Source organism: Mustela erminea, chromosome 16 (genome assembly GCF_009829155.1).
Source record: "Mustela erminea isolate mMusErm1 chromosome 16, mMusErm1.Pri, whole genome shotgun sequence".
In the NCBI taxonomy this organism is placed as follows: Eukaryota; Metazoa; Chordata; class Mammalia; order Carnivora; family Mustelidae; genus Mustela; species Mustela erminea.
In genome coordinates, this window is record NC_045629.1 from 53394700 (window position 1) to 53538878 (window position 144179).

The following is a 144179-nucleotide window of genomic DNA, read 5'->3' on the forward strand; positions in this document are numbered from 1 at the left end:
AACTGTACTAAGTAGCAATAGGACATATACAAATGTCATAAGCAGTAGAGAGCTCTTAAGAGATTTATATATAAAATAAATCCCTATTGCATGCAATAAAAATCTTTACAGTTGCATAGCTTTATAGCTTTATAAAATGCTGTAAAGCAAGTGCAATAGCGTGGAGGGAGAGATTAGAGATTCAGATGAAGAAGAGATCTTATTCAGTCTGGGGTAATCAAGAAAAGCTCCTTAATAGAGTTGAAGCTTAAGATGATTCTGGAAAGAGAGATGACATTTCTAGCCATGGAACTGACAGAAAAGAATAGCTCCCAAGACACAGAGGTGGGAAAGAGATGCATTGGAGAAGAAACTACCCAGATTGGCTAGAGTATAAGGTAGAAGAACCGTGGAAAAAGAAGTCAGACATAAACACTAAGGATGTTATGGAAGATATAAAGGTGAAGAAGTTGTACCCAATTTCTTAAGTAAGTAAGGGAGGTCAACACAAGCTTCTGAGGATTGAGATGATGTGGGGAAATGACTGAATCTGATCTATTTTGAAGATTGCTCAACAAGGTCAGAAGCTAGATCCAAAGGAGAAAAAGACCTTCTAGGGCCTCTGGCAGTAATGAGGGCATGAGCCTGGGGAGTGCAAATGGAATGAAGAGGTAAGGATCAAAGCTGGGATTTCAGAGGAGTAGCCACATAGCTTCATAAATGACTGAATGAGGTGGTGAGGATGGGAACGCTTGGAACACAAGGCTTTAAACTTGATGACTTCAGTATCTTCTCATGGAAAAAAAGGGAAATGGAAAGTGAGGAGCCACTGCTCATTCCTCCTTGTACTGACCAGATGTTTCCATTCCAAACACCTGACCAACTAGGTTAGGATTGCCTTTCTTCTTCACCATACTGTGCAACTTTCCTAAAACTTTGAGCAGGGCTCAAATGTGATGACTTTCCTAAATTGAGAAGACTTCTTTACTCAATGTTATGAGTAGCTCTGATCCCGAAACATGCCCTCAAAACAGGTAAGTCAGTAAGAAAAGAGTTTGTGGAGGATGTGATGAATTTTATTTGGACATGTCATGCTTCTTTGTTCTTTGTATAATAATATTTAGGGAACTAATATCATCTCTGAAAAGTAATGCATGATTTTTTTAATTTTTAATTTTTTATTAACATATGATATATTATTAGTCCCAGGGGTACAGGTCTGTGACTCGCCAGGTTTACACACTTCACAGCATTCACCATAGCACATACCCTCCCAATGACCATAACCCAGTCACCCTATCCCTCCCCTGCTCTTCCCAGCAACCCTCAGTTTGTTTTGTGAGATTAAGAGTATTTTATGGTTTGTCTCCCTCCCGATCCCATCTTGATTCATTTTTTCCTTCCCTAACCCCCCAAACCCCCACATTGCCTCTCAAATTCCTCATATCAGGGAGGTCATATGATAATTGTCTTTCTCTGATTGACTTATTCCACTCAGCATAATACCCTCTAATTCCATCCACAGCATTGCAAATGGCAAGATTTCATTTCTTTTGATGGCTGCATAGTATTCCATTGTGTGTGTGTGTGTGTGTGTGTGTGTATACACAACTTCTTTATCCATTCATCTGTTGATGGACATCTAGGTTCTTTCCATAGTTTGGCTATTGTGGACATTGCTGCTATAAACATTCAGGTGCACATGCCCCTTTGGATCACTACATTCGTATCTTTGGGGTAAATACCCAATAGTATGATTGCTTGGTCATAGGGTAGCTCTATTTTCAACTTTTTGAGGAAACTCCATGCTGTTTTCCAAAGTGGTTGCACCAGCTTGCATTCCCACCAACAGTGTAGGAGGATTCTCCTTTCTCCGAATCCTCACCAGCATCTGTCATTTCCTCACTTGTTAATTTGAGCCATTCTGACTGGTGTGAAGTGGTATCTCATTGTGGTTTTGATCTGTATTTCCCTGATGCCGAGTGATGTGGAACACTTTTTCATGTGCCTGTTGATCATCTGGATGTCTTCTTTGTAGAAATGTCTGTTCATGTCCTCTACCCATTTCTTGATTGGATTATTTATTCTTTGGGTGTTGAGTTTGATAAGTTCTTTATAGATTTTGTATACTAGCCCTTTATCTAATATGTTGTTTGCAAATATCTTTTCCCATTCTGTCAGTTGTCTTTTGGTTTTGTTGACTGTTTCCTTTTGCTGTGCAGAAGATCCAGATGAAGTCCCAATAGTTCGTCTTTGTCTTTGCTTCCCTTGTCTTTGGCAATGTTCCTAGGAAGAAGTTGCTGCGGCTGAGGTCGAAGAGGTTGCTGACTGTGTTCTCCTCAAGGATTTTGATGGATTCCTGTCTCACATAGAGGTCCTTCATTTTGAGTCTATTTTCATGTGTGGTGTAAGGGAATGGTCCAGTTTCATTCTTCTGCATGTGGCTGTCCAATTTTCCCAACACCATTTGTTGAAGAGACTGTCTCTTTTCCCAGTGGACATTCTTTCCTACTCTGTTGAAGATGAGTTGACCATAGAGTTGAGGTCTATTTCTGGTCTCTCTATTCTCTTCCATTGATTTGCGTGTCTGTTTTTGTGCTAGTACCATACTGTCTTGATGATGATAGCTTTGTAATAGAGCTTGAAGTCTGGAGATGTGATGCCACCAACTTTGGCTTTCTCTTTCAATATTCTTCTGGCTATTCAAGGTCTTCTCTGGTTCCATATAAATTTTAGGTTTATTTGTTCCATTTCTTTAAAAAAAAATGGATGGGATTGTATTAAATGTGTAGATTGCTTTAGGTAGCATAAACATTTTCACAATATTTGTTCTTCCAAACCATAAGCATGGAACATTTTCCCATTTCTTGTGTCTTCCTCAATTTCTTTCATAAGTACTTTATAGTTTTCTGAGTACAGATTCTTTGCCTCTTTGGTTAGGTTTATTCCTAGGTATTCTTATGGTTTTGGATGCAATTGTAAATGAGATTGGCTCCTTAATTTCTCTTTCTTCTGTCCTGTTGTTGGTGTATAGAAATATAACTGATTTCTGTGCATTGATTTTGTATCCTGACACTTTACTAAATTCCTGTAGAAGATCTAGCAGATTTGGAGTGGAGCCTTTTGGGTTTTCCACATATAGTATCATATCATCTGCAAAGAGTGATAGTTTGACTTCTCTGCCGATTTGGATGCCTTTAATTTCTTTTTGTTGTCTGATTGCTGAAGCTAGAACTTCTAGTACTATGTTGAATAGCACTGGTGATAATGGACATCTCTGCCATGTTCCTGACCTTAGCAGAAAAGCTCTCAGTTTTTCTCCATTGAGAATGATATTTGCGGTGGGTTTTTCATAGATGGCTTTGATGATATTGAGGTATGTACCCTCTATCCCTACATTTTGAAGAGTTTTGATCAGGAAAGGATGCTCTTCTTTGTCAAATGCTTTTTCAGCATCTATTGAGAGTATCATATGGTTCTTGTTCTTTCTTTTATTAATGTATTGTATCACATTGATTGATTTGTGGATGTTGAACCAAACTTGCAGTCCTGGAATAAATCCCACTTGGTCGTGGTGAATAATTCTTTTAATGTACTGTTGGATCCTATTGGCTAGTATTTTGATGAGAATTTTTGCATCTGTGTTCATTAAGGATATTAGTCTGTAATTATCTTTTTTGATGGGATCCTTTTCTGGTTTTGAGATTGAGGTGATGCTGGACTCACAAAATGAGCTTGGGAGTTTTCCTTCCATTTCTATTTTTTGGAACAGTTTCAGGAGAATAGGAATTAATTCTTCTTTAAATGTTTGGCAGAATTCCCCTGGGAAGCCATCTGGCCCTGGGCTCTTATTTGTTGGGAGATTTTTGATGACTGCTTCAATCTCCTTATTGGTTATGGGTCTGTTCAAGTTTTCTATTTCTTCCTGGTTCAGTTGTGGTAGTTTATATGTCTGCAGGAATGCATCCATTTCTTACAGATTGTCATATTTGCTGGTGTATAGTTGTTCATAATACGTTCTTATAACTGTTTGTATTTCTTTGGTGTTGATTGTGATCTCTCTTCTTTCATTCATGATTTTATTTATTTGGGTCCTTTCTCTTTTCTTTATGATAAGTCTGGCCAGGAGTTTATTAATTGTATTAATTCTTTCAAAGTACCAGCTCCCAGTTTCGTTGATTTGTTCTATTGTTTTTTTGGTTTCTTTTTCATTGATTTCTGCTCTGATCTTTATTATTTCTCTTCTCCTGCTGGGTTTAGGCTTTCTTTCTTGTTCTTTCTCCAGCTCCTTTAAGTGTAGGGTCAGGTTGTGTATTTGAGACCTTTATTGTTTCTTGAGAAACAATATATATATAAATATATATATAAATATATATATATAAATATATATATATAAATATATATATAAATATATATATAGTGAGAAACACTATATATTTTCCTCTACGGACTGCCTTTGCAGTGTCCCACAGATTTTGAACCATTGTGTTTTCATTATCATTTGTTTCCATGAATTTTTCAATTCTTCTTTAATTTCCTGGTTGACCCACTCATTCTTTAGGAGGCTGCTCTTTAGTCTCCATTTATTTGGGTTCTTTCCAAATTTCCTCTCAAATCATGAGCTCAAATTGTGGGGCAAAGAAAGGGGGTAAAAAAAGTACAAAAAAATTTTAAAAGTGAAAAAAAAGAAAAATATAAAAAAGAAAATGTATATATTAGAGTGGTGAATGGAACAGAGTCACCCACTTAATTTTGGTAGTATTTTTGTCTCTTAAAAGAAACTACCTCCCCAAATTTTAAAGAATGAAAATATCTATCTATCTATCTCCTATCTATCTATCTATCTATCTATCTATATACACAAAATACCAGTAGACATGATGGGGATGGAATATGACTATAAAGATGAAAAAAAATTTTAATTTCTAAAAAGGACTTGATAAGATAAGTTTGTTAGGAGAATAAAGAAAAAGAAAGTGGAGAGAATTTGCTCAGGCTGGAGACTAGAACAAAGACCTGTGCTAGATTTAGGGTATATTTTGATCTATTAGAAGAAGTCATATCCCAAAAAATTTCTAGAAGAAAAAACCCAATGTGTATACAAAAAATAAAGTTAGATACGATGAAGGAGAAAATATGACTATAATAATGAAGGTTCAAAAAGATTTTTTAAAGAAAGGTATTGTTGAGATAAACTAGTTAAAAAACCCCGGGAACCACAGCATGTGTACCAATGTTAAAAAACCCTTTCTCAGAACAGCCGAGCCACACCACCAGAAAAGATGGCCAGCCCACCCCTTCCTGGGACAAGACCTGCAGCCAGCTGGGATGTGGCTGTCAAATGTTCCCTAGAGGAAAGAGTAAAAGTTTAAAAAATTGAAATAAGAAAAAAAATAAAATTAAAAAAAATTAATTAACTTTGCAAGACTAAAGAATCATGGGGAGAAAGCCATGAATTCCATGCTTTGCTTTCCCCTCCTCTGGAATTCTGCTGTTCTCCTTGATCAGTGAGATTTGTGGGCTGGATGTTCTTGCTGATCTGCTGGGGAGAGGGGCCTATTGTAGTGATTCTCAAGTGTCTTTGCCTGAGGCAGAATTGCACTGCCCTTGCCAGGGGTTGGGCTAAGTAATCTGCTTGGGTTCATTCTCTGGAGCTTTTGTTCCCTGAACGCTTTCTGTAGAGCTTTGGAGGGGGAAATGAACATGGCGGACTCTCAATCTCCAACCCAGAGGAGCCGAGAGCTCGGGGCCCAACTCTGTAGTGCACCCTTGGAGAAAAGTGCTCAATCACTCCCATCTCCCTGGTCTCTGGCCACGCTCCGAGCACACCCAGCCTGTGACTGTGTTTCTGTCTCTGGCACACAACCCCATTTGGAGTCTCGAAACCCAGCAGATTCCTGCCTCCAGAGAAGGAAGATGAGGTTCTCTGGATCTGCCACTTGTGGGGTCCCTGCTCAAAGAGCAGGGGCCTAACTATACCATGGATCACAGTTTAAGGTATTCCTGAGCTGAGAGCTCACTCCCCAGCTCTGTCTCTGTAGCCAGCTTCCCTGCTCTAATACCTGCAAGCTCTGCTACATTCAGACACCCCCAATCCTTCTGTGACTCTGTGGAACCTGAGACCACGTTGTACGCATGAGGGCTCCTCCTATGCTTAGCCTCTGAAGTGATGTCCCTCAGTGGGGCAGACTTCTAAAAGTTCTGATTTTGTGCTCCGTTCCTCTGCCACTTGCCAGGAGCTGACTCCTCCCCCCATGTTCTGTCTTCCTTCAGATTCACTTCCCCACATGTCCTACTTTTCAGAAAGTGGTCAATTTTCTGTTTCTAGAATTTCTGCTCTTCTCCACAATCTCCTGTTGGATTTGTAAGTGTTTGGAATGGTTTGATAACTATCTAACTGAACTCCTGCAACCTGATGTCATCTCAGCCTGCTACTCCTCTGCCATCTTCGTAATGCATGAATTTTATCTTAAATGCCATCTGGCTCAGTTATCCCAACCATTTTCATAAGAGTGTAGGGCCAGTCATTGAGTGGGATGAGGTGTAGCAAAAAGTGAGAGTGGGGGCACCTGGGTGGCTCAGTCAGTTGGGAATCTGCCTTTGGCTTGGATCATGATCGCATGGTCCTGGGATTGAGCCCCACATCGGGCTCCCTGCTCAATGGGGAGCCTGTTTCTCCCTCTGTCACTCCCCCTGTGTGTGCACTCTCTCTGTGTCAAATAAAGAAATCTTAAAAAAAAAAAAATGGGAGTGGATTCCTGGACCAGTGGCAAGAGACTACCAGGACTGCATCCTACTTCACTGCCACCAAAGGCTCTAAGTCTTCTTCACAGACATGCTGGTAAATGAATGGTTATTCACAAAGCTATGAATCTACTTCTAATAATCTTTGCCACTTAAAAGTAAACATTTTGAGGGACACCTATGTGGCTCAGTCATTAAGCAACTGCCTTTGGCTCAGGTCATGAGCCCATGGCCCTGGAATTGAGCCCCACATTGGGCTCTCTGCTCAGTGGGAAGACTACTTCTCTCTCTCCTACTCCCCGTGCTTGTGTTCTCTCTCTTGCTGTGTCTCTCTCTCTGTCAAAGAAATAAATAAAATCTTAAAAAAATGAAAAATAAGCATTTTGAATTCAGTCTGTTTTCACACAATGCCAAACTACACACTGCATGATTTCACAGAAAATGCTAATTTTATAGTCAACATAAATCCAAAAAGAAATAAAAAAGAAAAAATCTGAATTAAATCTTTCCTATTTTATGACATTAACAAATGAACTTAATTCCCTGGGTTAACTGTAAGATAGAGTGTATAAATGCAGTTCCTACAGTATAGCAGCTGTTTTAACATACAGTATCTCATTTGGCCTTTGCAGTGCTCATGTGCAGTATCATTATTAACTTTTTATTTTTAAAACAGGAGAGAAAACTTAGCTTCAGTGAGTAATATATCTGTTAATCTCCAAAGTCTGTCTCTACCTCACTTGTTCCTCATTACAAAGTCCACTTTTTTTCCATTTAATTTTTAAAAAATTTATTTATTTTTATTTGATAGAGAGAGATCATGAGCGGGGGTGGGGTAAAGGATCATGAAAGGGGGAAGATGGAGAGAGAATCTTGAACAGAATCCCCACTGGTCCCAGAGCCCAGTGTGGGATTTGATCTCACAACCCTGAGACCACGACCTGAGCTAAAATCAAGATTTGATCACTTAGCCAACTGAACCATCCAGGAACCCCATATGGGTTTGTTTTTTTTTCATTTTAATGCATACCCCAACTTTGTACCTAGCTATATAAGAGTTTTAAAATTATAAAGCATGATATAAATATGATAGGGAATATTACAAATATTCTAAATGGTTTAGAGACTAGTGCCTTCTATATACCTGCTGGTTTTTCTCTAAATTACTCATCTATTTAATCCTGGAAATTCAAATCATACTGAAACTTTCAACTTCTAAGAGCTAAATAAAAGTGGTTTAGAATAAGGAAGTCACTGAGCATTTGCTGCGAGCACATAATATCATACACATGGCATGGATCATGGTAAAACCAGAAACTTGGGATAGGTAATTGCTTTTAAAGAAAGAAGGAAGGACAAACAAATGAAAACTGCCCACTAACAAGCAGATTGCATTATTGAACATATATCCACCTGCATGCATCAGTTGACACAAATGTAATGTTGGAACAATTTCCCTGAGACAACAGTAATTATTTTTAAAATGCGTCAAATTCTACACTCTATTAACAGTCCCCGCAAGCCTTAACTTGGCAGTCCGGTAGTAACTCAGCAAGCTACTGAGAAGCTAGGATTGCTTCAAGGTCAAAGAATCAGAATCTTTAGGTGCTAAGGTTGTCTCAGAAAAACAATTCTAGGTCCAATTAACTTTAGGATATGAGGCACTCATGCATATTTATCTTAAATTTATAAGTAAAATTGCTTATAATTATCCATTGGATACACTTATTCTAGCCAGACCAGGAGATTATGGTATAATCCCCACTTGGGTTATTTAGTATCACAAAATAACAAAGAAGAAACTAATCCAAAATCCTCCCTAGCACTTTTGCTTAATTTTGAGCTCTTCTCCACCCTTCTCCCCCAACAATATATTTTTCCATGTCTGGATAATTTCATCTAGAATAGTGCTCTGGAGTCATCAGCAAGATCACTGTGGGTAGCCTATGCTTTTCCCTGCATGAAATTCCAGGGAAGGTATGGACTTTTCAAATTTAGTATCTTTCCAAAACTCTGAATCCATGTGAGTTAGAAATACTTCTTTAAGCTTTTCATTTTTCCACAGATATGTATTGAATCAGATACAAAATATATACAGATAGGCAGGCATACATCTCCCAAGGTTAAATGTTGAATCTCAAAGATAGTAATTTCTAAACAGGCTCTAACCCCATAAGAAGCACAGAAGCATTTTCTTAGCTGTCCCTTAATTTGCGTAGTGGTATGTTTTACAATGGAGTTTGTGCTTGAGAATATGGAGCGACACTGTGTTCAGCCATCTTCCCTAACTCTTTCCCACTTTGCCACCCAAGGCCTGTTGGCGTAAGAAGCATATTCCTACTGCTGAGCTATATACCTTTAGGATATTTACTTTCTCAGCTCCACATAGGCCCAATTGAAATACTGAGTTTTATGGCTCATAGGCATTTAATCAAATTCTTAAGCAGGCCCAACTTCCTCCCTGTTGATGTCTTGGAGGACAGAGCATTTCGTTCATAAACTTGCTCCTTTATTGTTTTCCTTCTGTAAGTGCCAACCTGTAAAATGGTGACATATTTCCCAGAGCACTAAGATCTATGAGTTCCATATGCCTTAATAGGTAACTGTCCACCTATCTGCACTACTGACCTATTTATTGCTTTATGGGAGTTAGTCTTATTCTCCCAACCAAACAAAGAAATCTTTAAGAACAAGAACTGAGAATCATACCTTAATATCTCCGAGGACAGTGCAGTTCATGGCGTCTCCCCTGATGTCACAAATGTCTCCATCTACATAGCCTGGAACTATAGCCTCTAGCCACACGTGATTATTGACAGCTGAGGGACTGTATTTTGATTTTGTTATTTTTAATGAACTGAACTAGTTCTATCTAGCTAATAGCTAAGATACTAGACAGCACAGCCCTAGAGCATCCAGTTGACATTCATCATATAGCAAGTGCTCAGTAAGTACTGGCAAATGAATAGAATTTTATTGACTGTGTTCTTCTGTTTTCATGCACAGAATTTTTATCCCCTTTGGAATTTTACCAGTAATTGGTAGAAAAAAATTTATTTTCAGAAAGAAAGAGAGAAAAGAAGGAAGGAAAGAAGGAAGAAAGGAATGAGGGGGAAAGAAAGAAAGAAAGAAAGAAAGAAAGAAAGAAAGAAAGAAAGAAAGAAGGAAAGAAAAAAGAAAAAAGGAAAAGGAACCAAAGTATTGAAATGAGATACTTTAAAGAAGAACCTCAACTAGTACCCTTAAAAATCACTTTAAATTAGTGGTTACTTCCTCCATTAGAGTCCAATCTAACTATTGTAATCATGTTCAAAGACTTCTTAGGGGAGCTCAAATTTTAAAGTGGTCTCATTTTGACCATAGTGAACTAAGTTATCAGTCATAGGAGGACAAATAATTTCATTCCAAATTGCTCAATCAAGTTTAATCAGCCAGACCCAAAAAACATTCATGAACATGTTCATAAAATGTGAATCTGAATTGACTAAGAATTTTTTTTATGTTCTTTTAAAAAATATTGATTGACATATTCTGATCAGAACTTTACACTGTCAATTCATTCATTTCCTTCATAAACTATTGAGGAAACTTTTTGTAAATTAAATCAATTTTATTGGAAATATACCATTACCTTTGAGACTCCTGTAATATTGTATGAAGTACAGAAGCCAGTGAGAGTGAGAAAACTAGTGTGATTCTGTACCTGTGATGTACACTGAGTAGAAGAGCCTGGACATGATGTATAATTTTTAAACTGTGTTTTGAGAAATGGTTGAAACCTTAGTTTTCATGAAGGCTGACTTATGCCTAAAATCTCCAATTATGCCATAATCCCCACTATCAAATGCGTTTTCCTTCAAACAGACTCATTACCTTCATTGCTTATATATCTTAATAGACATAAGTTAAAATTTGAGTTTATAATTGAATGTATATCAAAGAAACGTCACCCGCATCTATTTTAGATGGGGGGGAGTAGTTCATGTAACATTTCATTTGGACGTGTTCCACTGCTAAAATCTTTCACAACCACTGGCCTAGAAGATATCTTGGGGCTTTCAGAGCTGCGACATGGTTCTCTCTTCTGAGTTGGTGTCCTGGCTCCTTCTGTGCTCCCTTCCAGAGTTTTGTCTTTCCTAGAATTCAGGAAGCTTTAGGAACTTGAGTCCTGAATCTTTTTTTTTTTTTTAATTAACATATAATGTATTATTTGTGTCAGGGGTACAGGTCTATGAATCATCAAGCTTACACATTTCACAGCTCCCACCATAGCACAAGCCCTCTCTTAAATACTGTTCCTTTAAGTCCAGAGGGGAGGAGACTTGGCAATGGGCTAGGGCAGTTACAGATCTAGGTAATACACTGCAAATCACATTCTTAAGATTGCATGACTAAAGGTGATATAATGGAAACCAGTCAAATCCAAGCAAGGTGAGGACCTGAAAGCAATGGGTTGGTAGGACAAGACCTAACGACGACCTCAAACATACCTGGAAAATCATGATCTCTGACTCTAACCATATGTGAACAACAGAATACCTTGGAAAGAGTCCCTCTCACCATCAGTGCATTTTTCCAAACTGGATAAATATTTGAGATCCCAACTGTGGCTTTCCTCAAAGTTTGGAATTTCATATAGCATAGATTCAGCCTCCCCAAAGACATGAACTGTCATACAATACTAACTTATGCAGAAAAGCTCTATAGGCCCAACTTGGATCAGGAACTCACTATTGAACCAGTCAGCTATGTTCAGTGGTGAGGTGGTGTTTTGGCTTGATTTGGTTCAGATGTTCATATTTTGAACTGGTACAGGCAAGGAAGACAGAGTTAAATAGCAATATGCTGTGTACTTGCCTCTTCCCTTGGGCTTTAGACTCTCTGAGATCACAGATTGCGTTTTATTCCAATTCTTTAGCATAATGCTAGAGATATATTGACGTCAAATGAGATGACATAACTTGGTTTTTGATTTTTCATTTTGTATTTGGGTTAATATTCTAGCAACCATCACAGCTTATTATATAGTTTCACATGTATTTCAAAGACCACAGACCTCATAATGATTTCAATTTGTATACAAGTTGGGGCCAAGCCCCCATCACACTCTCCAAGGCATACATACCAAGGCCTTACATGGTTATGCTCCCTGATCCTATAATTTTAATTGCATCCCCCAGGAGCCCAGCTTGACATCCAATTTGATTTGTACATAGAAGATTCCCTAAGGCAGGCAACTCCAATGAATTTTAAAATCCATCTTCCCTGATCAGCCAATGGAACAATTTTTTTTTTAATAGAGAGAACTTTTTAATTTTTCCAGAAAATGACTTACTCTTCTTATATTTTCTTTCTTTAATATTTCATGTGTTTTATGTATTCTTTCTGGGAAATAGCCATTGATCATTTTCAATGTTTATTTCTGAATATTTATCATTTCAGTACTTTTATTTTTATTTCTTTTCCACATACTCTTACCCTTCTCCTTGGAAACCAAAATGTTTACAGGCAAGAAAACATCACTGTGTGAGAAGACAATCCAATGAAAATCACAATTGCCAAATTAAATTCAGTTCTTCCTAAAGGCCTGGAGACATCTTAAGGTCAAGCATGACAAGAAGTCAAAAAGTTCCTTTTTTAATGATTATATCTTCCTTTCCTATTTAGGATGACCTGACAGGTAGAGCTGCTTCTGTAACCAGTGTGAGTCATATTGAACAAAAATCCTACACTTTCTGTTTGGTGCTATTTGCCAGGCTTACAGATGAAAAATCAAGCATATTTCTGATGTACAGAATTCACCAGGTTTTACTATTGTTAATGTGTGGAGACCTATAAACCCCAAGGAACTGGCCATGAATTTAAAGATAAACTTATGAGGGCGCCTGGGTGGCTCAGTGGGTTAAGCCGCTGCCTTCGGCTCAGGTCATGATCTCAGGGTCCTGGGATCGAGTCCCGCATCGGGCTCTCTGCTCAGCAGGGAGCCTGCTTCCTCCTCTCTCTCTCTGCCTGCCTCTCTGCCTACTTGTAATCGCCGTCTGTCAAATAAAATAAATAAAATCTTTAAAAAAAATAAAAAAAATAAAAAAATAAAAAAATAAAGATAAACTTATGAAATTTAAAAAACCATACAGGGGGGCACCTGGGTGGCTCAGTGGGTTAAGCCTTTGCCTTCGGCTCAGGTCATGACCTCAGGGTCCTGGGATCAAGTCCTACATCGGGCTCTCTGCTCGGCAGGGAGTCTGCTTCCCCCCCACCTCTGCCTGTTGCTCTGCCTACTTGTGATCTCTCTTTGTCAAATAAATAAATATTAAAAAACAAAAAAAAACAGGGGCACCTGGGTGACTCAGTGGGTTAGGCCTCTGCCTTCAACTCAGGTCATGATCCTGGGGTCCTGGAATTGAGCCCCACATCAGGCTCTCTGCTCAGTAGGCTGCCCACTTCCTGCTCTCTCTGCCAGCCTCTCTGCCTACTTGTGATCTCTCTATCAAATAAATTAAAATTATTAAAAAAAAAAAACACCAAACAATTTACCCTTCAAGATGGAATCAATATTGGAGCAACATAAAATATTGAGGTTAGCTCTCTGCAGTCATGGGAATCTCCTTATTAATACTAACCATGTGCCAAGCATAATTCATGTACCTTTCTCAACTCCCTCTTATGTCAAATATATCGATTAATCTCTTTGTGCCTCCATTTCCTCATCTCTAAAGTGATGACAATAACTACCTAACAGGTTACTCTGAAGGTTAAGCATAGAACATTATCCCTAGCACTTAGTTTCAATAATCATTATGTTATTTTTACTGGATTCTAGGGAGGAGAAGTGGTATTTGACTACCATCATGGTCTAGAAGAGGAACAAATTTAATGATTTCTACGGACTACAAAAGTTTACATGGGTGATGAGTGGCAATCAGGATCTCATAAGTTGATGGCAGTTTTTCTTAAGAACATTAACTTTATTCAACTCTACGCTCACCAAGCAATATTTTAGAGTTGCCTCATGTGACTAGGCTGCACAACTCTAAGGACATCCTTTGCACTGTAGTCTAGATGAATGAGTTCTATGTAACCTGCATACCCTACAAGGTCACCCTCCTTCTTATGTACTCATTTGGAATTCACCCAAAGACAGAATGAGATTTTCTGGGACTTTTAGTGTCATGAGTTTGCTTTATGTGGTTCAGTACTAATAATTCTTACCATCTCTAAATGAAATGATGTGATCGAGTCATTAAATTTAAAAATCTGGGGCACCTGGGTGGCTCAGTGGGTTAAGCCGCTGCCTTCGGCTCAGGTCATGATCTCAGGGTCCTGGGATCGAGTCCCGAGTTGGGCTCTCTGCTCAGCAGGGAGCCTGCTTCCCTCTCTCTCTCTCTCTGCCTGCCTCTTCATCTACTTGTGATTTCTCTCTGTCAAATAAATAAATAAAATCTTTAAAAAAAAATTTAAAAATCTGAGCAAGGAATTATTAATACATAGTGACCCAACTTAATAATAACAGTACAGTCGACATCAAGCTGACTTCTATCTTTTCATCATTTTTGTTTTGTTTTTTACACAGCGTTATGCGTAAACTTCTACTGAGCACTACCTACCTAGTGTCCTAGTCTAGGTCAGGTCCTGGTTTGAAAGAAGTGAAGAAAGCAAATGTGGAACCTACTGTCTGAACAGTGTTATTACCCGAGGTTACAAATATCTAGTAGACCCTGATGGAAGTAGGATATAGCACTGTTACCCTCCAATGTGTCTTAATGAGGGTGTTCTAGAATTTGGAGTGAGATATTTCTTCATCATCTGGGAATGTCCCGTGTAAATGAATAGGATCCCTGGTCTTCAGGCTCTAAGTTCTGTTAGCAAAGTCCTGTCATTGTGACAACCAACCTGACCCTAAGACATTTCCAAGTATTCTAGTTGGGAAAGGATGGTACTAATTTTTCCTGACCCCCATGCCACCCACCTTGCTGAGAACTACTGAGATAGGAATTCATTCATATTCTGCAGTAACTTAATTCTAGGTTGTACAGAGAAATGGGGAAAACCATGTATTTTTCTTTGTATCTTCTCCCCAAATGCCTTGATTATATGACTAGATTGTAACAAGATCCTTTATTTGTTTGGGTTTTTTTTTCCCTCTTGAATAAAGTACTTTGTCGTGGTATTAAACTTTCTTGGTCAGTTTAATGATCAGATGTTTTATCTGCTTTCAGAATCTTCTGTCTTCTTGATTTAATTTTTTTATATAAAGTCAATAGACAATGTCAATATGATGTGATAGAAAATATAAGGGATGGTGTTGGTTGGTCTTAAGCTCATTTAATTCTATTACCAACAAGCAGTGCTGACAAATAGTAAAATATATTATTTTAATATAAATAAAAATATAATATTTATTTATCATTTACTTGGTCTCTAAGCAAATGTTTTGTTTTTACTTTATTAACAGAGAATCTGAACCAGTGTTCTTCATTATCTTTTGACTTTTCTTTTTCTTTTTCTATAACTTCTTTCTGCCTTCACTACATTTTTTAAACTTTCTTTTCTGCTTTTTCCAATTGTTTTAATTATTATTTTTTAAATTCATACTTTTGTTTAAATTTATGTCCCAAACATATAAATGAGAGTGAGCTAATAGGAATAATCAATGTGAAATACTGAACATTTGGGTTCTTTCATTCTTACTTAGAATATTGGGTTAGTAATTGTTAGATAAAGCTTGTAATCTTATTTCAAGAGTCCAGTCTACCAAAAGGGGATAATTATATCTGTAGCATGATTTTTTCATTTGTGATAAAGTTAGTACTTAGTAGTTAGTATTTAAAGTACTAACTTTATCCCAATGAAAAAAATAATTCCAGTATTATACTTTGACCATTGCATATAGAAATTCTGTATATGTATATGATAAGCTTACTTTTATAAACATGAGTTTAACTGCATTATATTTAGCTTCTTACTGTGGTTTCTTTGAACCAGATGCATGGCTGGTGCGTCAGACACAATGTAATGTACAATGTGGTTAAAAAGGTATGCACACATAAACTCTACAACTACCTCATGCCTTGCTTTGTTGGCTTTCTAATTACTTGGCAACTGCTGAATGAGCAAATGCTCAAAGCTCATTAATTTTCTTCGCTATTACTTTCTAGTATTTTTCAGAAAGCTTATAATTTTCTTGTCTAAATGTTTCAAGTATTAGAAGCCATTGCTGAAATTGGAATGATAATATAAATAACTACGAAAATTATCCCAGTAACCAGATATCATTTGTACTTCGGAACATCCATTATAAGCAATTTTGCTCCGATAGCTAGGGAATGTCAGTGACCAAATACTAAGACATTTTGTGTCCCTTTCCTTCTTTCCATTCAAGTCCCAGTCTGCTGAAGAAATAGCTTTAAGCTTTAAGCTTTAATTTTAGCTTTCTGTTGGCCTTAAGAGATGTATTAACTTTGCAGCTAATTGCATGTATTTTTAAACAACTCATGTAAGCTCTTCAAACTATAGTTAGCGTATGGACTATCACATCTCACAAGATAGCACTTTCTTTGTTACTTTTCAGCCTCAGATGGGCTGTAACAATTTTCAAAGTGCCTGCTTTTCCCTGAAGGATATTGTTATCTACATCCATGTCTAACCTCCCACCACACATCTAATATTCACTTTTTAGTTTGGTTTACATTCTTTTGGAATCTAGGAAAGTAGTTTTAACCGAGCTTAGAGTGAGGATATAGTAAAGAAAATGTACTTTTAAAAAAAGTTCTAGATTCCAGACAAATTACAGGGAAATCAGAGGTTTAGATGAGTAAAATCAATGTTTTTCCAAAATATCTATACAATCACCTTTCAGAACTGGGTGACTTTGAGGAAAATATTTTCAAACCTACAGGTGTTAGAGTTTCCTTTCTCATAAGTCTACCTGACATTTTAAAGTTGCTCAGTAAACATTTGCTGTAGGAAAACATGAAATTCAATAGTGAAGAAGTAAGTTCTGAATTTATGCAACATTTCTATCACTTACTAGCTGTGGAACATGTGACAATCTCACCTCACAAAACCTGTTTTCTCCTATGTATAATACACATACCTCTAATATATTATAGATATGTATAATGCACAGACATATATCAGAGTGCTCCTATCACATAGGTCCATTGAAAGGATTACATGGCCTAATGTTCAGTGATCACCCAGCATGGCCCTTGACATATTAATACTCAACAAAATTAGAAAATAGAGAATAGAAATCCCAATACTCATAACGGTTTATTCAGAGGGGAAGTAAGAGCATAGAATCTTGTGCTTTCTCTCCACAGCTCTGACACTCTCATGACTCAACTCCAAATGATTTCAGTGTGTGAATCCCTTTACGCTGAGATTCTGATTTGTAGAAAGGGAATAACACCAGCCCAGTTAGGGTCAAGTGTCCATCAGTCAGGATGGCCAGAAAGATAGAGACATATGGTACTGTTATAAGGGCAGGAGCGTGTGTTTCTGGATCATTGGCATCAAAATCAAGAATGATTGATGACACAGTAGCCATCTCAGTATTGTCAGTATTGTCTAGTGCTGGTACTGTGCTAAGGTATTGTTGATTTCAGGTAGTAGTCCAGTGTTTTGTTATTGGACTCATTCCTACTTAATGTTCTACTTCTATTAATGACCAGAAGGAGGTCATTTATTAACTTTTATAGTTGGTATGAAATTGTAGTTTGGTTTAGAGAGGATTGCAAAATACAAGATTAGAATAAATTTGATATTACTGAATTAAAGAATCGGGCAAAACAGCTATAAAACACAAATCAGGGAGTGGGGATGCCTGGGTGGCTCAGTTGGTTAAGTTTTGGACTCTTGATTTTGGCTATCATGATCTTAGGGTCATGAGATTGAGTCCCACATTGGGCTCCTTAAGGGCATGGGACCTGCTTAAGATTCTTTCTCTCTCTCTCTTTTCACTTGCACTCCCTCCAAAAAAAAATTAAAAACCCACCAAAGAGTAGCAGTATCATTAGAGAGAAAAATAGAAAGTGATTTAGGCTCTATTATAGAGTGGGAGAAAAGGTTTTATTTTTCATTTGGCTTTGGATATTTTTATGTTTATAGTCAACATGATTGTTCATGGTATTCTGGAAAATTACTTCAAATAAAATAATGAAACTAAATTATGAAACAACTCAGAAATAGGAAACAATCCAGGGATTCAACCTGTTTCCTTTATTAATATTAAAATAAATCAACTATTCAAAATTCTGTCTTTCAGATATTTCATAGATCTAGACATATGTCAAGAATGAATTTGAATTTGAAAGTGCTCTTATCAGAAAAGTAAAGAACAGCTATAATGAATCCAAATCTATGATTTTATTTCATCAATGCAGAATTATTTTGTCAACAAATAAATTTTTGAAAGTCATGAAAATTTCTACAAATGTTAAAAATTATATTTTTCAAGGATAAACTTGAATTTAGGCAATTCACATCAGAATGGTCTATTTCTATATTATAGCTAGGCCATTGGCCATGATAATTCATTGACAGTGATAAGTATAGCTAACATGCTTTTGCTTTTTTGTTTTTGGGTTTTCTTAAAGATTTTATTTATTCATTTGATACTGAGGTGGGGGGGAGAGAATGAGCAGGGGTACAGGCAGAGGAAGAAGCAGACTCCCGCTGAACCAGGAGCTCAGTGTGGGGCTTGATCCCAAGACCTGGGGACCATGACCTAAGCCAAAGACAAACACTTAACCATCTGAGCCACCCAGGTGCCTCACTAAAATGCTTTGTTAATGTCAAACAAAATATAAAAATATGGACATTTTAAAAATATAAGAACTCATTTGCTTATTTTTTACAGATTAAAGTCAACATTTTAAAATGAGATCAATCATTTTGGTAATGGATTTATGGAGTTTTTATAATTATAGATTGTAAATAATAATAAATAGTGATTTAGCATTTCCTCTCTACTCAACTGCTAATCTTGCTTAATTCTCCTCCACAGCCCTGCATTCCCATTTTTCTTTCTTTTTTTTTTTTAAAGATTTTACTTATTTATTTGACACACAGAGAGAGAGCACAAGTAGGCAGAAAGGCAAGCAGAGAGAGGGGGGAAGCAGGCTCCCCGCCAAGCACAGGGCCCAATGTGGGACTTGATCCCAGGACCCTGAGATCATGACCTGAACCAAAGGCAGAGGCTTAACCCACTGAGCCACCCAGGTGCCCCCTGCATTCCCATTTTACATTAGAGGAAACTGCAGCACAGAGAGGTTAAGCAGCTTGCCCTAGATGCCACTAGGAGAGGAGAAGTTGTTATTAGAATCCAGACAGTCTTTTTTTCATGACCTATGTTCTTAGCCTCATATCCTAGGATTATTCAGAATATACCCAACCAAATTAAAGTAACACATCCAAACAATAAAGCCTGAAAATCTTGGCAAAAATACTTTTTTGGCATTGAGAAATTAATATTTACCCCCAAACTACAACTGAACGCTTCCATCTTTTCTTTTATACCATATTCAAGACCATTTTGAAAGCTGTGTGTTAAGGCGTGCTGAATTTACCCAGAAAATTATCCAAGAGTCGATTGTTACTGCAATGTCTGTCTCTAGTTTTGTTGCAACCAAGGTTTTTTGCTGTAAATATTACAAACCTCAAATCGGTGACTCACACATCCAACCTGACTACAACTCAATCTCATTTAGTTCTGGGTTCTGGAAACCATGCCCAGATGCTCAGTTGCTATTCAGTTGTGACTTGAATGCCTAAGTGTTTCAATGAGGAAAATCAGGGTAGAAAAAAAAAATTCACTGAAAAAAATATTAATTCAGAATTTCAGGGCAATTTCTTCATAGACAGGATCAGATGCTGCACCTCTCTGTGATTCTCAAGGGACTGAACCGTTTCCTACATTCCCTAATCACCAGATTAGTCAGCCTAGGGAAGGATTTTGATCAATGCCCTTTCCTACAAAATCAGAAAAATCTTAAACTCCAGTGAATCACGGAGTCTAAAACATGAGTCATTTCTTCTAAGTAATACTGAACAGAACACACATTCAAACACAATGGAAGGCGATAGATATACTTACAGATTTAGATATAGATATAGATATACATTTAGATATAGATATGCATTGCATAACATGTTTGAATGGAAAAAAGTTCGAGGACTCAGTCACAGGTTTCCTAATATGTGTTTCTAGCTGCAGAAATATTCTATTAAATAAAATCATGACCTATACACAGCAAGTTCTTTTTTTTTTTTAAGATTTTATTTATTTATTTGACAGACAGAGATCACAAGTAGGCAGAGAGGCAGGCAGAGAGAGGAAGGGAAGCAGGCTCCCCACTGAGCAGAGAGCCCAATGCGGGGCTCGATCCCAGGACCCTGGGATCATTACCTGAGCTGGAGGCAGAGGCTTAACCCACGGAGCCACCCAGTCACCCCTATACAGCAAGTTCTTAAAGATTCCTTCATGACTGTCCCTCTACCCCATTTCATGCCTCCCTGTGGAAGAACAGTTATCAATGCAGGTGGTCAGGTTAGTGTGTTGTTTGTTAATGAGCACCATCACGTGACTTGCTCTCACTTTCTCTTCTCCATCCAATGAATCTGCTGCTGGTCATTCGGCCAGCTCTTGGACATTTGCTTCTGATAAGTTCTTCTCCTCTTTGCTGGAGTGTGGAAAGTCTTATTTGGGCTCACAGGAGGGTGGAATGCTTGCCTATTGCTCCAGCCCGCTTCATCTGTGTTCTGCATAATGATTTAGGGGATGAGCCTGCTAAAAATGAAGCTGTTTTGCTTTATTTGATGATTGTTCCTTGTTGGAAAAAGTGGGACCATGTTTCTCTGATTTGGATCCTTGATTTCCCGAAGGTCCTGGCCCGATATATCTCTGACTAAGACAGTTTTAGCATTTCCTTTAGCTTGACTAAACTTTAGACAAGCTTCTTTCTAACTCTAAGCCCTGACCTCTCTCCTTTTTTAGAGCATTTACTTTAGGAAGCTTGTAATTGTAAATTCTTTTTCTGTCCCTTTGAGATGTAAAAAGCCTCTTGCCAGTTTTACAACCCAGAAATGTCTTTCTTAAGGATCTGGAAACCATTTCTTTAAAATGTAAACATGAAAGGAGCTAACACCCTTATCTCTCACTCTTAATAGCAAACACAAATGGCCTCAACACAGAGGAAAATATTTATTTGCAAACTCAGAAATAACTCAGTGTGCTCACCGTGTCCCATTGATCAACCTTTAGAATGGCTGTCCTTCAGTACTTTTCCATTAGCTCATTCCAGCATTGAAAAACCCTCCTGCTTTTTATTTTAGTGGAGTTGAATTCAGTTTCTCTCTCCTATTCCAATACCCTGAATAGAGTTTAATTTTGTCCAGTGCAACTTTTGTTTTAACACCATCTGACGAAAATTATCTTGTGCTGCTCTGGGCTCTGTGAGGATAGGGTGGTCTAGTTCGATTTCCAGATTGTCTGTGGAGGTAACCTAGATGAAATTTCCTAAACCCTAGGACTTCACAGAACATAATTTGGAAACTGCCGGATTCCAGCTTCCTCAAATGAGAAAGGAGGGATTTATCAGAATTCTAATGCCGTCCCAGAGCCTAATCCCAGTCTGGTACCAGCTCGACAACAGAGGCTATCTTTCCCATACATATTCCGACCTCTGGATCTGAGGCTGTTTCTTATAGATATTGTTGTGCCCAAATTCTGAGCCCCCCCCCCCCCCAAAGACGACTACCAGAGTCCAGAGTCAAAGCCAAACAGCAAGGGTCGTTTATTACGAGTTCGAACCTGGACCTCTGCGCACTCGTTGCCGGTGACACTAAGAGGTCCTGAGCTCAGGATCACAGCACTTTTTATACACTATTTGGGGAGGCAGGGACTTAGCATACATCATAGTATCTCGTAACAAATCACTACATACCGCGGGAAAATCAAACAGCAACTCCATAATATGACTGGCGTGCTACAGAGCGGGAAAAGGCTGGGAACAGATTATTGGTTAGGTCAAAGGGCTGTCATTCTTCAAACTGCTTGGTTAGCACCGCTAAAGTATGTGTCCCCTCAGGATTGGCCGGGGTCTCCCTGTCAAGCTGTGGGATGCCAGATGGTTATTATCTCCTGTACCCAAAGCTGGGTGGGGGGTCCGGGAGCAGTCACTTTGTCATGTCCAATTCTGGGTAGGGGTTTCTCTGGCGCCAGATGGCTGTTATCTCTTGGCCCAGAGCCGGGTGGGGGTCTAGGAGCGGCCACTCCACTAGGTTCGTTTCTGGGCGGAGGTTGTGTGGTTACAGAGTGCCTATAGAAAGTTTGCTGGTAATTTTCCATCTCCTCATGGGTTAGCAAGCGAAGGTACAGAAGCAGAAATAGCGGTTATGGTTATAATTTAGGCATCTCAATATTACATTCCTCCAGACTCTTTTTTACTTGGTCTCCACTCTGACATAATATGGAAACTCCACAGAAGCGATGGTCATAGTTGAAATGTTGAAGGTGTCAAAGCTCGTGCAATATTGTACGGGGGAGTCAGTCGAGACTAAAGTAGGATATAGACTCTCTGAGTGGGTCTGTTGAGCAGGTTGAGCCAGAAATCTAGTGGTAGCTATGAGTATGAATTGATATATTGGAAGGGAGGAATAAGAATAGGGATCATTGTTTCTGAAAAAGTAGAGAAAAACATAGTACCTCTTCCTTGGACTGGTCCGGGATGTCTTTCTAAGTTCTAGAGAGAAACTGTGGGAAAACTCAAGAAAAAATAGGGCCTTTGGGGATATAAGGCTCAGCAATTCATAATGAAATATTCTTCATGAAAAAGTATAACAATGTGGTGATACAAGTCCATGAAACTTGAGTTCCTACTCTCAATGTAATAATAACATAAAAAGACTGGAACAAACTCAATTATAGTGATAAACAAGCAACAATTCTACCAAGGAGCTGGGGAACAAATTTTTTTTAATGATACTTGACTTGCATGATTTGACCTTTAATAAAGTTATATAATAAGATTTCTCTGTGTGTAGAGAAATAACAAGAGAGAAGGACAGGCAAGTGAAAATGAATCGGAATTTAATGTATTTGTCCATGGGCTTACTTCCTCTTTTGCTAGCACTACCCAGATTGTGTTTCTTGGAATACCAATATTTCAAGTCAAAAATGTTGGGACATAATGCTGTATGCATTTACTTCCTGGATAGGTAGGTATGCACACATGCCATGTAATGGAATATTGTGGACTTACTCTAAGTTACCCCCAGGATCTCTGTCTCCTGTTGTCCATGCCCTGTGTCTCCTCCAGTTGAGTATGGACCTGTGACTTGCTTCTAAAAGAATATGGCAAAGTGATAGCATTTTACTTCCATGATTATATCACATTACATAAAATGCTACCTTGTTATCATCTAGGATGATTCTGGTTTGAAGAAATAAATAGCCATGTTGGGAAACGTACTTGTCAAGGAACAGCAGGCAACCTCTAGAAGTTTCCTATAACCTCTGGAGGTGGAGGGTGGCCTCCACCTCAAAGCCAGCAAGAAGGCAGACCCTTAGTATTTCAACTGCAAGGAAATGAATCCTGCCAGTAACTTGAGTGACTTGGAAATTTATTTTTCCTCGTTCACCCTTCAGGATAAGAATGCAATCTGGCTACATCTTGATAGTAGCCTTGTGAGACCCTAAGTTAAGGAACCAGCTGAGATACATTGTGAGATGGTAATGCTGTAGTATTACTTTAAGCAGCTAAGTATGTATTAATTCATCATGCAGCAATAGAAAAAAAGAATACAGGAACGAACAGTTCTGCAGTAGAGAAATCTGTTGGTTAATTAAATATCTCTAAAACTTACTTGGGAGGAGTAAATTACATTTGGCTAAGAGTTTATCGTTGTATATTTAGTACCTAGGACAGCGCTTAGAACATGTGGGCCATAAGTTCTTGAGCAAATAAAGGAGTAAATACATGCATGCATGAATGGGCAGACTCCAACAATAATTGGGTCCTCAGTAAGGATACTCGCCAATACAAGTTACTCTTCCTGGGTAATTTTCCATTGCCTATAGTTCCATTACACCATATACTCTAGTGGCTCCCAAATATACACTTCACCAGTGATCTTTTTCATGTGAGATAGATATATATATCTCTCTCACATACAGCCATATGACTTGGTGTAATATATCCCTCCTGTAAATATATATATATATATATATATATATATATATATATATTTTTTTTTTTTTAACTTAACAGTATGTGAAATCCCCATTGGATTATCTCACAGATACTTCAAAACTAACACTTCCCCAAAGGAAACCTTTCTGCCACCTCCGTATCACTGTCCACCCGACCACACACAATAAACCTTAGGAATCATGTCAGACTACTTTCTCTCATGTACCTCTCCTGTTCATTTCTTCACCATGTCCTATGGCTCTGATCTTGGGCCTTGTTAACTGCTTGCTCTGTGTCCAAGCCTATGTAATGTAGAGAGAAAATGTGCAGTCTTGCTGTCTGGTCTCATTTTAACTTCTTACTTTGTCTCATACATATGGGCTTTAGGGGGGTCCTCAGATGGCAAGTGCAGTCTTCATACACAGAATTAGGGGAACCTTTCTACCTGCTCTTTGTTCAAGTTTTACAAAAAAAAGTTACCATATATACATGGTGTGTGTATATACACACACACACCTCTAAAGGTATAGGTATTGTATATGTTTATATATATATACACACACACATATATGTGTGTGTGTATATGTATATAGGTCTGTGTATATATATGCAATTTATAATCATAACTGTTTAGTTTTAATTCTGTGTTCAAATATATACAGAGCTGAACTTTCATGAAGTTTACATTTTTATTTTTCATTGCACCAAATTACATATTCAAATAGATTTATCAAGATATATATAGATTATGTATTCCTGAATATTTACATAATGGGCATTCTTTCCTTGCATTAGTAAGACTATACAGAACCCTAGTATATGCACATTCTGTACAGATAGTTCCACTTTCATCTAAGAGCTATTATTGCTCACGATTTAAAGATAGACTAATTTTTTCACTTCTAGGGAACCTCTTCCTGCTCTAGATATTTGAAGAATTCTTTCCTTGTTCTTAGAGTTCAGTAAACTCATCAAGATCTTTCTGAGTGTTATTTGTGCTTAATACATTTTCCTCCTGTGTTAAGCCTTATTGATCTCCAGTTTCAGGTCCTCATTCAGTGGTCTCCCTTATTTTATTTTTGAACTTTTGTCTGTGTTACATGTTCTTGTTCCAAATTCAAGCATGACCATTAGTATCTCAAAGATTTCAGATTTCCATTATTATGTACAATTTGGATTATCATCTATTAAATCATGTTCTTTGAACTACGAGATTCTCAAATCTGTCCTCCATTCAGAGGCTTTTACATTGTTACTTTTCTTTTCTGCTTCCAATGCAGTTCTAAGATCATCAAGGTCATTTTCTCTCTTAATTTATTTCATGCTAACTTCTCTCTGTTCCAGTTTATCCCTTTATGATTACGTCTCATTTCACAGAGTTCATATTTTCTTTAATTTCCTTTAAGAAGGTGACATTATTCAATCTTTCTTTTGTTTTCTGGGGGAAAAAATCTTTTTTGAACATCTACTTTTTATCAATCAACATACCCTACTATTTTAGGCTTGCTTTTCTTTCTTTCCTTTACAGACTTACTGCATACAGACATTCTCACTTTTCCTCTGTTCAAGTGTAACTATTTCTATCTGGGTCTGTAATGTGTTCTTAAATGTTGAGAATGGACATACCCAAACTGCCTTCTTTCCTGGGGGTCGATTTGAATTCTCCTGTTATGGTTTGACTGGGGCTTGGATATTGGTGTTTGTGTCAGGTCCATCATTTGGGCAGGAAAGAGAGAGAAGGTGGGCTGGCCCTGTCAGGATACTTTAACTCCGTGTCTTCCATCGGAATGTGTTAATAAGAGTTTGAGGGCTCTTTGCTTGAAGGGGCTGCCCATTCTTTCTTTTCCGGGTTTGGCTCTGAACTACACCAATGATTCTCTGTTGAAACGATGGCAAGTTTCTCCAGTCTATTGCTATGCCTTTAAGAGCAGCACTTCAAGTAAGATATTCTCCACATTTCCCCTGGCCTGCCAGTATCCCTTCCTTTGCAGGGGAGTGGTGTGATAAGCCTTCAGCACTTTCACAGTGTGTGAGTGGGATGCATGATAAATCTATGTCATGGATTGACTAAATGATCAAAACATGACGGCTTATAGATTGAATAAGGAGAAATGAGAGACTAGACATAAGTTTTGTTTAACAGAGAACTAACAAAATTCAAAGTCTATATGCATGAAATAGAGTTCAATATTTTTAAAATGATTTACTTACATGTAAGATGATGAGGATGAGACATACTTTAGGATTATGTGTTATGAAACTCTTATGAAGTGGCAAGTATTTTAACACAAGCCAAAAGAAGTGTTTACTGAAAAAAATAGCCAGTTTTAGCTTTTTATTTTTGTAAGATGTCTCATTTCAAATTTATTTTTTATTTGTCTGAATAAATAAACATATCGCAGCTTTGAACAGTTAAGACACATTTTAAAATTCTGGTTTATGAGAATTCCACACATCTGAGTTGTTACTCTATATTATTATAGAAATTTTTAGATACTGTTGGATAGTGATTATAATCTTTCATCTGTGTTACTTGGTGGCTTAAAAAACACCAAATTAAAAACCTGGTGATTCACAGACCTGTACCCCTGGGGATAAAAATATATGTTTATAAAAAATAAAAAATTAATTAAAAAAAAAAAACCTATCTAATTATTCTGATTTATATACAATCCATTTATGGATGTTGGAATGGCATCTGTCTTCCACTTCCATTCCATATGTCCTCCCACAGGGAGAGGGTTAAATATCTTCTGGAGGGGAATTGGGCAGAGGGGGAAGAGTCAGATGGGACAGGAAAGTAACAGGAGTAAACGAGGAGGTGTAAGTTGAGTCTCTCATTCCCACTATTATCTGTCCCCAATCGCCTGAATATGGAGCAAACTTCAGCAACCAGAAGACTTCTAGGATCCCTTCTGTAGTCTTGGGAGTTTTCCAAACAGCCACAGAACCAAGAATTGTTGCCATCAATAGTTAAGCTAATAAATAGAACTGCCACCAGGTGGCACTAAATCATAAACAGGAAATGGACTGATTGAGATGCAATTTCTTGAAAGCTAGAGGAGTTTACCCCAGCCAGTTCATTGACGTTGAAAAAAATGCAACTCCTTACTTTATGCAGTTTAATCATGTTGTATCCTACACATTGCCTTATGGCAGTAGTGTAAGGTACTTTCCAATACCTAATCTCATTTGATGGAACAAACCTAAAGAGTAGGCCAGGTTGGTATATTATTGTCCCTTTGGATGAGGAAATTGAGGCAGAGATCAAATGTGACATTGAGTAAAACAGCTCATACTGATATTGATTGATGATTCTTTTTATTCAAAAATCAATTTTTAAATAGAAGTCTTTTTATTATTCTACTATAAAACCCCTGAGTAAATCATTACATCTTAACTCAGGTAAATGGTTTCCGAGGCAACCACTATGATACAGCTCATATGCCTTGTTCTCTTGCCACATAGTATCCAACAGATAAGATATCAAGGTCAGGATAGCTACTAGTTATATGCCCTTTACACTGCATACCTCAAATAGCAGCTGTCTCAATCAAGCTATAGGCATCATGATAATACCATGTCATTAGCTCAGAGGAGAGAGCTTATCTTACTGTTAGCTATACACAGCAGACATAGACCCAATTTATGAGATAGCTATTTCATATTCTAAAATATAATTTGTAAAGAAGCAACATGCATAAGGACTTATGCTAGTTTTATACTAGCTAGAATTGGGTTTTCACTCTTTTTTTTTTTTTACATGTTCACAGCAACACTATTCTTTTTTTTTTTTAAGATCTTATTTATTTATTTTACAGAGAGAGATCACAAGTAGGCAGAGAGGCAGACAGAGAGGGGGCGGGAAGCAGGCTCTCTGCTGAACAAAGAGCCCAATGTTGGGCTCGATCCCCGGATCCTGGGACCAGGACCTGAACCAAAGGCAGAGGCTTTAACCCACTGAGCCACCCAGGTGCCCCGGGTTTTCACTTTTTTTTATCCCACTCCCACTCTGCTAGAAATTGATTAGATATAGTTTAAAGAAGTCTTAATAAACTGAGATCCATCGTAATTTTGAAATTAGACTCATAATTAAAAGTTATCAATAAATTTAAGCTGTCATGCTATTAATGAAATTAGAGTGAGCCTTATGTTGGCTTTGACCATTTTTCTCTTAAAGGGTTAATATTTAGCATTGATTAGAAAAGGAGTAGATGGGCCTAAAATTTGTCTGTACCACAGTGAGATGCCAGATGCACTATTTCATTATGCAATAGATAATGAAAAAAAAAAACCCACAAGAATTTGGAAAGAAAATTCGACTGCCTAAGAGTCCCTTAATTTGAGCAAGGTAAATACATTTGTTTTGAAGACTGAATAACGAGTCTGTTGAAGGGTTTTGAATTAAAGAAGGAAATTAGTCTAATAATGGAGATTTGCACTTCAAACATTAGTCTAGAAGAAATAAAAAATAGGCAAGCATGTCCCCAATTTTGCATTAATTATAAACTCATATAGCAGCACCCACGAGGCTCCAGACACTGAAAAATGAACACTCATTTGTGTCAAATCTATAACTTGTTTATTTATAGGGGAGATCTTTTCCTTATGAATGGGCATTAACACATTTAATACTTCAAAAATAGCTCATGGCAAGAGGAAAGTTTGGCAGCATATTAACATTTTCATTTATTATTTCAGTAAACTTGGAGGCAAAACTTACCTTTAATATTAATCTAAAATATGAATCTTAAGAACGAGTATTTCAAAAAGAAGGTACTGTTCAAAATAGAAGAAAGACAAAAACCATGAAAATACATTTCATTGATTCTAAGATAAACTTTTTCATGTTCAAGTATTGCTGAAATCAAAATAAATCTACAAATCAATAATCAATGTTGTGTCTTAGTGTAATTGAAAGCATTTTTTTTTTTACCTCTAATGCTGGTACGAAAAATTATTGTTAATCTTAAATTAATGACTTTTAGATTCAATGAAAAATGTGATGTTTTCTGTTTTTCTTTGCTTAAAATGAATGGCTATTTCTCTGCTACTTGTTTGGCCTCTGCCTTTTTCCTAGCTTTTAAAAATACTGTAAATGATTCTACTTTTCCCTATTATTTGCATAACTATTGTTGGGTATTGTGTGTGGATATATACATGACTATTTTGCGTATACATCTTTTGTAAATATACAATTTTAAGTTAGATATATTATGGGATATGTTGAAATGAAAGAACTTGAAGTTACTTCACTAAGGGGAAGGGGCAATAATGGGAAGTACTTAGTATAACAGTGAGAAAATTCATAGAGTATTTAGATAGTCGTGTTATTGTACTCATTAATAGCTCATTGCACAATGACTTGGAGACTGCCATCTTGACACTGACTGAAACACAAACATGAAGTTTAAAAACTTTCTTGGATGTCATGTTCCAAAAACTTTCAGTCATCTTATATTCCTTCTCCATTATATCTAAATGATATCAATAATAGTACTGCCAGTTTCCAAAAGCTACACCTCTTCGGTATGAATTTTTTTATAATGTAAAATGATGACACAATTTTTTCTGTACCACCATGGTAAGCAATTATTTATCACATATATTGATTGCTATAATTCAGTCATTTCATTTTGTTATATCACTTGTATTTTCAAAATTAATTACAGATGCTACTGGGTCAGTCGTAGAGAACGAACTATGCTGTTTGCTTCTTCTATAATTTCTCGCTGAAACTGAGACAGTTCAAACAATGTTCTTTATGTGGCTAATGGACTTGGAGGATCCATGTCTTCAGCCTGTTTGTAAATAATGTAGGAATAAATAATCAACCCATTTTAAGTAGTTGTCAAACCAGTTTGTATGCTATTTTCTAGCTATTATTATTCCGATATTCACACTAAAATTCTCATTATTCCAATATTCATATTTCATTTGATTATTTTGACCATACATACACAAATATTATTTGATTTCCCCTTATGTATTTTATAAATTAAAATGCTTTAAATTTTTAAAGACATACAATTTATAACAATTTTTAAGATGAGGAAGATAAATCAAAAACTACATCGACTTTGGCCACAAAGAAGGGAGATAAATGTATTCAGAAAAGGGATCTGATTGTATCCATAACTAAGCATTGACTTTAGTTCCATGGTTTCTGGCACTCAGGCTCAAAAATATAATAATAAAAAGAGAGTAACATTCATATTATCTGATAAATGTGTGTACCTTCTAAAGAAAGAAAGCTTTGACTATGAAATTCAAAATAGAATTGTCAGTTGGTTTCTTACAGATAAGTAAATGAGTAAAGTCATGAAACTCAACACATGAATAAAGCAGAACTGATATGTATAAATTATACTTTCTTATCCAGTAAGAGCTTCTGTTAATTTATTTTGTTGAACAAATATGTTGGACATCATAGCAAAATGGTCTTGAAGTATAGTATCCTTATTCTCAATAGAATTCAGGATAGAATTTTAAAATGTAGATATTCAGGATAGAATTTTAAAATAGATATTCAGGATAGAATTTTAAAATGTAGGTATTATCATTAATTACTCCATGGCTGTCACAGAATTTGAACATATACATGTAAGTATAAATACACACACACATACACACACATTCAATTTCTACCACAGAATTATACATACATACGTATGTATGTTCAGTTTCTATATATGTTCAGTCAACACACAGGCATACACACACCATTCATATTCATGTTGCTTTCACCAAAATGTACAAAGTAGCAATTCACTTTTGTTGAAATCTTAACAACTAAAATGTGACTAGTTAAAAGTAAATCTCCAGGAGTGCCTGGGTGGCTCAGTGGGTTAAAGTCTCTGCTTTTGGCTCAGGTCATGATCCCAGGGTTCTGGGATCGAGCCCCGTGTCAGGCTCTCTGCTCAGCGGGGAGCCTGCTTCCTCCTCTCTCTCTGCTGGCCTCTCTGCCTACTTGCGATCTCTGTCAAATAAATAAATAAAATCTTTAAAAAAAAAAAAAGTGAATCTCTAAGCCCTATCTTTCCCAGCTGAAGTCAGAGAACCTACTGAACGCTATAGAACAGTGGAGGTCTTCTGAATCATTGAGGACTCTTTTTGACCTAAAATAAAAAGCTTTTAGATGTGAATGGTCCACCCAGGTGTAAACCTCTGCTTCTGAAGTTCATCTCATTAATTCTTGGAAATCTCAAGATTCTTAAAGTCCAAAAATAAGGAGAAGTTGTCACTTAATGTCAAACTATTGACAATAACTATTAATTCTGATGAGTTTTGTAATTTCAAACCATGTCCAGATCAAACTTTTATTTTTAAAGACATTCTGATTTCAATTTGCATAATGAAGTCATGGGCCATACCAGTTTCTCAGATCAGTTACAATAGGAGAGATTTCAGGTGGGAAGCTCCATGGGATCTTAGCAGCTCAGACTGCCTTATGTTAAAACAAACGAATGGCTACAAAATTTGACCCCATATAAGACATAGCACATTCCAAAACATAGTACATGGTATTTAATCAACAGAGTGAGCTTATTTCTGGTCCAACAACTGTAAATTTTCGAGATGTGTGAGAATAGTAAGGTTACCACGTGGGACAATCAACAAGATGTTACAGGAGAATAGAGGTACTTGGCACCAGGCAAGTTAATGACAGAATCAGAAAATGGGATTTGTTCATTCACACCGTAACTCCAGTCACTGGCTGGAAAATGTCCTCCTACCTTCATTAGCTAGAAGGATCCATTCCACTAAGAGGACACTAGCAAAGATTAGGCAGGATATCGGGTTCCTATACATATGGATTGAGACTTAGGAAACAGTTCAGTCCTGGAAGGAACTCCGTGCCAGGGAGAGAAAAAAAGTTCATATGACTAAGGTTATATTTCAGGCTCTAGGAATGCTCATACGCTAGGTCCTGATCTCTTGGCCCCAAGATTTCCTGCAGGACCTGCTAGATGATCATGCTGAAATGCCCAATATACTGACTGCTGCTTTTGGCTCAGAAATCATGCAAGACTGAACATCGAGGTAGAGACCTTGGTGGAGTGATTAAAAAGGTAGGGGCTGGCAAATTTTAGTGAAGAGTTAGTTTTCCTAACTCATTAACAAGAACAGAATGTCGTAATTGTGTCCAGTGCATAAAACAAAAGCCCCCAAAAAGTAGCTAACTGAATGTGGCTTAGTTTTTCCTGCTTAACATGAAACTAGAAACTATGTAGTCTGGGGTACCTGGAAGGCTCAGTCAGTTAAGTGTCTGTCTTCAGCTCAGGTCATAATCCCAGGACCCTGGGATCTAGTCTCCATCAGACTCCCTGATCAGCGGGGAGTCTGCTTCTCCCTCCCCCTCGACCCCTCCCCACTACTTGTGCTCTCTCTCTCTCTCTCTCTCTCTTTCCTTCTCTGTCTCAAATAAATAAAATCTTAAAACAAAACCAAACACTAATATGTAGTCTAGGTTGGATGCATCTGGTCCACTATGCCATCAAAAACTCACTTGCCGTGCTCGCTTCGGCAGCACATATACTAAAAAACTCAATTGCCTTCCAATCTCCATATCTGCTGTTCTTAACATGAATCTTTTTGCCTCCTGTTTACAAGATGCCTGCCCATGATCTCCTTATTCCTGGCAGGAAAACTTCCTTTTTTTTTTTTTTTTTTGTTCATCAGAAGAAGCCATCTCTAACATGTCATCTTCGAGAAATACAACACATAGAGAGAATCATTATTGGTTCTAGTACATTACTGCCCTGAACACAGTCGGTTATGTTACTGGAAAACAGGAGTTAAGTGGCTATCAGGTGGATGCCTTCATTGTCCGGCATGAATTGCTCATATACATTTGCAATGTATTTTGGTATTTGGAACGTAAGAATTCACGATGAAATGGATGGAGAAATTATTGCAGAAATCCTAGCTAGGAGGATATCATGTAAAAACAGAACACTAAACCTGAAATCATTTGGGGCCTACCTATGGAATTATAATAAGCAATAAATAGTTTTGGCCTTTATAAGCTATTAAAAAACACAAGTATATGGATGTAAATGAAGTTACAGATTTGGTTCTTAATTTCCAATATAAAGAAAAAAGGTTATTTCCTATCTTTGAAGCATCATGCTTCATACATTGTTTTGATGGAAAAGCAGGACTTATAAATTTTAAATAGGTTTTTCTTATTTTGGAAATAGTAGCGTAATAGAATTTGAGATCTCCTCTGAGAGATAACATTGAATTTCTAATGCTATGTGGAAGAGATTGTGGGGATAAAAACATCGTAACAATCAATTACATTTCTCAGAGAGATTAAATAGACATATAGACATAGCTTTGTAATAGCTCCTCTCAAAATAATGCTATTCCAGCTTATAGCTTTAAATATTAAAATACCATCACAGAATATAATATTTAAAATCTAAAAGAAGAATGGTGGTGACATTTGATAACATTTCAAAGATACATATGCGATCTAAGATCAAAGCTAAGTTGGTTGAAGGAAGAAATTGAGACATTTTAGAACTTTGCAGGACCCGAAGGATATAGAATTCCTCTGTGCTTCCCAGAAGACTGGAATGAAGAATGAAAACAAAGGAAACAAATGGATCCAACCCTATTCTTCGTCACTTTGCTATAAAGTGATGGAAGACAAAACAAGGTTTAATCCTGTGCTGATAGATTCTTTCCTCAGAGATGGTATCCATTGATTTATCTTTATTGTTCTGTTTGGAGAGACCTTGACCATACAGTCACACAAGAATGCTGAGCCACTCAGCTCTGGAGGCTGAGGTGATGTGATATCAAACAAAGTGGGAAATATAGTATGGTAGGAAGGTTTTTGCTGACAGCAACCGAGTTGGTGAAATGTGTGTTTCAGGACATAAATCCGTTCACATAAGGATTACTTGGCAGTATATACAAAGGGCATTGTCCATCAGACAAACAAAACATACTATGATCTGAGTAGTGCGTTTTGCAGAGGAAAATTCTCTATATGTGTCTTGTGGTATTTTTCACCTGATTGACTAAAACTTATTACATGTAGGTATGGAATAAACTAATGGAAACTTATAGTTTTACCGTGATGTTTTGAATGAGATTGTGTATGTAAAATGCTTATCTTGGTCCCACTGGAAGTGAACATTTAATAAATGGCAGGTATAATTAATCTTTCATTAAGAATATAAATTATTCTTTAATTATTTAGAATATTTTCATGCTTGTTCTCACTGCTTAAAGTGGTTTCTCTTTTTATTTTCCAGTCTATTGAATTTACTTACCATACAATGCAATGCACATATTTTTAAGTGAACAGTTCAATAAGCTTTGACAAATATATATACCAGGTTACCACTGTTCCAATCTACATACAAACCATTTCTACCACCAAAGAAAGTTTCTTCACACCAGTTTCAGTCAATCCTCCATCCCCAAATCATCAGTTCTATTTCTATCACGTTTGAAGTTCCAGAATTTCAAGTAATTGAAATAGCATTATACCTGCATTTTTGTATCTGACTTAATTCCCTTGGTGTCGTATTTAGAGATTTATTTATGTTGTGTGTGCCAGTACTCTGTTCAGTCTTATTGCAGGGGAGCCTTGTATTATCTGAATCATCTCTAGTTGGTTTACATAGTCACATGTTGTTGAATGTTTTGGTGATTTCGTGTTTGAAAAATGAATAAAGCTAACATGAACATTTTCACTTCTCTTGGGTTAATAACTAAGAGGGGAAATGTTGGGCCATAGGGTAGGAATATATTTAACTTTATGAAAAATTATCTATTTTCTAAAATGTTTGGACCATTTAATTACCATCATCAATGATGGTTCCATTTGCTTTAATTTTTTAAAATTTAAATTCAGGTTAGTTAACATGTAGTGTATTATTAATGTCAGGGTAGAATTTAGTGTTTCATCAGTTGCATATAACACCCAGTGCTTATGACATCATGTGCCCTCCTTCATGTCCATCTTCCAGTTACCCTATCCCCTCTAGCAACCCTCAGTTTGTTCCCTATAGTTAAGAGTCTCTTATGGTTTGCCTTCCTCTCTGTTTAATCCTATTCTATTTTTCTTTCTCTTCCCCTGTGTTCTTCTGTGTTAAATTCTGTGTATGAGTGAAATTACATAGTATTTGTCTTTCTCTACTTCAATTAGCATAATACCCTCTAGTTCCATCCATGTTGTTGCAAATAGCAAGATTCCATTCTTTTTGATGGCTAAGTAATATTCCATTGTGTATGTATACATGAATTCTTCTTTATCCATTTTTCTGTCTCTCCATATTTTGGCTATTGTGGACATTGCTGTTATATACATTGGGGTCCAGGTTCTCTTTGAAACACTGTTTTTGTACCCTTTGGATGAATACCAAGTAATGTAATTGCTGGGTCATAGGGTAGTTCTATTTTTAACTTTTTGAGTAATCTCCATAGTGTTTTCCAGAGTGGCTGCACCAGTTTGCATTGCCACCAACAGTGTAAGAGTGTTCCCCATCTCCATATCCTTACCAACATCTTGTTGTCTCCTGGCTTGTTAATTTTAGCCATTCTGACTGGTATAAGGTAGTATCTCATTGTGGTTTTGATTTGTATTTCCTTGATGGTGAGTGATATTGGGCATTTTTTGGTGTGTCTGTTAGCTGTTTGTATGTCTTCTTTAACGAAATGTTTATTCATGTCTTCCCCTGCTTCTTGACTGGATTTTTTGTTTTTTGGGTGTTGAGTATGATGAGTTCTTTATAGATTAGCCCTTTATCTGATAAGTCATTTACAAATATCTTCTCCCATTCTATAGGTGCCTTTTAGTTTTGTTGATTGTTTTCCTTTGTTGTGCAAAAGCTTTTTATCCTGGTGATGTCCCAATAGTTCATTTTTGCTTTTGTTTCCATTGCCTTCATTGTCTAGCAAGTAGTTGCTGTGGCCCATTTGTTTTAAATTTTTATCAGCATTTGCTCTTGTCAGTTTTTTATTTTTTATTTATTTATTTTTAAAGATTTTATTTATTTATTTGTCAGAGAGAGAGCGAGCACAGGCAGACAGAGTGGAAGGCAGAGTCAGAGGGAGAAGCAGGCTCCCTGTGGAGCAAGGGGCCCAATGTGGGACTCGATCCCAGGACGCTGGGATCATGACCCGAGCCGAAGGCAGCTGCTTAACCAACTGGGCCACCCAGGCGTCCCAACTTGTCAGTTTTTTAAAATGAGTATGAAGTGTTATTACATTATTGGTTTTGTTGATGACTAATGTTGTCTATCTGATGATGTACTTATTGGCTACTTATATGTCTACTTTTTGTAAAGTTTCTTTTTGAGACTTTTACCTATTGAGTTGTCTTTCTTTATATGAATTGCTATGTGTATTTGAATACAAGTCTTTTGTTAGATAAATGTTTGCAAATGTTTTCTCTCTTTTGTGGCTTGACTTTATTTTTTTTAACAGTGTACTTTGAAGAGCAAAAATATTTAATTTTAATGAAGTCTAACTTTTCTATTTTTTTATAATTAGTGCTTTTTGTGTCCTGGTTAATAAGTCTTTGCCTACTCCAAGTTCATTGTTTCACAATCTTTTCTCTTTCTATGTTATGATTTTGAATTGTATCGACGTACATTCAAATTCATTGATGTTACTACTCTTGTGTCAAATATACTTGGAAGGTAAGTACCAGGTGTTTTTGTTTTTTAGCCCAGTCCCCAATTCACTATGCCACCAAGGGGGCCAATTGTTTTAATTATATTATAAATTGAATTGTATCGGGATTTGGTTACAATAGCTTCTAAAACTTTTTGAAAATAAATTCAGACTCTTCTTCCAAGAGGCACTGGAACTAAACATAATGCTGCTAGACCTCAAAACGACATGACTTTGAACCTGCTAGATGGACGTTGATCCTGCAAGATTTGGCAGATCTAGAGATCCCGAGGCCAAGGTTTTTGTGGACTATGAGATTTTTCTACCACAAACTATGGGATTTTCAAGGCCATGATGCTGTGAGTTCTTGACACGGCACTGGCAAGACAACAGACTCTGGACTGGAGAAGCTGGGTTCTGTGAAACTCAGTGACTATGAGATGATAAGACAAGAGACTCTCTGGATGTAAGAACTAGGATACTTTGAAACCAGAAAGATTAGAAAGATTAGAAAGATTTTTACCCATTATTATTGAGTTGTCTTTAGACAACTTTAGACAACCATTAGAGAGATTTTTGGCTTTCTAATCACCCCTAGCCTCTGATAACTCCACAAAATTTCTGTGTAAATGCATTACTTGTCAAGAGAACATTATCCATGAATTTGAGCTTTTTCCAGCTTAAATTCTGACACACTAGCCCATAGGTTTGTCAGAAGTTTTCCTGGTTTTTCCTCATGCAAGCCAAGATTTTTATTTTACAGATGCTTGTTCTCAGTCTGTTTTCTACCATCACTGCAACTTTAGCCATGGATTTCAGGTATGAAGGGCTCCTCCCTCTGTTCCCTTATTACTGAGAAAGAGCTCATCCTTCTTAGTTCACTGCTTTTAGGTTTTAGATTTCTTTGCGTCCATATCTCTTTGATGAAAATATTTTTTTTTAGTGAAATGTTTACATTTATGTGGGAATATGCACTAAAACAGATGAGTCAATGAATCTTTGCCAAAGCAGAATCACAGACTGTTATTGGAGAGGTTTGATCAGCTAGCAGCAGTGAGCCCCAAGCAAGAAGACTGGAAAAAGCCCAGGAGACCCCAGTCCAAAAAGCCTCTTTCCATGGGGGTGACTGGGTGGCTCATTCAGTTCAGGAGCTGCCTTCTGTTGAGGTCATGATCCTAGGGTCTTAGGATTGAGCCTTACATCAGGTTCCCTGCTCAGCAGGGAGCCTGCTTCTCTTCTTCCTCTGCCTGCTGCCTGTGTTCTCTCTGTCAAATGAATAAATAAAATCTTAAAAAAAAAAAAAAAGCCTCTCTTCATGAGACCCCCAAGTCAGTTCTCCTACATACACCCACATAAATTCAGGAGTATGGGCCATCTTCACTTTCAAATACTTTTAGTATTTTTTTAACTGCAAAGTCTAACATAAAATTGGTATTGTTCATACACCACCACATAGAGATTTTATATGAATATTTTATATGACTATGAAGATTTTATATGAATATTTCTACCTATCTCTCTCTTTCAGAATATGTAAACTTGGTTTTGCAATAATTCTTTTTATTTGTTCAGTGGGAGTAAAAGGTACTTTGTATCCTTCTACATCTTAATTGCTCCTGGATATCTAGGTTTCCCAACTTTGCTGGTGCTTGGAAAATGTACCCATTTGCTCCAGTCTTTCACAGGGAGTCCCCTGATGTCAGTAGTTGAGAAAGAGTCAATCACAGAACATGGGACTCTTAAACTGGTTATTTCAGTTGGGCTTTCCTTGTCTATGTGGGGAATGGTGACTGATTTTTGTGCCAAATCTGGATTTTAAACATAAAAGTTTTAGCATTATACTTCTGCCAGTGGAATCAATCTCTAATTTAAAATTGGGGCTTCCATTTTTCTTGTCATTTGAACCAAACATTGCAAAAAGAGGAATTTACAACTAATGTGTAGAATATCTTTTGGGAATAATATTCCCCTGGCAGAGCCTTATTGCTTCTTAGTTCATTTACACTCACTTTTTTAAAATTTTCAGTTGGACATTGAAAACAGAGCTATCTAGCATAGCTGCTATTGTACTATCTTTTAAAGTTATATATAGGATCCATTGTAAATGGGTTAGACCTTGAAAGCTGGAAATAGGAAATGAGCATTGTGTCATGGAGAAAAGAGAAGGAGTTAATTACGGCATGTGGACAGCATTGTTAGGGTAATTACTGACAGGAGAAAACTTCAGAAAATAAATAGAAAAAGGAAGGTCATTCCTGAGCTTTCTTATAAAGCATTTATCATTTCACAACATAGAACATTTTTAGTACATCTTTTTCTGATGTGATAAAATGTTAGAGGCAGATGTCCTCAAGATGCTATGTTAAACAATTCCACTGCCTTTTTTTTTTTAACCACTTGCAATGTTCATAATAGTGACACTCCAGGAGAAAAATTACAGGTTTATCTTGGGCTCCCCCTCCGCATTAGTCCCAGAAGCAATATGGCATATATAATATTCCAGACTTTGTGTTGGTTGATTTATATATAGACTTCTCTGTTTCTGATTGAAATTTCTGAAGGAAAACCAATTTTAAGATGGCCACCAAAGACAGGGTCTCAATATTCAATATGAAGGTATTATAAACAAAGTCTAATATATTCATCGAAGTTCTGAACATTTGGGATTTATGTTTCTAAAATTTATGATGGACACTGTGACTTTGAAATTGACTGTAGAGTAGGTTAATGAACAATGAAATCCCCCCATGACCGTATGTTTAAGGGAATGCATAAACATGCACAGATGAATTAGTCTTCTGAGGATAAACGCACTTTTTCCTACGATATGGAGTTTTCAACATTCTGTAGTTTGAATTTTTGCTGAATAATGGGCATAAAGATAAAGTATTTGAATTCTGACTTTTTATAGTTATAATTATTGTAGTATACACTGCTATAAGCATTGATTCAAAGACATTGTCATCTTTTTCTTTCTTTGAATGTGTTTCATTTGTATCAAATTCTTTTTGAATTTTATCTTCTCCTTTAAGAATAATGATAGGCACAAACATCTGATAAATTCTCAATTAAGTAAGTGAATTTGAGAAAAATGGAAGATATGTCCTCCTTGAGTAGGTGATAGAATTTCATGAGCAAATATTTGGTGAGTCAGGTTTTAGTCAAAAATATTTTGACATGATGTCAGACAACTAGGCTGAATGATGCTTCAGGGGCTGTAGTATAATCTAGAGAAGTAGCTTGCTTCTTAAGATAAATGGATTAGGAAAGAAATCCAGGATCAAAATTATGTATTGGGACTAGATGGAATAACAAAATGTAATAGTAAGGACCAGATCTAGCCTCTCACTGAATCAACAAAAAAAGGAAGATAAAAGAAGCAATGTTGTTTTTCAAGACACAGGACATGAACTAATAAAAGACAGTGACATTGAGAAAGGGGAAACAAATGAGATGAACTCTACTGTTTCCTAGCTTACTGCCTTGAGTGTCCAGTCCATGACACTATAAGGAAACTTGGGGGAAGCTAGACAGACTCCCTTCCTTGAGGGGATGAAATCAGGATCCCAGGAGAGCAAGTTCTTGGAGTTCATAAGACAAAGTAACAGAAAGGAAATAGTCTCATAGAGAGAGAACACCAGGGATTTGTAGAAAGAACCTTTTTAGTATTCAGTAGAATACTACCTGGCTCTTCTATATAAGGAAACTACTCAACAATGGGAAAAAATCCATCTGAGGGTTAAAACTAACAGGCTCTGGTGCTCACATAGGGCCAGGAATATGTCCATTCCTACTAATGGATCAAAGAAAAAAATCAAAAGGAAAACAAAATATTTTGAACTGAATGAAAATGAAAACACAACATATCAGTGTGAGATGCTTCTTAGGGAGTACCTGGAGGAGATTTGGGGCACTTGATGCCCCTATTAAAAAAAAAAATGATCTTAAAAGAAAAGATCTTAAGTTAATATTAACTTCCTTTTTCATAAACTAAGGAAAGAAGACCAAAGGAACTCCAAAGTAGCATAAAAATCACAATGGAAATCAATGAAATAGAAACAGAAAATCAATAGGGGAAATAAATGAAGCTTAAAGCTGATACTTTGAGAAGATGAATGAAATTTATAAATCTTTATTCAGAGAGAATGTAAATTAACAATATTAAAGATGATAGGTGGAATTGTTACAGATTTTAACAATATTATCAGGATAATAAAAGAATGTCATGAAAACTTTATACCCATAAATTCAGCAACTCAATGAAATGCATAAATTCTTTGAAAGACACAAATTACAAAGCTCAAGAAGAAATTGGCAAACTGAATAGCCCTTTATCTATTAAAAGAATTGATTTTGTGATTAAAAACTTCTCTTTGGAGAAAATACAATGCCCAGATGGCTACACTGATAAATTCTACCAGACATTTAAAGGAGACATAATAACAATTCTACACAACCTCATCCAAAACATTAAAGAAAAGGAGATTGTCTCAGTTCACTTCATGAGGCCAGGATTACCCTGATACCAAAATCAGAGAAGGACATTACAAGAAAACAAAACAAAACAGCAATTAAAGATTGATAATCACATGAACATAGATGCAAATATTCAAAAATCTTATCATATCAAAATCAGACATATTAAAAGGATATGTATCATGTTCAAGAAGATTTATCCCAAGAGTGCATGGTTGGTTTAACACTTGAAAAGTAATCAATATAATTTACTATATTGGCCAGGTAAAAAAGAAAACCATCTCAGTGGTTGTAGGAAAAGAGCATTTGACAAAACTCAGCATCCATTCATGATAAAAACTTGGCAAAATAGGAAAAGAAAGGAATTTTCTCAACTTTATAAAGGGAACCTATGAAATATATACAGCTAACATTATATTTAATGGTGAAAGACTGATTGGTCTCCCTTTAAGATCAGGAATGAGACAAGGATGTCTACCCCCACCTTCTTGTATTCAGCACTGGAGATTCCAGCAAGTGTAGTAGTAAAGAAAAAGAAATGAAAGATATCTGGATGAAAAGTAAGACATATTTCTTGGATACAATGGACTAATTCATCCAGGATTCATAGACAGTATGATCATGTATGTAGAAAATCCAGTAGAATCTACAATAACTTTCTTGAACTGGTAAGCAGTTTAGCAGATTTCAGGGTACAAAGTCAATATATGAAACAACTGCAATGAGTAAGGAATTGATGTTAAATAAGTAATACTATGTTCAATGGCATCAAAATATGAAATATCTTAGGATAAGTACAACATAGATGTATAAGACTTGTACACTGAAAACTAGAAAATACTGTTAAGAGAAATTAAAGACCAGGGTGTCTGGGTGGCTCAGTTGATTAAGCATCTGCCTTCAGCTCATGCAATGATCTCAGAGTCCTGGGATCGATCCCTATATCAGACTCCCTGCTCAGCAGGGAATCTGTGTGTCCCTCTCCCTCTGCTCAACCCCCCTCCCCCACCCCTCCCTCCCCTACCCATGCTCTCTCATTCACTCTTTCTCTCAAATAAATAAATAAAATCTTTTAAAAAGAGAGAGAGAAATTAAAGACCTAAATAAAGGAATTCAGTGTTCATAGAGAAGACCCACTGTTCTTAAAATGCCAGTTATTTCCAAATTGACCTATAGAGTAAATGAAATTCCAATCAAATGCAAAGGAAACCACAGACTGAAAAAATAATTGTAAAGCATACATCTGATAAAGACCTGGAATTATGGACTGACTTGTGTCTCCCCAAAATTCATATGAAGGTTAAATGAGGTCATAAGTTTGGGGCTCTAATCCAATTATCACTGCTGTCCTTATAAGAAAAAGAAAAGACATCAAGGATGTGCATGCACTGAGAACAGTCTATTAGGACATAGTAAGAAGACGGCCATCTGCAAGCCAAAGAGAAAGACCTCAGGAGAAACCAACCCTGCCATCAACTTGATCTTGGACTTCCAGCCTTCAGAACTGTGAGAAAGTAAATTTCTATTGTTTCAGTCACCCAGTCTGTAGCATTTTGTTATGGCAGCCCTACTAGTGAACACATTTAGTATCCGAATTAATTTTGAACACTTAAAGTAAGTCAATAATAATAAAAGAAACATCCTTTTTTTTTTAAAAAGGGTCAAAAATTTGAATAGGCAACTGACAAAAGTAGATATAGGATGGCAAATAGTCATATGAAAAGACCCACAGTATCATCAATCAATAGAAAAATGAAAATTAGGGGTGCCTGGGTGGCTCAGTGGGTTAAGCCTCTGCCTTCGGCTCAGGTCATGCTCTCAGGGTCCTGGGATCGAGCCCTGCATCAGGCTTTCTGCTCAGCAGGGACCCTGCTTCCCCCACCCCATGTCTTTCTGCCTACTTGTGATCTCTCTCTCTGTCAAATAAATAAATAATATATTTTTTAAAAAAGGAAAGAAAGAAAATTAGGGCACCTGAGTGGCTCAGTGGGTTAAGCCTCCACCTTTGGCTCAGGTCATGATCTCAGGGTCCTGGGATCTAGCACCACATGGCGGGGGTGGGGGGGTGTCTCTGCTCAGTGGGGAGCCTGTTTTCCCCCTTCTCTCTGCCTGCCTCTCCACCTACTTGTGATCTCTCTCTCTCTGTCAAATAAACAAATAAAGTCTTTGAGGGAAAAAATGAAAATTAGAACCATAGTGAAATACCACTACAAATCTGTTAGAATGGATAAAAATTTAACAGACTGACCATACCAGTTTTTGGAGAAGATGTGGAGGAAATGGGACTCTCATACACTGATGGGAATGTGGTCCAGGTATTCTAGTGTTAGGAACCAGTCTATGGTACTTTGTTATAGTATCCTAAACTAAGAAAATGGGTATGTTCATTATCCTTCGTATGTGATGATTTCGTGGGCATATGAACAGCTCAAAGCATATCAAGCTTTTTTACTGAAGCTGTAAATTATTGTGTGTAAAATTAAATTAAAAATGTACTGGTACTTATTTTGAATGGAAATTTTTAGTTGTTTAAGTATAGCAAATAACATAATAGAGTAGCTTCCTGGCAAGCATGAGATGTTTAAGCAGATCTTCGAGATATTAATTAAGCTTCTGTTTCAGATTAATTATACCTATTATATGAAAATAGAATTTTTTGTTTTATGACATGAATTAATGATATTTTATAATCTTTCCTGGTGACTCAACCTCATAATTATTTCTTTCCATACAGTCAATTCTATCAGGTAATTTTATCTTCAGTTTTCAAATGAACTAATAACTTCAAGAAAAATTTTTTCAGACTTGAGTCACTTTAATTAAAACAAACAAAACAAAACAAGGCATCCACTCTAGTGGTTATATCTCCATCTGGCATGTGTCATCACAGATCTGAATGCTTTTGACCAATTCTGCCAATGCAATTTGATCTAGATTTCTTTAATAATCTCTTTATCTCTACTTTTTTCAATTCATTCTCCCCTCTCCCATTATCTCCTCAACCTGTTCCAGACTCGCTGACTCATTCCTTAGATGAAATGGCTTTATCAAGGTTAACAATGAGCTATCTCCTAACAAAGCTAATGGTCAATTATCTGTCCTCATTTTAGTAGACCACTTAGTTGCTTTTGACATGGTTTACCACTTGATCCTCCTTAAAATACTCTTCCCCCTCTCTCCTTTTGTCATCTTTCCTGACTTTACTCTGACATCTGACATCTAAATATTGTATCCCATGGCCCAGTCGTTTGTTTTCTCTGTCTCTTCTCTTGGACAAATTGATCTCATTTTATCCTATTGCTTCAAACAGCTCCCCTGTGCTGGTGATCCTCAAATTCCTATTTTATTGAATCTATGTGGGGTTTTTTTCCCCCCTTCATAATGTAACTCTGTTTGTGGAAACTCCAAATGGTTTCAGCCACTCCCTGAATAAGCTTAACAAGTAAGAAGAAGCCCTGCACTGTATAGTTTATATGCTAAGCATTTGCACATTCATTATCTTTTCAGACTGCTCTAACGTGCTCTTGTGCAGACATTGTAAATCTTATCCTCATTTTACAGATTAAGAAACTGAGTCAAAGATTCACTGAGAGTCACACCGTTAATCAACAGACTAGATTTACAGAAAAGCCCATGTTTATATCTTTAGACTGTGAACAGTGTGAAAGCAGGGACTGTCCAACTCTTCATCATTATCCTTAGCTGCAAGAAATAAGAATAATCATCTCTCGAATGATTGAATCTATTTATTCCAATTTTTGCTGTTAAAATTATTTCTAAAGTATAGGATAGCCCATTTTGCTGATTTAAAAACTGTTACTTTCCGATAATCAAAGATCTAGAATCCTTTTCAATCAATATGTAGATCGTTAATTTTTATTACCTATTTTTAAAGTCCAAACCGGGAATGAATGAAAAATAAATAAATGAGATTTTAAAAATGAACATTTTCCCAAAGATATTTAAAGCCAGAACATTTTCCCAGTGAAACTGAGATTAAATAGTAAGATTCACCTTTTTTTGGTCATTTGGTTTATTTGCCTGAGAACAAACAAACAAACAAAAAATTATTTGAGCGCTCTAGTTCATGGGTCATTTATTTTCATAGCAACAAGATACCTTGTGACATCATATTACCACTTTTCAATTTCACATATCATAACATATGGGGCATGAAGAGACTGTAAAAAGGAAGTGACAACTTGCTGGTTAAATCTGGAGGAGATATGGGACTAGTAATAGATTCTCACTTGAATCCTTTCCCAAACAATTATTATAACACTAATTTTAAATCCTTGGCACCATAAATGGTAACAGTAACCAAAATAAATTTCTGTGGCTTAATGAAGCATTTTTCTTAATCTAAATATGAACAAAGGGAAAGAATTCTTCCTCTGTAAGGAATCGGTTACGTGAATCCACACTGAGGAAAACGTGTACTGTTCTTTAAAAAAAGCACCTTTAAAAAGGGGGATTCCAAGACAATGACAGGGGCAATGAGAGCATAGATTCTGGATTTTCACAAATCCCAAGTAAAAACACAAAGCAAAACCACTCGGTAAAACTAAATCATATGGATGGCATGAAAAACAGAACAAAATGACAAGATATTCCACACACTCCAAAATACAAGAAGATGGGGAGGAAACACCAGCAGCCAAGATACCAAAGCCATCAATGTGTGTGAGAACAGAGGGAAGCAACAGAGTGCCCAGGGATCAGAGAATAAGAGAGCTTCTGAGTAGCCAATTTCATGGAGGGCCAATTTGAGCACAGGAACTGAACCATAAGAGCTTTTGCCCACCCCAGGGGTGGGTGAGTGATTGCAAAAGCCCTGTAGAACATCTGAGAGGTCAGAGCCCTAAACTAAATAGAAGGCTGAAAGGAAAGACTTGAAAATCCCAAGAAATAGAGCCATGAACACCACTGAAAAGAAAGTAACAAGTACTAAAAACACAACTATCATATAGACTTTAGGATTCCTTGAAAAAGAAAATCAAGGAAATAATAGAAAACAGTAGTGAAATAATGACCAACAAGTAGCAATGCCCATCCCTAATGCCCAGATGTTTCTGAAATACCATTCCCATTAACAAGGCTTCTTTGGCTGATTCCACATCTAGGGCTGAAATATATAAGAGGTATTTGGAACATCTTAATGTATCAGTAGCAAGATCATTATGAAAGACTATTGCTAGAACATGTCAAAAAGAATTTGAAGAAGCATCAACTGACCAAAGATAACATAATTGGAGCTTCATTAAGGGTAAGAATTGTAGTAGATAGAAACCCATGGAATATTTCTATATCCTTAAGTTTATAATGATAATTTTTCATTTAAAAATGAAACCCAATTGTTTACTTTCTGAGGATGAAGTAAAACCAATTGATTAGCTTAAAATAGTAGTTATAAAGGGGCGCCTGCGTGGTTCAGTGGGTTAAAGCCTCTGCCTTCGGCTCAGGTCATGATCCCAGGGTCCTGGGATCGAGCCCCTCATCGGGCTCTCTGCTCAGCAGGGAGCCTGCTTCCTCCTCTCTCTCTCTGCCTGCCTTTCTGCCTACTTGTGATCTCTGTCTGTCAAATAAAATAAATAAAATCTTTTAAAAAAAAGTAGTTATAAGGAAATAATCAACATTTATCTTGACTTTTCTGATATGAACTATACCACTGGATAGACAAAGGGAGCAATTCCTAACTGGGTTTTTTCAGATAACAAGTGAAACAAAATGATAGAATTAGAATATCACAGTTTTGTAATCCTTAATGAATGAATGGTCATAGGCATTGAACATCCACGGATGCTAACATTAAAAATAGAAGTCATTGATTGTTTGATAATGTTTTTTCAGGTCCAGCAATCCCACTCTTGAGTATATATCTGGAGACATTGAAATCAGTATCTCAAGGAGATGTTTGCATACCCACATTTATTGAAACATTATCTATAATAGGCAAGATATGAAAACAACAGAAATATCTTTTAACAGATAAATGGATAAGGAAAAATGGGTGTATAGATGTACAAAGGAATATTGTCTGGCCAAAAAAGAAAATCTTGCCATTTGCAACAACATGGATAAATATGGAGGTCACTATACTAAGTGAAACAAGCCAGACAGAGAAAGAAAAACACTGTACATATCACTTATATGTAAAATCTTTTTTTTTCTTTTTTTTTTTTTAGAGCTGCCTTCATAGAAAAAGTAGGTAACAGTGATTGCCAGGGTCTGGGGGATGCAGATATGGAGTGGTACAAGTCAAAGGACAGAAAAATTCAGTTATAAGAAAAGTAAATTCTGAGGAGAAGATAAATATATATGAATGTAGACTCATGATAATGTACAACATGGTGACTATACTTAATAGTACAGTATTGTACAGTTGAAAGTTGCTGAGAGTAAATCATAGGCATTCTTACTACAATCACACACAAGAGTTAATTATGCTAACTATGTGAGGTGAGGGAGGTGTTAATTACCTGATCTTGGTAAACATTCTACAATGTATATGTATATCAAATCATCACACTGTGCACTTTAAATATATACAATTATATTTTTCAATTTTTTTCTCAAAGAAGTTAAAAAATTGGAGCTAAAATATCATCCTATATGATCGGGATCAGAATATGAGCACACATAATTCATTCTCTTGATGAAAATGAGGGGCAATATAAAATTACTCATTCAGCCATCCATGTAGTAAACAAAACCAAATAAACTAACCATAACTAACTAACCTCTTTCTCTCTCTCTTTCTCATATGCATGCACACACACACAGTCATATTTTACTTGTGGTATCCCAGTGATTGTGAGAACACAAAGATAAATGACACATATCTTGATTTTAGGATTAATGTAATCTACTGGGTGTTTGCAGAGAATTACATCAAGTACATAACTCCAAAGGCCTCTTGAGAGAGGTCCAGAGCTACATGGATTTCTTTTAAAAACTCACTCATGCAAAACAAATAAAGCTTTTATTGAATTTTTTGACTCTTAAAAGGTCATTTAAAACCCTACTGTATAAACATTCATACATTATACTTTTCTTCACTTGGTTAAAAAAATAAATTTGTAATTACCGATTTTCTCCTGGGGTTGGCTTATGAAAATTTTTCCAGTGTGATTTTGAAGATTCAATGAGATTCAGTCCTGTACTTCATTGTAATTCTTAAATCAAAGCAAACATTACACACATACTAAGCTTAAACCACATCCAAGTTATTGACATTTCTAAGCAGAAAAGGTACTACTAGACCCATTAAATGCTCCTTCTGTATTAAGATGATTTAGTTAAACCTGGGAATGATATTCAAGGAAGAACAGCTGTCTTCTGGACACTTTACTGTATGAAAGAAGTACTGTAAGGTAAACCTTTAAGTTTATGTCTATGAAATTACATTCTTAAAAACACAAAGACACAGAAAAGTCCAAAGAAAAAATTAAAATACCACCATCCAAAAAAATCTATTTTAAACATTTCACAAATACATTTCATAAATATATATATATATATATACACACACACATATTTATACATGTAGTCTTACATGTATACATTATATTCATCTATACTCATTATATATTTTTTTACATAGGCTTACATACACATACAAATAAAAGGATAAATAAAAATGAACTTCTTTAAAATGAGATCACCTTTATTTTATTATTTTTTATTAACATATAATGTATTATTAGCCCCAGGGGTACAGGTCTGTGAATCACCAGGTTTACACACTTCACAGCACTCACCATAGCACATACCCTCCCCAATGTCCATAACCCCACTACCCTCTCCATTACCCTCTGCCTCCAGCAACCCTCAGTTTGTTTTGTGAGATTAATAGTCTCTTATGATTTGTCTCCCTCCTGATCTCATCTTGTTTCATTTATTCTTTTCCTACCCGCAAACCCCCCATGTTGCCTCTCAACTTCTTCAAATTAGGGAGATCATATGATAATTGTCTTTCATATGAGATCAACTTTAAATGCAATTTTAAATATATTTTAAAATGTAACTTTTAATGGTGGTAATATAGAAACAACTGAAGTAAAACTAAAGGATTTAACTTCCTGAACACAATTTTTTAATTTTTTATTATGTTCAGTTAGCCACTGTATAATACATTGTTAATTTTTGATGTAGTGTTCGATGATTCATCAGTTGCGTATAACACCCAGTGCTCATCACAGCATGTGCCCTCGTCAATACCCATCATTCTGTTACCTCCTCCTCCCACTCCCTTCTACTCTGAAACCCTGTTTCCTATGGTTAATGGTCTCTTATGGTTCTTCTCCCTCTCTGATTTCTCCCCTCCAGGTGTTCCATATATGAATGAAATTGTCTTTTTCTGCTTGACTTACTTCACTTGGCATAATCCCCTCCAGTCCCATCCATGTCGAAGCAAATTGAGGTTATTCATCCTTTCTGAGAGCTGAATAATATTCCATTGAAAATGTACCACATCTTCTTTATCCATTTATCTGTTGAAGGGCGTCTCATCTCCTTCCATAGTTTGGCTATTGTGGACATTGCTGCTGTGAACATTGGGGTGCATGTGCCCCTTCTTTTCACTGCATCTGCATCTTTGGGATAAATAACTAGTAGTTCAATTGCTGGGTTAGGATAGCTCTATTTTTAACGTATCCGTACTGTTTTTCAGAGTGGCTATACCAGCTTGCATTCCCACCAACAGTGCAAGAGTGCTCCCCTTTCTCCACATCCTTGCCAACATTTTTTGCCTGTTTTGTTAATTTTTGCCATTCTAACTGGTGTAAGGTGGTATCTTATTGTGGTTGTGATTTGTATTTCCCTGATGGCTAGTGATGTTGAGCATTTTTTCATGTGTCTATTAGCCATTTGTATGTCTTCTCTGGAGATGTGTCTGTTCATGTCTTCTGTCCGTTTTTTGACTGGGTTATTTGTATTTTGAGTGTTGAGTTTGAAAAGTTTTTTATAGGGGCGCCTGGGTGGCTCAGTGGGTTAAAGCCTCTGCCTTTGGCTCAGGTCATAATCCCAGGGTCCTGGGATCGAGCCCTGCATCGGGCTTTCTGCTCTGCAGGGAGCCTGCTTCCTCCCCTCTCTGCCTGCCTCTCTGCCTATTTGTGATTTCTCTCTGTTAAATAAATAAAATCTTTAAAAAAAGAAAGAAAGAAAGAAAGAAAGAAAGAAAGAAAGAAAGAAAGAAAGAAAGAAAGAAAGAAAGAAAGAAAGAAAGAAAGAAAAGTTCTTTATAGATCTTGGATACCAGCCCTTTATCTGTAATGTCATTGGTAAATATCTTTTCCCATTCTGTGTGTTGTCTCTTAGATTCGTCGACTGTTTCCTTTACTGTGCAGAAACCTCTTATCTTGATGAAGTCCCAAAAGCTCATATTTGCTTTTGTTTCCCTTATCTTTGGAGATGTGTCATGGAAGAATTTGCTATGGCCAATGTCGAAGAAATTACTGCTTATATTCTCCTCTAGGATTTTGATGGATTGTTATTTCACATTGAGGTCTTTCATCCATTTTGAGTTTAACTTTGTGTATGGTATAAGGAAATGGCCCAGTTTCATTCTTCTATATGTGGCTGTCTAATTTTCCCAGCACCATTTATTGAAGAGACTTTTTTCCATTGGATATTTTTTCCTGTTTTGTCAAAGATTACTTGGCCATAGAGTTGAGGGTCCATTTCTGGAGTCTCAGTTCTGTTCCATTGGTCTATGTGTCTGTTTTTGTGACAGTACCATGCTGTCTTGGTGATCACAGCTTTGTAATATACCTTGAAGTCAGGCAACATGACTCCAGCTTTGTTTTTCTTTTTCATCATTCCCTTGGCAATTCGGGGTCTTTTCTAGTTCAATACAAATTTTAGGATGGTTTGATCTTGTTCCTTGAAAAATTCCAATGGTATTTTAATAAGCATGGCACTGAAAGTATAAATTGCTCCGGGCAGGATAGACATTTTAACAATGTTTATTCTTTCAATCCATGAGCATGGAATGTTTTTCCATCCTTTTGAGTCTTTGTCTATTTCTTTCACCAGTGTTCTGTAGTTTCTAGAGTACAGATCCTTTACCTCTTTGGTTAGGTTTATTCCCAGGTATTTTACAGTTTTTGTTTCTATTGTAAGTGGAATTGATATCTTAATTTCTCTTTTTACAGTTACATTGTTAATATATAGAAAAGCAACTGATTTCTATACATTGATTTTGTATCCTGCCATATTGCTGAATTGTTATATGAGTTCTAGTAATTTGGGGTGGAGTTTTTGGGTTTTCCACATAAAGTATCATGTCATCTGCAAAGAGAGAGTGTTTGACTTTTCTTTGGATGTCTTTTATTTCGTTTTGTTGTCTGATTGCTGAGGCTAGGACTTCTAGTACTATGTTGAACAGTGGTGAGAGTAGGCATCTCTGTTGTGTTCCTGAACTTAAGGGAAAAACTCTCAGCTTTTTCCACTTGGTAATGATACTCACTGACCTGTACACAATTCTTCATCACAAAAGAAGTTTCTAGAGATAACTCTAAAGTTGAGAATAAAAACTAAGACGTTGGAGTTGTTAAAATTATATTTGACAGATGAGGAAATTGATATGTTCCAACTTCTTTTAATTTATGCTGTGATAGGATAGATTTCATGATATAAAAATGTACACACATTATATTTATTTTTTAATCATAAATCTAACACTATTAGTTTTGTATTTGAAATATTTAATTTCCAACAACTATTTTTTTTTATCATATCCAACAGGTCAAAAGAGCTTTAAAATATTTTTTTTTAAGTTAATTGGCGGGAATATACATTCATGCTGCTGTGTTCCCATTAATTTAATTGACTCATTTAAGCATTTTTTGAGTGACTGCTATCACCAAGGCACCATGCACTGGAATTCAGGTGGTAAGCAATACCAGAAATCATCCCTCCTTGCATGAGGTTACAATATAGGCCAGAACAAAGGTAAAGTGAGACGATGCACCAGAAATACCAACATATACTTGTCCCTCAAGAAATGTCAATTCCCTTCCTGTCTTGATCTCTCTCCACTCCCATTCCGTTTTGGGAGTTCCATTGCTGATCTCCCTTTGGCCAATCTCTTAGACTCTTGTCTTAACATCCAGCAGAAATGATTCTCACTTTTGAGCCTTTGTCCTGCACTGAAGTCTTTATAACTATTCTGATGCCGAGACCTAGACTTATTAATCTATTTTCTCCATCATTTCTCAATCCTGACTTGAAATATTGTTTTTAATGCATCAGCATCTATAGTGAGGGCATCTTTCTCTAACTGACTAAATAAATATCTTTCAGAAAGTAATAATTTGTCAAATGACAAAGGAATATTCTAGTCATTCAGTCAGCAAAATGAAACCTACCTAGGCAAATATGGCTTTACCTGGGAATAAAAGTAGAACATCTCTGACATTTACTGTACTTCCCATTTGCTAGACACTATCACAAACAGGCAGATTATCTTATTTAAGATGATCTATCCCAACAACCCAGTGATGTAGGTGTTTGTTTTACTAACAGCAAACTAGGGCAGATTTACTTGCCCAAGGTAACAAAGGTAGTGGTGAAGACTTCACCTCCAACTATGAAGTCAGAGAGACTTCACAAGCTTTTAAATATGGCTTGAAAAATAGCTAAGAACATATGAAAGAAGATTGTTACAAAGTTTCACAAAAATTTCTGAGGAGACAATTTGTTAGCATAGGATCATAAACTCTGAGGGCTTGAAGAGGCTTGAGAAAAAAAAAATCCAAATTCTGGGTCTTATAGATAAAAATAAACCAATCACTTTAGCTCCTGATAGGTCTTTTGCTTTATTGTACGTCTTACAGTTAATATGGATACAACTTGAGCCTCCTCCTGCCAAAGCTAGTCCCTCCCTGCACAATGTTCTTGATTTCATCTTTTTTTGATACCTCCAAGTCTCCACTTCTTACTTTGCCCTGTATTATCAGTCTATTTTTTTTTTCCCTCTCTGGGATATCTTTTAGCTCTAATAGTTCTCATCATTTAAAATTCCTTCAACTATATGGACACTGGGGAGGGTATGTGCTATGGTGAGTGCTGTGAACTATGTAACCTGGTGATTCACAGACCTGTACCCCTAGGGCTAATAATTCATTATATGTTTTTTAAAAATTTTTTTTAATTATTTAAAAAAAATAAAATTCCTTCAACTATGGCTTCACTTACAGTTTTGTGATTCCCCCAGCATTAGAATTATTAAGCCCCTACCCTTAGTTTTTATGGCTAAACTGAAAGGGAAGAATGTACTCCTTCTGGTGGCTAAACTATTCATTGCTTTTGCTAAACTCAAACTCACAGGATGTACTTTTATAGACTTGCTTATCTTTCGGCCATATGCTTCTGAGAAGTGAAACAGAATATTTGTTTTGCCTCATGCTGTATACTCATGTCCTGATACCTTTGTATTTCAGACCAACCCAAGTGCCTGAGGATATAACACTTGTGCAGGGTTTCTCTGTTGCTCCCTTTGGATGTTCTTTATTCCAAGACCCTTATGCCTCTCATCGTACTTGTTGAAATATGTTCACACTTGAGATTGCTGCTTCCTCAACCTTCAGCTTCTCTACAACCCTTTTTAACCCAGTTTCTGCCCATATTCCAAAACTGCTCTCATACTTTCATTACACTAGTTCCAATAGGTGTTTCTTGGCCTTTATATTCTTCAACATCTCAAAGCTTTTAATACATTGGATCACTTTTTTGAAACAGTCTTTTCTCTTACTCAGGGAGTTCTTAGTTCTAGCTTTGCCACTTTCTAGCTGGGTCATTTTGACAAATTATTTTACCTCTCTGAGATGATCTCCTTATTAGTAAAAGCGGTCAAAAACAGCCTCATTTTACTGTTTCTCCAGAAGTATTGAGTATAATTTACAGAAAAATGTTATTTCTTCATTGATGAGTTAAATGCACCAGGCATTATAGTTCTGCATTAACTGTATGTTAACTGTATGCAAGAAATACAGAAAAAATACCATAAATGTAAGGTAATTAATTATAAGTATAATGAGTTTTATAACAGCAGATTTGGGTTCTGATCAGTCTAATTTTGTTCAAAGTGTGGACAATAGTAGAGTTTATATGGGAAATCTAGACTCTCCAAAGTAGATCTCATAAAAAATGCTTAACAAAGAAATGGTTTAAAGTGAAACTACTATTTAATGAAAGCTCACTCTTAGCATTTTGATAGAACCTCAAAGCACTAGAAAGCTACTATAACATTAAATAGTATAAATTTATCCTCTTTCATTTTCAAGATAAAAGCAATTATAATTTATAAATGGCCATCTCAGTTAGTTTTGAATATTTACCTTGAAATTACATTCAACACAAGGTTAATTGGAAAACTGTTTTCCTGATTCATCTTGAATGTTATGTAATTATGTGTTTCTTATACGTGGAGCCAATATTAAGAAAGCAATTTGTTCAAATACAGTTCTGATTTGATGACAAAAATACTCTGCTTAAAAAAATCCATGTAAATAATATTATTTGGGGGAAAATCAGCTTTCAGCTTAACTTACGAAGTATGTATTTTATCCAAGGGTAAAGATACTTCTCTAAACTTTTTGATGTCCAAGTTTATTTTTCAACTAAATAATTACCAAGTTTTTAACCCAAACTGGTGTCCATTAGAGATACAAATGCTTTAAGCATTATTTCATGGTGCATGTAACATTGACTTCTACACTTGGAAAGTATGGTCTTAATTACCTCTCAAACAGAGACACATTGCCCTCTTATACTTTGTACACCAACTTGACTTTTGCCTATTTCCCTTCTGAGTTTTCCATTGTCCTGGTGCTCTGGGGCCATTTGTAGATGGAACCGTAATGAAAGTCACCACTCAGAGACCAGCATGAGCATCAGGGAATCTCATCTCATCCCATGTATAATTATCTTTGGCTACATTTCTCCTGTGTTGTTTTGTTATATTTCATAATTTTTTTTTTCAGAGCTGCAAGTGGCTCATGTAATAAAGCACTGAAAATGATTTAGGTTACACTAGTGGCACAAAACTATAGCTAAATACCCTACTCATTTGATAATTTATATGCAAATAGAGAGGTCAGTCAACAATTATTTGTAATATACTTACCACCTGTAATATACTAGGCTAGTTGTTACAGTAAACAGATGAACATACAGCGAATAAAATTTATATCTAATTTAACATCATATGCAGATGATCCAGGGTCACTTGAACCTATATATTTGGAAGTCATTATGCTTATAATTTCAGGGCATCATTCACAATCCAGATGGCAAGAAAAATTGGAGATAAATTATTACCTTCAGAACTATGCTAGGCTTTTAAAATGGCCTACTCTGTGATGGTTCAGTATTAATATTGTACTTCAAAGGCTCACAAACCAAATAACTGCTTCTTTTGAAATATATGAACATGCGAGGAAAATACCTCAAAGTCATAAAGTAAGTTGGATAAAATAATTTTCTTAGAAAAAATATTTATGAAAATATCATAAAATATTTTGAGGAGTAGATTTTGGAAATTTTTTTTATAACAAGCCAAACAAATGGATCAAGCATAGGAGAACCCAATGCTGGAAAAGAAAGTAAAATTTCTAGATTTAAAGAGCTCATGTTATATTGGCTATCATTACTCCATTTTATAAGCCAGAAACTATTTTAATCCATAGAGCATGTCCACAAGGTGGGCACTGTTTCCCCTATTGTATGAGTAAGAAAATAGAGACCCAGCTGATCAGTAGAACAGGATCACAGAAGGAGGGCACTGTTTCCCCTATTGTATGAGTAAGAAAATAGAGACCCAGCTGATCAGTAGAACAGGATCACAGAAGGAAAATAGTAGGTCTTGGAACCAAGCTGTATTTTATACCTGACCACCTACCATTTCTAAAATGCTCAGTTACTATCTTTAAAAAGATTCCCAGAATGGTTCTGACTTGGATGCAAACAGAAAATAAAGATACTACAAAGAGATCTAAAATAAGATGATAGAATAATAGATAGATATAATAATAGATATAATATATAATAATAATAATAATAGATAAATATAATAATAGATAGAATAATACCTGAAGCAAATTATTATCAACTACAGTTAAGACTAATTAAAAAGATGGCCACCAGACAGAACACAGTTATTAGTAATAATATGTATTCTTGTCTAAAATCTAATGAAGAGTCAGAGGAAAATGCAATGCATTTCTCCAGAGGAATATTAACAAAGCAAAACAAATTAAAATCTGTAATCTTTGCTGTGACTTATATCAGCCTTCCCAGTTTCCCCTTCCCATCTTGCCCTGATATATGAGGAATTTGACCTAATTCTTGAGAAAGATGTCCTCCACAATCCCAGTGGAGCACATGAAGTCACCTTCAGGGAAATACACAGAATTTAGTAGATTGCCATCAGTACATAAAAATGTGTTTCTTCCACAAGAAACAGAGACAAGATAAAAAGAAGAACAAATGGAATACCTATACCAGACCCCTGATTTTCCATTGGCCACTTTTGCAAATCTGTGACCCCTTAAGATCCTTGTACATGCTTTGGCAAGACTGGTTAGCAAATGTGGGAGCTACCTGATAAGAAAGTCAAGTCTGCAATTCAGCAGAATGTTCAAAGCATTGCCTCCTCTTTTCCACTGTTTGACTTGTCACTAATTTAAGGGTAAAAAAAGAAAAAAAATTGGCATATTTTCAGGTCAGAGTTATCTTAGGTATATGTCTTCAAACTAAAATAGTTCATCAAAACAGATCTCAAACTTGCCAAAGTATGATGTTTATATGCACATACACACACATATACATTTTATTCCTTGAAATTGGCTACATAGAAAGAGCTATTGCATAAATATTCTTTTTCAAGGACAGTGAAAAAAGGCACATTTTTTGACATTGCATAAGCCTAAAATGAAACTTACACCTTTTTGTTCCTTTGCATTTATAACTCATTAACAAACACAAAATGTCCACTACAAGAAGATATGGAATGAAGGTCACTATAGCAAAAGGCAGGTTTTCCTTTCTAAATCTTTTAAAATGCATTCACCGCCCCCTCCACTTATGTAAGGGCTTATCGGGTCAACATTTCCCAAACATGGTAACACATTAGAGTCATGTGTAGAGATTTTCTAAAGTACTGGTACCCTTTTCTTATCTTAGGCTGTTGGAATCAGAATGGCCAGGAGGCAGCCCGAGGTTGAAAACCACCGTACTATGCAATTTTGCAGCCAAGTTTAAATCACACTTGTAGGACCTTATTATCACTTAATATTGGCAGGTATTATCATGGGTTTTGGTGTCTTTGTGATAGTTGCCAAAGCTTGTATCACCTCTCACTTGTGCTTCCTTGGCTAAGATGTCTCCTCTAGCTGCTTTTTGCCCCTTGGGACATTTAAAAGACTTATCTTCTGATAGTACTTTTCTCATTTCTGCTCATCTTGCCTGCCAGGAGGATCTTATTCAAGTTTCAGATCTTATCATTTCTATAGAAAAAGGAACAATCATCTCCTGAGGATATGGACTTACTATGGTGAATCTAGAGAATAATTCTAGCATTTTCTTACAATTATATATATATCTATATATATATGTATGTATAAAATTTACTATGTACATACATATATATACACATACATGTATATGTACATACACCCAATCCATATATACAATATATACATATACAGTATTTAACAGTGTATATACACAATGCATGAATGACATATACAATAATATACAATATATAATTATACTATACACACACACACACACACACACACACACAAACACACAGTGTATATATACACTATAGTATACGTATGTCACAGAGCCCTAAAAGAGAAGTCTAAGGCTTTAATCACTTTAAACAGAAATAAGTGGTTTGGTTCTATGTTTCTTCCATAAACATATCACATGCTTCTTCAGGTTCTAGCTCTTTGTCCTACTGCCATATTTATTGGTATAAAAGTCTAGTAATCTTAAATCAAGCTGAAACTAAAATGAAAAATTAGCACATCTAAGTTTCCTGTAGATCTTGCTCTTCCCTCTACTTACCCCATTTAAATAGAATTAATTCTGCTAGTGTTTTTTTCTCTGTAGAAAAATTATAATAGAGAAAGTCAAAGGAAGGAGAAAACAACCTCTGAAAATTGGACATACATTAATAAGTTCTGTACAATCAGTCTTGAAGTACATTTTAGGAGAGCAGTATCAATCTCAATCTTTCCACAATGAAACAAATTATTATTTTCCCAAAGCTATCAATTTAGTGACTTTGTGAAAGATTCCCTCACCACAGATGCTGATGTGTTAAAAAAACAAGTGTTACAAGGCAGGGTGTGAGAAATGGTGGAGAAAATAGATTAATAAGACTAAGTCTTGGCATCAGAATAGTTGTAAGGTCTTCAGTGCAGGACAAAGGATTAGAAGCGAGAATCATTTCTGCTGGATGTTAAGAGGAGAGTCTAAGAGATTGGAAGAAGGGAGATCAGCAGTGGAACTCCCAAAATGGAGTGGAAGGGGAGAGAGACCAAGACAGGAAGGGAATTGACATTTCTTGAGGGCCAAGTATATGTTGGTATTTCTGGTGTATCATCTCATTTGACATTTGTTCTGGGCTATAATGTAACCTCATGCAAGGAGGGATGATTTCTGGTATTGCTTACCATCTGAATTCCAGTGCATGGTGCCTTGGTTATAGCAGTCACTCAATAAATGCTTAAATAAGTCAATTAAATTAATGGGTGCATACCAGCATGAAAGTGTATTTCCGTCTATGAACTAAAAAAAAAAAAAAAAAAAAGATGTTTTGAAGCTATTTTGACCTGTCTTATATGGTAAGGAAAAAAAAAAAAAGATAGCTGACATCAACTGAATATAAAATCCACCTTACTGGGTGTTCTGTTATTTGGCAATCAAGGTGAGATCCCAACATTACCTACTACAACGACAAGAAGACCACACAACAGCTGGAGATCATGGTATATTGGCATTATGCAAAACACAGTGGTATCAGTAGGCAGTAGAATTTTATCAGGGAGGATCCCTGTGGACATTCACTTCAAGTCCAACAAAATGTTGAGCAGGAAGGTAGAGAGGAAACGTGACAACAGAGATCTAGTTACACAATTTAGGAACTAAAATTCCATCCCATGGAAAACATCCCATGTAACAAATCATTACTTTATTCCCAAAAGAAGTGGCTCTAAGCAGGGACTCAGACTGCAATTTAAGATGGAGTTTCAGTCACATTTTTTTTTTCAAGAAAAGAGTCTTTTACAAGCAAAGAGTCTAACATCCAGAGAGACCAGAAGCAAATATCTTAGTGTAGAACTCCCAAATTCATCCTGATGAGAAGGAAGTCAAGGGTTAAGTAGATCTAACTAAAGGGCCTGGAAAACTATAGGCATGATGGGTAAGTGTGGTTATGAATCCAAGAATAATTTTACAGGAAGGTAACTTTAATAATATGAGTCATATTTGGATGCATCTTTATAATTACCCAGATCACATGTGGGGCACTCTAACTGGAAGGGAACCTGAAATGTAATTTGAAAGTATCCAGCCCCTTTGGTTTTGAAAGTCATACTGGTAGGGGATTGACTTAAATGGAGAGTGAATTATTGGGTAATAAGTGGTGCACTTCCTTGGCTCCATTCCATTGCTACCATCTTAGTCTGGGCTTTCAACACATCAGTAACAGATGATTGAACAACACACAACAGTTCTCAGGTCTACTGTCTTTTCTCTTCAATCCCGCAACAAATTCATCTTTAAAACCTCACTTTGGTATTTCTGCTTAGATTATTCTATTTGCGAAAATATATTTTTCTTTATCCTTCTTCCTATCTGAATACAATTAATACTTCAATGCTAACTTCAGTTTATATTTGCTTTTCAAAGAGGTTCTCATCCAGGACTCCATCTACTCTAAATTTCTGTAACCCTCTCATTCTATATCTTTTATCTTAGAATGTGATGATATATTTCCAATGCTGTTAGAAGCTCCTTAGGGGAACAGTTTGTATTTTATTACTGTACTCCTAGTACCCAGGTCTGTACATGACAAATAGATCCAACTTTTAAAATTGCATTAAGCCTTCTTTTTCTTTGGTGTCACCTCAATGATTAGCATAATGACATTTCATTGATTTAACATTGTAGATACCCCACCCACGTCCCCATGGTCTACTTTAGTAGATGCTCACTTACAGGACAGTGCCTTCCTGCGTCTTTCTAAAAATTTTCTTTGGCATCAACCATGCTTCGCACTTTTGCTGGGCAGATTGATAGTTCTGAAGGGGTAAGGCCTCAGTAGAAATCATAGCCAGTGAGGGGCAGGACTTAGTGGACAAATACTTCAACTTCTTCTTACCTTTCCAGCTTACCTCTCATTGGAAAAATTCTAAGGCATCTTTGTACAATCTCTCAGAGGGTTGCACATGGGATTTTTCCTGGGCTGTCCACAAAGGAAACCTGCTCACTAAGAACTCCTAACTGCCTGTCGTCCCTTCCTTGCCTCATTTCTACTCAGAATGCTTGCTGGATTTGCTTCCAAAACAAACTACTTGCCCACAGATTCTTGTGCCAGAATGGGCTTTGTGAGACCTCCAAATCAAGACTGGTAATAATGTGCTCATTCATAATAATTCTTATTAAGGCAATAAAGCATCTCCACAGAGTTGAACCCAGCACAGGGAAATTCAAGACTGTTCCTGGTACATAGTAGATATTTAATGTTAATTGGCTTCTTTCCCTTTTGGTGCCACTTTATTTACTTGAGTTAAATAAAATATAGAGTTGAAGATGGTGAAATATTGCTTTATGAATAGTCATTGTGGTGATCATAAATTAATATATCTAAATTAATGAATTTTTTAAAATTTCTCTTGCTATATCCCATATAATTTTCTTTCAACCATTGCCAAGTTCCATCTATTTTTTTTCATTTTTATAAATGAATTAAAGTATACAAAATCTAGTATAACTTGTGGTAGAATTGTGAGTAAGAAACTGATGATGAAAACATTCACATCAAACTTTTTCTTTACTGGTACATCCTGTGCATGTGAATGCCAGACTTTCCCCTGAGGTAATCTTTATTGTTAGTGGGGGAAAAAAAAACAATTTTGTGTTGTTCATCCTTGAAAGAGAATATCAGAAAGGATTTCAACTTTGGCTTATTATTAAGCCAAAATCTTATTATTAAGACAAAATCTGTGCAGCAGATTATGTGGAAGAGTCATGGAAAAATCCATGTAGTAATATTAGTTTTGAATAATATTTTACCAGTTGTTTTGATATGCACAATTTCTAGAGAGTCTTACAATAACCCCGTAGAGTAGATTAATTTCTTTCATGTATCTCCATCTTACAAAAGAAGAAATATAGCTAAGACTCGCTAAATACTTTGATAAGAGTCCCATAGCTGATAAGAATTGGAGTGGAGCTCCAAGTAAATTCTTTTGAATCACTCTGAAGCTGTATCATCTTGTCACCGCAAAAACAAAGAATTTTGGCACTTCAGTGAATCTTGAAATAGTTATCAAAAGTCACTCCTTCCCCTTAAAAGGGAAAAAAAGAAGTTGGATCTAATAGCCTCTAAAGCTCTTTTTGGAAAAGAATTACAGTTTTACAAATCAGCTTACCTATCTGCATGTTACTGACCATAAATCAAGATTTTTTTGCTCTTAGTTTTGTTATCCGCTAGTTTGATTAAAAAGGGACTTAAGGTGGCTCATCCATCTCGTAGGTGCTTTTTCAATAACGAATTACCCTTGAATGTAAAGCTAAAATGTCTGGAGACATTAAAAGATTTTGGATTGAGTAGTCATGTGAAAATGGTCTTGCCAATTTAGCAGTATTGTTCCCACCACAGTAAAAAGAGATTCAAGAAAGAGAGACCCACTGCTACCCTAATCCAACTGGATTGTGGTTTATTCCCTAAATGGTTGGACTAAGGTGATAGCAATGGGAATGAAAAATAATGGTAAGGTGTGAGAGAACTTACAGAGGAAGAATCACTAGGAGCAGATCTGGATGACTGAATGTATTACAAGTCATGAAATAGTTGGAAGTCAATGAAAAGTAGACTTCAGCTTCCTCTGTATTTACAAAGCAAACTATCTGGGCTAACTTTGGGTATATCTTCTGTACATGCAAAGTACAATAAAATGCGTATGATTCTATTAAATGTATACATTTAGTGGTTTTGTTGAATGGAAATCTAACTGTTGTCTTGTGCCTACCAGGAGATAAAAAGAAACAAAAAAGATTGCATATTCTATGGAACTTGATACTATCTAGCACATCTTTCCAGATTATCCAGATCTAGAGTAGTTTGTGCATTTCATTGTCATGTTATTTTTTTATAATTCTGTAAACTGTAGAATACCTATATTAATGCAAATCATTCCTGTCCATAGACACACAAATGCTTTTTTCCAATGGAGATGTATTTAGTTCTCCCAACCACTGAAAGAAAGAAGCCAGTTTTTTTTTTAATCTATTAATCATTTCAGCATTGCTTTATCACCTATATGTCATCTCTTTCCCTTGTTCTCGAACTAGTTTTTAATACCTTTGCTGAGTCCCTCATTCACTAAGTTAAATAAAGTCTCTGACACATGGTCATATTGTATTTGTATGAGGGTCATGAACTCACTGTTCATTTAAAAAGTTCTCTTATTGTACACTTTTTTTAATCCAACGAATTATTTCTTCTTGATAACACCTAAGTTGATACAATGGTGATGGTGGGGGAGAGGAGTTATGTATGTTGGATAGTAACTCAGTGTCAGATTGCCATGGACAGAAAGGAGAAATAACTTTTCAGAAAAGATGACTCCAATGGTCTGCACCGAGGAATGGCACCCTTGGTTCTTACTTTCCACCAGTAATTACAGTTTGAATAAAGAGATGTGTTATTTTCCTCTTTACGTCCTTGTATACCCAAAAGAATATCTTGGGGAATGTAATGCATTGTACATCTAAGAGGGCTGCCGTATGACGCAGAGCTGATTCAGTGAAGAAAAGTGCAATTAAGTGGTTGATTGGCTCTTGATAAAGTCTGTGTAATTTTGGATTAGAAGTTGGCTACAGTCACAGTGCTAAAACTCTTTAAGATGCTGCTTTTATCCCAGGACTTTGGGTGCTTCCCTTTCAATTTTACCTCAAGTGGAAGCTTATTCCTATTTTTTTTTTTCGGAGCCAAGATGATTCATTTTACTTTTTACCTTATGTGAGTCATGCTGTGGTGCGTAAGGCTCCTTCCCCATATGACACAGCCTCAGCTGCAAGCTGCTGGAGCCCGGACCTAATTACTATCTGCTGAAGAACTCTTGAAGAAGAGCTCTTGAAGGTTGTGCATATGTGACTTGAGGCAGCCATTGGCTAGTTCTAAAATGATGAGCACTATAAATTCATACCATTAAGATATGCACATTGTTAACTACTTTATGACTGATTTCACTCCACTAGGCATTTAGTGACTGACTTATAATCCTCAAGATTCCTTTCCTTTGTGAAATCTTCCACATATCTTAAGGTTAAAAAAAAAAAAAAAAGATTTTGACCTGACTTTAGTGGTATTGTAGATTAAATTAGCCATTTCATTGATGTTAGTTGCATTTACCTAATAGTATATTTTGATTTACTTTTCTCTCCACAATAGGGAGCAAAGAGAATCCTTCTGGGGCGCCTGGGTGGCTCAGTGGGTTAAAGTCTCTGCCTTCGGCTCAGGTCATGATCTCAGGGGCCTGGGATCGAGCCCCACATCAGGCTCTCTGCTTGGCAGGGACCCTGCTTCCTCCTCTCTCTCTGCCTGCCTTTCTGCCTACTTGTGATCTCTGTTTTTCAAATCAATAAATAAAATCTTAAAAAAAAAAAAAAAGAAGAGAATCCTTGTTTCTCTTTCCATCCCTTGTTTACTATAAGGTTGGAAGAACTATTTTAACTGGTAATGGCCTGACATCTATCAGATTCTTTCAGCAGGGTAACGTTACTCTGTTTTAAAAGTAAGAACTTTCCAGAATCTCTTGCACTGCCTATCTCATGCATTGCTATGGTGAGTCAAGGCTTCCTCTCTGTTTCTTCTTCTGGAGGCAAGCCTAGAACACCCAATATGTTTCCTTATATACCTTATTCTCATAGTGACTGGGTGTCTGAGGAAGCTCACAACAACTGTGGTGTGGCTTCTGGATCCCGAGTCTGGAGGGCTTGTGTGCCAGGAATCTGGGTACCGAAGTCTGAAATCCCAAGCTAGGTTTAGGGATAGGGTCTAGCGCATGGCAAGCCTGATATGCAGAGGCTGAGGCAAGCTCCCCGGGATCTGAAGTTAGGGCTGGTGTTAATCTGTGGCTCAGGCTGGAGTTTGTGTCCACGGGAGCTGCCAAATGTGGGGGTGTCCTCAGGGGGCCATGTAGGTTTTTTTCCCACTCTGGGGGTTTTGCGCAGCTTCAAATAGCAAGGTTCCATTCTGGGGGAGAGGAGGAGTCCTGTCTTGTGGCTCAGGGGTCCCCATATAAAGGGATTCGAGACCAGCTCTCTGGTTATGGATGCCTGAAAACCCAGCCGAGGGTTAGGATTAAGGCTTAGGGGCATAGCAGGCCTGATCTGCTGACTCTGGGGTGAGCTGTCTAGGGGGCTGAGTGGAAAATGGGGCTCAGGCTGGGGGTTACAATGCTGGTTTGTGTCCAGGGCCGCCTCTGATGGTATGGTGGCCTCAGGGGCCATGGAGGCTTCTCCTACTCTGATGGTTTTACACGCTTCCAAATGGCAAGGTTTCCTTCTGGGGAGCAGCAGGAGTTCTATTTTGTGGCTCAGGGGTCCCCATAAGGAGGGATTTGACACCAGACCTCTGAGAATGGATGCCTGAAAACCCAAGATTCTGCATCTGGCCGATGGAAAATCTATGCATCTGGCTCGGTAGATATATTTGCAGTCTAGTTTGAAAACTCTTCCCATAGATAGATGTCAAAAACAGATTTATAATAAGTAGTAGCAGGTCCCTACCTTGGCCTCAGATCTCAGACATGCTTTCCAACCTACGCTTTTCCAGAAAATTAATGGGCTGCTGTTTAGAAATCCATACTCTGATCTCCAATTGGCATCCTGTATCTATCTATATCTTCATGAAATAACTTAAAGGAAGGATGATCATTGAAAACCAAACAAGAAAATTTGATTTAAATTTTTTTCTATATCTATAATAAACTCGTTAGCTTTTCAGAATCCGGTTTCTTGTGTGGTATCACAAGATATCACCTCAGATACGGTATCACTCACTTTAACTTTGCAAGGATTGATTATAGATATGGTTACTCATTCATGTTATGGTTTGATATATTTAGTCCATTATACCAGCCTGCAGATAGCTCCCAGCTTTTTGGGGTAGGAAGCTTTTTTTTTTTTTGGATGGGTAACGATGCCTGCCTTTTTCAATAATACAGCAATATGCAAATTTGGAACCTTAAGAAATGCTGACAGATGAAAAAAGAGTCATTCTAGGCATACCCTCATGGGCAATGAAAGTAACTTTATTTTTATTCACTATTAATAAAACGTTTTTGTACTGTTTACAGTTCAAGATGACAAATCGAACACAAAAATTTCCCTCCCATCCCACAAGACACCTCACTAAAGAGACGATAAAGGAAATTGAAAAGGTGTAACAATGAGGTGAAGTAAAAAGGAGCTATTTGTTGTAACTAAAAAATATATATATGTGTGGAAAAAGGAGGAGACCCACGAGTAAGTGAGGGTTTTCAACCAGTTCCCAGAAAAACAGAATGAAACAGGACTGTTCAAGGATGACTCCGTAAAGGAAGTCACAGCTGAGGAAAGATATTGTGGGCACTGTGATAGAATAAGGAGTTGATCACCTGGAGAGCAACACAGAGAAACTTTTTTTGGTTTGCTTGGTTTAAGGTTTTATTTATTTATTTGTCATAGGGAAAGAGAGAGAGTATGTGCAGAAGCAGGGGAGCGGCAGGAAGAGGCAGAGGGAGAAGCAGGCTCTCCACTGAGCAAGGAGCCCCATGTGGGACTCGATCCCAGGACCCCAGGATCGTGACCTGAACCGAAGACTCAGATTCAAAACTATTTTGTACCAGGCATCCCCACAGAGAAAGTTTAGATCAGGCCTGGCAACTCTGGCCCATGGGCCAAACAAAGGTCGTCCACCATCTAGTTCTGTAAGTGAAGTTCTATCTCCGTCTATTCATGGGCATCTTTTCTTTGAGTGCTTTCATGTTAGGACAATACAGTAAGTACTTGCGACCAAGACCCTTTGGGCCCTCAAAGTATGTCCTATCTGGTCTTTTACGGAAAAGGTTTCCTGCCACCCCCCCCCCCCCAAATAGACTCAGGAATGGAGTTTTGCTTAGGTCACTGGAGAGAGAAAGGGGATTTAAAAGCAAAAAGTGGAGGTGCTGGAGTGTTAAACATTCACCTCCCCTGCCATCTCCCACCCTCCTCCTGTCGTAAAAGAGGAAAAACCCATCCAGAGCTGTCAGCTCACGTCAGCTCAAACAGAAAAAGAGCAGAGCACGTTGGCATTCTTCAGGCTCTGAAAACGAAACAGATAAACCCAGTGGCAAAGTTAACAGAAAATATTGTTTCACTCAAGAAATTATAGCAATTTTAAAATGTTGGAACAACTCCCTCTCTGACTGAGCCCTGCTTTCTTACCAGTGATGCTCCCGTTTTGCAGTTTTGCAATTTTCATTTATTACTGGGGATACCAACGTGCTAAGTCACGTTCCTTAACAGTACCTGGTGCTTGGTTAACACCCCTTCTTCCAATCCTGCCTCAGAAAGAGCAGCCACTCCAGAACTGGTTACCACCTCCCTTAGTCCTCTTTGGAGTCCGTCAGTGAAAAACTGAACCTTACAAAAGACAATTTTCTCCTCCTTCTCGTCCGGCAGAATTCCTCAGGAGTGCACTCCCTTGTTACGAATTAACAAATCTTATTTTTATCAGACCATGGACTTGTTCCCGGTCATTTGTAGCTGCTTAAGCTTTAATAGCTGTTAAGTACAATGTTCAAAGAGGTAAAAACATAACTCTCATATAAATATAGAATAAAGACACATCAAAGATCTTTAACTCAATTAAGGAAGGAACCAGTGAAGTTATAGGGAGGTAATGTAATAAAAAATATCATAGGGCAAGAATGCTAGGTTAAATACAAAGCTGGTTAATGTCTAGCCAGGACATACTACAATCTCTAGGGTTATCTTTTCTACTTGACAGAAATCATTTGCATCTGTACTAAACGAAAACCTAAAATTAACCTCTGTTCCAAGAATTATAAAAATAACACAGACAATAAGATGTAAATCCCAGGAGTCACTAAAAGAATATTTAATAATCTCCTTTGCTTTGTTTGAATTTCAAGTATGTATAATGCAAACCCGAGTGGGCACAGACTATCTCCCTCTACCAGGTAAACGATGGGCAGCATTTTCTATTTATTTTTTTTGTAAGGTAGAAAAATTGTGTGGGGAGAATGAGGGAAACTATTGTGCTACTCACATCCCAGAGTCAGCCCCACTCAGACTTTCTGGCACTTATAAGACTTACCCCATAATGGCTGGATCTTGCCTGTTAACCCCAAAACAAAATGGACAGATGATAAGGAACCCAAATATGCAAAGATCCCAACGACCATCTCCTTTCCTGAAGTTAAAGAAATTACCAGTCCTCACACCAAATATTTCAAGAGCGTCTTCAGAACAAAGGTGAAATGTAGGTAAGCCAAAAATATGTTTTTTACGTGACTGGGGAAAATCTATAACCTTAAGAAACAAAATGTATATTCTCAGAGAGATTCAAAAATATTTTGCACCATAAAGGAAGAACAGGATGTTAAGAAAAAGGGAAATTCAAAAAGTCTTGGACATTTACAATATATTGCCAAAATAAGATTAAAAAAAATTTTTTTGGAAAAAAAAAAAAAGATAAGAATTCCGAGAATCCAGAACAAAAATCCAAAAACTGAATTTAGTTTGCCAACCTCTATTGTCAGATGCCTGTTTTATGAAAAACCAACAAATAATTCAGTGCCAATTGGTGATTTGTGGGTCATATACTTGTAAATGTGTGTATATTTTGTTGATTCAGATACTAGCATTGCTGGAGCACCTGAGTAGCTCAGTTGCTTAAGAATCCGATTCTTGGTTTCAGTTCAGGTCATGGTCTCCTGGGTTACAGGATCAAGCCCAGCATCTGACTCTGCACTCAGTGGGGGCTCTGCTTAAAGACTTTTTCTCTCTCTTTGCCCCTCCCCCCACTGACTCTCTCTGTCCCTCTAAAATAAATAAATGAGTAAATCTTCAAAAAACCCAAATACTAGCATTGTGATGTATATCTGAAAGTTGTTAAGAGAGTAGGTATTAAAGGTTCTCACGCCAGGGAAAAAAAATATAATAATCAAAAAATTAAAATTATAAGTAAATAAATAAATATCACATCAATAACAAGGATGGCTAACTTACTCCTTGAATAAGTTCTGCACAAGTTGATCTGTGTATGGGGGAGCATGATTATAAAAAAAGAATTAAAAATTATAAAGCATCAGAAACCTCTAAATTTCTAAGCATAATTTGTGATCTACATAGCTCAGCTCTGTGCAGAAATCTCCCTTTTAAACAAACAAAAAAAAATCAGTTTTAGAAATTTAAAAATATTTCCTATACTTGCATTAGGTTTCACTGTGACTAGTCTTCTAAACATTTGGAAGAACTCACAAGGATCGTGAGATACTGGCAGTAATGCTCTCTGGCCCTTAGGGACTGACAAAATAAATGAGCGCAGGCATGTGTATTTCAGACACTCTTACTTGTTGTGCCCATAGCCTCTCTCCCTCAAAAAGAGCAAGAAGGCAGTGCAATAAGTTATTTCTCTCCAACTCCATCAGTGTTTCTGAAAAGCCTTACGTGGACTGAGACATGGTGTAAAACTGATCCTAAAAGGTAAAACCCAATGAAATGTCCTCATTGTTGGATGAGGTGAAGGGCTCACAAAACATGGCTAATGGGTAGATACCCAAGACTTTTCTCCACTCCTAGAACTCATACAAAGGACACTTAATCAGCATGCCTGGATTATAGATCTCTTAATCACCATGATTCACAGGTTAAATTAAAATTAACAACACTATGCAATTGCTCATCTGTGGAAAGAACACAGCTGTAACCAACAAAAAGGATTAAAAACAGCAAGTCAAAAGAACGGAAATGAATGGTTGGGAGATTCATTGCCCATGTTTTTGGGTTTTCATCTTCCAGTCTCTAACACCCCTCTTATTGCTTGTCTTTAGTGGGCTCGTGGATATTTTCCTTCCTTTTCTTAGTATGTCACAACTGCAGCTGTATCTTCCTTTTGAAGAAAGCCACAAAAAGATGTTCTCGGAAATTGCTGATGACGAACGTTTATGACCCTCAGCATTTCTCTACTGAAATGGAGCCAAAGAAAGGACCAGTGCCCACATTTATTATTTTTATTTTGTTTCTTGATAGTGCAATATGCTTATTACATTAATTTAAAATATTATTAAATTTGGGAATGAAATAAAAGACAGATGTGAATGAATTCAGCCCTTGAGGACTTACATTTAAGTAGTAATTTGGAGTCTAGTAAATCGGTATGATAACTGTTGGACCATTAGAACGTGGCACCCAGTACCTTCAGGTCAGCTTCTGCTGTGAGAAACTAATGAAAAACAATCAACTCTTACCCAAACAAAGCCACTGGGGAAATTAACACCAAATTTCATTGTATAAGTAAATTTGGGAGGTTTATGTACTATTATAGAATAGTTCTGGTTTGTTCTAGTTGATTTAAGATAAAATATCTTCTGTGACTGAAATAACAGTCTCCGATTCTTATGTGACTATTACTAGGTAAGTGATACACACTCTTAGGGAAAAGAGTATAATCCCTTAGTCAAGTTTCTAGTAAAGAAAACTCAGAATTTCAGGGTTCAGTTTTTCTAATTTGCTTTTCACATTCAGTCTTTGCAGATGACTAATTACTCAGTTGTTTGTTTGGTTTTTTTGTTCGTGTTTTTGCCATGTATCCTGTTCAGGTGTTCACAGCCTCAGGAAAAAAATATCAATTATTTTAATCAAATCTCTCATCACCCAGGTTCCTTGCCATATATACAGTCTCCCAAAGTGAAACACAAAAGAGCTCACAGTAGAACCTCATGTGATTCCCTTCATCCAAACCAATGCCTTCTTTTTCCTTCCTAATTAACAGCAAGATTCATAAAGCATAGAAAAAAATAACTAATTAACAAAAAGATAATAATTTTACATTTTACTCAGTTGCCACATGCCAGAAACAATAGCTCATAAAACTAAAGTTATCACATAAGGCTTTTATATCTCTCAAATTGGTGGATCGGGTATTACTTTGGAAGGTAAATCAGAGCTATTTTTGCCCCTGTTTTGTGAACCTAAATGAAAAATATATTAAGCCATAAAAATTGAATCATTTGTAGATGCACATAATTTGTACATTTAGCTACACACTAGATAAATTGTAATAAAAGAATAGCTGGACTATTCCATATTTGTCCTCTATTATTAATAATCATATAAACCACTAATTCTCAATTAAGTTCCATTTTCAGAAATTCTGCTATAGCTTGGAATGTAGTCTGGGCATCAAGATTTTTTTTTTTTTTTTTTTAATTAAGGAGCCTCCACACCCAACACGAGGCTTGAACTCACAACTCTGAGATCAAGCATTGGGTAATCTACCAACAGAGCCAGCCCGATGTCCCTGGGCATCAGGATTTTTTAAAAGCTCCCAGCTGAGTCCAATATGAACCAAAGTTTAAGAACCACTGATATAAACAAGCTATTTTAAATAAGTTATCTTATAGCAGGTCTAGCTGTAACTAGCATTTCTCATCATTACTATGTAGTAATTTAAACCAGGGCTTCCCATGCTTCTGATAGTGTGATGTCTATACAAAATTGTGAAATTTGCATGGCTCACTGGGTGTAAATAGAGAAGGCTAAATGTAGCAGAAGCAACCAGCCCAGAAATTTCAGCTGCCATCTTTCTCATTCTAAATTCATGGACCAGTTGTTTACTTAAATCCAGACTCATTCCAGAACAAGTCCCACCAATATTACTATCGACCTACTTACTCAAGGCTTGACAAGCTAAGAATCATCATTTCCTTTATCTTACCTTAAGCTTTACTATGAGAAAATATGGAGAACTTAATAACCACCAGTACCCGAACCTAGTAATCATGGATTTAAAAGCTATAAAATCATAGCAATATAAGAAAGGCACAAAGCTGGTTTTTATTAAAATCACATCTTTTTAATAGGAGCAAGAAACATATAGCATATGGGATGGAAATATAAAATAAGACAGAAGAGGCTGATTTTAATTATGCTTAATTACAGAACTGCACATGTGGGACTATGACAAAACAGAGCACATTTGGTTTCAATTATTTTTGCTGAAAACAGGTTGGAGGAAATGTACGAGATTAAATCATTAAAGAGGCGTTATCCTGAGGTAAATTTCATATTTAAAAATTTGCAGGTGGGAAAAATGTAAGTAGGCAATAACAAGGTTCAAGCGTTTTACTTCGGAAATGTCACAAGGTGGAGAGCAAAGCCATCATTTCATAATTTATTTGAATACGTTTAAAAGTAGCTACTTTCCTCAGAAATTATGTTCCTCGCTGTGGGGAACATCCATGTCATTGGACCTAAGAAATTACTTGGAGCATCTATGGCTCATTTAAAAATGACACATCCTGTTGTATTTCTCTGCTCTCTGAAATGGTAATTCAGAATATTGACCTCTTTTGGCCTGGGCAGATTACCTTGCTTCCCACTGCACGGCCAAATGGAGGAGCTCTTGGGCGGCTTTCAACTTCTGATACCGAGCCGGATGACCCTCTTGCACTTGCAAGGCCAAACCGTCTGCCATCTAGAGGTGTCTCCTCTCCCGACAGAAGGAAGCTCGTTCTTGCTATGAGAGGCCTGTACATTTCCTCTATTTTGCTAAATCTTTTCTTTTCCACCCACCTCCCTCATACACTACACTCTCCGGAATGCATTGACCTCGCTCTCCTTTAATGTCTGCAAACATGCCAAGCTCTTTCCTGCCTCAGAGCCTTTATTACTCTTCTGCCTTTGCCCAAAATATTCTTCTTCATGCTCCTTGCTCATTCAGAGCTCTGCTTAAATGTCAACAGTTGAGAGACGCTTTCTGTGGCGGCCACTTCAAAGTGTTCTCCTTCCAACCTTCCTGATCTAGGGTGTCCCAGTGACTTTAGTTCCTAAATCACTTTTCTTTTTTTTTTTTAAGATTTTATTTATTTATTTGACAGACAGAGATCACAAGTAGGCAGAGAGGCAGGCAGAGAGTGAGGGAAGCAGGATCCCTGCTGAGCAGAGAGCCCGATGCGGGGTTTGATCCCAGGACCCTGAGATCATGACCTGAGCCGAAGACAGATGCTTGAACCCACTGAGCCACCCAGATGCCCAGTTCTTAAATCACTCTTAACTTTATTTCTCTTTATTTTTGATGCCCATATACAAGCAAAAGTGGAACAAGTTACTATTACTTGTTTCCTAAACTACTATAACATGTCCTTAATAATTATCCCCCAGAGGGAGTTATATTAAAATATATTTATATTTAAATAAATATATTTAAGTATATTTATGCAATCTCAACTGGGCAGGCATCAACTAGAAAGAGCGGATGCTGGGCTATTGTGCTGGGATAGCATTCTAGAGGCTCACTGCTGCACCTGGTACTAACCCTTTTGTTGTCTGATTCTGGCACGGGGTCAGGACTCCCCAAACAGCAGCAAGGCACTTGGACATGAGGTGACAACTACTTCTAATAAGAATGAAAATATGTAACTTTAAAAAAAAAAAAAACAATTAGTATGGATGCAGTGTTGCGAACTGATTGGTGCATACCAGTCAATAACTTAGTTACCCAATTCCTCACATCTACACAAAGGGATCCTTAATAAATACACATACTTTACACATAATTTAAATTCTGCCGTGCTTGCCCAATATGACCCAGAGTCCCTGGGATAATCTAGCCCCTTTCTATGTCTTTTTTTTTTTAATATTTTATTTATTTATTTGACAGAGAGCAAGCACAAGCAGGCAGAGTAGCAGAGAGAGAGGGAGAAGGAGACTCCCTGCTGAGCAGAGAGCCCTATGTGGGGCTCGATCCCAGGACCTTGGGATCATGACCAGAGCCAAAGGCAGATGCCCAATCGACTGGACCACCGAGGTGCCCCCCCTTCCATGTCTTTACTACCATATTGTTCATGATCCCATGGCTTTCCCCATTAGAGGCAAACAGGAAAACAAGCTGCAGAGTGCTTTCATAATGCAGAGTGTGTGTGTGGCTCCAACAGAATTTTCACTGAAGGCCATCTCGAAGGACAAAATTACAAAGCCAGTGAGAAATCCAGTGCCATGCGACACAGTCGCAAATGAGTAACTATATAGATAAATTAGCCTGAGATGATGTTATGGATATTAGGAAGACAACTTGGTAAAATATACTTTGTGTGATATATATATATATATATATATATATATATATTTCGATAAAATAGAAATACCTTTTGACTTAGAAATTCCAATCCTATAAATTCACCTTAATGAAAGAAAAATACATATTTTTTGCCCAAGGATATTTGCTGCAATAGCTTTTATGATAAAAAACAAAGTCACAAAGCTTCTATCTATTGGTAGATGATTAGTAAATTAAAGTGTAGTTCAAGTATACAAGATACAAGCAGCAGCCCATAAAAGTGTTTGAGAAGTATGTTTAAAAACATGGCAAGTGCTTATTATACATATTATCAAGTGGAAAATCAAGCTATGCAGTAGAATGTGTAGTGTGATTTTAGTTTATATAGAGAGCAAGTGATTATGTGTTGAGAACATAAATCATTTGTTTCTGCTTTATGTTTTTCTATATTTTTCAAATGTGTTTCAGAGAACTGGAATTGTCTTTATAAATAGGGAGAAAGCCATTACATTTTACTGAAAAAATATATAGTATATTATTTTTGAAAGGCGTATACCGACATGCTTCATGGATATTGTGATCCATTGTGAAAAGCAGACCTCTAAATGTCTATAATGCATGGATAATAAAAGAAATTTTGTTGAACAGAGTGAATATTACTTTCTGAGCCTTTTATCCGTGATTTTTTATGATGCTTTAAGATGATGCAGCAGAGTTTTTTCCTAAGACCCAAGAGCAGTTTTTCTTGAAGATTATTTATGCAAGTGTCTTTTACATACTAAAAGATTGAAATAGTCAAAATTTATAAAACCAGGCAATATGAAGGGCAAAAAAATGTTCAAAGAGTCCTGCTCTTAATTTTTCAAAAGAACACTGTGTGCCCTCGTAGCTTGTCTCCATCAAAAAGACCTATGTGCCTAACCTCTCAAAGACTTTTAAAACTTGGTATAAATTAAAGAGGTATGAGATGACATCTGAGAATAATGTCAAGCTAAGAAAGCTTCTATTATACACAGGCCAAAAATGTTTCAGCCCACTCCAGGAAATAAAGCTGCAGCATTCTGGATCAAGGAAATTTGAATTCAAATCCTTGTTCATTTATTCTGTTTTCAATGTCAATTGACGACATGTTCATTCTACCTAATAAAACCCTTAGTAGTGAGTGAGTGCATGACGAATGCCTATCCAAAGTGAACTCAAAGTACTGTTTGGATATTCAAATTGAATAAATATTTCTCTAAAGTTGTTTCTTATTACCTAAGTGTGTTGTCCTGGTTAACAAAAATTGCAACTTCAATTTGTAAGTGTCTTTAAAAAATTTTCTCAGTCACTGATATCAGCATGATGAAACCTTTCTCTCAGGCAAGAGGAATTACTAATAACCTTCAGTATGTTTTCAGTTCCTTTTCCTTCATATTTAAAAAAATTTATTTATTTGAAAGACAGAGATCGCAAGTAGGCAGAGAGGCAGGCAGAGAGAGAGGAGGAAGCAGGCTCCCCGCTGAGCAGAGATCCTAATGTGGAGCTTAATCCTAGGACCCTGAGATCATGACCTGAGCCTAAGGCAGAGGCTTTAACCCGCTGAGCCACCCAGGCGCCCCCCTCCTTCATCTTTAATCGCCATCTTTTACACATTGCTTCATTTACTTCATTATTTGTCATGCTACTGGTAACATTTTGTCCTTCAATATGTCCTGCGAGGTGATTTTTCTAAAACTCCAGTTTTGCCAAATCATTTTGCTTTCTCGTTGACCAAGAACTCACACTGACACAATTCAGTCTGGCATGACTATCCCTCCATTAGGTTACATTATCTACCCAACCTACCCAAATGATCTCCCAACTGATCATCTCTACGCGAGGCTCTTTGTGCTTTTTGCTACATGAATGTTGTCCTTTCCCCATCTGAAATAATTCTTTCTGGGCCTCCCTTCCTCTCCTCTTATGCTTAACCGTATGAATACCCCGTCGGTCTCAATTCGTTTAAATCCTTCAACAGTCACTTCTAGTTTTTCTCACTATTCCAGCAGTTGATTTAATGACCTTGAATAGTTATCTCATTAACCAATACATGTATAGGTGTTGCCCCAATAAAATTATAAGCTTTTTATTGATAAAGATTGTATCTTGGCTTTGTATTATCGCACTCAACTTCTTTTTTTTTTCTATCTCTTTCACTCAACTTCTAGAATAAAGTGGGACATCTGTGAGTTGGAATTTGGGGAAAAACACCTAGTTATTCTACCTTTCAGTATATGTTCCAGAATAGGATTACTAGATTTGGAACTGTTCTCCAAAAATATGAATTTAGCCAATTGCCCATTAATGGGTCTGAAGGAGGTAGCTTAGAGATAGGAAGAGGTACCTGAACTTACTCACTTCTTAAATCTTCACACACTTGTTTATCAGGTACTGGGTAGACATTGATAGAAACAATTCAGTGCCAAAAACATTTATGAAACTTACAACCTAACTGAGATAAAAGATAGTGTACTACTTGTCAGCCCAAGCAATTTATAAATTGTTGTACGTGCTATTAACAAAGCACTATTACTGTAATATCATAACTGATGCAGTGATGGAGAAAAGTAGTGGGAGAAAGAAAGAGTACAATTTAGAAAAGCTCTCTAGAATTACCTTGCTAGAGGTGATTTTTACTCTGGGACCCAGAAGCGAGGAGCCAACCATATGAAGAGAAGGTGTGGGACTTGGCAGATTCTGGGAATTGTATATGAAAAGGCTTAAAAGTGGGAGCAGAAGTAAAGAAATGGTAGTTTTGAAGCATGAAAGGGAAGCCAGCAATGTGAGAACAGAGTAATGTGAGACAAAAGGATATAAGTTCTCCGGGTTCTAGAGCACATAGGGCCTCACTGGTCACGTAAGAATTTGTGCATCTGATTTAAACTCATATGTGAGTTGATTTGTTCTTTAAGATCAGCTTCAAGCCTATGTGGAAAACAGAATATCTGATGCAAAATGGTTTTTTTTGCCATTGTTTTATAAAACTATGTTGTTTGTTGAACCATGTCACCTCAGACAATGAACAATCATAATGTGATCTAGGTTAGACATTTTTAATTTTTACTTTGATCATTAGACAATTGTCAGTTTTTTAAATAGTAGTTATGTTATTACTCTTAGAAATCCCAGTGTTTTGTTTCACTGGTGATTAAATAAAGATGCCTAGAGTTCAGCTTCACTAAACTTTTTTCATTCATAATATGTATGGTCTTCTGTCTTTTTGGTCTTTTAAGTCTAGGCAGGTCTTCATGAGACACAGATGTAGAAGGTCCCACCCTATATCTGGTTATATCCAAACCCAAGACTAGAGTTTTCTGATGAAAGTAATTTTTCAGAGGCACCTGGGTGGCTCAGTCACTTATTAAACAACTGACTCTAGTTTTCCATTCAGGTCATGATCTCAGGGTGGTGGGATCTAGTTCTGCATGGGACTCCATACCAGACATGGGACTTTGCAGTCCACACCCCTCCTCGGGCTCCAAGCTCAGCAAGGAGTTGGCTGGAGATTCTCCCCCCCACCCCCCCGCCCCTGCTCTCTCTCACTGTCTCTCTAAAACAAATAAATCTTTAAAAAAAGAAAGAAAGAAAGTAATCTTGCCGTGATCCTTGGTAGTGTCCAATTGAAAAGCATCTTTTTTGCCTCTGTTTAAGATTAAAACTAATAGGAACCACTTCATTTTTCCATCTAATATCGTCATTATCTTTCCCAACCTATTGCCTCGGACTTTATTTGTCAGCTAATATTTTTCTCAGCATCTGAAGGAATGGCTCAGAGTAAGTTAATTGTGTTTCTGTGAAGTTGAACCTTTGGGAGGAAAGAAAAAGCTTGAATCTATATCCCTAATCTGTACTACTCTTTCCAATTCGTGATACAAAATGACCTAAATCAATCAAATTAGCAGAAAACATGTAGGAGTTTAGCTTACATGGCCCTTATGTGACTGCCATCATGAAATCATGAAACACATCCCATTTTAAACTGATCTTGAAGTGAGATGAGTAGATGTTAAATAATCCTCTATTTCCTCGCATCGTGTTTCAGTGACAAATTCCATTTTGAACAGTTACATGATTACAAGCCCTGAAATTCAATTTCATGATGAATAATTAAGCACCACTCTTCAGAGTCCTTGGGAGAAATCACATTCTCTGCATCACAAACACTTGGAATAATCGATTAGGAGTCAATTGGCAAAATACTTCAGATTTAATTTGCAGTTCTGAGGGATGCTCCTTCGGTTCAGCTATGAGGGAGTGAGATGAAGCTTCCTCCCCTTCCCATGTTAATGGGAGAAAACCAGGATTTTATCTCGCTTTCATATTGGTTCACACTGCAATGCAGTAGTTCTTACTTGGTTTTAAGAGATACTCCTACGGTGAGGGGGCACCTGGGTGGCTCAGATGGTTAAGCGTCTGCCTTCAGCTCGGGTCATGATCCCGGGGTCCTGGGATCAAGCCCCGCATCGGGCTCCCTGCTCGGCAGGAGGCCTGCTTCTCCCTCTCCCTCTCCTGATGCTTGTGTTCCCTCTCTCGCTATGTCTCTCTCTCTGTCATATAAATAAATTAAATTAAAAAAAAAAAAAAGAGATACTCCTACGGTTCCTGGGTGGCTCATTGGTTTAAAGGCTCTGCTTTTGGCTCAAGTCATGATCCCAGGGTCCTGGGATCAAGCCCCACATCAAGCTCTCTGCTCCACGGGGAGTCTTCTTCCTCTTCTCTCTCTGCCTACTTGTGATCGCTGTCAAATAAATAAGTAAAATCTTAAAAAAAAAAAAAAAGAGAGAGAGAGAGAGAGAGAGATACTCCTACAAGAGAGGTCCTATTTATTTAAATACTCTTTTAAAGTCACAGGTGGGAATAACAAAAACCATAATTTAAAAATTCTTGTTCACTGTTTTATATTCTGGAGTTCAGGGGATAGTTGATGTGGGAGTGTTAGAGATAAGACCATTGCCTTTTCCAAGAAAACAAAAACAAAAACAAAAGAAAACTAGATGCCAACCACTTGGTTTGGATCCATAGCAAATGGGTTAAATTCTCTGTATCTCGTTTGCTTCATCTGTAAAATGGATATTATATTTCTCAAATTTGCTGTGAAGAGTAAGTGAGATGATAAAGAAAAGATCCTTCATATTGTTCTTGGCTGGAGTAGACGGTTCTTTCTGAGGATAAAGTCTGGATCATTCCTCATTCATGGACCAGAGAAAGGTTACAGAGATGGTATTCAATAAGATTCCCATTAAAAACATTTTTGTACTTGCCTTGAGTATACACAGGACAGGGTGTGTGTGAGTGAAACGTCTCTCCCACAACAATCCCACTTCCTCAGCCCAGTGCAGCCTGTCCAGGCTGTGCCACAGATGGTGAGGGTGGAGAAAAGCAATTCTTAGCTCACAGGTTGTAAAAACAAAAAACAGATGGTGGACCAAATTTGTTTAGTGGGTGTGGAAGAAAGAGCCTAAGCTGGGAGGCACTCTACCTGGGCTCTAGGTCAGGACTTAGCTCTTTGCTATAAATAACCATGGGCCACCCAAGCCCCGGTGGGCGTATCCTTTGGGCCTCAATTTATTAGCTGTGAAATAGAAGGATGGATTTGGTCATGTTTAAGTTTTCTTCCAGCTCTAAATTCTCTGTCTCCAATTCTCAGTATGTCTAAGAAAGCAAAGGCAGAGCCATCTGCCTCTCTCCAGCCCTGGTCAGGTGATTTTTCTGAGCTCTGGAGCCTGAGATTTGCAGAGATCTGTGCTCTATTCTATGTAGTAATATTGGCCTGTCTACTTACGATTCCAAGGCTCTTCCAGGGGAATCTGAGAAGACTGAGAGCAGAACATTTGCTTCAGTCACTTAACTTTGGAGGCCACGGAATGCTTTTCTCTGAGACGAGAGGGAAAGGGAGAGGCAATCCATAGGCAGCCATAGATAATAAACAAGCATGCTTGTGCTTCAATAGAACATTACTATGGACACTGGGATTTGTATTTCCTATAATTTCCAGTTTTTGCAAAATATAACTCTTCCTTTGATTTTTTTCCAACCACTTAAAAATGTAAAAGTATTTTCAAAGAAGCAATTTATGTGGCTTCACTTGTCAAAAAGAGGCCATGTGGAAAATAAGGAAAATAAGGAAAGAAAGATACGATGGGAAAGAAGTAGATGTTCTGAGATAAAAATGGAAGTTCTAGAGTCAAACAGAATTGGATTCGAATCCTATTTTTCCCTTTCATTGGCTCTGTGACTTTATTTTTAAAAAATATTTATCTTTATTTGAGAGCGAGGGAGAGGAGGGGCAGATGGAGAGGGGGAGAGAATCCTCAAGCAGACTCCCCACTGAGCACAGAGCCAGACGTGGAACCCGATAGCTGGATGCCGAGATCATGACCTGAGCCGGAATCAAGAGTTGGATACACAGCCAACTAAGTCACTCAGGCATGCTGGCTCTGTGACTTTGAACACAAGGTTGTTGAATATCTCTCTCCCTCAATTTTCTCATTTGTAAAGTGGTGGCTAATGTTTACCTGATTGGGCTATTTTAAGGATTAAATGAATTATTCTATATCATGATTCTTGCATACAGAAGGTACTCAATAAATGTCATTGTGATTAATCTTTTTGATATGACGTGGTAGACAGAATGGCCCCCTAAAAATGGCTACGTCCTGATCAGAAGAACCTGTGCATAGACAGGTTCTAAGGCTGGAGATTGCTAATCATCTGACCTTCAGATGGAGGGGATTATCCTGGATTATCCAAGTGGGCCAATGTAATCACAAGCGTCCTTTTAAGAGAAAGAGGGAGGCAGAAAAAAGAGAAAAGCAGAGAGATGGCGGCGGTAGAAGGGTAGATCTTGATCCCATATTGCTGGCCTTAAAAATGTGAAAGAGCTTCAAACCGAGGAACGCCATCAGCCCCTAGATGTCGGAAAAGGTAAGAAAATATGTTCTTTCCTAAAGACACCAAAGAGAAATGCAGGCCTACCAATACCTTGATTTTCATCTAGTGAGACTCATTTCACACTTCTGGCTTCCAGAATTGTAAGATAATAAACTAGCATTGTTTTAAGCCACCAAATTTGTGGTAATTTGTTAAAGTGATAGGAAAGTAATACATACTATTATTATCCATGGGGGAAAAAAGGGTTCGTTGTTCACCAAAGTATGCCCCTCCCATTCCCTAGTACAGAGATTTTGCTGGAAATAGCTGCTGTCAAAATACAGAAATAGCAAAATTAAAACCACCGAATTAATAAGTAGCATTTATTAAGAGTCTATTACGAAAGTAAGAACAGTTCTCTAACTGGGAGCTTTCCATTTGAAAGACTGATCTGTAGCTCAGGGGCGTGATATCACAGGATGGTTTGTCAAGCAAAAAGGAAGCTGTTTACGTTTATAATGGGGGTTTCCACATAGCAGGGGATTGGTTAAAAGTGATCATCTCATACCATTTTCTAGAAGATGGCTTCAAGTTTTTTTATGATTGTCAGAGCCATTTACAAAAAATTACCTCACTTTTGTTCATTTTTATGAAATAAATATTTAGTTTTGCTTACATGGCTTAAGTGTTTGACGCTTGCTCAGGGAATTCTCAAGCCTAGTTTCCATTTTGCCTTTAATTTTAACAGCCCCACTTTGGGTCCTTTTCTCAGCAAGCTGAGAGTGTGACCAGTTCATACAGCATTCCTGCCAAGCACCGCTGTTGATCTAGCCAGGCTGAGGAATCCCATGTTTGCTGTTTGGGCTCGTTGAGTCAGGATGGAGTGTCATGCAGTCCACATGATCATCATAGACCTGAGAGGTCGGATAATTGAGCTCTTGCACGTGTCTAGTCCTGATGGATCTCATTTGACGTGTGTTTGCTGAAAAGCATGTCAAACCGTTCAGAGCATACAGTGCACTAGGGATGTTTGTATGATCACTATAAGAAGAACTGCCAAGAATTGAAAAATTTCCCAGGAGTCAAGATTTAACCAATTAATTAAATCAAACAGGTTGTAATAAGACTCAGGTTTTACCTTTCTAAATCAACCTACAGTTTTTTTTTTAATAATGTGCAATTGGGTTTCCACTTTTTTCTGAATTATTTATATAAGTACAACATGATGTATTAGTAATCACCTATCCTCATGATTACTTAGGACAAGATGAATACTAGGATGTTTTATTTTAGGAAGTGGTGTCACAGGTGAACTTCTACCTAAATTAGGCCTCCAAATGATCTGAGCAACCAGGTAATTTAATGAGAGGCATTTCTATGGAAACAAAAGAAACAACAAAGATTAATTTTAAACACAGGTCGAAAGGTTAACAAAAGTTAGAGTTCAAACAAATATTATGCTCAGATTCTGAGCTTGGAGAGCAGTCAGTTGAGAAAAATCTCGAGATCTGAGTTGGAAGCATCTTCAGATGGCAGAAAAACAGTTGTAGTTTCAGTCTGACAGATTTTCCTGGTTTGCAGTTTGACTGTCTTTGATGCCAAATTCGGTATTCTGGTGCACAGACATGAAGGTTTTCCATGTCCGATATGTTGTGGTGGCTTCTCTGACGTTTAGAAGTAGATAACAAAATCTTAAGGACCACTAACAGGACTAGAATCTGATAATAGGTATCCTACAGTTTTCTATTGAAAGACATTTTTTAAATAGTCCTCCCATTCTTATCAAAGATATTTATGATGAAACACTTGTAAAATAAGAAGTCTCATCTTATGAAGCTTGGCTTGATCATTTAGACAAATGAAGGAAGAATAGTAATTCTATACATATTCTCAAATACGACATTTCAGTCAAAGCTTTGGTCATATCTAAGGGGTTTTATTGGCTCAGTAAAGACAACCTTAGTGCTTTAAAATTGTTGGGTAATAAGGAATTTCTGATTAAGTCTTAAAAGTCTCTCTAGGCTAAGAAGCCAAATTAATTAACTTGTTTAATTGTGTCCTGTTACACAAAGAGAGTAGATTCTTATTGAACTTAGGTGTTATATATGTTGTCATGAAAAATAAGAATATGAAGAGCTCCTGAATTCTGGAGGGGGAGAAAGATAAACTTTTCAATTTCTGTTTACAAAAGCATATTTTTCCAAATTGCTGTAGGTTATAGAAAGCCTAAAAGAGAGGAGAAATAGATCCTTTAAATCTGGGAAAGAAAACATTAAGGAGCCGGCAATGTTTTAAATCAAGTCCTACATGCTATAATCTTCATCAGTTCATTCATTTTCCTATAATTCTCATTTTTCTTCATCTTGGGTTAGCAGTTTTATAAACCAATTGTTTGCATTCAGAATTTTGGAAAGTCTTACCTAGTTCAGCCTAAGGATCTTAAAGTTATCAGAAACTTACAGGGTGGAGGACATGTCAGGATCTTTTCCATGAATCTCTTTAAGGAGGAAGCATTTTTATATGTAGATCATTATATATGCTTTCAGAGAAGAACTGAGAGTAAAACGAGTGTCTGTGAGGGACAAAGACTTTAAAAATAGCTCTGGTTAAAGATCTGATGAGAGTCCATACAGACACAATGATACAATTGATAAGTGATTATGTTGTTTTTGTGCTCTATAATATTTCAAAGTGAAAACTGGACTTATGACTGATATTACATCAGAACATCAGAAGTTGAGGAATTTCATATAATTTCTGAATTATATTTGTAATATGTACCCATGTAAATATAATCTAAGGCTTAAGCATTACTTTTTATTTGACAGTGTTTCCCATGAACCTCCATGTATCCAGTAAATCTGAATAAATCAGTGTCTTTTTATAAGGAGAGAAAGCAGATCTTTTGAGAATTTCCAGAACCCCTCTGGAAAGGTCTAGTTAGTTTGAGGTCAAGGAGTTGTCATCCAGAACTTGATTTAGGGAAGCTTATCAAAATGTCAAAAGACTGAAGACATTTGATCAAACAGAAACATCAGTCACTATGAAACAAGACTTAGTATCCAATCACTGGCAGTCTAAAGATCTAGGAAAATACAGAAACCTTTCACATAGTTGTAAGAAGAACTTAACTCATTTAATATTAAAAAGACTCAGTTTTGCTAAGTAGTCAAAGACCTGATAAAGATAATGTGGAACACAGGAAATATTTCTAAGACAAAGAATCTTTGTTTCCTGGACAGATTACCTTATTACCTTATTTGGAAAAAAAAAAAAATTCAACTTTTAGTAAGTAGACCAATAATGTAAAAAAATGTTGTGGCTTTAACAAAATTGAACTCTGGTTTTGTATTTGCACACTATTCAGCTCATTTTAAAATGACCTTGAAAACCCTTATAAAATCTATTCAATTTAGCCAGCTTTGAACTCACAACATAAAAATTTCTTTCCCACAAACCTGCAACTTTCTGTATCAGTTCAGGTTTTGTCTTACTCTTTTCCTTCTTGTTTTAGAATAAGCAGGCATTTTATTTTAGACCTTACTCTTTTATAGTAACAAAAACACATCTTCTCTTCCTTGAATCGTCTTCATATAGAAATGCATCTTATTTTCTTCCCATATTTTTCATACAAGGTTGTTTCCCTTCACTCTTATTGTTTCTAGTAGTTCCTTTTTACACATTATAAATTTTAAATATTTGCAACCTTTACTTTCCAAGGAAAACTAGGAAATTATCCGTGTATCATATATTAGCAACTGTCTACCACATACTAGCATCCTATTGAGGATTAACAAATGTATACATAAGTAAAACATAACATTTTAGAGCCATGTTTTTCATACAATTTGATTTAATGCGGCAAAATCAATTTTTTTGTTTCTATGTAAATGTTAAGCCAAAAGTAAAGTTAAACACGTTTAGTAATCAATGTCCCAGTATATTGTTTTCTTAGAAAAGATCTAGATATTCAATGAATATTTAGTTTGTTAGTATAAACTTTCATTTACTTCTCTCTAAGTTACTTGTTTTTAACAATTATGTTTAGATTAGACATCAAAGATCTAACCATCATCTCAAGTTATTTTTTTTGCTGATAAATTTTGTAACCTAGAGACAGCATGAGCTTATTTGTCTAGTAAACGCAGGTAGAAACATTGCATGTTTGCCCTATATTTAATGTTGCCGAATCTGAAGACACGCTTGCTTTTATTAAACCAACAAACTTAAACTAGTTTTTATTTATTAGCAATTGTCCCACATCATGTAAACTTCAAACATTTGGGATTGTTTCGATATTTCAGCATTTCAGGAATATTTATATAAGTGATTATTTTTCTTTAAGCCAATTAAATAGAACTTAAAAAAAAATACTTATCCATACTAGATATATAGACAGACACAGAGGTCTTACAGCTCTCATTTTAAAAATTTCGCCATGCCTCAGGCACAATAATGCAAAACTCAGAAAAACAGCAGGATTCAAACTGTTGCTGGCAGACAGACTCTGTCAAGGTTACTTACTCAGAAGGCCAACTATTTTTTTTGTTTTGTTTTGTTTTTTTACCTGAAGATTGATTATTCGCATGCTGTAAAAATCTGTTCTGAGCTATTTTTGGACTCATCTTGTTTTTTAAGAGCGTCTGGATAGCAAGTAGAGGCTCAGGATCCTCAATTTTCAAGGGTGCCCCTTAAGGTGGACTACCTTATCTAAGTTCAGTGTTTCCTAAAGTGGCCGCGACAACTCCAAATAATTCAAAATTTTACCCATTTTGCTTACATGGCTTAAGTAGTTTTGTCTGCTCTGGGAATTGTCAGGGTTCATCTCCATTTTTTATTTAATACTGCTGAGACTGAAGTGCCATTGTCCAGCTCTTGCCTTTAGGGGAACCATCTGGCCCATTTGGACAAGAAGTTTGTAACTGGTACAAGGCATTTAAGAAGGAGGTGTTCCTTCTTTCTCTGGGACTAGATGCAAAGGACCCCAAACCATAAGATGAGGAAAGCTTTGATTCCTGGATCACCAGCTGGATTAAAAAAACTTCTGCTGGCCAGGAACAATTGCAGTGGGCTGTTACATAAATAAGAAGAAAAAAAAAAAAAACTTTACATAAGCCACTGATAATTTAGGATTTAGTTGTTAAAGCACCCACCATGATTTTAATGGGGGGTATTATCTGCCACTAAATTCCCATTCATTGTATTTCACTGGAAAACTGGTCAGAAACATCCTTCCCTTTCACAATCCTTTCATCTTTTCAGGAAATTGCAAGTGCTTTTTCAGATCTATTTGAAGTGCTCTGATAGTTAACCTTTTAAGATCCTTTAATCTTCTTATTGATGTAATCTCCAAAGACCCCAGTAACTCAGGGAATACCCTTACTAAACTCTGAGACTGCCAAATATTTCAGATCTTTGCCTTGGAGCCAGGAGAAAGACCACATCATAGAACCATAGACGATTGCAGGAGGACGTGATATTGTTCTCACCTCCTTAATGTTCAGTTGCACAAACCCCAAGATTAAACATTTCCATCAAGCCTGGTTTCCTGGTCTCTGGACACCCTGAGCTATGTCCTTACATCATGCTGCTGAGTTTTGGTCATTCTGGATGTTTGAAAAAGTGTGTGAATGTGAGAATTCATTAAGTGACTACACTGTGATTAGGGGGACAGCTGTACAGGAGATTGTGATCCAGACATCTAGTTTAAAACAAAATAACAGGCTCTCAAAGCAAGCAGAGTCAGCTTCTAAGGTCTTGTGGCTAGAGTGGTATGTGAAGCTGTAGGACACATTCTCAACTTGCTCTCCTTTAGAGTCAAAGTATATTCTAGAAGATAATGATGGAAATGAAAAGAAGAGGAGTCTTTTTCAGAACATCCCGAATTAGAGAAGTTAAAGACATTTGTTATCTTTGACATTATTGGAGCTTTGGTTAACATATTTTAAAGTGAGAACTATAGTATGCCAGTTTTCCAAATATTTTTATAAGGGACGTGTGTGTGTGTGTGTGTGTGTGTGTGATGAAATTAGCATACCCTAAAAGTGTTTTATAAATTACTTTGCTCAGGATGCTGTTTGTTTGTTTGTTTGTTTTTAAAGATTTTATTTATTTATTTGACAGACAGATCACAAGTAGGCAGAGAGGCAGGCAGAGAGAGAGAGAGGAGGAAGCAGGCCCCCTGCTGAGCAGAAAGCCCGATGTGGGGCTCGATCCCAGGACCCTGAGACCATGACCTGAGCCGAAAGTAGAGGCTTTAACCCACTGAGCCACCCAGGCGCCCCAGGATGCTGTTTTTTAAGAGCTAAATTTCTAGCTGGTTTATTATTCGCCTTCCTTCCCCCTTTCATTAAATGGTTTCAACTTTATTACTTATATATTCACCAAATATTGTCAGTGAAAGGGAAAGTAGAAAAACTCAGAACTTTTCCTGGTTTATTGTTTTAAGCTTGTTGAGGCTTGCAAAGAATGTTTTAAATGTAAAGACAATCATACCCATGTTTTCTTGAATCTGGCATCTCCATACAAAATCCAAAGACTAAAAATGAGAATTCTGGTACTGGGGAAAACTTTTTGGGGGGATATATATATATACACACACATATATATATATGTGTGTGTGTATATATATATAAAATGAGGAATTGAGTTAAATTTCTGTGGTGTGGCGTTTAAAAGAATTTTTTCTACTGTTTCCTTAGTCATAAATAAGAGATCTGTTGTTCTAGATGTGTGTTAGTTGAGGCTGCTATAACAAAAATATGATAGATTAGGGGGCACCCTGGGTGGTTCAGTCCAGTAAGCATCTGCCTTTGGCTCAAGTCATGATCCTGGGTCCTGAGATCCTGCCACAAGTCAGACTCCCTGCTCAGAGAGTCTGCTTCTCCCTTGGCTCCTTCCCCTGCTCTCTTTCTCTTTCTTTCCCTCAAATAAAATTCTTTAAATTGGGTGGTTGTCTTAAAAAATAGAAATGTATTCCTCACAGTTCTGATAGCTAAGAAGTCTAATAAGATACTGAGCAACTGGGGTTCTAGTTTGCAGACAGACAACTGTTGGCTGTATCCTTCACAAGGCAGAGAGAAAGAGGAAGCAGGCTCTTATGTCCTATCATGTGGGCTCTACCCTTATCACCTGATTACCTCTCAAAGTCCCCCTCTCCGAATATCACACTGGAGATTAGGGCTTTGAATATAAATTTTGGGGAGACACAAACTTTCAGTCCATAGCAAGGTGAGTTGCAAAGATGCATCTATTTTGCTTTATGATGGTGTGATGATTGATGACTCAGGATAAGCAGAGACCATTCCAAAAGACCCCCATATGGGTACCACAATATAGATGGACAGTGTGCCGAAGTAGAAATCGGGAGCTGGGGGATCCTAGTTTATGTGTCAGCTGAACACACTGAGTGACTCTGGGTCATGGCTTCTCTTTCCACATTGTGGAGATCGGCCTTCTATAGTGATGTAGGAGTTTTCTGATGTAAAGTTCAGTGTTTAAAAGAAAAAAAAAAGTTTCAAGGGCACCTGGGTGGCTCAATCTGTTAATTGTCTGCCTTCACCTCAGGTCATGATCTCAGGGTCCTGGTATCGAGTCCCACATCAAGCTCCCTGTTGGTGGGGAGTCTGTCTCTCCCCCTGCCTCTGCCCCTCTCTCTCTCTCTGTCTCTCATGAATAAATAAATAAAATCTTTAAAAATAAATAAGTAAAAATTATAAAAATAATAATAAAAGCTTTGAAAATGAAACAGATATTAACATAAGTATCACTCTCAACCAGTGATATTCCCACCCAGTTCATAGGCAATCATGGCCTCGTCATAAGGCTGGATTGTTCTAATGAGAATCTGAAAGTCCTGAATCATGCAGGTTGTACCGTTGCCAAAAGAACTCTTCAGAAAGAGTAGCCATGGAGACCGCACACCAGATGTCTCAAGGGGTGTATAAAAACATCTAAAAACTAACAATCGAAAGGAGTGCTTGGCAAACAGTGGAAAAGCTAAGAGTCTGTGCTTACCTTGTGGGTGAAGTAAGAGTCCTTCGGTTGTTACTGCTACTTTTAATGGTGTAAGCAGCAGGTGTAAAGGCAGGAATCCCAAGGTCAGAGCAGGCTCTGGGTGACTAAATCAGCAATGGCTGGCATCTGTGGTCTGATCTGTGGGGTCCCTAGAGTGACCAAGAATCTTTAGTCTGAATTTATCTACGGTATCATTTCAGACAGCGGGGGTGTTCTGGAAAGCTCGGCTGCCGTCGGTGGTTATCTGATGGTTCCTCTATCTAGTAAAACTCTAGAAGAAAGTGTGCCTCTGCATACTATGAAGGAAACGGTCTCTAAACTGTGACAAACATGAAACCATACTGTTCTACATATCCCCGACTGCTAAAACAATAGTTTCCTCCTGAAAGGGGGAAGAGGGTAATACAGTCTTGGGATCAATGAGAATAAAGAGGAACCCCATCAATGTGTTGTCTAGTTCAAACTAGGCATGCAGTATAGGTTTTCCTTTTTAAATTTTGTGAAGAATTATTCTAGAGCAGACATGTTGGTGATAGCTGGCACATATTGGTGCCCAGTGAGTTTTGTTGTGGGATAAATGAATGAAGCTGCAATTCTGTGTACTGCACACATTAGGGATCTTCAGAACCCTATCAGGTTTGACTATTGTAGTTGTCTTCTTTCCACTGGCTGTGAGGTCTTTCAGGGAAAGATGCAGATGAGAGCGAAGTCTCTATTATTCCAGAGTGTAGACAGCCTTGCTAATAATTTCCTACGATCAGTATATAAAATATATTCAAATGAATGACCTTGTCTTCCACCTGAAGCACTGTCTGTCTGTACCAGAGAGATTTTCACTTTCTATAACCTGCATTCATGATTTCCATTATTGTATAACCAATCTGATTATATTAAATCTTATTAAATTGGAAGATTCCAACACATATCAGATCAATAAACATTTGCTTAACAAATAATTCCTCTATTAGAAACTAAGATTCTAATCTCTGGAAAGGACTGTATTCATATTAAAAATCAATATTGGGGCACCTGGGTGACTCAGTCAGTTAAGTGTCTGACTCTTGTTTTTGGCTCAGGTCATGATCGTGGGGTCACGGGATTGAGCCCCATGTTGGACTCAGAGCTCAGCGTGGAGTCTGCCTCAGATTCTCTCCCCTTCTCTCTCTGCCCTTCCCCCATTCCCATCCACACACTTACTCTCTCTCAAATATAAATAAATACAAACTTTATTGTAAAAAATCAGTATTAGGGCATCTGCGTGGCTCAGTGGGTTAAAACCTCTGCCTTCAGCTCAGGTCATGATCTCAGTGTCCTGGGATCGAGTCCCGCTTTGGGCTCTCTGCTCAGCAGGGAGCCTGCTTCCTCCTCTCTCTCTGCCTGCCTCTCAGCCTACTTGTGATCTCTGTCTGTCAAATAAATAAATAAAATCTTCAAAAAAAATCAATATTAAAAGCTGTGCTTCTCATCTTTTCTCAAAATCCCATTCTCACAGTGTGTTCCCCCACTTTTATATAATTCTTCCCCACCCACCATGATCACTTTCCTTTATTTCCTTCCAGTGCATTGCTCCTGATTTGTTCTGATTCAAGAGGAATGATATCTGCTCCCTAGTAGCAAGAACCCAATGTGTAACTTCTATATTAAATGAATCCCTTCCAGAAATTAAGGGTCCCCACGGCCTATTGGTTAAAATCTAACTGTCCTACTTACAGGCATAATCTGACTTCACTCTGTCCAGTCCTCTCAACGCATTTTTCTCTTCCTTCACTAGCCTTGGGCCACCCTGACCTTCCTCTTTATCAAATAATGGAGTATTGGGGGGCCTTTACTGCTAGAATTCTTCTTCCAGTGTTTCTCCTGGAATCACTTAAGCCTCAGCATAATCCTATTCTCCACGGATACTGCCATCCTTTCTAATTTCTACTCCCCCATTATTTTCTAACCTTTCTTTCTCTTTGTTTCTTTCAAAGTTCTAAAGTTTCAAACTGCAAATGGGTCACAGTTTGTAATTGTTTGTTTTGACTCCTTTGTTCATTTTTTGGCTCCAGTTGCTTTCAATATTTGCGTATATAACAACCAGTGTACATTTTGTTGTATAGTTGATACTCATAATGCTCAATGAATCAGTCAATAAGGAAAGTATGGATGTTCTCTATTCATTCTTCTGTAAATTTATAGTTTCTGGGACACAATAGTTAGTAAGGATTTTAGTTTTATAATGACAATAATTGAGATTTTGATGCTTTCAAATCCCTGTGTGTTATGATTTACATTAACAAATCATCAGTTCTCATTTTTCCATTAAGCAAAGTGTTACTCTTTATTGATAGGGGATTTGTTTGCATTTAACCAAACATGTTCACACCATTAGTCAATCATCAGAAACCTAAATAATACTAATATATAAGAAACTCTAGAGGACTTTCAGAGCCAACAAACTTTCATTATTAGGTAATGCTATCTTTTCATGCCAAATAGTAACTCCAGAACTCGGTTTCACTCTTGAAGACCTAGATGATAGCTCATCTTTATTGCATTAAAGTGGAACACTGTAAAATAGGACACTGACTCAATCAATATTTTAAATGAATGCACCCAGAATACAAGAACTTCAATTATATGCCGTTATGCTAAATTTGGGCAGATCATAAATAAGTACTAATAAGACAGTTTAAAGGTACAACATTAAATTATCATGGATAAGAAATTGGATACTATTTCTTCAAAGTTTTTTTTTTTTTTCTCCTTGCCAAGAACCCTTAATTACTTTGAGCTCTAAAAAATCCCATCTGCATCAACATTTCCCTGATGGCATTCCTATTTTGAACATATCTTTTGAAATTACTTATTAAAAGATTGTTTTGAAAGAAGTAAAATGCAGTCTCAATCATAGCATAAATTAATGTCTCTTAAGAATGTTTAATCATTTAAGATTTTTTTTTTTTTTACAAAAGACAAGGGTTCCTAAGAATGCAATAGGATTACCATATATCAGCATAAGAATGGATTCTGCAATCGTAAAAAGAAGTGTCCCTGATCAGTAGATAACTTTACCCACATATTTAACCTTTTGCTCATTATTTCCAGACTATGAAACTTGGGGTCTCACTGGACCCGTTCTGGAAAGTATTTTGCAGGGGAAAAGGGAACCGGGTGCTACCAAACTCTCTGCACATAATAATGATTATGATGATAAAAGAATCCATAGTACTTGAGGGCTTGCTGTGTGCTAGACAGTATGCTAACTCGTTTACATGCTTTGGTTAATTTAACTCCACAGTTACGGAGAAACAATTATATTCCCAACTTGTGAATGAGAAAACAGAGGCTTTGATAGGCAACTACCTGTCTCACCATAGCCAGAGTCAAACAAGTCAGTGCCTGAATCAGACTGTGGCTAAGGAGAAGAGCTGAAATGTGTGGAAGGCAGACAGGTGCCGCCAAGCTCCCTCACTCAGCAGAAAAAGAAAATTCCTGACAGGAGAGAAAGCAGCTCCAAAGACAACATGGTCTTCTAGAAGAAAAGATAAATGGAATTTTTTTTTTTTAAGATTTATTTATTTCTTTGAGAGACAGAGAGGAGAGAGTGAGGATGGAGGGGAGGGAGGAAATAGAAGCAGAGGGAGAGAGATACTCCAAGCAGACTCCATGTAGAGCCAGACATGGGGCTCAATCTCAACACCCTGAGATCCCAGCCTGAGCTGAAACCAAGATTGTATTGTCCAACTGATGACACCGCCAGATGCCCCTGAAAGTAACTGCTTTAGCAAGAGGGACGACCAAAAAAACCCAAACCAAAACAAAACAAAACAAAAATTGAGAAACCCCGGAAAGCTGGTGGGCCCTTAGTTACTGAGAGAATGTCTCCCACCTCAATTGTTTAGTATGTGGGGAAACAGCAGAATAGAAATGAAAAGGGCAGGTATGCTGATACCCTGGTTCTATCCTGATACTGAAATGCGTTCTGGGAAGGCATTCTTGTTGGAAATGGTAAGAGAAAAACTATGGGGGAAGAAGGTGTCTCAGGAATACGGATAGGAGCTGTTTTTTATTTGGTAACTGAACAAAAAATGGCTGCACTGTGGGTGAAGTTATATAATAATCATCATTATAACTTTTGTTGCCAGCACTATTATTATCATTATTTTATAAAGGAGAAAATAGAAGTGACTGGCCCAAGCAGCCAAGCTATGGTAGGTTAGGATCAGCAATCCACCCCTGGGAGGCTGACGTCACAGTGGTTCTGTCCCTTGCTGTGTTCTGTTCTGCTGGATCACAGGGGCCGAGATTCTGAGAAGCAGGGGGGATAATTTTGTTGTTTTTCAACTTGTGTAAATGGCCAGTGCTTTTTTGAAACTTGGAAGACCTTTATGTTCATTTTGTTTGACTTTCATTTTTCAAGACGGAACTGAAGGGCCAAAGTCGTGAAGTGATTTGCCTGAGGTCACATGGGGAGCTCCCACTGTGTGCTAGAAGGAGCAGAGATTTCCTCTTCAGGAGACCAGGTTCCAGGCTTAGCCCTACCAAACACCAGCTGGAACCCATTTCTTATCTGTGGATCTCAGCTGTATCATATGAAAATATGATACAATTCTGACATCCACCTGGAACAGAATTTAACATTACATGAAGAGTTTAAGCTTCAAGGTCCCTCACTACATAAGCCCCTTCTAGGGATCTATGCCTAAATTTATATTCATAAATTTTAATTATTCTTTCTACCAGAAATGTATAAGCATCACACAAAGGTTGGACCTGGTCTGGATCTCTTTTCCCCTGAGTACTTATGTTGGCTTTGTTTATAAACCTGGGGTAAAAATCAAGACGATCTGACATCCAAGCCAGAGTTCCTTCCAGAGGTAACAATGGATGCCTCTTCTCTCCTCTTTCCAGGTTTCTGGAGCTCCTCTCATAAACCCTTCCTTCTCACCCTACTTATCACTGGATCCCTACTGTTTAAGCACCCCATACAACACTCCTAGATATAGGTTATGGGCTATAAAAATAAACCCTTCCTACCACAAAAATATTCCAGGTACAATCCAAATCTCTCCCTTCATTATATTTTTGTAATGTTAAATATTTTTTTAAAGCCAACAAGTGAAAGAAAAAATGCTGCCAGGTTTTAAATCCCATTTTTCCAGAGGGTATTTATATTTTAGGAGAGGCTATGAAATCAAAGGCATGAGTGAATAGGTAAAGGTGGAATTTGCAGCTGCTGGGCAGGTTCCTGCCTTCCTGTGCAGCCAGGTTCCCACTCTGGTCCTGTTTGGAAACTGAGGATGGTAGTTGTGCCCCCAGGAAGCCTGGCAGACAGTGCTTAGGGAGGTGAGATCATCGTCACTAAAAGTGATATACTTCAAAACTCTCAATTCTAAAAAAGTGCTTAGCCAAGGCTGTTAAAATGAAATATGAAATTATGAACTATGTTTCACTTTTCATGGCGCTTCAATTGAATTCAACAGCAGTTACAGTTTTATACCTTGAAAATATTTGCATAGTGCACAAGTATAAATTCATCTCTGCACGGCATAAAACAGACTTTCTAGTTAATGAAGTATTTCAAATGCATTTAGTCGTCTCCTAAAAGAAAGCAAAAAAAAAAAAAAAATCGTTGAGTTTTAATCATCATCAAGGATGCTTGTCCAATATAGTTTTTACAGATAGTTAAAATCCCTTTTCCTGTAATGCCAATACAGCAAAAATAGTCTTAAAGTATGTTAATCATGTATATTAATTATTCAAATATGCTCATCTCCTAAATAATAGTTTGCCAAGTATTAGAGCAGTTACTTTGGATTTTCTGCTGCATGTAAATTAGTGCATGAATGATTTAATTCCAGCTCCTTTCCCTTCATTGTGATACGCATAGTGTTGAGAAGTTTAAGGAACAAAGTTTTGTTTTGCTTCTTAAATCCTGATGTGGAGAAGATGCAGAGTTAAAATAGAATGATAAAGGGAATATGTGGCGCTTGCTGATTTCTTTGGATGCCCCAGAGAAATCCCCATGTCTTCTGAGATTCTCTTTCTCTGCTCTCCTCCCTGGGGGGGGACAGAGGCCAAACTAACCTATGGCCCCTGATTCTCCCCAGTGATCTCTTCAGGCCCTACTAAAAAGCAAGGGAACAAAATAACAACACAAAAACCCTGTGCCTAGCTGGATAGATTTTTCTTTTTTCTTTTTTCTTTTTTTTTTACTTGTTTCAGCCTCAAGCCATCTGGCTGCAAGTCTGACTGGCATACAAAAGAGAAACCTTTTCAGACCAATCAGACCATAATATGCAAATGAGCCCTGGAGTCCGGAGATTTCACTACAAGTTCCCAAAGCAGGGAAGTCATTCCTCTTCTGAATCCCCGCCCCCAGCAGCATGGGACTTCAATGGCAGAGGGTAAAACGGTCTTTCTTCTAATCTGGGCACTACCAGAGTAATTTCCAACACATGCAAATCGATCCTGTTACTGCTTCCCTTAAAACTCTGCTTTGTGCTTGGAATTTAACCTCCCATCATGCCTGCCTCTTCAGTTCTACCTGCTCTCTTCCTTGCTCACTTTATTCCCCTTCAGTCACCTCTGCCTCTTCTGGGGAGTCAAGGTCTCTTCTTGCCAGGGGGCCTTGAAGTTGCATTTCCCTGGGTCTGGAATCCTCTCTTCTGGCTCTGCACAAGTGTGTACACCCAGCCAGCTTAGCTAACCTAGTTCTGTCTTCCCCACCCACTTAGTTTTCTTGGCAGCATTCCATTTTCTTCTGCCAGCCCCACCTCTGATTTATCACAAATGAATATTCTCTTGTTTTTGTGACTTGTTCATATTTTATTGTCCATCTCCCACTGAGGATCTCTTTACCACTTTGACACCTAAAAGATCTTCAGGCACAATCTACATATTCATAAGTTTGTATTGAATCAATTTAAAGAATATTGACAAATAGAATAAAGGAAAAAAGAAAGCGCATCAGTGAATGACATGGTAAAAATTAGTGTTATCCCAAAAAACTGTAATATGGACATGGCAAAAAGCTCATTAGAAAATCAAAATACAATGATCCTAATAACAGAGAAGTATTCTTCTTCTACATTTATGTTATATTTTTTCTAAGCAATTGAAATATTGAGTAAATAAACTAGACTTCAGGTTAGGTTCTCTGCAATGTTCTTCTAATAAATAAATCACTGTAGAACTTGGCCAAATTGAATCTTAAAATGTTATAAATTCATCTTTTTCTGTTTTCCTGTTTCTGAACAATACAATTTTGGTCCAAGACTTAAATATCACATTTTATTTCAATTTTTTGGTGATGGATGTTACATGTACTTTTGTATTTTCCTAAGTTTTTTTATTTCCTAAGTTTTGACTTTTAACAAAGTTTAGTGTCATAATGCATGCTCAGAGGGAAAAAGCAAAGTTAAATTTCTTTTTTTTGTTGTTTTTCAAACTTGATCCTGTCTTTAAAGGAACTTGGTCAAATAGATCTTCTGTTACTTATGACACAGGCCAAGCTGTTCCAACAAGGAGATACATAAATTCAGCTGCTCAAATAAAATAAATGTTTGTTCTTCTCTCATGTCATAATCCAAAAGTAGGTGGTTCAGGGTTGAAGGGGAAGCTCGGAAATCCTCAATATACCCAAAGCAGCTTCTCCAGTTCTCATCATGAAACCTGGCTCAAAGAAATATGATACTAGATAGAATTAAATAGGCAAGGAGACTATGCTCAGGTGAACAATGTTGATAGTACATTGAAAAGTTGCCAAAAGTAGATCTGGAATGTTCTCCTCACAAGAAGAAAAATGTGGAACTGTGAAATGATGGGTGTTAACTAACTTATTGTGATGAGCATGTCACAATATATACATATATCAAATCATTACATAATATACCTTGAACTTACACAATGTTATATGTCAATTATATTTCAATAAACCTTGGGTAAAATGACTATTGCTTAGGGAAGAGAGAGAGAGATTGAAGGTGAGTTTTTAAACACTGGGATGAGCTACTGGGAAAGTACTGGAGGTCATGAGGGGTTGTGCTGATCAATGTGATTCGACCATCTGTGCGTGTTTATTGGTGCTTACCCAAGTTATTCCCCTACCCTCCCACACAGCCTGAGAAATTGGGGGTCTATCTTTCTTCATGGTTATATTTGTAAGGGATGGCTCCCAGGGCTTTGAGAAAGACATTTCTAGATTGTCAAGTTGGCAAAAAGCTGGGAAAAGATATACAATTCAAAGGGGCAGAGAGTTTATAAGTTTTTAAAAGTAAATGCTTTGTATAGTTTGTCCTATACCACTAGAAGAGCATAAAACTAAGACTTCCAGCATGCTAGCCACGTCTTATTCATCGTGTCCAGTCAGCATGATGTCATATAATGGATCGCTGTAATGTTCTGAGAAACTCAGACAGTCTGAATTTCTTCAGACTATATTATGACAGAGGGCAGGAGAGTTAACATAGCCCTGAAGCAAAAGCATAAATTAATGTGTTTGTCCCAGTCGCATAAATGCAAACTATGTCTGATCCCCTTATCTGACCAGAATAGGAAAGAATGCATTTAATAAATCAATGGCTGCATACCATGAGAGCATGAGACTTTATAAATTTGCTCTAACAATGATACCATGTCGGCCACAGCAACTGTGCACAGGGTTTCTACTTGTTTGAGCTTGAAGTAGTCTGGACTATGGTCATTCTCTAGGATCTGTCCATTTCTACAGGAGCCAGACTGACAAACTAAACAGAAATGGTATAGGACCGACCACCCCAGCATCTCGTAGGTTTTTAATGGTGATATTAATCTCTGCCAGTCCCCATCTGAGTATAATATGAGGAATAAAATGGTTTATAGCAATTACAGAAAGAAGATACAGTAAATCGCTAACTCATTCATCAGGGGAGGAAGTGTAATCTATGGGAAAAAATACAGGTCAGAAAGACCAAGGCTTGACTGTTTTAGCCATATGGCCTCATCACTCTTTGCATGACCTACTATAAATTATTTAGCTTTGAGTCTCAATTTATCTACCTGTCCACAGGCTTAGTAATATTTGTCTCCAATCTGTGTGGGAGTATGGGAAGCAATTAAATAAACAGATGGAAAATAGAAAATTTCCTTATAATGGTAGATAGTTGGTGCTCTGGAAATATATTGGATGGGCTACCAAAGACCTGAAAAAAAAAATGTAAGGAATTCAATAGGAGTGGATAGGACCTATTACCAACATTTTATTGCTGTATTTGTATAAGCTACTAGAATAATGGTATTAAAACCTCTGGCCCTGTGATTGTGACTATTTCTTTTTCTCCATGTAACTTATCAGTATTTGCTTTATATATTTTGAGGCTATGTTATTAGATACCTTCAAATTTAAGATTTTTTTCTTATTGAACTATTCTTTTATCATTATAAAATATCTGTTTATCACTCTCTCTTGCTTTAAAGCCTATTTCATCTGCTACCTCTATTTCCACAATCCTCTCTATAGATGGTAAATGTCTTGTCTGTCTAGTAACATGTCTTGCCTTAAAAGCTAGTCTATCTGATGTTATTATACTATACTAGCTGTCTTTTGGCTGGTGTCTCCATGGTAATTATGAACTGTGATAACTGCTATGAAGGAAATAAAAAATTTGCAATGAGATGGAGAGCAATCAGGAGCTACTTAAGATAGAATGTCAAGGAATACTTTTGTTCTAGGAAGTGAGAGCTAGATATCTGAGAAAGTATCATCCAATCAAAGATCCAGAGAAGGAACATTCCTAGTAGAGATACAAAGAAAACCCTCATGGCATAAAGCACTAGTCCTTGTCCTGTAATAGGAACAAGGCCTGCTAGGGAAGTGTATGCGAGTTAAAGGCAGAGAGGAAGTTCAGAGCTGGGTAGGAACTGGACAGCACAAGACCCTATAAACAAGGACCAGCAAACATTTTCTGTAAAGGCTCAGATTGTAAATACAGGTTTTTGCAGCCTAAATGGTTTCTGTTGCAGTGACTCAATTTGCCACTGTAGTGCAAAAGTTATCCTAGATAATGTGTAATTGAGCATTCTACTGTGTCTCAGTAGAACCATTTATAAAAACAGGCAGTGACTCAACGTGGCCTGCTATAGTTCTCTAACCCCTAATACGAATCACGGTAAGGATTTGGATTAGTCTGATCATACTGGGAAGTCTTTGAAGAGGCATTTTTTGCTATTATTTTGTTTTCTTGATTGTTTAATATGAGAGTATGATACATACTTTCAATTGATCACTCTGGGTAGAGAGACTGGGTAGTAGGGGGACAAGGGTAGAAGCAGGAAAAAACAGGGAGTTATTACAGTGTTCACTGTAAGTTGTAGGATTGCTTGGACTAGAGTAGGTGAGTGTCGACCTAGAAATCCAACATATAAATTGATGGAAGAAGAGAAGGGATTTGGCATTGGATTATATTTTGGAGATGAGGAATGTGTAAGTCAAAGATGACTTTTTAGTAGTGACATTTAATGACCTAAAGAAAATTTGGAATTAAACAAGATAGACGGATATAAAAATTCCACTTATACATGCTCTATGTTTGAGATGCCTATTAGACATCCAGTGGAGATGTCAGGTAGACAATGGATATGGGACTCAGGAAAGAGGTTTAGGTTAGAAGTATTGGGATGAATCAACAAATTCCTGATGTTCATCTAATTTTCACTTACACTTACAAAGACCTCAGTTTTACATGGTTCTATCTGGTGTACGTTTTGTAATCAGGCAAAGAGAAAGTTTAGGGGAGAGAAAATAAGAACAACAAGCACAGAGACCTACTTGAGGCACACCAATCCTCAAGGTCAAAAGAAGACATGTCAGCAAGGGAGACTGAGAAGAAGCAGCCGGTGAAGTAGGACCAGAACCTGGAAAATGCTCTGTGAGTCAGAGAGGATAGTGCTTCAAGAGAAGCCTTATTGAATGCAGCTGGAGGAGGAAGGGTTGAGTAATAGAAGGAGGAAGGTCATTGACAGGGGAAGCGAAAGAAAGTGAAACAGATTGGAATACGTTATGAGTGAGAGATGAAATTGAAACAATGTGTATCAACAGTTCTTCTGAGAGGTTTCCCTGTGATGTTCAGAGCTGGAAGATGATAGGGATTTTTTTTTTTTAAGATTTTATTTACTTATTTATTTGACATAGAGAGATCACAAGTAGGCAGAGAGGCAGGCAGAGAGAGAGGAGGAAGCAGGCTTCCTGCCTAGCAGAGAGCCCGATGCGGGGCTCGATCCCCGGACCCTGAGACCATGACCTGAGCTGAAGGCAGAGGCTTTAACCCACTGAGCCACCCAGGCGCCCCGATGATAGGGATTTTATGCTTGGGGTTGTTTTATCACCAGAGATACAAAAATTTACCTTAATGCCACTAGAAGTCAACTCTTAAAAGTAGTAATACGGCTGATGCAAGAATAGCCAGATGCCTGCAGGAGGAGAGATTGTTAAGTGGGTGAAAGTGCAGGGGGGCTGGAGCACAACTCAACAGAGGAAGAACAGGTACACCTGAGTTATCCATTCTCTAAAATCTGGATTTCAGTCCCTAAACTTCCAGCCCTAACAGATGACATTAGATTTGCCATTCACCAACAGAAGGATAAAGCAGGATATTTCTAATACAGAAAGTTTTAATTCTGAAAGAAATGAAAATATAAGACCAGGGAACACAGAATTTGGAGTATATTGTGAACTTGGACCCTGTAAATATTGGCTCCAATATGAAATAAAGAGTTCAGTGCATTCTGATCAGTAAAGCTAGACTGGGAAGACTTGTTCCACTTCTTTGAGAGGAGAATATAAATGGATTGTCACCAAACAAAATCATATTTCAGTTGTGATAAAAGAGAAGAAGAGGCTAAGAAGAGAATTTGAAGGGAGTGGTAGTTAGAAGCCCTTTTAGACAACTAGCACAAGGTGCTACCAAGTAAGAATCTTTAACCAAGACACACTGGTAGGGCCATAAATGAAAATATTTAAGGAACATTCTATGTATCAATAATCAGACCAAATTTCTCTAGAGATCTCCTACCTACAGTAGCTCCTTCCATAGTACCTTGAGCCTTTCCGTTATCCAACAACTAAGGGGTTAATGCTTAGCCCCAAAGGAGATCTCAGATCCCACCTACCTTTACTATAATGTAAAGTATCTTTCTCAACCATGCCAAATTAAGCAGGTAAATACTAAGGAAACAAGAAGGAGCTCTCCTTCCTCAGTGTCCTATAAGACTTCCCTGCTCTGCTATAGAGTTTTCCAAAAGCCTAATTAATACCTTGGTTTAAAGGCTGTCCAGCACACAACCCTCACAGAGGAACCAGAGTCCAGCAAGCTCAGGGCGCTGTGGCTGTGCATAAGAAGGAGATCCAGCTTAAAATGGAAACACTGGGGGTGGCTGGCTTTAGCTCAGGTCATGATCCCAGGGTCCTAGGATCAAGTCCCACATGGGGCTCCTTGCTCAGCAGGGGGCCTGTCCCCCACCCACCCACCCCCCCGCCTGCTGCTCCCGCTGCTTGTGCTCTCTCATGCTCTCTCTTTCTCTCTGTCAAATAAATAAAATCTTTAAAAAAAATTTTTTTAAATGCAAAGACTGGGAATGTGTTGGAGAACTACAAAGTCTTACAGTTTGACTGGAGCACAGAAGATGAGGAAGCTGATGGCTGCGGCAAGAACAAGCCAAGAGGAGCTGAGACTAGAACAGGTCATCTGGTGCCAGATGGTTTGGTTTAAGATTCTGACTTCTCCATGGGAGCTGGAGCAAGTCCTTCAATCTTCCGTGCCTCAGTTGACTCATCTGAAAAATGGCAGGAATAATTGGGCTTATTAAGAAGATTACTTTTGTGCATGGATGACATGTGCCCAGAATAGTAGCTGACCACAGTGACTGTTCAGTAGAAGTTAGCTGCTATGATTGGGTGGAGAACAGTATCTTATTTTAGTAAAAGGGAGTGCCACGGCTGGTTTCATGGGAAATATATTTGCGTTTTAGTGACTAAATATAACTGCTTCTGATGTCATCAAAGCATAAGAAGTGCATACTGCAAACTACTTTGGAATGATCCATGACTCTTCAACAGAGAGTGGGAGGCTTGGCTGAGTCACAGGAAATGCAAAAATTAAGACCCTCTAAAAGAAGTTCATCAGCATCCAGCTGGCCCCGCATCAGTTCAGGATAGTTTGTTTATGCTTTATGACACTGTTTTCATGCTTTATGACACAGTTTGATCGTGCTTTCTGCTTTATGACAGTTTGATGCTGTTTGCAAAGCTTGTCAGTAGAATTTCTTTCATTTTCCATTGCAAATCCCCTAGAACAACTTTTATTTGGGATACAATCAAATCCATAAATAAATTCTGCTGCTGGGAAGATAAAAGTTCTTACTTTTGGTGGTTTAATGGAAAGGAAATTTTGCTCTTTGGCACAGACTAATGACTACTGGCTTGAGAGATAGGCATGGGACACCCTTTTCAGTAGCAGTGGATTCTTTTAACCCCCAAGATAATCTGGTAACAAGACTGCATGCTAAGATTTGCTCAATGTTAGATCATGAATCTATGAATGGTGACCAAGGCCATTTAGAAAATGAATATAAATAGGGGCACCTGGCTAGCTCAGTCAGAAAAGCATGTGACTCTTGATCTCGGGGTCATGAGTTCAAACCCCATGTCAGGTGTAGAGATTACTTAAAAACTTAAAAAAAAAAAAAAAGAATGTAAATACAGTATGTACAAGTATCCTACAAAAATGAATTCCATAGAAAATCCAAAACTGGACCAAGCAATCAGTTTCTTTTGACACCAAATAAAAGAGAAATGAATGTAATTTTTTTCTCTTTATCCCATATCTGATTCTTTAAATTCAATGTATTAAGAAATCGGCTTACTTTGAAAATTCTTCTAGTGGATTTATCACAGTAAACCACTCACTGAGTTTGTATATTTAAAATATATTAGTATATTAATATATTTAAAATACATTAAAATATAAGCTAACACCTAAAAGTTTCCTAGTTAACGTTTAGGTGATTTCTCCAAAATTTCCTAGGAAGAAAGGAGGAAAGGGGAAAGACGAGTATCTATACACAATCTTTCCTATTCCCAAACTGATTTTTATTGTTGTAAGATGAGAGGACCAGCTCATTTGTTGCCAGGGTCTCATCGGATTGGGCTGGCATCCTATGATTTCTCTGCCATTGCAATCTTCCAAACAGAATGTCAGATAGGCACTGATAAATAGTCCCATGAAATAGAAGAAAAAGAAAAATCGTTCACTACCTCTCAATTTTTGTTATCTCTGAAAAATATGGCATTTAAAGCAAATGAGCAAAAGATCATTTTATCTCCATTTTGTAGTGTGAACTGGTCAGCATGGCTCTAAGAAGAAGCAGTCAATATCCCATGCTACTGTGAACCCTTAAAAGACACACTGAGAGCCAGCATATGAATCTTTGTGGGGAATTCAGTGGTGGGGTTATTAGCATTGTATCTATATATGAGAGAGAGGCAAATGTTCAACTAAATCATCTGTTTACATAAACATAGACAGCTAGAGTACACAGCTAAAAAGAACTTACTAAAGTTTAACATCCATGAGTTAATCAGATTTTTTTTTAATTACCAAAGAAATATTTTGACATTAAAGAAAATTTATAAAATGAAAAATATCCCTATATTTATTACTCTTTTAATTGGATGCATTACTTTCCATATTTTCTTTGTTCTCAAGTCCTGGGCACATCTTGCATCATCCCAGCCACCTGAAGCCCTTGACTCTTGTCTTCCATTGTTTCCCTCTGAATTGCACAGGAACAAGGGCTAGAGAGCTCTCAAGGGCATCCGTGGCCTGGGACAGTAGGATTTAGAGGATTGTCTACTGTCCTATATTTGCTCTTGGGGTTTAATGATTCCAATAGCTCACAATTTCTGGAAATTACTCCAGATAGGAGAGCTAGCTTCCTGTCCGGTCTGAACCCCACTTCCATCAACAAGTCCATCTCTGCAGGATTCCTAGGGTTTCACAGCACTTCCAGGTCACTGACACCAGAGGAGCTCTGTTCATCACCTGAGCTACCAGGCTAGAGTTTGTTCTTCTAACCTATGTCCCACTAGGAATCAGGGTTGGATTTCAGTCTCCCTTGATTTCTTGTTACTGTGGGACAATGCTGCCTTCTGTTTCTGGCTCTCCCTCCATCTTCACTTCACACTTCTGAAGACAGATGTTCTCCTCCATCATTTGGTTCAAATGCCCTCCAGGCGCAAAGCCTCGGCAGCATCAGATGGGGGCACCGCCATAGTCCCCGATGCTGACTGCGCAGACGACTCTGCTGGCCAGTTCAATTTGGGAGATGACTTGCTCTTATTTCCTGTTTTTCTTATCTCAGTCTTCTCCGTCTCTGTGTGCTCACCTGGCTCTGCACACTCATTTATATTAAGTCCCTGTGAGAGCCATCTTTTAAGTCTGTAATCATAGTGGGTTGGCTATCCTGTATAAGATGGTTGACGATAATTTTATGATTTAGCATAATTTTTTTAAAAGTCCACATCACTTTTTATTTTCCATAAGAATTTATTTTAATGATTGCATAATATTCTGTCCAGTTAAAATCCTCTTTTACATATTTTCCATATTGCTAAGTTATAGGTTGTTTTCTCTATTTGCAAGGCTAAATACTATAGTGGTTTAGAGCACAAAATCTACAGTCTGATGGCTGCTGCACTATAACAATTTACTTAAACACTTTACAACTCAGTTTCCTCACCTGTACAATGAGAAGCAGGCATGTAAAGATTGAATAAGTACATGAAACATCTACGGTGTCCCTGGCAGAGAATAAGCATTACACAAGTATTGGTTGTTATGAGTAAATTGTCCTTACACTATATAGAAAATGTTAAATGATCATCTCCATATATATTTTGTTCTTTAAAAATGATTTCTTGGGCGCCTGGGTGGCTCAGTTGGTTGAACGACTGCGTTTGGCTCAGGTCATGATCCCAGACTTCCAGGATCGAGTCCCGCATCGGGCTCCCAGCTCCTTGGGGAGTCTGCTTCTCCCTCTGCCCTTCTCCTCTCTCGTACTCTCTCTCACTCATTCTCTCTCAAATAAATAAATATAATCTTTTTTAAAAAATAAAATAAATATAAATAAAAATGATTTCTTTAGGAGTACTTTCTGAAAGTTTTATTTGCTTGATCAAGGGAAGACACCGTTTTGCAACGAGTGTCAAAAATGTCTTAACATTTTTAATATACGATTATTAACATGTTTTGGTTAAGTATGAGATCTTTTAAAGTATACTTGCCACATGATTAATTCTCTTTCTATTTAATCCTGTATGAAGTCTTTCATGATATTCTAAACAATCATACCATCAGTGCATCCTATTTTGATAATACGAAAGGAAACTTCCAGTTTCCTTTACAATTTTTACAGAATTGTAAAACAATGAGATTGGCACACTCATTAGAAAAAGTAGATTTTTCGTGGTTTCTAGGACAGAATTATAAGTTACAAATTTTCAAGGAGTCCATTGAAATTTAGTACACATACAACTATGTGTGCCTTCCTTTAATTCAGTCAAACTAAAGCCAGTGACTTGATAGATCGTTTAATTCCCTCTAATGAAGAACAGGATGATTTGGGAAGAGCCTAGTATGTTCTGTTAATGAACAATGTGAACTATTGGTAATATTTGTGCCCTAAATTTAAAATCTGCTTCAAGCTTTAGATTTTCATAATAATGACTCACAATGATCATTATGATGGTGATAATGAAACACCTATTCACTACGGAGTACCAAATATGTACCAGATATTTCACTAGGTATTTGACCTTCATTATTCCTAATCCTCATAAATTCGATACAAATTATTTGGCAGATGAGGGAATTGAGAATCTGAGAGCATAAGCGATTTGCCCAACACTAAATGAATAGACCATGTGTATAGAATAATTCTGCCCTGGGAGCTGCCATTTTTTAAGGTAACTTCCAAAGGTTCATTTCACATAAAATAACAAAAAATGTGAAATTCTATGTTGCTTCACTGGGAAAGATGGCAGTTCATTTCCCATCTCTTTAAATACTTAGTGGTATTTAGGCAACACAAAAAGAGACGTATCTGTTTTTTTTTTTTTTAATCCTGTAAAACAAGATTTTCTGTGTTTAGAAATTTGTTTTTTATTTTCATTGGGTGAGAGAACTAAAAGTAAATTTCCCTCACTACCTTCTGCTTTGGGTACCTTCAGAAATTTGCTAACTTAATAAGAAGTTGGATAATTTATTTTCTTTCATAGCGTCATCATGGACTTGATGCAGGGGACAACTATGTCTCTGAACATCATTATTTGCTCTGGGCAAACCGATCCCTAGGAATTAGTGGCTGGTTTTCCCAAATAAACTTCAAGACTCTGGAAATGAACACATTGTCTGTAGAGGCACATAAAAAAAGAACTTTATAAAACCTTAGAGCTAGCCAAAATCATTTTCTTCATTCGTTCACAAACATGTCTCAAATGCTCACTATGTGCAAGCACTACACTGGGCTTTAAAACAAAATGAAGAGGGCACCTGGGTGGCTCAGTGGGTTAAAGCCTCTGCCTTGGGCTCCGGTCATGATCCCAGGGTCATGGGATCCAGGCCTGCATCCAACTTTCTGCTCAGCAAGGAGCCTGCTTCCCCCCACCCTCTCCCTGCCTCTGCCTACTTGTGATCTCTCTCTCTCTCTGGTCAAATAAATAAATAAAATCTTTAAAAAAAAAATGAAGAGAAACTAAATAGTTCCACCTTTGATAATACAGAAATATACCAACAATTCAAGAAATAAGATAAAACTGTGTTATTATGCAAGCACTGAGGAAGGCAATCGAACCCAACGGAAACCATGACCTTCTTCCACAGCTTAAGGCAGATCACATACAAAAAGAAAGCTTCCAAGTTATACTTCAAGTTCCAAGACACCCTCATTTATCCCCAAACACTGCCCAGTATGTTCTGAAGTGGACCACAAAGGGAAACAAGGCAAAGACACCTACTGTCTAGCAACACATACTGCTGTGGGGAATATAAAAGGGTCTACAAGTGTCTGCTGTACAAGGCAGCGGATCTTGGTGAGGCTACCACTCCTCAGTGGTTAATCACCCACATAGAAGAGTGATTTTTTGCCATATGTCAATTTGCTAAATACCTTTCTTTGCCACAAACCAGTTCATCATGAAGAACACGTCTTTATTTTATCTTTATTTTCTGTTATTCAAGCTTGTGACAGTAAAGTTGGTTACTCTCCCTCACTAACATGAACTCAGCTCTATGACTAGACACAGGAAAACAAAGACTTAGAATTTACGATTCTGGGTGTGGAAACTAACATGTATGCACTGTGACTCTAATGGGAATGATCATTTCAGATCTGGAATGCAAATGTAGCTGGGACCTCAGGAGACTAGGGTATTGCTTTTGTATTCAAATTCTCCGTGCATCACTAGAGAAAGAAAGCACATGCTTTAAGTAACCTAAGAGAGGACTTTCTGCCTAAGATGATTTACTCAGTCTCTGTATAATGAGCTATTCTCATTGAATCAGTGTGTTAACATCAACCAATTAATTTTTTTGAGGACCTAAATGCCTACTGCATTCTTCTAAGCATTTTGAGAAATATTCAGTCTAATTTGAGCAGTTATAGGTGTGTGTACATTATATATATTTGGAGTTATATATGAAGGTACGGGGGTATCCAAATTCTAATACAATGCCTGTATATGTGTGTGTAATATATAGAGATAACATACATATATATGTATATATTTATATATACTTTCATATTTTAAAAAAATTCTATAGAATTGGATTTACACATACCTTTTCAGAAATATATCTGATCCATAAATCAGCAGACCTATCCTAAGAATAATTCTGGACGATTCTATACATGCTTTTCCTCTCCAACATCAATGCTTTATATAGCACCTAACACTTCGTAAGTATTTATTCAATATTTTTGAATTGATAAGTATTTCTTTGACCAAATGCCAGCTACAAGTAACAAGGAGCCAAGCCACCTATTCAAATTTTTTTCATATCATTGGAAGTTGAAAACTTTAGGGGCAAATATGAACATTTCCTAGACTCCTAATATGCTATTTTTGAAACTGAGCTTAACCTTGACGTTCTAGAGTGGACAAGCCTTTGGTTGGCAAAGGGAATGTTAGCTCATCTACAGTGGAGCTAAAGCCTTCATTACTTTACAAATGGCACAAAATTTACAAAACTGAAAGACAATTACTTATATCACTGCTAAAGCCCCCAGAGAAAATCTCTTCTAATTGACTAATCCTTCCTGCTTCTCTAGGACTATCAAGGAGGCTAATCTCACATGCTTTCCATTGGCATCATTTTTCAAATTTGTTCTTGGAAATATTGGAAGATTTAAAACCAGCCAGGAAAGAAAATTTTTCAGCAGCTTTCAGTCATTTATTCCTTGTAAAATATAAAAAACAAACAGATGAAGAGAAAATCTACTGGGATATACACAACCTCGACAAACTGAGACCTCTTTTTATAAGCAGCATCCTAACCCGTCCTAAAAAAATGCCTCCACCTAGTAAGAATGCTGGCCTGTTATTAGGGCTTCCTTTTTTTGTTCTGTTGTTTTCATGTATTAAAGGAGGAAATACATCCTTGATGAGTTAAGTTTGTGATGCTTCCTTAAACGCTGCCTCTGAGTGATCATACTTAATGTCTGGGCAGAGAACCAACGTCTCACGACCAGCAGACTGTAGGTCTGATTAAAGAAGGATCTGACAGTTCCCAGGGAGATTTCTAACTAGTTTCCTTGAGCCTCCATGTCGGTGGAGTTAGGCCAAAAAAGTGTGACGGCAAAGAAGGAGGCTGTTGGGGCGAACGTGGAAAAACACTGTGGAATGATCAGCGGTCTAAAAGAAATACCACGAGGCATTCTTCCTCCCAGTCTGGAAAAGAAATGTGAACGTTGAGTTACTGTAACATGCAGTAGGAGTTTTCCAAATAGAGGAAGCTGTATTTACACAGGAGAACCACAGACTGCTCCACGATTGCGAGGATCGGGAATTCAAATGTACTTTGCCACTACTGCCAGTTTCATGAGAGAAAGATGGCCCTGGTGCAGCACAGATGGCATATTTGAACGAAAAGCTGATTATGCCAAAAGGTTAGGATGCCTGAGAGCAGTGCTTATTGATCTGTGAGTTGGATGCCAGAGAACTAGCGATGAATATTGATCGGTGAGTGGGACGTAGGAGAGCTAGCAATGGAGAGGAACGCGTGGCTCTCCCCAGAGTACCTGAGCGAATCCAGGCACCTCGAAATACACATCGAGTATAGGAATTCTTTTACCTCCCCTGGTCTCTCCTTTTCTCTATCTTAAAATAGCTGGGAGAAAGCCCATCTGTTTAAAATGCAGCACACAAAATTAAAAACACGGAACATTAGAAACTAGTGTTGAGTAAAGAAATATTTGCATGCAGAATTAAGGGGAAAAAAATATGCAAGCAGCACAGGAGTAGCAGGGAAAGGAAATCCAAAAGAAGATGACAGCCAGATTTGCTTCAGGAGCAAAATCAAACTGGGAGGCACTGAGTGTGGGCCTTCACTGGGCTCACTTCCCTTAAAATGACAGTCTCTATTTTTAGCAGTATCTGGCCATTTTCAACTCTGTCTTGCTCAGTACTTGATGGAGACTCAGAATTACAAAGGATAGAAAGAACCTTTGCTGTACCTCTGCTCTCTGTCAACAACCCTTACATGGAGGGCATATAAACTTTAATAATATAAAACTGCTGGGGTTTTTTTGAAACTGAGCTACCCTAAAAGCCATAAATATTTTTAGATTTCTCATCATTAGTAATTAAAATTCACTTCACAATTCTGGACGTGTTGGCACATAAAATAAATTTAAAATGCAAGTTCTTGACCATCCATATGAAAAGTCTGATGACAGAAAATAATCTGAGAAATTTTACTTCAATATACCTGCAAGAGAAGTTTTGTTTACTTTAAAACGTGAGTTGGGATATATATTTTAAGCTATTTTCAGGGGCACCTAAGTGGCACAGTGAAGCATCTGATTCTTGGTTTCAGTTCAGGTCATGAGGTCAAGCCTCGCCTCAGGCTCTAAGCTCAGGGCAGAGTCGACTTGAGATCTGCTCTCTCTTCCTTTCCCCCTTTCATTCATTCTCTCTCAGTCTCTAAGATAAATAAATCTTTAAAAAATAAAATTAGAGGGGCGCCTGGGTGGCTCAGTGGGTTAAGCCTCTGCCTTCAGCTCGCGTCATGATCTCAGGGTCCTGGGATCGAGCCCCATATCGGGCTCTCTGATCAGTGGGGAGCCTGTTTCCTCCTCTCTGCCTGCTTCTCTGCCTACTTGTGATCTCTGTCTGTCAAATAAATAAAATCTTAAAAAAAAAAATAAAAAAATAAAATTAGATTTAAAAAAATCTTAAAATATTTTCTTTCTTTCTTTTTTTTAAGATTTTAGTTATTTATTTGTTAGAGAGAGCACGAGCACAGGCAGGCAGAGTGGCAGGCAGAGGCAGAGGGAGAAGCAGACTCCCTGCTGAGCAAGGAGCCCGATGTGGGACTCCATCCCAGGACGCGGGGATCGTGACCTGAGCCGAAGGCAACTGCTCAACCAACTGAGCCACCCAGGCATCCCTTAAAATATTTTCAAAGATTATTTTTCATTCAAATTTTCCTGTTTTTGTAAACTGTTTCCGTTTTGTTGGCTCAACTGAAATAGCAATGTCAAAACCATGGAGCTAACACCGTGACAATCCTATGGAGGGAGGGGTGCTGGAATTTTTCACCATGATTGTGGTTTGTCAGTTTCCTCATTTAGTTCTACCTGTTTGTTTTTTTTTTAATAAATTGTGAGCCTATATGATTAATTGCAGACAAATTTGGAATTTTATGTTTATCTAGAGAGGTGACCATCTTTAATCTCTAGTCATGCTTCCTAACATCCTTTTTAGAGGGATATTATCACATGGTTACATGGCTTCCTTTTGGTTAGTAATTGTGTAGCAGATTTTTTTTTTTTTTTCTATGCTGAGACAACAAGAGCACAAGCAGGGGGAGTGGCAGAGAGAGGAGAAGCAGGCTCCTGGCTGAGGAGGGAGCCCAACTGACATGAGGCTCCACCCCGGGATCATGACCTGTGCAGAAGTCAGAGGCTCAACTGACTGAGCCACCCAGGGGCCCTGCCCGCCTCTGCCTTTTCATCTGATAATTAATCAGTTGCTGTGAACTAATGATAGGTGCATATGGATTTTACTTCACCATCTTACTATTTGCTATTCAATTGCTCTTGATTCCTTTTTTTTTCTCTTTGGCCTTCTTTTTTTTTTTTTAATTAAGTGTTTTATTTTATTACATTTTTCTCCATTAGCTTGTTGGGTATATATTCTTTTATTACCTTTCAGTGGTTTCCTACATATTATCGCATATCTTTTGTCATTTTAGAATCTGCTACAAATGAATACTTTTACCATTTCCCAACAAGGACTTGATAATATCTTCCATGGTGGCATTGCTTGATTTTCGTGGCATTGCTTGATTCTACACTTACTCAAACCTGCAAGTTGTTATTGCTATTGTTTTATGTAGTTAATATTCATTTATGCTTAATCGCATGCTTATCTTTTCTTAGCTCTTCACACATTTAAATTTTGTCTCTGTAACTAACTAGAATGGCAGTCCCTTACAGGAGGCGTATTTGTTCTCTTCATGTCAGTCTCCTCCCTGACCAGTGCTATGAACAACTTAAGTTCCAGCCATACCAAACACTTACTCCCAACCCCTAGCTCATCCTGTCTTAACAGACTGGCTATTACTCTGGCATCTTTGCAGTTGTGACTCCTTTTCCCTCCAAACCCATCTCTGTCTTGAGATTAGCTCAATGGTCTCTACCTGAAAGACAAGGTGCTTCATGCACTAATCAGACCTGGATTGCATGTCCTTCCTCTGGGACGTAAATTGCATTGGCTGTGTACACTGAAAGTTTACAAGACCATTTTCTACTAGGCATTGAATTTCTTGGTATTGGGACCCTTGAGGGTTAAGAGTTCAACACATGAATTTTGGAGGCACGGAGTTCAACTCATAACAGCACATAATATGTGTTTAATTACTACAGGTGGGATAACTGATTTGGGGAGGAAGACTTTGTAGCATCTAGAAGGATGTAGAGTTTCTGATTGATCAATTTGTGTGTTTGTGGAAAAGGAACTCATCTTTCAGTTTGTATTACACAACTTATATATAAAATTTCTAGACAACACATGAGTTGACAAAAAGATTAGAAAAACAATATAGATGTTTAGCCCCCTGTAGTGATAAAAAATGATTTTTTAAACTTTAGTTTTATATATATATATGTATATATATATATATATACATATATATATAACAAAAAATTTTATTTTTAACACAAATTCATCACACTGAGACATGTTTAAAAAGAATTTGTCATTCCAAAGTATGTACGTTTTACTAACTAAATACATTTCTGGCAACATTCAGAAACAGGTGTTTTTTAAAATATAAAACTTTGAATTTAGTCACTAGAGGGAGCTGTATGTCATTGTACATAGCAACTTAAAGAGCAGATGTCAATATTTTCAGAATTACAAACATTGATAGAAACTAAATTTGTAAAGTGAAAAAATCAGGAATAGGAATACCTTAAGAATAAATCAGATTTGAACAAATTCACCTAATTGATACTTATAGGACATAGTACCAAACAATAGCAGAATGTATATTCTAGGCCATTAAAGAAATCTCAGAGAACTTCAGATCAATTTAAGACATGCGAAATATGTCATCTGACTGCAATGAAATTAGATTAATAACAAAAATAGCCCTAGAAAAAAAAATCCCTAAATATTTGGAAGCTAATATCCCTCAAGATAACTCATGGATTAAAAAAAAAAAGAAAAAGAAAAGAAAAGAAATTGAAAGATATTTTTAAACGAAATGAAAATGAAAACAGCACATATCAAATTTTGAGGTGCTGATAAAGCAGCCAGCAAGGGGAAATGTATAGAATTAAACGCTTTGATTAAAAAAAGAATAAAGTTCTCAAATCAGTGACTTCCGGTTGCACCTAAGTAAATGATCAAAATAGAAGAGCAAATTAAGCCCAAAGTAAGCAGAAAAAATCAAATAAACTTACGAAGGTCAGAATAAAATCTAGGAAATAGAAAAAAGAAAAGCAATGGAGAAAATTAGTGAAATCTAAAACCAGTTCTTCGAGTAGAGTAATAAACTTGATAAAACTCTCACTAGCCTGACCAGGTGATTAGAAAAGAAAAGAGGGAAGACTCAAATGAGCAAGACAGGAACAGGAGTGATGACATTACTACAGACTCTACAGAGCTGCTATTAAAGTATAGCTGAAATGCAGTTTTAATAACCTGCGGATTAAGAAAAGAAGACCTTTATGTGGTGACTGGTCTTTCCCATGCTGACCTCTCTAGGCAAGGTTTGAGACTTTGGCATCTCGGGGCACCTGGGTGGCTCAGTGGGTTAAAGCCTCTGCCTTCGGCTCAGGTCATGATCCCAGGGTCCTGGGATGGAGCCCCGCATCTGGCTCTCTGCTCAGCAGGGAGCCTGCTTCCTCCTCTCTCTCTCTGCCTGCCTCTCTGCCTACTTGTGATCTCTGTCTGTCAAATAAATAAATAAAATCTTTAAAAAAAAAAAAAGAGAGACTTTGGCATCTCTATAGCATTTTTCTACCCTTCGTATTCTTAATTACCTTTATATGTATGTGACTCCTACCCTGGACAAAGAGCTTCTGCAGACGTTTGCTAAACAAGTACCTGAAAGTATGAAGGTATAAAATACAGTGGGTTATAGGAGTTGTAACACAGAATAAAAGTTCACATTAGCAGAGTCATCAAGCTCACTTTGAATGACTTCTTGGGGTGACCACCTGCTGGTCCCACTGGAAAAAAAGACCCACTAGAAATAACATGAGGGAGCAACTGCATCTCTTTTATGCCTGTGACCTCTAATTTGCTTTTTCCTAGCAAAGGAGTTCATGAGATTGAGCATCTTTTTGTATGTTTTAGCCAACTGTATTTCCTTTTTGAGGGATTGAATTTTTATATTTTTCGCCCATTTCTGTTTTTTGTTATTTTTTCTTCAAAACTTCATAAAATGTATAATTAGGACTTTAATCCTTTGAGCATTATGTATCTGTTACAAATATTTTTCTCAAGATAAAGTATTTTTTTACTATTGCTTATAGTATCTTTTACTGTTATTTATTTTTATTCATATTTTAAGTCCTCAAGTGTTATAGCTTTCGTTTTTTCAGAGTGTCTTACCTCATAAGCGAAAAGGTACCCAAAATTTGAAATATACAATCTACTAAGGTTTTTTCCTAACATTTTATTGTTTTGCTGTAGCCTTAAATTCTCAATCCATCTGGAATATATTTTGTACATGATATGAGATGGAATCTAGCTTTCTTCCAGATTAAATGTCAGTTGCACTACTGCCTTCATTAAGTAAGCCATATTTCCTGCAGTATTGAAATGCCAACTTTTCTGTATAATGTTTCCATACACATTCAAGAATATACTTTAGGACTCTAATTTTTTTTTAAAGCATTTCCTTCTTTTCTTTTTTTTTAAGATTTTTTTTTTAATTTATTTGACAGACAGAGATCACAGTAGGCAGAGAGGCAGGCAGAGAGAGAGGAGGAAGCAGGCTCCCCGCTGAACAGAGAGCCTGATGTGGGGCTCCATCCCAGGAAACTGGGATCATGACCTGAGCCGAAGGGAGAGGCTTTAACCCACTGAGCCACCCAGGCGCCCCAGGACTCTAATATTTTACCAATATATTTATTTATTCCAGTACTGATACTACGCTGTTAATTTTATAGTGAATTTTCAGTGTGTTAATATTTAACAAGTTTCCCACTAATTTCAAAATTCGTTTTAGTGAATACTTTAAATTTCCTGGGTGTATAATTTTATCTTCTGCAAATAAGTTTTGTTTCTCCTTTTCCAGTTTTTAAAACTTTTTCCTTATTGCATTTGCCAAAATCACCTTTAGTATTACATGTAGACATAATTTGGTGTATTCCTGTTTTGTTCCTGGTTTTAATGGAAATGGCTTTATCATCCACTATTTAGTATAATATTTGCTTTTGGCTTTAGCAAATAGTATTAATTATGTTTAAACATTTGCTTGTGTTCTTTTTAAATTTGAAATATAGATTTTGAAATTTACGAAAAGGTATTGAGAAATGCATAATTACTGTAAATAACCAAACAAGATTAGCCATGGATGATATTTCATTCTTATGCTAGCAAGGGTTTTCATTTGCAATATTTATTAAATTTTATCAAAACCTTATATAAACATGAAATCCCTTTCTATCATTTGTAGATTAATTATAGTACGATTACATATTAATGCCCATTTAAATGTATTTTCTTGGGATGAACCCTATTTGGTTATGTTGAATTAATCTCGTCTCATTGCTAAGTTTGGTGATATGAGGGTTTTTACATATTTAGAAATGAATTTGATCTATGTTTTCTTTTTCATATTAAAGGTAACATATTTATATTAGGTTTATGCTTCATAATTTATTGTCTAAAATAGTTTAAATGTCCTGTGAAGTGTATTCTCTTTAGAAAATAGTTCAAACTCAGCTACAAAACCAGGTCTATACCTTCTTTTTTTTTTTTTTAAGATTTTAATTATTTATTTGACACAGAGAGAGAGAGAGATCACAAGTAGGCAGGGAGACAGGCAAAGAGAGGAAGGGAAGCAGGCTCCCCACTGAGCAAAGAGCCCAATGTGGGGCTCCATCCCAGGACCCTGAGATCATGACCTGAGCTGAAAGCAAGAGTCAGACATTCAACCAACTGGGCCACCTAGGAGCCCCTATACCTCCTAATTTTATATTCATACTGCAAGTTAAAGTACATGTATGTAATTGAGAAAATCAGATTTCATAATAATAAATACCAAATAATTATATTGCTTTAAAAATAGTTTGAACAATTCTTATCAGATTTTTATAGACATTATCCTAGATCTTTACAATGGTTTTGAAAATTAGATTTTAGTTACTTCCATTTTAGAAAGCAGTAAAGTGAGAATTAGACTGTTATTTGCTGAAGGTTATAAAGCCAAAAAGATAGAAACTAAAAATGTTCTGACTTTCTGGCCTATGTTCTTTCCACTATACTCTGCTTCCTCTTTAAACTCTGACACCTGCTCCCATATATTGTTTGAAAATGGAAAAAGACCTTAAACTAAAGCTTCGCTTTCTTTGTCCTTTTCTTCCTTTTCCCCCTCTCCTTCCTCCCTTTTTTTTTTTCTCTTTTCTTCTTCCTCCCCTTCTCATAAAAGAGTCTTTGACTTGGAGATATAATTAAAATTGTCATTTTTTCTGTAACAAAACATGTACTGAGTTCCTATATACATGTATACCCGCTTAGTGTTAAAATTGACATTAGTACCCAATTTTCTTGTACTTCATTTGTGTGCTGCATTCCAAGGTACTTTGTCCTAAAACTCTCGTAAAGATCACACTGACTCCCAGAAATAGATGTGCATAAATAGAGCAGAGTGATCCTTGAGGAGCCAAAGTAATACAATAGAGCAAAGCTATTCTTTTCAACAAATGGTGCTGCCACAACTGGATGGCCTCATGCAAAAAGATGAATCTGAAAGCCAACCTCACAACCTTCACAAAATATATCACAGATCTATGTATTAAACACAAAACTCTAAAATGCTAAGAATATCACATAGGAGAAAACCTAGATGACCTTGGATTTGGTGATGGCTTTATAGATCAACATCAAAGGCATGATCCATGGAAGAAACCATTGATAAGCTGGACTTCGTTAAAATTAAAAACTCTGTTCTGCAAAAGACCCTGTCAAGAGAATTAGAAGACAAGCAACAGACTGGGAGAAAATACTTGCAAAAGACATACCTGATAAAGGTCTATTTTCCAAATTATATGAACATTTAAAACTCAATAAGGAAATAACTTGATTTTCAAAAGGGTGAAACAACTTAAACAATCATCAAATAAGATAGACACATGGAAAATGGGCATATACCATAATGCTATCACATATCATCAGAGAAATGCAAATTAAAACAATGAAATATTGCTACATACCTATTAGAATGGCCCAAATGTGGAACACTGACAATATCAAATGCTAGCAAAGGATGTGGAGCAACAGGAACTCTCATTCACTGCTGGTGGGAATGCAGACTAGTACAGCCACTTGGGAAGAGGGTTTGCAGTTTTTTCCAAAATGAAACATATTCTTAACATATGATCCAGAATTGTACTCCTTGGTTTTTACTTAAAGAAACTGAAAACTTAGGTTTACACAAAAACCTGTGCATAGATGTTTATAGCAGCTTTATTCATAATTATCAAAACTTAGAAGCAATCAAGATGCCTTTTAGTAGGTGAATGAGTAAAATGTGGTACAATCAGACAATGGAATATAAACCAGTGCTAACAAGAATGGGAGCTAACAAGTCATGAAGATACATGGAGGACACCGGAATGTGTATTACTAAGTAAAAACAATTTGAGAAAGCTGCATAATGTATCATTCCACATGTATCCCCTGGAATAGGCAAAACTATGCAGACAGTAAAAAATTCAGTGGTTTCCAGAGCGTAAGGGAGAGAGAGGCTAGACAGAGCACAGAAGATTTTTAAGGCATTAAAGCTACCCTTATGATACTCTAACAATGGATAACATCATTATACATTTGTCCAAACCCATGGAATGTACACCACAAGTAAACTCGGAACTACAGACTATAGATGATTATGATGTGTCAGCGTAAGCTCAACCATTTTAACAAATGTATCATTGCTGGTGGGGGATGTTGGTAACCTGGAAAGTTATGCATGTGTGAGGGCAGAAGATACATGAAAAATCTTTACACCTTCTTAATTTTCTTGTGAATCTAAAATTGCTATAAAAAATTATTAAAGAGATCACATTTACTAGGGTACCTTGTGTGGCTCAGTCATTTAAGCATCCAACTATTGATTTCAGCTCAGGTCATGATCTCAGGGCCATAGGATTGAGGCCCGCATTGGGCTCCATGCTGGGCGTGAAGCCTGCTTCTCTATCTCTCTCTCCCGCTCTCAAAAAAAAAAAAAAAAAAAAAAAAAAATTCACATTTACATAGGGTATTTAATCTTCTGATCTTGACCTTGTTTTTCACTGTCTAGCTCAGAAATGGTAATATCTTTCCAATTGCTCAAATTACAAATCTCTAAATCACCTGCAACTTTATTCCCCAATACCCAAGTTTCTTTGACACTGCATCCAACTAGTAAAATTCTATCAATTTTAAGAGTGGGAGTCATAGACCACTTGAAAATATAAGAAAAACTCATACCTGGGGTGACAAGGTGGCACAATCGGTTAAACATCCAACTTTGTTTTGGTTCAGGACATGATCTTGGGGTCCTGGGATCAAGGCCTTTGTCCAGCTCAGCACGAAGTCTACTTAAGACCCCCCGCCCCCGTTCCACTCCTCCATGCTCTCTCTCTCTCTAAAACAAATAAATCTTAAAACAACAACAACAACAACAACCACGTACACCCAAAAGACACTCACACAAAAGAATACATGCACACAGGGGCTCCTGGGTGGCTCAGTGGGTTAAGCCGCTGCCTTCAGCTCGGGTCTTGATCTCAGGGTCCTGGGATCGAGTCCTGTTGGGCTCCCCGCCGAGGGGAGGAGGCGCCCGGGCCAGCCGGAGGCCTCTCCTTGGGGCTGAGCGGGATGGCGAGTGTCGCGAATCCGGAACGCACCCACAGAAGACACCGGGTTCGGGAGGTCTGTCGAAGCAGGATCTCGCTTTATTGAGCAGGGCAGCGGCTTATATGGGGTGAGGGAAGGGAAGTGAGGTCAGCAAAGTGGGGGCCAATGGGGATGTGCCGTGTTGGCGGGAGTTGGGAGAGACACACCCTGCAGGGGGTAGAGACTCTTGGGAAACGAAACTGATGGGAAACCGAAACCGCCACTTTGGCGCCTTTGTGGTCGGCCATGTGGGTTCCCGATCCGGAAGAGAAGGCCACCCGGCGCCATCTTAGCCTCTTGGGGCCCAACAGAGTCCCACATCAGGCTCTCTGCTCGGCGGGGAGCCTGCCTCCCTCTCTCTGCCAGCCTCTCTACCTACCTGTGATCTCTCTCTGTCAAATAAATAAATAAAATCTTAAAAAAAAAAAAAAAAAGAATACATGCGCACAGCTTCAGAGACTTCACAGATATCTCAGAAGGCATCCTTACACCATGTCTTATAAACCCTGCTCTGCTAAGCATTTTCTCCTTGTGTCTCAGGTTTGCACCCACACTCTGTACTTCAGTTTTCTTCATGTTTCATCTGAATTATAGTTTAGTGTCTCAACCGATTCTCTGACTCCTGTCTCTAATCTATTCATTAACCAGATGCCATGATAAACTTTCTAAAGTGGGTATCAGAACACACCTGCTTCTGTCAGTGCCTCGGGGAGCCAGCTCATACTGGCAGGCAAAGTACTGCCGTTAGGCATTTCTTCCCAGCTCTGAGTTTAGGGATAGAAGGTTGGTACCTTAAAATCAGTCTTGGAGGAGTATTTACACTATGAAAATTGGTAAACACTATAAATCCAGCTTTTTATTTTAGAGAACAGGTTTAACAGCATAATACTGCATATAATTTTAAATTCTGGTGTTTTCCATTGTTTACAGTTCAAACTCCTAGCATTTTAGGGCCCTGTAATCTGGTCTTCTATGTCATTTCTAGCTCCATATCCCTCTTCTCTCCATGGCTAAAGCTACAATCTCTAGCCATACCAAGTACTCATAGCCCCGGATTATACTAAGTGATTTCCCATATCTGTAATCCAGAATGGACCAGTCCTAATACCAAGAATCCTTCTTCTCAAAAAGAGGATTTTCTTCAAAGTTGATCATAAAGATCGCCCTTTCTGACCAATCTTCCCTAATATTCCTACTCACAATCCATCCCTACTCTGTTCCTTTACCCCTCCCATGACATTTAACAATTGTTTAATAAAAATTTATTGAGTCCCTCTAGGTAACAGCGATAAATTTCTGTCTGTTCTAAATGTATTATAAGTTCCTTCTAGACAAAGAGGGTATTTATCTTTTGATTCCCAAGATTGACTCTCCATCCTAAGTATAGAACTTTATCCAGTGCAGATGTGATTTGCATACATTTGTTGAATTTATTATTTTAAAGATTTTATATACTTGACAGAGCATATGAGCAAGGGGAGGAACAGGGGGAGAAGCAGGCTGCCTGCTAAGCAGAGAGTCCAAGATGGGGCTGGATCCCAGAACACTGGGATCATGACCTGAGCCAAAGGCAGACACTTAATCAACAGAGCCACTCAGGTGCCCCAGGTTTGTTGAATTTAATCAAAACCCTATATGGTTCTAGTACAATTCAACATCTCATTTAATTTGTATTAGGGTTCCAGGTAGTAAAGCTTGAATGAAGGTGCTATATAAGTCTGTACAACAGTAGAAAAGAGTTATTAACTTTTAACAAAGTAGTAGAGAGTATTTACGGTATGATACATTTGTTTTCAAGGCACACAGAGAGTATTTCTGGGTAATTCATTTCTTGTTCTGAAGGTTAATTTATGACGTTCCTTTATAACATTATTTAACTATGTGCTGAGAACCCCTACTGAGGACAGACATTGGTAAAACTACTCTCAGGGGCAGGTCTGAGAATCTCTGGTTTTGCCTAGCTTTGGTGGATATTAACCAAGCAAGATGTCACATCTTCCCTATGACTCATTCCTCACAACAGTCAGGAAGAATGAATATTTCTATTCCTAAATTACCAAAGAGGAAAGTAAGGCAAAAGAAGACTGTGTGGTTTGTTCATAGTTAGCAGGAAATGTGCATAGCATATGCACTGACACAAAGCAACCAGACAGCATTTTAATTGCTCATCTAACCTCCGGAAAGAGTCACCATCTGTTGAAATTCTGAAGATTAAAAGATATAAAACCTGACAAAAAACTGAAAGCACATAATAAACCGTAAAGCCCAGTCACAAATCTTGGAAAACATCCACAGTAAAATGTAATTTATCTACAAATAAGGAAAAGAATAATACCCCCAATTAAAAGAGAGTGCCAGGGAGCATTCATACGGGGATAGAACACAAGATAAAATAGTGTTTTAACCTTTGAAAGACAGTCTACAATGAAAGCCTTGTTATCTGTGGTGAAGGTAATGCCCTTCCCATCTCCCCAGATGGGAGATGTCCCTAAACAGCCTTATTTTTATCAATGACATTAGTTTCAGTCAAATTATTAAAGGCTACATGACATTTGACCATCGGCATAGAGACAAGCTCTTCATCTCTGGAAATTCAGTTTTGCCACATATCAATTTTTACTATGTATTTTTTAAAACCCCATTTTGTAAGTAAAAATTGCAAATAATAAAACTGCACTTCAGTCTCCCATGTACTTCTTTGTGCACAGCAGAGTCCTCCAAGTGTTGAAAGTCTAACTAGTGAAACAGATGTTAATGTGTTGACCTTACCTCAAATCTATACTCTACTTCGTGAAATCATGATTGATTGATTATATAATTATCAGGTGAAATGTCAACTGAATCTCTCCTTTAACTATAATCACCATTCAGTAGACATTTGTTAATATTAGCAGTTAATACTCATTTTGGCAGTCTAAAAGTTTTACATTATTAATCCCCTTAATCCTCACCACATCTCTATAAGATCAGTGTCATCATTAGCATTTTACATTTGAGGAAAGTAAGGCATCAAATTTTTTTTTAATATGCTCAATATCAGCTAGTAATTCTTAAAGTTGGAATTCCGACGTAGTCAGTCTGATACCAACACCCACCCTTAAACTCTGCTTGAAACAAATAAACAAAAAAAGGTTCTAATAAAAATGTTAGCAATATATGTTATTTATTAACTCACATGTGGAAGTTAATAACAGAAGTGGAACATTCTAGATGATTTTTGTTGTTGTTGTTGTTAGAATCTGAGTGACATCATTCACAATGTTCTCAAACTAGACAGATTAAGTTAAAACTAATAATTATGAAGTGCCTACAATGTGCCAGGTAACCTGTGCTACTTGGAATCTGAAAAGTAACCAGGCATAATCTTTCCCTCAGGAGTTTTAGAATTGGGAGGAGGCAGATTCGTAAACAGAACATAGCTGTCTGGTTTAGGGCTATGGCAGGAATTCTCAGAACCCAAGAGAGGACACAGGGTACCATGTCATCCCCACAGGAGGGACCTGGGAAGGAAGCTAAGAGCAGGTGTTGCTTGGTTGGATACTGCAGTAGACAGAATAATACCTGCCCCCCAAATATGGCCATGTGCTTTTTTATCCTCGAAACCTGTGAATATGTTACGTTTCATGGCAAAATGGACTTTGCCTATGTTAAGGATCTTGAGATGGGGAGATTATCCTGTCTTATGCAGGTGGACCCAACATAATCACAAATATATTTATAGGAAAGATGGGGGGGAGCAGGAGAAAGAGGAAATGTAAAAATAGAAGCAGACGCCAGAGTGAAGTCATTCTTGGCTTGAAGATGATAGAAGGCTGCAGGTAAAGAAATGAGGGCAGGCTCTCAACACTGGAAAAGATGAAGAACAGATTTAGTTCCAGAGCCCCCAGAAGGATCACAGCCCTGCCACCCTGGTTTTAGCCTCACAATACCCATTTCAGACTTCTGAGCTCCAGAACTATCACGTAATAAGTGTGTCTTGTTTCAAGGCACCAAGTATGGTAATTTACGAAGCAGTCATTTGTTATGGTAATTACCAAGTGGTAATTTGTATTAGCAGCAATAGAAAACTAATACCTGCTTCAGATTTCAGGTCTCACATTGAGTGTCAACATGACACGTTGTCACTGACTACTCGTACAAATGTTTCCCTCTTATTCTCTCTTGTATCACCGTGGGTTTGTTTCTGCATGGACTTTAATGACATTTTAACTATGCAATTATTGTTTTACTCATTTAATGTTTCTTCTCCCTTGAGCTGTAAATATGAGAGCAGTAATATGCATTGCCTCGTACAACATATAATACATGCGGGGGAACTCAGTGATGTTAGGTGATGAGGGAAAGAAAATAGGAACAAGCTGAAGCTTGCCATGCTTCAACCTAGTAGGTGAAGATGAGCAGATGGGCCCATTCAGGAAACAGAAAGTTCTCCATGTGTCTGGAGCCAGAGGAGAAGGAAGAATGAGAAAGTTGGAGCAGGGTTCTGCTCAATAGCATGGGCTTCATGACTTCATTCTACAAACAAAAAAATGCCATGCCAAGATTTTTTTTTAACTACATCAGATTTGTTTTATTAAAAAAAAAAAATCGAAAAAAAAAATTAAAAAAAAAAAATCGTCCTCACAGTATTATAATTGGAAGGAACCAAGACTAGAAGCCCGAAAGACTATTGCATTGGCCTGATATGGAAATTATGAGTCTGAGCCAAAGTGATGAACAGATGAAGGGAAGGCAACAAATTTACATAATAAAAAGAAGTCACTTGTTTTCTTTTAAAAGGCATATACTCGGCAAAAATAAAGAACATATCTTAATTTAAGTAAACAATTTTGCTAGTCTTTTAGTTACTATTTTAGCTCAATAATTTAGATTTCTAGAGAATTTTGAGTCTTCAGAGTTCTAAGGACATTTTTCGCATAAAACAGCATTTCACAAACTTTACTCAAAAATGAACTTGACTCATAATTTTCTTACCACAGGTTTATCATCTTCACTACTCTGTATATCATATTTTTGCTTAAAGCAACATTAAATCAACAATTTCAAGAAGTCAGCCTCATCCTAAGCAAGATCAATAAAACCACAATTCAGGGTGCCACCTGTATTTTTCTAAAATGTATAAAAATAAATATTTAACTATGAAAATAAGTGTTAACTGCTTACTATGTAAAGGCATCTAACTGTGTCACCACCACAGGGGCCACACTATGGTTGATATGGAGAATAGCTAATCTGTCTGGGCATGCCTCTCTAAAAATGGAACAAAACAAGTTTGCAAAAGAAAAACCAAACTACGAGTTAACACTTTCATTCAATTCTCAAGGCCACCTTTGATTTGGTTCCACGCTTAAGTCATTGAACAGTATCTAACATAGTCATCTCAGAAACTAGAGCAATTGCCGGTGCATCTAAAGGGTCTCTTTTCTACCCCTATATTCTACTACTACACCAGCTTCCAAGCTTTGTGCTAAATTACTCCAATGGAAATCATTTTCTATTACCAGTAAATATGATAAAAATCAGAGATTTTTAGAATTTCTTTTTATTTATTAGCCTGTGGACCAGTACGGAACAGGATGTTTTCTCTGAGTAAAATCTAGGTCTTCCGCTATCTTCTGGGTTAGTTATATTTTTCAACAATTTTCTAAGTCTTTTTTTTCCTGTTGTTTTGGTTTGCTTTGTTTCACCGTGCTGTGCATATGGCTACAACAGGGGGAGCTACAACATGTCACCCAATCCGCTAAAATATTCTAGGCTATAAAGGGTAGAATATTCTACTGCAGAATGAATGTCAACCGTCTGAAATCTGGGTAAGCTGAAATTGAAAACATTTCATAAGGACATATTTCTCAAAATATCCCTTCAAGTCAACACAATGTAAATTTAATTTCAAATATTTTAATCACTAGGTTTAGATGTGAAACTGTAAATTCGAAGTAAACAAGTGTAAAGTTTTGCTCTTGGAATTTCTCCTTTCAGTCTAACTTTATGACACTGACATTTACTGCATATGCATGATGAATTAATTGACTCGAGTGTCCCTTTACAAAACCATTGTCGTGTAACTAAGTCAGACATAATTCAGCCAAATCTCATTGTTTTCTGTTTGTATTATTTTGGGATATGTAGTTGAGCAGGTTGAACCTCAATTTACCTTCACAGATGATATTTTTTAAATTGCTAAGCTTCAATAGTGCAAGTAAGAGAGCCATTTAATCTGCTTAAACGTGAAAAAAAGCCACCTGCCTCAGGAGTTTGAAAAAATATTCCTTAAATGCAGTATTTGCAAAGAAACAGGGGGATGACTAATTAAACTTTTTTCAGCATCTATGCCTCACTACTACTTTAATTCCACACAGACACGTTTAAATGTATAGCAGTTATAATTACTTTCATACTTACAGCAAATTAAAAATACTTATAAATTTAAATATACTTAAAATACTCATAAGGATGTGTGTATAAACCTAAAATATTCTCCTAGGAACTATATTTAAAAATACTTTGTGGATGTTTCTCATAGCTTACCGTTTCACCATGAGAATTAACTTTCTTCCTCAAAGTAATATAAAAACAGATAAAATATGGACACTATATGAATGCTATTTTGCTGTGTAATACCATAAATACATAGTTTTAAACTAGAGAGAGATATCAGAAATATAATTTAAAATTAGATACAAAAAGCTAACAGTACAAAATACCTACTATATCAAAACAGAAGTAAAATGTTAATTTATATTTTATATATAGACATTTATTTTATCTTTATAGGTTTAAAAATACAATTCTTCTCAGTAACTTTAATGGATATATTCACGTAAATATATCTTTAAATTTTTGAAAAATAAGTTGTTTTGGAAATATTTTAAATATATGTAATACTTTTTTTTTTTTTAAGATTTTATTTATTTACTTGAGAGAGAGACAGTGAGAGAGAGCATGAACGAGGAGAAGGTCAGAGGGAGAAGCAGACTCCCCATGGAGCTGGGAGTCCGATGCGGGACTCGATCCCGGGACTCCAGGACCATGACCTGAGCCGAAGGCAGTCGTCGAACCAACTGAGCCACCCAGGCGTCCCTATATGTAATACTTTAATATGTATTATATGTTATAAATACACCCTGCACACACATATAATTTCCTCTTTTATCACATAATGAAAATGTACATTATGAGTTTATCATTTCCATAATCAAAACCCAGCCCTGTTTAAATCTGGAAAGCCTATCTCATAACACTGACCTTTTGGTATTTAAGATAGAAATTCTATCCTCTCTACACACATCAGCTTAATTTTTTGCACTTCTATTTTAAGAATGAAAGCATAATATTCACATAAACAGGCTTCAGAATTGTGGTTTCTTAAACTCCCACTCCCATCAGTGTTTCTCTTGCTGTTTCTGAGCCTTTTACACCAAAGTTATTTATAGCAATATACACCTAAACATTAATAATATGTTGGGTTTGCTTAGTTTTCTAAAATTCCAGCCAAGTAAATTAGAAATAATGATGCTCTTAAACTCTGAGGTTAATTAAAATCTGCATATACTTTTGGTAATTTAATTTTTTTTTTAACCTAAAGACTTAAAGAAAATAGTGATTAAAATAACTTATAATCAAAATACAGAGGAAGAAATATTTAAAGAGGATAAAATTAATTTGGCTAATTTTGCATTTGAATAATCAGGAAAAAATTCTCTGACAACTTTTATCCTCCTATGTATTTAAAAATCTCTGATTAAAATAGTAATTTGTAGTCACTAGAGAAAACCTGGAAACTACAAAAAATTATGAGGAGGGAAATGACACATGATGGCTCCAAAGAGAAAATAACCATCCGCAGTTTGATTATATCCCCACCCAAAAGTTCACAGACATGTTCTGACTCATACATACATACACACATTTTTTTCTTGTGTAGCTAAGATTACAATATAAAGTACAGACTTTGCAAATGTTATTATTTTTCTAACCATTCTGGTTTTTTGGTAATTTAATTTTAATGTTCAAAGAATACAACAGTATTTCAAACTGGTATATAAAAATTTATCTTATTTCCCAGATCTCGGTCATTTCCTATTTTACCCATTTTGATGACGCTATAACATAACATGCTTGTGAATTTTTTCCTATGAATCATTATGTTTAAACTTTTTTTAAAAATTTAAATGTAATAAGCTGACATATAGTACACCATTAGTTTCAGATATAGTGTTCAGTAATTCATCAGTTGTGTATAAATACCAGTGCTCATCACATCAGAAGCCCTCCTTAATGCCCATCACCCGTTACCCCACCCTCCACCCCCTTCCCCACATCTTTTCTCTTTCCAACATTATAGCCATCAGTGGTAGACCAGTTCACCCTCTAATGGCTGTGTTGCCAGCCCCTAAGCCAAATGTTCCACATTCCCTTTCCCCGCCTACAATCAAAACTCCACCTAATTGCCAGAGGGGTCTTCTTAAAAAAAACGAACAGGCTGGCATTTTCTGCCTTAAACTTTATAGTGGCTGCTCATTGCTTCTAAGATACCATTGAACTGCTTATGCTCAGAATCTGCCTGTTTACCTTCCCCTCAAATCTATCTAATCTTGAGCTAGATTCTCTTCCCTTATCAAGATCCTCTTGTTCAAGGATTCTTGCAGTTTCTCCTTGGTGCCAGTTGAAAATCTTTCCAAAATGCAACCTTCTCCTATACCATTCGTCCATCTAGAGCAGTTCTTTCCTTCCTCATGTACCCAACTTTGATATATCCTTCATGTCTTACTCTAAATGCTACTTCCTACTTCCTTAGGGAAAACACATCTTATACCCCTTCCCAGCTCCTCAAAATTTTTCATAACACTTACCAAGATAGTAAATTTGTATGTACATATATATGTAGTTATTTTTACTTTGCAGTCTTTAACTTGTTTTATACACCTTTCTGCATCATGTTGTTCTTTTGGGGTTTTGTGCCTTATTAAAGCTATACTTTTTAAGGAGTCAAAAATGTTCACTTCCTCTTATATGTGCCTTTTTTTCTCTGTTTTAAGAAACCATCCTCTATATCTCAGTTTTATATGCAGTCTCTAGTGTTTTTGTACGATGTTTAATTTTTTTACACTTATGTTTTGTATTTAATGTTAATCCATAATATGTTTATATATGGGCATAAAATGTGGGATCATTTTATTTCTTCCAAGATGAATAGCAAGTTGACTGAGCATGAATTAATAAGTAGTCCATTTTCCCAGTAAATTAAAACTATTATTTTGGTATGTAATAAATTCTCATACTTAATAGGTATATTCCTGAATTTCTATATTTTCTACTGTTTATTTCTATATTGACATTATGTTGATATGATTACAAAGGCTTTATTTATTTATTTTGGCCCTTTGATAAGGCAGAGCCATACTCTCATTCTCATTAATATATTCTGGTCCTATCTTAACATTTAATCTACTATATGTATTTAAGTTTGTTTTATCCAATATTTTCCACCTAAAAATAAACTTGTTGGCTTGTTGGGATTCTGATTGGAATTGCATAATATTTATCTGTTAATTTCTGGAGAACTTATATTTTATGATATTGAGTCTTACCATTCAAGAACTTCGCAGGTCCACCGAGTATTTTATTTTGATGAATAAATAAGAGCTTACTTGGGTTTGGATTTTTATGTTGCAGTTCTTTTCTCTTAGTAATTTCAAAATCTTCTATCATTGTCTTTGAAGTCAGTTGTGAATAAGATGTCCAGCATCAATCTGATTTTCTGTTCTTCTGTAGATTATTTATTTTTTTCTGCATGGATGCCTGCAAACTTGAGAGACTTCCCAAATTTGCCTAGGTGAGTGCATTTACTCATTCATCCTGTGTAGAATTTATTAAGTCCTTTCAATTGGCAATGCAGATCTTCCTTCAGCTCAAAAGAAAATCTTCTATTATTTGCTTGATTATTCCCTCTCTGACATTTGTTCCATTCTCCTCCTGCAATCCCCATTTTTCACTTTTTAATTTTCTTGGATCTATCCACTAACTCCCTTATAGTTTCCATTTTATACCTTCAATCTATTTATACTTCCCTCTGTGCTTTGGGATAGTTCTTCAATTTGATCTTCAGGCTAATAATTCAGGTTTCAGTGGAAATCATCCTCTCCTTCATTTATATACTGAATTGAATAGTTATGAAAAATCAAGTTTTAGCTCCAAAAAGTGCTCTTATTTTTCTCTTCAATTTATTTTTTGTCTCCTCCAGAAGCTCTATTTCACTTGGGATGGATTCCATTTATTCTGATCGATCTTCCTATTTCTGGCTTTTAGTCCCCTTAGATGGGTGTTCCCCCCCCCCTTTGTCTGCTTATAAGGGTTCTGCCCAACATTGAAGTTCCTTACGTGAAAGCATTCTCCTAGGCAGTGGAAGGTAATGAGTCCTACCCACGTGTGATGATGGTATAGACCCAGGCAGGCTGCCAATTTGTGGATGAGGTCTCTGCAAAAAGATTGTAGGGACAATGAGAGCCTTCTTTATGAACATCTACACTTCTTTAAGGGGCAAGCTCTTACTGGGACCCACTACTCTGATTTTATACTGAGAATCAAACTATTCTCTAGCTGTTCTCCTAGACTATTGTGAAGAAATCCCAGTACCAGTTTTCTATACCAAGATGCCAACTAGATAGAGCATTGTTTGTCCACATCTGCCTATAGCCCTATAGTCATTTATATCAATAGAGACAAATACCATGGATTTAGGTTATAGAAACAAGAAGATGGACAGAGAGTTGTGTTTGGGTCACTATGTTCCCAGAATGTCCCTCCCAAGGATTTTTTTTTTTAATTTATTTTCAGCATAACAGTATTCATTGTTTTTGCACCACACCCAGTGCTCTATGCAATCTGTGTCTTCTCCAATACCCACCACCTGGTTCCCCCAAACTCCCACCCACCCACCCCTTCAAAACCCTCAGATTGTTTTTCAGAGTCCATAGTCTCTCATGGTTCACCTCCCCTTCCAATTTCCCTCAACTCCCTTCTCCTCTCCATCTCCCCTTGTCCTCCATGCTATTTGTTATGCTCCATAAATAAGTGAAACCATATGATAATTGACTCTTTCTGCTTGACTTATTTCACTCAGCATAATCTCTTCCAGTCATCCATGTTGCTACAAAAGTTGGGTATTCATCCTTTCTGATGGAGGCATAATACTCCATAGTGTATATGGACCACATCTTCCTTATCCATTCGTCCATTGAAGGGCATCTTGGTTCTTTCCACAGTTTGGCATCCGTGGCCATTGCTGCTATAAACATTGGGGTACATATGGCCCTTCTTTTCACTACATCTGTATCTTCTTCCCAAGTATTTTTTAAAGTTTGTCTTTTCTTTCTTTATGTTCTATCTGCCCTAAGAAGGCAAAACCGTGCCCATCTTACTCACTATTGTATATCCAGGACCCAGCACAACACCTGAATCACATAAAATAAGGCCTTAATTTATAAGATAAATGAATGTTTCTGATAATAATCCTTAAAGAATATTTTTCAATTAAATATTTAGAGCTATGCTCACTTATTCTCATTCTTCTTTTTTTAAATATTTATTTATTATTTTAGAGAGTGTGTGGGATGGGGAAGAGTAGCAGAGGGAGAGGGACCTGAGCACAGAGCCCCACACAGGGCTCAATCCAATGACCCTGAGATGATGACCTGAGACAAAAACCAAGAGTTGGATGCTTAGCTGACTATACCACACATGGGGCCCTTTTCACTATTTTTTTATATTGTATTTAAACTTAGAAAGATCTTTCTACAGCAGATATTTGCTAAACTATTACATGTAGATTCATCCCGATTTTTCCTGTTATCAGACAGAGCAGAGCTTTTTTTCATCTTAATGACTCACTGACTTCCCTTGAGCCCATCAAAGATGAGCTAGAGCTTCCTTGTTCTGCCCCCATATGCTCCCCTCAGAAAAGGACATGTTTGTATGTACCTCAGGAACAATCTCAGTTCAGTTTCCCCATAGAATTAAATAGCCCTGAGGAAACCATGTAGTTAGAATTAGATGAGCAACATATGACTATGTTTTTTAAAACACACCCTGGAGAACTTGTTTTCTGTTGCTTATTTTTATTTTTTTTTTTAAACTCAGGGAGCTTGAGAATGTTAACTGCTTTGCCAGTCAAGAACAGGTGCAAATTCAGTGATCAGGTGACTCTGCTGCCTTGAAAAAGGCTAACTATTCTTGTTCCTAATAGATCCAAAGAAAAAATGACAATATGTTCTGAACTTATCAGTGAATTTCCATATACATTAAAGAAGAGAATTTTTATGTTACAGCTCTTCCAACACTGCTGTGCTCTTCTCATACACATCTTGGCCAGGTCTTCTAAATCAATAGGTTATGAAGAGCTTTTACAAACCCCAATGATGAGACTGTATCCCATACCAATTAAATCAAAATCTCTGGAAGTAGAGCCCAAGCATCTGCATTTCTTAAAGCTCCCCAAGTCATTCCAATGTGTGGCCATGTTGGAGAACCTGGACACTAGATACATACTACATCAAGTGTTGTCTGAGGACTAGCATCATTGACATGACCAGGGAAATATCAAATCTTGGGCACCATCCCAAAACTGCTGAGTCAGAATCTATAACTGTGGTTAATATCCACTTTTAAATTTAAGAAGCACAGAGATAGACCACCTGGTTTATCTCACTGGTCTTGATCTCTGCAAACTGGCTGATTCTAAGAATTCATTCAGAGGTGTTAATTCAGTGTTGGTTCTATGTCAAGCATCTTGCTAAACAGATCCACTGTTTGGATAGGTGTAGATTTTTTGAAGTCACTGGAACAATGTAGAGTAACACACATTTTAAGATATATTAGGTTAACTTTGGTTTCCTTTGGCCCAACAAAATGAATGACTAGAGTTGGATATCTACTCAGACAGGCCAACCTCTGGGTAGCCACAAGGACATCATAAACCTCTATGCCCTTTCCCTGGTTGTTTGAAATTTAAGACTTCCTACTCCAAATAGATCATAAAATATTTGTGTAACCAGACAGTTTAAACTATCTGTTTATATTCTGAGTTCAAAGGTAGTATTGCCTAAGAAAGCAGAAGTCTGCGTAAAAACTGAGATACTTAGTAAGACTCTTGTATATAATCTAGGAATTTGGTTTCTATCTGGTAGGTAGCCTTTTGGCTGATTTTGTGGGCAGCTTTTTATTTTTTTTTCTCAGTTAATTTTTATTTGTTTTAAAAAAATAAATATCCTTGTCTATTCTTATTATCCTTTTCCTTGCTTGCTAGCTAAATACACTTAAGATAGAACCCCTGACCTTCAGAACTCCCTGTAATATATCTTCCCTTCTCCTCTTTACTGGCAAACATTAGGGATACACCATCATGACTTGGACTTAATCCCAGTAGGACAAAGAGAAAAGCGTTAACTACCATAAACCTGATGGTAAATTTTTTCTCTGGCAGAAATGATGCTATCATAGTCATAAGAATATAAACTCTTAATAATTTTCTTCAGTTAATAAATAGATTTCTCAAACAATGACTACAACATTCTAAGAAAGTACAACATTCTAAGAAAATATAGCATTGTAGAAGACATGGCCCTTGAAATCAAGGAATTTAAAAGTGATAATTTCTACATCTTATATTAATTTACAATGACTACATGCTGTACCTATGAATACACTATTTATATGTATGTACACACATACATAGACACATATGTACACTGTATATTTTATCCAAATAGCATCTATGTTATTTATCAAGAATTTATAGCAAATAACACATAAATGAATCTATATACTTCCCAGTCTATTGCAAGGATATGGTTCCCTTAATCCCATGATATAGGAGAATCGATTTCTGTACTTGATACTGGAAAAGTTTCAGCTTGACAAAGAAGCAATAAAATTGCTCCCTGACCTTTCTGCAAATATTTTAAAAATGCTTGCAATGTGTAAGTTTCTACCCTGATGCTAGAGTACAGTACTGGGCAAACCAGACAAGGTCCTTCCTTGCCTTCACAGGTATTATATTATCATTTATGGAGACTAGATGGATGGCTAGAGATTAAAAGGAGATCAGAAATAAAATCAAGGAAAAACAAAAACCCTAGCAAAAAGGATAGTGACTGCTACAAGAAGAAGACAGTGTTCTACAAGTAAGGCCTGCATAATGAGGAGCTTCAGCCATGGAAGAACAAATAGCAGGGCTCTGAAACAGAGATTGGCTTCTCAGGACACAGAAACAAACACAGCCTCAGTATATTTGGAGAGTAAGATGTGCTCTGTCTTCTCAAATGCATGATTTTCTAGATCACCTAAAAAAAAAAAAAAATACAACCCTAAAAACTCCAGCATGGAAAGTTTTTTATGTATCAGGCCTAGAAGGAGCATGATCCTTTATACACATATTTCATCAGCTAGACCTCCATGCCCATTCCTAACTATAAGGAAATCTGAAAACATCATCAGTGAGTCCAGTAAGAAGAGGAAACAGGTTTACTAATTAGAGAGGTATTACCTACAGAAGTCAGACTTCATTTGATTCCTGACTCTCATAGAAGTCCTAGGTTCAAGAAGACCTGTTCTTCTCTGGCAGTAGCTACTCCAAATTCCAAATCTCCTCTGGAATGTTTATCCAATTCCCACAGTGGAATATCTTAGTACTCCCTTGTGTAATACTGAAACTACTAAAAGAGTTCTACTGAGTCTCCAGTGAGAAAATGACAGAAGGTACCAGAAACTACTTGTCTACTTGGCAGTATCCATCCTCTCCTTCTTCTGCAGGAACACAACACCTATATTCAGCTTGGGGCATGTTCATTTGGACCAAAGACATTTTTTTCAGCCTCTTGTCACTGGTTGAATTAATTTGGGGCAAGGAAACTGAATAGAAAAGAAGGTGTATATAACATCTGAGAAGTGTCCTTAACCTCCTTCCTGCTGGCTGGAATGCAGAGGTTGATGGCTGTAGCTGGAGGACACATCTTGAACTGTAAGTTGCAAGATATGCTCAGCATAGCAGGGCAGTAAGTAAAAGGAACTTGGGTCCTTGATGATTTTAGGCTAGCTGCTACACCAATCCTGAGCTTGCCTACATTTATGTAAGAGAAAAACGAATTTCTTTTTTAATTAAGTTTCTTTCATTTTAATTCCAGTGTAGTTAACATACAGCATTATATTAGCTTTGGGTGTACAATATAGTGATTCAACAATTCTATACATTACTCAACGCTTATCATGAGAAGTGTACTCTTCAATCCCCACCATCTATTTTACCCATCCCCCCACCTGCCTGCCCTCTGGGAATCATCAGTTTGTTCTTTACAGTAAAGAGTCTGTTTCTTCATTTCTTTCTCTTTTTCCCTTTGCTTGTTTGTTTTGTTTCTTAAATTCCACATATGAGTAAAATCATGTGGTATCTGTCTTCCTCTGACTTATTTCACTTAGCATTATACTCTTTAGCTCCATTCATGTCCTTGCAAATGGCAAGATTTCATTATTTTTTATGACTAAATAATGTTCCATTATGTACACGTGGACACACATATCCAGTAGCATGTTTATTCTATTTTTCACAGTGGCTGCACCAGTTTACATTCCCAACAGTGCACCAGGGTTCCTTTTTCTCCATATCTTTGTCAACACTTGTTATGGCTTGTGTTTTTGATTTTAACCATTTCGACTGGTGTGAGAAGACATCTCATTGTAGTTTGGATTTGCATTTCCCTGACGATGAGCGATATTGAGCCTTTCCAAGTATTTGTTGGCCATCTGTATGTCTTCTTTGGAGAAATGTTTGTTCATGTCTTCTGCCCCTTTTTAATTGGATTATTTGATTTTGGGATGTTGAGTTGTATTGGTTCTTTATGTATTTTGGACACTAACCCTTTCTCAGATAAGTAATTTGCAAATACCTTCTCCCATTCCATCAGTTGTCTTTTAATTTTCTTGATTTTTTCCTTCACTGTGCAGAAACTTAGGGGCATGCTCATTTGGACCAAAGACATTTATCAGTTCTGTTTTTATTTCTTTGCCTCAAGAGACACATCTAGAAAATGTCATGGTCAACGTCATCTTCAATGTCAGAGAAATTAGCGTTTGTGCTCTCTTCTAGAATTTTTATGGTTTCATGTCTCACATTTAGGTCCTTAATCCATTTCTAATTTATTTTTGTGCATAGTGACACAAAGTGGTCCAATTTCCTTCTTTTGCCTGTAGCTGTACAGTTTTCCCAGCACCATTTAGTAAACAGACTATCTTTTTCCCATTGCCTATTCTTTCCTTCTTTGTCAAAGTTTAATTGACCATATAACTGTGGGTCCATTTCTGGGTTTTTATTCTTTTCCATTGATCTATGTGTCTGTTTTTGTGCCAGTACCATACTGCTTTGGTTACTACAGCTTTGGAAGATAAATTAAAGTCTGGAATTGTGATACCTCCAGTTTTGTTTTTCTTTTCTTAAGAATTCTTTAGCTATTTAGGGTCATTTGTGGTTCCATACAAATGTTGAGATTGTTTGTTTTGTTTCTACAAAAAATGCTGTGTGTATTTTGGTATGGATTGCATTAAATCTGTACATTGCTTCAGGTAGTATAGACACTTTAACAATATTTGTTCTTCCAGTCCATATGCATGGAGAATCTTTCCTTTTCTTTGTCATCTTCAATTTCTTTCATCAGTGTTTTATAGTTTTCAGAGTAGGCTTTTCACCTTTTTGGTTAAGTTTATTCCTAGGTATTTTATTATTTTTGGTACAATAGTAAATGGAATTGTTTTAATTTCTCTTTCTACTGCTTCATTATTAGTGTATAGAAATGCAAAATAGATTTCTGTACATTGATTTTTGTATCCTATGATGTTACTAAATTCATTTACCTTTTCTAGTATTTGGTGAGTCTTTCAGGTTTTCTTTGTATAGTATCATGTCATCTGCAAAGAGTGAAAGTTTTACTGCTTCCTTACCATTTTGGATGCCTTTCATTTCTTTTTATAGTTTGGTTGCCGTGGCTCAGACTTCCAGTATTATGTTGAATATAAGTGGTGAGAGTAGATATGTCTTCTCATTCCTGACCTTGTAGGTAAAGCTGTTTCCCCACATCCCCGACTATGATGTTACCTGTAGTTTTTCATAGATGGTCTTTATTATGTTGAGTTATGTTCCCTCTAATCCTACTTTGTGGAGGGTTTTTATCATGCATGGATGTTATACTGTGTCAAATGCCTTTTATGCATCTATTAAAATAATCCTATAGTTTTTAATCTTTTTCTTTTAGGTATCACATTGATTGATTTGCAAATAATTGAACCATGCTCCCATCCCCAAATAAATCTGACTTGATTATGGTGAAAGATTTTTTAAAGTATTGTTGAATTCAGTTTGCTACTATTTTATTGAAGATTCTACATCTACATTCATCAGAAAAATTGGCTTATAGTTCTCTTTTCTTGTGGTGTCTTTATTTGGTTTTGGTATCAGGATAATGCTGGTCTCATAGAATGAATTTGGAAGTTTTCCTCCTATTTTTTTTTTTGGAATATTAGAGAAAAATAGATATTAACTCTCCTTTAAATGTTTGATAGAATTTGCCTGTGGAGCCATCTTATCCTGGAATTTTGTTCATAGGTAGTTTTTTTGGTTACTGATTCAATTTCTTTGCGGTAATTGTTCTGTTCAAATTTTCTATTTCTTCCTGCTTCAGTTTTGGGAGGTTATGTGTTTCTAGGAATTTATCTATTTCTTCTAAATTGCCCAATTTGTTGGCATATAGTTTTTTATAAAGTTCTCTTACAATTGTTTGTGTTTCTGTGGTGTTGGTTGTTATTTTACCACTTTCATTTGTGATTTTGTTTATTTGAGCCCTCTTTCTTTTTGCTCTCTCTTTTTTTAATGAGTCTGGCTAGAGTTTTATCAAATTTTATTGATCTTTTCAAAGAGTCAGTTTCTGGTTTCACTGCTCTGTTGTTGTTTTTTGGGGTTTGAGGGTTTTGTTTTGTTTTTAGTTTCTACATCATTTATTTCTGCTCTACTCTTTATTATTTCCTTTCTTCTGCTGATGTGGGGGTTTGTTTGTTCTTCCTTTTCTAGCTCCTTTAAGTATAAGGTTAGGTTGTTTTTTGAGATTTTTCTTGCTTCTTGAAATAGAACTATTGCTATACCTGTTCTTGCTACATCCCAAAGATTTTGGACACTTGGATTTTCATTTTCAGTTGTAGCATGTAATTTTTTATTTCTTTGATTTCCTGGTTGTCTCTTTCCTTCCATAGCATGTTATTTAACCTTCATGTATTTGTACTCTTTCCAGATTTTTTCTTCTGGTTGATTTTTAATTTCATGGCATTATAGTCATAAAAGATACATGGTATGATTTCAATCTTTTTTAATTTTTTGAAACTTGTTTAGTGGCCTAATATGTGATCTATTCTGGACAATGTCCAAAGAAAAACTGCAAAGTAACCATAAGACATAACAAAATAGCAATAAATACATCTATATCAAGAATTATTCTGAATGTATATGTACTAAACATTATAATCAAAAGAAAAACATGACAGAGTAGATTTAAAAAAAAAATAAGACCTATGCTCCCTCTAAGAGACTCATCTCGGCCCTAAAGATACCTGTAGATTCAAAATGAGAGGATAGAGAAACATCTGTTGTGCAAATGGATAGGAATAGTGATACTTATATTGGGCAAAATAGACTTCAAAACAAAGACTGTAGCAGGAGACAAAGAAGGACACTATATATAATAATGAAGGAAACAATCTAACAGGAAGAGATAATAATTGTAAATATTTATGTATCCAATATGAGAGCATGCAACTACATAAAACGGTTAATAAGAAGCATAAAGGAACTAGTCGATAGTAATACAATAATAGTAGGGGACTTTCACTCCATTTACATCAATGGATAGATCATCCAAACAGAAAATCAACAAGGAAACAATGGCTTTATGTGACACACTGAACCAGATGGATTTACCACATATATTTGAGAATATTCATCCTAAAATGGCAGAATACACATTATTTTCAAGTGCACATGGAGAAAAAATAATTTCTGTCATACTTAAGCTATTATTATCTTGGATTTTCTGTCACTTGCTGCCAAAAGTAATTTTCACCAATACACTAACTTTGTACCAAGTTCCATAGTAGATACTTTATACATGTTATGTAATTTAGTACAGTAAATTGGGTAGTGTGGATATCATTCTACCCATTTTTCAGGTAGCAAAACTGAGACTCAAAGAAATGAAGTAATTGCTTACAACTAGAAAGTGGTGTAAATGGCCTTCTGAAACAGCTATGTCCATCTTGAAGCAAGTGTTGTTAGCCAATATACCCTATTGTCACCCATGGAATATAATCTATACCAGGCTATAGGTTCAATCTACCTTCAAGGCACTACTTACAGGCACAACAGCAACCTTCCTATACCACACACTTACCATTGCTGCTTCTCTGATGTTATATCCTTTTCTAGGACTTGAGTTTGTGCTTTCTCCTAGTTGTTCATTCTTGCATTGAGCTCTGGTTTTAGTAAGTGGGTTCCTGGTTCCTTTTGCAATCTCTATATCCCCACCTTAGATTCTTACCTGCCTCTCCAGCTTTCCCTAATCTATGGAGGATCTAATGTCCTGTGCCTCAATCCTAGTTCTTGTGTCTGGATGTTTACTAACTGCATATTTCTCTGATGTGGATCAGCCCTGCTATCTTGCTCTTTTCAACCACAGCCCTGACTGGTCCCCATAATCACAGCTAGGAACATGATGAAATAGGTCACAGAGTGCGATTCAGATCTTATAGTCTAGCATTGGCTTGTCTGCAATGAAACATCACCTTTGGTTCTAACTGCTTTGTGACCTGGCCATGTCACCTAACCTATCCCAGGTTCAGTTTTCTCTCACATAAAATGAAATAATAATAATAATCATAACCAACAATAATATTAAACCATAGGCTTTTTGTGGAAATGAGGTATTATGAGTAAAGCATGTAAGGCTAGTATGTAAAATTCCTCAAAAAATGTTTGTTGTAATCCTTTTCATCATCAATGATTCCAAGGTAATTCTGACCTAACCCCATACGTCTTCCCTGTTGCTCGGTGGTCCTTTCACTTTTCCTTGTTGACTCTCTAGGCTAACGAATTTTCACAGGGACTGCTTTATATTATTTCTCTATGTGTCCTTTTCCTCTAATAGACTGAAAGCCCCTGAAGGGAATGTACCATGTTTTATTCATTGTTATTTCCTCTAAAATGCAGTGGGCATACGGGTAGATTTGTTGAATTAAGACCACAAAGCCAAAATGACTCATTTTAAAGATAGGAAAATGAAAACTCTGTTAGATAAATATTCTGGCCAAGCCAAAACTGTGTCATATTATATCTCTGTGTTTTCCCGTATATTGTTTTTACAACCTGCAATGTTCAAAAGCAAGATCAGATGCTACTTTATTTAAATATCTTTCCATGAAGTTAATCATTTTTTATCTGCTTCTTTTGAACCTTATTCATGACTGTATCATATTTTTTGATATTTTATGTTCATATCCGATTTCATTATTCCTTATGAAGTCAGATGTTATAGTGACTTAATCAATTATGTGTTATCCTATAACATCTGATGCAGTTCCTAAAACATGGAAGGTGACAAAAAATGTGTATGGGATTTAATTAGAGAGACTGAACCACATCAGTGTTTTTCTAAATACTCTGTGTGCAGGTAGTCCCACTGTGAAAAATGCAGAGATCGTAATCAAATTTCACTTGGGAGCTTTTCTTAACTCCAGGAAAATTCAATTCTTCCAGATAAGTTGATCACATACAGAGCTTTATAGGATCTTAATCCACCATCCTCCACTCTAGGAGACAAATGCTACAACCCAAACTTCCTGTTGCTTCACAATAATTGAAGAACCACATTCTAGTTAACCACTGCTCTCCCAAATTACTCCCTTGAGTTCTGGAAATCTATGGGCAGGTTATCAGGCACTCAATTATATAGTCTCATAAGATTCAAAAACCCGATCAGTTAGTTGATTCACTGTTTAGAGGTTGGCAGTTGGGAAATTCAAGATTCTGTAGTGCTTGTCTTCAATCAAATTCAGGATGTCTAAAGTGAGGTTGGCAAAAAGAGAGAAGTAGTCTAATTGAAGAGTGGGAAGATGATAGGAAAAAATACATTCATATTTATTTTGCATCAAATCTTTAAAATATCAATCTTAAAAAAATATTTAATGCCAAAATATATCATTGATAAACTAATAAATGTACATATTTTGGAGATGAAAGCTCAAACTTTTTTTTTTTAAAGATTTTATTTATTTATTGGGGGGGGGTGGAGAGAGCGAGCACAGGTAGACAGAATGGCAGGCAGAGGAAGAGAGAGAAGCAGGCTCCCTTCCGAGCAAGGAGCCTGATGTGGGACTTGATCCCAGGATGCTGGGATCATGACCTGAGCCGAAGGCAGCTGCTTAACCAACTGAGCCACCCAGGCATCCCAGCTCAAACATTTTTTACTGATAAAATACACTATCAAAAGTTTTATAAAGTACTACCTGACCTATCATTGTGTGGAGCTATCTTTCTGACTACGGGAAAAAAACTATTATTTTCTTCTCTATGTTAGTGTTTCTTTTCTTTTTTCTTTTTTTTCCCCTGTCTCTTTTTTATTATCTGACTCTTCGGTTGATTAGGCAATCAATGAAAACATTTTTTGACAGATCCAAACTTAAAGACTCAGATCTCAATTTTAATTCAGACATATCTCTATGCTGCAAATTCTGATTGGCTACCATGCAAATGCATTCCCTTTCATTTAGCTTGAGTGCTGTGCAGAAGGGAAAGGAAGAAAAGGAAGGAGAGGAGAAAGGAAAGAAGGAAGAAAGGCAGGCTAACTATGTCATTGATCCTCTTCTTATTGCTGTTTTCCACTAGATAAGATGAGAAGTACTTGTAGCTTGGTTAAGCAGGCTGCCAAGCAGGATTGGAAAAATAATCAATGGCAAGACAAGTACGATAGATTTCCACTCCCCCTCACCCTTGTAAAGATGAAACTCAGCAACTCATCTATTTCTTGCTTGTCAATTGCAGAAATAATTGTAAGGACTGAGAACTATAAGGATGGAAGAAAAAAATGCTTAATGTTTAATTTACTTAAGTAAATGCTTAATTGACTAACTGTAATGTATTTTACATAAATTGGTAAATATCATTACCTTTAGGATGATAGGGGACTGTGATCAAAGGGTGGCAGAATAACATTGAGGAAATGTAGTGAATACCATAAGTTCTTTCCCTGACCCAAATTTTCCATGTATAATTGATAGAATATAATTATTAAATATTGATGTAATACTTATAATTTTACTTTGAGTCACAACTTTCAAAATATTTTTAAGGCTAGAAGATGCTAGAACATAAAAAAAAATTTATCAGTCTCTAGGAGATAATGCTTTTTGTTCATAACCTCAACTTAACTACCAAGTGAACTGCTAAGCTTACTATATTAACTTCTATATTATATTAAATGAGTATATGTAGAAAATATGTTTTCAACTTAACAACTACGTGACATACATGAGATTGTCACTCTGGAGCCAGTATTCGACACCTCCCTCAGCAGCTGACTCACTATCCAACAGGATGTAGGCAACCCTGACTGTCCTTTCGAAGCGCTGGTGATCATACTTAGAATCTTGTGACCACACACAAGTAAAAGTGAGGATGGCACCAAAGTGGGTGTTAACCGATTTGTTTATAGAGTGGTGAAGAACTCTCAATTCCGTTTGAACATAGAGCTAGTGTTCATTTGTTTCCTCGTTGGACTTCTTCCGTCTCTTTATATCATCCATTCAGTGGCCTCCTTGTTAACCATGCTTATGAATATTCCCTTCCAGAGCAAATAGCAGATATCACAGTGGCCAAGATTCCTTGCTGTATTCAGTAATACAGCCTTCAAATTTTAGTTGAGCACTTAAGATCTGGAAAAGAGCAGTATTTCTTAGTCTATTTTATAGGTAGGTGTGGCCATGTAACTAAATTCTGACAACATGACTAAATTTGGGCAGAAGTTCTCTGTAGCAAATTTGGGGGCCTCTACTGAATATCTCTTGCTTTTTTTTTTTTTTTTTTTTAATTTATGCCTTCTTCTATCATACTGCTTGGAATGTCAACTCTGCCATATTGGATTATGAACAAAGACCCCACTTTAGTTGGACAGAGCCTAGATCCCTGAGGACTTCACAGAGCAAAAGCTGTCGTGTTAACTATGTTTTACAGACCTCTAGACTTTTGACTGAGAGAGAAATAAACCTCTATCCTCTTTAAACCACTGTTTTGTTATTATTGTTTGTTTCATCAATCACAGCTTAAGTGAATCCTATCTCATTTACCGCACAAGATACAGCCCTTATGTTAGACCAGAACTCATTCAGATTTTGACCAGTGCACTGAGGATGCTCAGAGCTCTAATCCAAATGCCAGGACGACTCAGAAACCCATTCCCTACACAGAGTAAAAGGCATAGACTTTTTTTTTTTTTTTTAATAGGATTTCATTTATTTATTTGAGAGAAAGAGAGAACATAAGAGAGCATGGGGCAGAGCAGAGGGAGAAGCAGACTCCTCGCTGAGCAGGGAACCCAACCTGAGGCTCAGTCCCAGGACCCTGAGATCAGGACCTGAGCTAAAGGCAGAGAGACACTTAACCAACTGAGCCACCCAAGCGCCCCAGACATATACATTTGTAAGGGTGATAGTACAACCTTACTTTAAAAGATTTCCTTAGTTGGAGTTCTTCAATGTCAAAAAATAAATATAATTCATTTAGATATGCAACACTCCTAGGGGTTCACTAACTATTGTAATCTAGACTATTTGTCTAGAATCATATCATCTGTCTTTGACAGAGAATTCTCCACAGAGAATTGTCCTTTTACCATGATGTATGAGGAGACTTGATTGCTAGATGCATTGACATTTTGGGAGGAAACAGTTTGCTGGCAGTGTGGCCCGGAGCTGCTCCTGCTCCTGCCTGCACCCTCACCCAAGGCTGCTCCAGAAAACTCACTGCAAAATGTCACTGGCAGAACAGAAACTGATGAAAGGCTAATTGCCACTTGGAGAGGACAATCTGATTCCAATGGCTATTGCATAATATACAGATTCAAAGTGAATAGCTTCCAAGTTTCCAAGATGAGAAAAGGCTATAAATCCATTTGGGGAGCAAAATAAAGTGTAATATTTTGTCTTTATAACATATCTACTCTCCAAAGAAATGGAAAGAATTTCAAAGATAAGCTAACATCCTCCAAACTATTCTAGAAACATACAAAAAGAGATAATCTGAATTTCTATTCATTATGAAATCCTAAACCATTACCAGAATCCTTCTCTTGGCAGGTAATCAGAACACCTACAGTCATTGATTGAGGCCATCTGATATGACTCTTTTCTCTCCTCCTCAAATGTTATTTCTTGAGAAGGATTTATGCACTCAAGAGCTCTGTTCCCATGGGAACTTACAGCCCTCCCTGACTTCTCCAGGACTTCACTGTCAGTCTGTTCCATTTCCTTACAAATTCAAATTTTCTCTTTCTACTTCTCAAACTACAAAGAGCTTCAAGATCTTGAAGATCTTCAAGATCTACCTCTTTAACTCCTCTTCCTCCCCAAACTAACCAGCTTCTTCCTTGTACTGCAGAATTTCTCAAAAGAGCATTATTATTTGTTGCCTCCACTTCTCTCTCCGTTTCTACATCTTGGCTCCTATAATTGGGGCACTGTCCCCATCTTGAATCAATCTTCTTTATTAGGGTTCACAAATGTGTTAAATGGACTTTTCTTAAGTCTCATTCTGGTCACCACTGATGTCTCTAGCTGATGTCTCATTATGGGCTATTTTCTTTTTGAAATTCTTTCCTCCCTTAGCATCTTTTCAATCTGTAGTGGCCTAGTTCCTCTCTAATTTCTTCTGACTCCACTTTTTTTACTTATTTTTATCCAACATTTAAATGCAAATGTTCCCCAAAGTTCACACCTTAGCACTATCATGTTTCTCCCTATGATCTATCCCATCAAAGATACCATTTTAATAATTTTCATGGTTAACTTCATGGCGATAATTCTCAACTAAATTGTCTCAAGCCCTGTAACCTCTTTTAAGCTCCAAACTAGATAACCTCTACATCTTGCATGGTTGTAGTATAAAGCACAGAAATCGAACTATTTCAAACAGAACACACTATTATACATAATGATCCTATCTATCCTCCTTCCTTTTATGTTTCTCTTCCCAATTAATAACCATTTCATCATCCTGATTTTTAAGACTTATCATACAAGTGTTCTTGTCTACCCCTTTAACTCGTGACCTCTCCTAGCCCTATAACCACTGACTTAATTCTAAATAAGCGCAAGAGATTCTCACATGGTGTTGCAGAGGCAAAGATCAAGTATAGGCTTCCTGAGGATGCCTACAAATTGATGTCAGCCCTCAAAACACTGCCTACACAATGATTCTTATGTTCATTTGCTTATTTGCATTCCCATGGATTCCAGCTCAAGCCATGTAACTCTTTCATTGTGCATTGTTACAGTCTCCCGAGAGGTCTCCCTCCCTCCACTCTCCTCTCATTTCCTCTACATTGTTTCCATAGTTACCAATTCCAAAAGAAATCTAATCCAGATATTTGTCTGGTTAAAAAAAAAAAAAAAAAAAAAAGGAAAAAGAATAAAAGCCCTTGTTGCCTCTCCCCACCGTACCCCAAACAAAATCCATGTTCCTCCTTGA